Source organism: Cibotium barometz, chromosome 32 (genome assembly GCF_041138505.1).
Source record: "Cibotium barometz isolate CiBa-2024 chromosome 32, ASM4113850v1, whole genome shotgun sequence".
NCBI classification, from domain to species: Eukaryota; Viridiplantae; Streptophyta; class Polypodiopsida; order Cyatheales; family Cibotiaceae; genus Cibotium; species Cibotium barometz.
Genome location: NC_141077.1, coordinates 31,697,759 through 31,841,937, shown reverse-complemented (window position 1 = coordinate 31,841,937; position 144,179 = coordinate 31,697,759). Strand labels below are relative to the sequence as shown.

Below are 144,179 nucleotides of genomic sequence, written 5' to 3'. Positions count from 1 at the left end.
CTGAAAGGGTTGGTGTAGAAGGTTAGTCTCTGATTCCTTCAAGAGCGACAAGCATACCATTTTGAGCAAATTGTATAGAATGGTTTCGAAAACTGATCAGGGGATCATATTGATACAACCATTCTTGACCAAGGATCATATCATAATGTGCCAAATTCATGACTTGGAAATCCAATTTGTCATGATAGTGCTGAATTCGAAAGGAGAGGTGTTTGACAATGGTGTTACACGAGAATGTGGAACCATCGGCAAGCTCTACTTCATAAACAATAGTACTTGGAGAAGTCCGAATCTTCAATCTCTAAGTCAAGGTGGTTCCCACAAAATTATGAGAACACCCACTATCAATGAGCACCTGAATAGAGTGACTGGAAATAGAACCTTGAAGAACCAAAACCTGAGTAGACCGCTGAGGCAACGGTGAAGAGGCAGGTTGTGCTGTAGCAGTAGCGGTAATTACTGAAGCATGTGCAATAGCATGGTGATTAACTACACGCTTTCCTTTGTCAGCAACTAGGGGTTTCTCCTCAGAAGTGGGGGGTTCAACATTAGAATTTTGTCGATGGGTTGGTCTTTCGGGGCACTCAAACCAACGATGAGGTCCATTACAAACTGTGCACAATTCTGTCTTTTGTTAATCCCATCCAGAAGGAACAGTAGAAGGACGAGGATGGCGAGATTGGTCACGTCTTTGGTCCTGTCCACGATCCGAACTGTGTGGTTGGAAGGAGTTAGGACGTCGGAACCGAAAAGAGGACGATCCTTCTGATCGGCAAGGTTGAGAATTAGTCCATTGAGGATTAGGCCGGGAGGTAGAAGAGCCAAATGACTCTCTGCGACTGTCTCGGCTCATACGAGATCCATTGGCTTTTTGAAAGTCATTAGTTCGACCGGAAGAGGCCGAATTTCGAGAATTAATGTCTGCAACACGCTCGGCGTATCGTATGGCATCGGCAAGATCGACAAGGTTATATTTCTGGACATCGGCACGCAGTGTGGGGTTAAGCCCTTCAACGAAGGCATGAAGTTCGTTCGCTGGGGACAAAGAATCAATCTCCAGTATCAAGTTGGTGAACTGGGAGATATAAGAGGCCAAGAAACCAGTTTGGTCCAAATGGCGTAAGCGAGTACGGGCTTGGAAATCCGCATTGGCAGGTATGAACTACTTACGGAGGACCCGCTCGAATTTTTCCCACGTTGTAACCGTTTTTCCAGAGTGTTGTCGTCGTTGCCACCATAATAAAGCAGTGTCTTTGAGGAGGGATACCGCAAAAGTCACTTTTTTGGAGTCAGAAAGGGTCATGGATTCAAAGTATAACTGCAGTTTGTAGAGCCATTGGTCTAAGATGCGCTTATTGCGCTGACCACCATAAGAGTCAGGGGGTTTAATTTCCAATTTCTTTGTTTTACTGGCTTGTAAAAGACGATAAAGAGTTTTAAGGTCGTCACCTTCTACCTCGGAAGGAATGACGTCTTCGTCTGCTGGTACTGTTGCTGAAACATCTGCTGCTGCTGGTACGGAACTTGTGTTGGAGTGGCGATCCGTGTGAAGCTGCTGGATCTGAGAGGCCAAGGATGCCATAGACTCCTGGAATTGCTGTCAGAGTTGCTGTTGGAATTGCTGTCGGAGTTGCTGCAAAGCTGACTGCCATTCCGGAGGGGCTGGTATGTCAACAGGTTCTGCCATGAGAGGAGATGTTGATGTAGAGGCTTCAGGGTGATGAGGCTCGGGGGGTTTTTGCTGTTGATAACGCCGCTAGGCTCTAGTAAGAACCATCGGCTGGAGGGTGCGGCATCTGTAAATCCCGAGAGGAGAGGCTACGTACTGGTGAAGCGGCTATAGACCATCCAGTATAGTAAGGGCGATCCTCTGGGACGGGGCTCGCACGAGAGTTTGCTACTGGAGAAGAAGGTACAGGAGTAGGGGCAGCTACAGGTGTCAAGGGTGTATACTCAAGTGTAGAGGGACGCACCGTGAATGAAGATGGATGAATGTCCTCAGAATAGGTGCAATATTCATGAAAAATGATGCTACACTCAGGGAGGATAGCGCCCAGATAAGGATGACGCCTGAGCATAAAACAATAATGATCCAATAACCCACACGTCGAATTCTCGGAGGTGAGAAGTCGGTGTGGCTATCTATATGCGGTAATGAGTGGGCTGGAGATAGGGGGGCACACTCACTGGAACAGGGGCTAGGACTGGTGGAGAAACACAGGTGGGAGAGGGCACTATGGACTGAGAGGGTGTATCCTGTAAATAACTGAAGTCATAGGTTTCCTCTGCCATAAGCCGTCGGAGAAGAGGTAGTGTGTGTCCACGTGATCCCGTAAAAAAAAGGTATTGGCCCCGGAGGAGTGGAGAGCCCGCAAAGGAGTGAAATGGCGGATTGCTGATATGTTAATACTCCACTTTATGTGAAATGTGTATACCCAAGAAAATGGAAAGATCACACCTGAAGGAGGTTGCCATTGTATTGCTGGAGAAGAAGCACCAAGGTAGTAGCCGTCAAGCTGCGGAGTACACCATCATAGACCGCAGGAGCCTAGCAATGAAGAAGGCTGCTTTTGAGGAAGGGAGGCGGCAACAAGTTGGCGCGCAGAAGACCAAGGCAGGCACCATTTCGTAGGAACCAGTAAGGTAAATATATGGGTTTTTTTTTTTAAATGTCCTGATCGCTGGCCGTTGGGTGCTCCTTTGTTTTTTTTTTTTTTAATGCGCTGGTCGACGGCTGGCCGTCGGGTTCTCCCTGCTGCTTCTTTTTTTTATGTGTGTGCTGGTCAGCGGCTGTTCTTCGCTAGCGGGTTTCCTGGCTTGCGCTGGCGCTGGTTGTTAGGTGCTGGCTGCCGGTTGCTTCACGTGGCTGGTAGAAGCCATGTGTATTAAAAGGCTTAATTATAAGCCTTAAGTTATAAGACTGTTTTGTGTTATATTTTTTTTGATGTGAAACGTCACGTTTAAAAGAAAACGTGAAAAGGCATGGCTGTAGGGAACGAAGGGTGGCGCCCCTTGCTCGGAGAGATATTCACTGTCACGATTGTGACTTAGTTCATTATACACAGTCTCCTCATGATTACAGATACTGAAGTGACATGATTACAGAGGACCCCTACACTTGGATGGTCACGACTATTCACTCTAGAGACATGCCTCTTCATCAAGAGCCACACTCCTTCGACGACTGGTCACACCCCTTCGCTCTAGGGATGCAACTCTTCATCCAATGGTTGCAACTATTCGTCCAAAGGATGTATCTCTTCGCCTAGAGTCATGACTATTGGTCATGGGATGTGTCTTTTCATTCGTGTCTCTTGGACTCCTATATAAGGAGCCTGTTGTATCACAATTTCAATAAATCAATCAAACATCTGTGTTCAAGTCTACTTTCAGTTTCAGTCTTAATACACAGATAGTGGATGAAATACTAAGTAATAACAGTAATCCTCACAGTGGTATCAGAGCAAAATTTTTTCTCGGGCCTACGGTTGTGAGCCTCTCACCCTCTCCACTCTACTCTCCTCTCGGTGTTGTATGGAAGAAGCAGAGCGATGGTGGACTTGGCATGAATCCTTGCTCGCAGTAATGTAAACAAAGAGCAAACTTTTTTCCGCCCTGTGAGATGCCCAAACCCTAACCCTAAAATCAGCCCGTCCAAACCCTAAAATTGGGTGTAGCAAGTGTTGAATGGAAGAGCAGGAGAGAATGCCCCATTTAATTCTACCCAATTTTGCCAATTTTGCTTGATTAAGCATTTTCCCAATTTTCTATCAAAAAAAAAACGATGGGAAGCATAGAAGCAGAGAAGCAGAAACTCACATCAAAGTGCTTGTAGTATGCCTGTGTTCTACTGGAGGCCTCATCGCATTTTATTCTGGCTGCATACCTCTCCACGCAGGGTCGCCACCCTTCGATCTTCCTCTTCACGTTTTCTTTTAAAAACGTGACGTTTCATATTTTTTTTAAAAAAAACGAAACCAAAAGCCTTATAACTTAAGGCTTACATTAAGCCTTTTAATATACGTGGCTTCCACCAGCCACGTAAAGCAGCCACCCAACGGCAACCAGCGCTAGCGCACGCAAGGAAACCCGCCAGCGCAAGGAAGCCCAGCCGCCGCCGACCAGCGCATACAAAAAGAAGCAAAAAAAAAGAATGGAGCCGCCGGCCAGCGATTATTAAAAAAAAAACAAAGGAGCACCCCTCCAGCAATCAGCACATTTTCAAAAAAAAAAAACCCCACCTGCGGTCTATGATGGTGTTCTTCGCAGCTTGATGGCTACCTTGGTGCTTCTTCTCCAGCAAAACTATTTATTATGACATTCACAGCAACAAGCTGCATTCCAGCGGTTTGAAGCCATGTTCCATCAACAACCAAAAGCTCGTATCGATGAGCTTCAACATGTTTCTCAACAAAAATTCTCTCACCCTCAGCATGGTTCTTCAGAGACAACTAGACACAAAGTATCTTCGTGCGAGCAACGCAAGCCTCAGCATGGATATTCTTGGAAATGTTACGGTTCTAAGCAACCAACTTCTTATTGGAATCATCAGCAACAGAAGCAGCAACATGAAGCTTCCAAAGGATCACATCTTGGAAAGAAATCAGCCATATCAAGATGGGCTTACTTAGTGGCACGTGTGTCCGACCCTAGTCGAGTACTCGGTCGTGAACGCCGCGACGTTGGACAAGTTTCCCCTCGCGAGCAATGCCCTACATTCAAGTCCTTGCAAGCTCTTGGTGGCAGTGTTGAAGACTTACTCATTCTCACGTTGTGCAAGAGGATCCTTGAGAGGTCTAAGAGGCGCAAACAACCTCAACCTCCCCCTTCTACATTGGAAGCCTTAATACCTGCTGAGAAAGCTGAAGATTCAGAAGATTCTGGTACATGTGTGACAAATACAATGTCCACAACCCCTTTTCTTGCCGTGACCCAGGCAGAAGCACTAGCCTCGTCACCGCCCGTGCAAAACGAAGTCTTTGCCTCTGACCAGATACCTGACGCCGTGGTGAATGATGATTCTTCTTCAAAAATGAAGACTCCAGTCCTTACCTTCAGTGGTGCAAATGAATCTTTGGACATAACTTGTCCCGAGAACAACTTTCTGAGCAAAGAAAAGCATATGGAAGATATTTCTTCTCAACCTACGACAACACTTGAAGACTTTTGTGTTCCAGACAAACCAATGGAATCCCTTTCAGACATCCAACAGGTGGTGGTCGCCTCTCAGCCGGAAAGCGTGGTGACACAATCAGATAATTTACCAATAGTTTCACTTGAAGCAGATAAAGATTCAATCTTTTCTTGGACAAAGCTCGAAGTTACCAATGATGTTAACAAAAGTTCTACTCAAGTTACAGATATGATTCTCATGCTTTTGGTAAAGATGAGGCAAGTTGCAGATGCAGTTAATATTCAGTTTGGTATATGCAAGATTGTTATGGTCAACAATAATGCCATGACATGGGATCTAGCAGCTAGAGCTTTGGATGCAGAAGCAATACAATCATTTCCCTTCTTCCAAAGTCACAACAACTACCCCTGGGTTTTATTTTAAATGGGAGGGAATGTCACGATTGTGACTTAGTTCATTATACACAGTCTCCTCATGATTACAGATACTGAAGTGACATGATTACAGAGGACCCCTACACTTGGATGGTCACGACTATTCACTCTAGAGACATGCCTCTTCATCAAGAGCCACACTCCTTCGACGACTGGTCACACCCCTTCGCTCTAGGGATGCAACTCTTCATCCAATGGTTGCAACTATTCGTCCAAAGGATGTATCTCTTCGCCTAGAGTCATGACTATTGGTCATGGGATGTGTCTTTTCATTCGTGTCTCTTGGACTCCTATATAAGGAGCCTGTTGTATCACAATTTCAATAAATCAATCAAACATCTGTGTTCAAGTCTACTTTCAGTTTCAGTCTTAATACACAGATAGTGGATGAAATACTAAGTAATAACAGTAATCCTCACATTCAGCCCAAACAGAATGCGATCTAGGCCTCCAGTAGAGTACAAGCAGCCTACAAACACTTAGATGGAACCCTAATGTGAGTCTCTGCTTCCCATCGTTTTTTTTTTAATGAAATTGGGAAAAAATGCTTAATCAAGCAAAATTGGCAAAATTGGGTAAAATTAAATGGATCATTCTCTCCTGCTCTTCCATTCAACACTTGCTACAGGGTTTGGGCAGGCTGATTTTAGGGTTAGGATTTGGACTCATTTTAGTGTTAGGGTTAGGGTTTGGGCATCTCACAGGGCGGAAAAAAGTTTGCTCTGATACCACTGTAAAGCTTTTATAGCTTTATTAACATGATTAAGACTTAATTAACGAACATAAGACAAATGCTGATAGAAAGATTGAGATGTTTGCATTAAGACAGGGGCCTTTCTTAAATAGAGGCCGAAAGGGTACAAGTGAAGAGACACATCCCTTGGAAGGGGTGTGGCTCTTGAGTCAACGGTTATGTCCTTTGGACTTAGGGGTGTGCCTTTTAATGAATAGACATGTTAGATATATATTAATTTAGTCCGAGGCACTTAGGCCTAGACCAGACATTACTAGTGTGTGCGCGGGCAGGGGCCCAGTGGGCCAAGGTCCGTAGCTCGGGGGTTAGCCAAGGAGTGCGGGAATGGGAGCTAAGAGAGCACTTCTACCTTTTGCTTGATTGGGAGGTGAGAACATGCTCTAAGGGACTTTCATTTATAGAAACTCATGGGCTATATTGGCTGGGAGGTGAGAAGCACACACAGGTCATTTTCTTCCTCTTACATTTGGTATCCGAGCTGGTTACGAGCAGGCTTTTTTCTTGTTTTTTTTTTTTTTAAGATGGGCTGCGCCATAGCTAACGCTGCAAACAGCCGATTACACGCGAAGGGACGCAGGGAATCCGTCAGCCGCGCGCGCACGTCAACCAAGCCACGCGCTAGAGAGCTCTCTCTCTCTTGCTTTGAAATACAGAAGGCCACGCTTTACATCTTGAACCCTTAGCCTTCTGCTTTTGTTTTCCTATGTGGGATTTTGTTCAAAGATTTCAAGCTCTCTCAGCGCCTCTCGAAAGTCAAGGATGGTGCAGAAGTCTAGCAAAATCTGCACTTCCGCCGTGAACGCTCAAATTGGTGCCAGATATGCGTTTCTAACCTGTTTATGCTGAAATTGAATGTTCTGGCACATGTATGAGATGCATTGGAAATGCGTATGTGTGGATATGCGTGCATAGGGTAAATTGGATATCAAATTGTGCTCTTTTAATGCTCTGCAATTTCTGGTTTTTCGCACCAAAGAGCAAAATTTGACTTGTTTTGCATCTACATCTTCGTGAAATAGATGTTTTGAGCAAAATTGAAGCTATTGATGCATACTTTTTGGGGCTATTCTGCATTTTATGCTGTTATGCTGGTAAATTTCATTCAAAGACAATAAAGTGCAGAAGTTACAAGTGCATTTAGTGTTTGTATATACACTTGCGTACTTGGAAAATTCACTGTTTTCAGTGTTTGTGTGACAGTTTGCTAGCTGTAAATATTTGGGTGCTTTTCCTATACTCTTTTCATCAAGCCATTTTTTTTTTTTTTACATGGAAGGAGAATCCTCACAGCAACATGTGCCTGATACTACCATGCATGACGAGGATGAAACACTTGATGTGACTACTATGGTTGCTCGTATTGACTCTATGGAAAACACCATGCAATTAGTTCTTAATCAAATGAAAGAATTGACTGAAATGCGGGGAAAAGAATTAGAAAAGTCTATATTCATCCCTCTTGATGAGGAAATCAATCAAGGCGGTCTTGGAGAGCCAGGAACCTCGGCTAGAGTGCCTACTTTGGGGCGAGCCAAGTGGCAACTTAAAGATCTCAAACCGCCTAAATATAATGGCAATACAGCAGCTCGCACAGCAGATGGAGTGGAACAATGGCTTTCCAAGTGGGAGCAATGTTTTAGGCTGTGCCATATAAATGATGATGTGGCTAAGATTCAGCAAGCCACGTATAACCTCCTCGATGTGGCTCATCGATGGTGGAGGAAGATAGAAAAGGACAAAGCAGAGCCTGTTACGTGGAATGCCTTTAAAGTTATATTTTATAATAACTTTGTGCCACCGGATGAGCGCAGTCGAGCGCTTGATTCTTGGTTCTTCATGTCACAGAAGAACTATTCTGTTCAAGAATATGCGGATAGGTATCGGGAAGTCTTGCTAAAAGTGCCAGAGCATATTCCTGATTTCCTGCAAGTTCATAAATTTGTGTTGGGTCTTAAAGAAACTCTTCGGCCTCTAGTGCGCAAAGAGAAATGCTCTACGTTGAATGAGGCCATTGAATTAGCAATTGTGCTTGAGGATGGCAAGAAATTTCCTTCGGGAGGTGGAGGCCAGAAATCCTCTTGGACTCGCGCCCCTAGATTTTTGGCCCCAGCTTCCTCTACTTTACCATCCACCAGTGAGGGTAGGGGTAAAGAGATTAGAGAGATTCATATGATCAAAACTGCAAAGGGGACCAAAAGAAAAGTTTCTGCTATGGCGGAAAGGGCTTTTAATAGATCTATGCTTACTCCGCAGCAAAGGGATAAAGCAATGAAGGAAGGGCTGTGTTATGGATGTATGGGCCAGCATAAATTTAAAGATTGCCCAAAGAAGTCAAAGATCACAGCTAGTATGATGGTTAATCCAATGCAAGTCTCGGAGGACAGTGAGGATGACTTGTTGGATGACATTCCACAAGATTATCCTAAAAGAATTTTAGCTATTTCGGTAACCAAGAAGGTGCCTACAGCTCCAGATGCAGTCTTGTCTCCTGGGGCACAGCAGGGTTACCAGTTTCCAGAAATCGAGCTTATAGTATTGAAGGGGACTGTGCAAGGAACTCCAGTCAAGATCCTCTTTGATACTGGCTCTACTCATAATGTAATTAGCTCAAGGCTTGTCAAGAAGCTAAAGCTCCAAACGCAGCCTTCAGAGTATAGCTACACAGTGGAGCTAGCTGACGGCAAGGGCACAGAAGTGTGGGATCGTCAAGTCAGAGGACTCCCATTCCAGATCCAGTCCTACGAGGACAGATTGGACTTTGAAATTACACGGCTTGCAAGATTCGATCTAGTTCTCGGCAAGCAATGGCATGTATGGAAGAAGCCAACGATAGACTTTTCTTCCCATGTCATCCAGTTCGAGCATAGCGGCAGACGCCTTTTGATTCGCGGGGAACCCGATTTCCCAGAAGCGAAAGTGTTAAAGGCTACCAAGATGCTCAAGTTAGATTGTAAGTATATTTACTTTTGTTATATTGTAAATATTTCTAAATCAAATCCAAGGATGGATTCGACAGTTGGTGGCAGTTTTATCACCTCAGCTTTAGATCTTTCTAATAAGATAAAAGCTGAATTCGAGGATGTATTTAAAACTGAGTTACCTGTTGGTTTACCTCCTCGCAAGAATGTGGAGCATAGGATTGAGCTCGTTCCAGGAGCTAATCCAGTTGCTAGACCACCATATCGCATGAGTCTCAAGGAGGAGAACGAGGTTAGGAAGGTGGTGGACGAATACCTTAGTAAAGGCCTGATTCGTTCGAGTTTTTCACCTTTTGCCTCGCCTATTTTACTTGTAAAGAAAAAGGATGGTTCTTTTAGGATGTGCGTAGATTACAGAGCACTCAATAAAATTACTATCAAGCATCGTTATCCTATGCCTAGGATCGATGATCTCTTAGATGCTCTTGGTGGTGCTACTATTTTTAGTAAAATAGATTTAAAAAGTGGTTACCACCAGATAAGAGTAAGAGAAGAAGATGTATATAAAACAGCTTTTAGAACCAGGTTTGGTCAGTATGAGTATTTAGTAATGCCATTTGGTTTGACTAATGCTCCAGCTACTTTTATGATGTTAACGAATGATATTTTAAGACCATTCGTGGGTAAATTTGTGGTAGATTTCATTGATGATGTGCTAGTTTATAGCAAGAACATCATAGAACATGAATCACATTTAATTTCTGTTTTTCAAGCGTTGCGTGAAACAAGTTTGTTTGCCAACAAGGAAAAGACTTTTTTGTGTATGACTGAGATTGAATATCTAGGTCATATAGTTTCTGCAGATGGGATTAGAATGGATCCCAAGAAAGTTTCCGTGATATTGGCATGGCCAGTCCCAAAAAATATCACTGCACTTAGATCCTTTTTGGGATTAAGTGGTTTTTATCGTAGATTTATAGAGCTCTATTCTCTAATAGCAGCTCCTATGACAGATTTGTTGCAAGAACAGGCGCCCTATGTGTGGACATCTACGCAACAAGAAAGTTTTGATACAATGAAACAAGCAGTTTCAACAGCTCCAGTTTTGAAAGTGGTCGACCTAGAAAAGCCTTTCGTCTTAGAAACTGACGCCAGCGGTGTGGCTGTTGGCGCAGTGTTAAGCCAAGATGGTAGGCCAGTGGCCTTTGAAAGCAAGAAGCTTTCGCCAACTCAACAGAATTGGCCAGTCCATGAGCAAGAATTGTATGCTATTATACATGCTCTCAAAATTTGGCGGCACTATCTTTATGGTGCTGAGTTTAAAGTGTATACAGATCATCATACACTTAAGTATTTTTGCAGTCAACCTGATCTACGAGGAAGACAAGGTAGATGGGCTGAGTTGATGCAAGAATTTCATATGGAAATTCTGTATCGTAAAGGTCGAGATAATGTAGTCGCTGACGCATTATCTAGAATCATGTATAATATGAGTTTTACAGTTTTAGAAAACTCATTGCTTCAAGAAATCAAGGAAGCACAGTTGGAGGACCTTTATGCACAGACAGTAAGGTCCAGACTCGGGTCTACTATGGATACTAGTGAGGAGTTAGCTTCATCTACTTCTTCACTAAGACCTTCATCAAGTCCGTATGCCAATTTCTCAGTTGAGAATGGATGGCTGAAGTGGAAAGGAAAGATATATGTTCCTTGTGCACGGGAACTAAGAACAAAAGTTTTGCAAGAGAACCATGATAGTCCCTGTGCTGGGCATCCTGGTCAAGATAAAACAGTTCAGCTTGTTAGACGGGCATTTTGGTGGCCACATCTATTTAGAGATGTCCACAAGTATGTCCAACAATGCTTTCAATGCCAAGCAATAAAGGCAGAAAGAGTAAAGAGCCCAGGGTTACTACATCCCTTACAAATTCCGGAATCTAATTGGCAAAGCATATCCATGGATTTTATCACTGGATTGCCACGAACTCAAAGACAAAAAAATACCATTTTGGTGGTAGTTGACCGCCTGAGCAAGATGGCTCATTTTATAGCAACCAAGGACACTGTGGAAGCTCCACAGGTTGCAGATTTGTTTATCCAGAATGTATTTAGATTACATGGATTACCTTTGTCTATTGTCTCAGACAGAGATGTGCGTTTTTGTGGACATTTCTGGAGACATATTTTTGCAAAGTTGAATGTTACTCTCAATATGAGTAGTGGTGACCACCCCGAGACAGATGGTCAGACGGAAAGGGTCAACCAAGTACTCGAGGACATGTTACGTGCTTATGTATCTGATAGCCAGACAGATTGGGATTCATACTTACCCTTGTTAGAGTTTGCATATAATAATAGACCTCATAAGGTGACCAGTATGTCTCCTTTTGAGATGAATTATGGTATATCTCCCTTAACTCCTGGTACTATAGGCACACCACAGAAATGTCCTAGTGCGGCAGAATTTTTGGCAAGAATGCAAGATACTCTAGCATTGGCTAAAGCCTAAAACTAAGCTTCAGCAAGCAGCTGAAAGAGCTAAGTTTTATGCTGATAAAAAAAGATCTCCTCGATCTTTTGAAAAGGGAGAAAAAGTTTTTCTTCAAGTACCATTGAACTCTACATCTTTATTTACTAGAAAGTGTCCTAAGCTTTCGCCTAGATTTTGTGGACCCTGGACCATTATGGAGAAGCTTAGTGACGTAGCTTACCGGTTGGAACTTCCACCAGGCTGTCGTGTCCATCCGGTGTTTCATGTTAGTAAACTCAAGAGATATATATCTAAGGATGATAATCTAATTGATGGTCTTATTTCTTTGCAGGAAAATGACTCTGTAGACCATGGTCCAGACAAGATACTAGATCGCAGAGAGAAGCGGTTACGTAATCGCGTTCTCCGAGAGTTTCTAGTTGCCTGGAAAGGTCTTCCTTTAACCGATGCTACTTGGGAATCAGAAGCTCTGATTCGTAAACATTTCCCACAGCTGATCATCGAGGACGATGATCTTAGAAGGGGGAGAGAATGTTAGACATATATTAATTTAGTCCGAGGCACTTAGGCCTAGACCGGACATTACTAGTGTGTGCGCAGGCAGGGGCCTAGTGGGCCAAGGTCCGTAGCTCGGGGGTTAGCCAAGGAGTGCGGGAATGGGAGCTAAGAGAGCACTTCTATCTTTTGCTTGATTGGGAGGTGAGAACATGCTCTAAGGGACTTTCATTTATAGAAACTCATGGGCTATATTGGCTGGGAGGTGAGAAGCACACACAGGTCATTTTCTTCCTCTTACATTAGACATGTCCTTTGATAGTGACCCATGTGTAAGGGTGTGACCCTTCACACGTGTCCTTTCAGTTAATAAGGGATTAATGAGTAATTAAGAAGAGATTAAGAGAGTTAGTCACAATCGTGACAGTAAACTTGCGGGTGGCAAACTACAAAGACGATATCTTGTCAAATTCAAGAATTATTCTTCCATGGATGCAAAGTGGATGGATGAAGCTTGCTTTCACAAGTATCCGCAGCTCCTTCAAGCATACCTAGAAGCATTTCGGCTGTAGTGAACTGTTTAGAAGCAAGGAGGGATGTCACTATTTGGGCATTCTCTACGCTTCAGGCTTATGGACAAGTTCCATAAGATGGATTGGCATGGTCGAGTACTTGTTGTCAACACCAAGAGCCAGTGGCTGGTTATGTAGGCTGGGGATTTTGATCCGCACCCATATCCAAAATATGGTACCATGAGTTACTAGCTAAATGAAATGGAAAACTGTTCCATGGTGCATTCTTGCATTGCATCTATGCATGTAAGATTTTAAACTTGTTTTCGCATGAACTGTTTTGTTGCCTGCATGAATTGTGCGTGTAGTTCATGAGTTGGGGATGCCCTCTTGTGAACCGTGCGAGTAAAACTGTCTTCTGACCTCGCTTGTGGGATGCAGACAGATGGTAAGTATAGTACTTTACTCTATGTTGCTCATTTTTCTGTTTTGCATGTCCACACTTTAATAAGTGTGTCCGTCTAAGTTATGAGTGAGTTTGGGCGTCCACACTTCATTAAAGTTCGGGCGGACAATTCATAAAGAGGTTGGACCCGTTTCCACTCCCGATCGGTCAGCCACATATTCAGGCGCCCTTTTCAGCATGTTATGAGCTTGGGGTGACCTCCCACATGTCAAGAGAAGGGATGGTTTGGACAATATGCACCCTCCACTCATCCTCTACATGTTGGGAAAGCTTATCTTTCCTCTCTCCCCTCTCTAGAAGTGGACGCCAACCGTATGGAGACTTCTCTTTTCACTTTTGCACACACACACTTATGGAAAAGCTGATTTTCTTCTCTTCCATGATTCCCATAGCCATGAAAGCTTGAGAAATCTTGTCTTCTACTTATTTAGTCTCCATATGATCACCAATTTGCAAAATTCCTCTTTTATTCATGAATATGGAGCCTTCTAAGTATTCTATCGCTCCCAAATTTTCTGTAAACTCTAATTTACAGAAACCCTAATTTTGAGACAACCATAGTACATCTATACACCTCTGCTTAGGGCATCTTTTGCACCCAAAGGCCCCAATTTTGGAGTCCGAATACTTACTGAAAACCCTAATTTACAGAAACCCTAATTTTAGCCAGGAGTGGAAATGGATCCCTCAAAGCATGGATATCAACCATACGATGATTATACTCAAATTCAAGAAGCAGAATTGCCGTAAGAGCTCATTTAAGCTCTCTTTCACTTACTTAAGATCCGAATACTAGTCATTATGGTCCTATGTCTCGGTCTTGGCACACACAATGTTTGTGTATGGATGCCAATAAGCATAGTTGCATTTGATTAGCTATGAGGGATCGAGTGAGACGGTGAAATCAAATGGAAGCTATGGAACCAATCAACCGCATCAACAACTATGTTTGTAATGCTGTTTTCATTTGCATGAATGCCTATGGACAGTTTGGCATGTGAATGCCCATGAAGCTTGTAACAGAAACCTTATAATACAATCTATTACAAGGGAGGTTGGTCCTTTCCGGCCCTAGTGCAGTGTGCAAGTGATTTCAATTTTCAATCTTGTTAAGCTTCATTTTGTGGTGTCATTTTCAGCTTGTTTAATTGTGTTAATTACTTAAGTGTAAGGCAAGATTGTGCTCAACCCCGAACGGGGGAGTCTCAACACATGTAGAGGAGCTAACCAATTACATGAGTGGCCAAGGCAAGTGGAGATGCAATTATTGCGGTGACATTTACACAGGAAAGGCTACCCGTATCAAAGCCCACTTGGCCGGGTTAAAGGGGAAGGGCATTGCTATATGTCCTAGAGTGTCCAAAGATGTGGTGAATCAGGTGCGAGCACAGCTGGCTGCAAAGTCTCAAGATGAGGGAGTTGAGGATTTTTCAGACATTGGTCAAGGTGTGACCAAAAGGACAAAGGATCAAGAAGAGGAAAGTGAAGGATCGGGTCAAGCAGGGCAAGATGTGGCTTCAAGTTCGGTGCACATGCAAATGTCTGTTAGTGGCGCATCGTCACGCCCACCTAAGTTGCCCATTGTAAATGCATTGAAGAGAAGGAGTGTGAAAGCAGGCATCCAAAAGCAAGTTGCGGCAGTGGCTACGAGAGAGAGAGCCAAATTGTTCATTCAATGTGCATTATCCGTCCACATATTGAAGACAAAGCACTAGAAAAGTTGCATGAGGACAATGAGCCGCATCAGCTATGAGTGGAGGGACCTTCATACGAGGCCTTGAGCACCTGTGAGCTTAGGAGAGAGCGTATGCAGGTAGAGGAGGACATGCAACCACTTCGAGCTACATGGAGAAATATGGGTGCACACTTCTATGTGATGGATAGTCAGATATACGTAAAAGAAGTATGTATAACATTTTGGTGTCCTCCTGCAATGCAAGGGCACTATATTCTTAAAGGCTATTGATGCCTCTTTGCCAAGTATAGTGGTGACAGGGGAGTTTGCACGAGGCTATGATGGAGATAGGCCCAGAGAACATAGTGCAAGTTATTACAAATAATGTCTCTAATTGTGTCAGTATGGACCGTATGTTGCACGAGAAGTTTCCAAAAATTGTTGTCCTCAGTTTGTTGTCCAGTGCTCACTATTGCAGTCACATAGCCCGCACAAGCATGCATCCTACTCGCATAGCCTGCACAAGCTTGCATCCTACTTGGTAGAGTGCCAAGTCTACATAAGCCATCTCCTAACCATCTCGCTACATTTGGTCACCATCCATTGTCTAAGGTGGGAACTGTCGGGCACCCAAGTGCTCATACAACTACTACTACTACTCATATAGGAAGCCTTACGAAATAGAGCGCATCTGTCTCATCGACAATAACAACACAAGGGTGGAGCATTCAGCAAATGCTTTTATGACATAAAAAACATGAATAATAACATGCACATGCCTCAAACACAAGGGAATAAGGAGAAATTTGGACCCAAAAAGTAACACTTTGGCTGCCCATCATGTCATACATACATCTCCATTGCAACGTTGGGGCATCCATCAGATGCGTGTAAAGGCCTTACATCTAAGGCCAATGTTTTTATCCATCATTGATTTTAGTTGCTCAGTGCACCAATGTGTGTGCCTACATAATTTGATTTTGTCCCGGCATCCTAAGAGTACAAAGACACAACTATATATACATATTGCATAAGCATATACGGACTCATACAAGGACATTAATCAAAGAAAAACTCAAAAATTAAATAAAGTTGAAATTAGCACCTGAACACTGAGCTGCGAGAGAGGATGAGGCGATGCAAGCAGTAGTTAGAGCCCATGGCATGGACAACAATGTCCGAAAAGGCCCCTGCATTCCAACCTTCGGCTTGGACATGTTCACATAGGGCGGCAAGGTTGCAGTCGAGGGCACGGATTTCCTCACTGCTGTCTGCATCAGAAACTGCTGAGGAGGTAGGGGTGGAAGTGAGAGTCATGGCGTTGTTTCTGGTGGCAAGGTGCTGTTTGCTTGCCCCGCTCAGGCCACCTGCTGGCATTGTCCCCTCTCCTAACCTTCAGTTTTCCCCTCCTTCTTCTTCACAGAAACCCTAATTGATTGGATGAAAAAAATGCAAAACCTTGCTTCTTCTTCTTCTTGTGCTTCTGGTCAGAAACCCTAATCGTTTGAAACGGCCGAGACACAGACTTGCAAGGGCAGACAAAACCCCTCTTTTTACCCTACGTCTCCTTCTTCAACCTCTCTACAGCAGCCTGAGTTATTTCGGTTAGGGTTGCTTTGGGGCACAAAAACCTACCTGCTCCATTTCCATTTCCTTTGCCACATGCTGGGCCGATTCGACTTGCAATGTAGAAGCCCCGCAGCAGGAACAACTGTGCCACAGTGCGAATCTCCACCAGACCCGTAACTTGCAAACGATATTCGCCAAGGGTTTCGAGAGTCGGCTATGGAGATGGTGAATCGATGATCACCTTCATTCCCTGCAAGCCTCTCAAAAATATATATTCCTCGACGGTGGTTGACAGGAAAATTAAACCATATGTATGAACACACATTATAATTTTTCAAAAATGTCGAATCTTCCTTCTAGATTTATCCTATTTATTAATTCCCAATGCCTATGCCTCAAAGTATATCAAAGTATATCACATGTGGTAGTCGTATAAGCAAAGCACACAGTCATGCTAAACGTGCAGCTAGGAGCTCCCTTCAATGAAGCATAGGAGAGCACATTTCAATGCCTATGCCTCAAAGTATATCAAAGTATATCACATGTGGTAGTCATAGCAACAAAGCACAGAGTCATGCTAAACCTGCAGAGCTAGGAGCTCCCTTCAATGAAGCATAGGAGAGCACATTGCAAGGTGTCACTCTTGCCTCATTCATTCACTTGGCCTAATCAATAAAGGTGGGCGACCATCAGCCGTGTGAAAATCGGATTCTTCTTGTTCAATAGGGGTTACAATACCAAAACGATGCACCATCGAGAGCACGTTCAGCAGGAGCTATACAAAATGAATCGATGCATTCAAAGTTTTCGGTCTCATTCATATTGCATGTAAAATATAGAAGCTTTAGAAGCCTTACAACGTCCTTATTTTCACAACTCTCAAACTGAATAAACATTTTTTGCAAATATTGGGCCCATATTAGATTTCTCCTATTTAGACCTTAGGATAAATGGCTAAGATACTTTAGGGTAAATTGAAGTCAACTCTTCAAATTTAGGATTAGAATATGTTCATAACTAGATCCCCTCCTAACTAATACAAGAATGTTGCTCTTTTTTAAATTTGTGTTCACCAACACCTTTGATTGATGATCACTACCTTGAAGGTGGTTGATGTGAAAATTTAACCATATGTATTAAAACACATTGAAAATTTTCAAATTGCCTAGTAGATTTCTCCTATTTTTGTTAATCTAGCTTCCCTTATGATAACCTTGATCAATCAAGATTTAGACTTTAGGATCAATCAAGATTTAGACTTAGGATAAATGGCTAAGAGACTTAGGATAACCTTTGAAGTCGACTCTTTAAAACTAGGATTAGAACCCAAGACATGTGCTCAAACTAGATCCTTTTTTAATACATAAAGGGGTATTATTTTTTTCAAACAATTTATGTGCTAGAAACCCCCCCCCCCAAAATATATATATATATATATATAACTCCCCCTTTCTCCATCTCTCTAGCGATACCCAACCATTGTGATACATGTCCCTTTTTTATACGATAAAACCCCCATTAAGAGGATCCTTGTCAACATCTACATAGTGGTCCCCCTAGTAATAGGATATAGATGCCTGTAAACATCGACATAGTGGTCCCCCTAGTAAACTTACATATTTTCAATGTAAAAATACCGAAGTGCCTCACACTAATTGGACAAAAATACCTAGTGAGTGCCTCACACTAATTGGACAAAACTACCTATGTGGCTCACACTAATTGGTAAAAATCATATTCTTCTTTTAGATACCTACACCCTCTCCTTCCTTGTCATGATTTAGGCTCTTGATGTAAAAGCTAATGCATAATTGAAGAAGGCTATCAACATATGTTTGATACTACCATTAGATTAATTATTCAAGCCATCTCATAAGGAGTTACACAACACTTGAGAAATATATATTTCCTCCTTAAAGCTAGCAACTAGTGTAAGGGCATAAAATGTGTGGTGTACACAAGCAACACTAACACAAAATAGAATGTTCCAAGGCACTCAAACTCAAGTTGAACAATGAGATGGATAAAGATAAATATTGTATTAAAACTCAAATTAAACTATGAGATAGATGGAGAACAATATTGTATTGATATCATTGATGGCTGTCGTAATAAGCACTTACACCCATGTGCTCCCCTGAAGGGAGTTTTGATGGCTAATCTATAACTATTGAGATGTGAGGTTATATATTGATAAGTGAGGGTGTACTAGACAATTGGACCCATTCAAGTGTAAGCTAAACTATAATAATGGTGTAAATACACATAGCACTCCCAAAATGTGAGATACACTGTAAGTATGATAGAAAACAATGATAGAGAGAAGAAGAGAGCATTGCATTAAGCAAAGATACAAGGGTGGTTGTCGCTCCACATTTGTGCACTCCGATGGAGGGAGCTTAGATGGTTGTTAGAATAGTGTGGTTGTAAAGTAAGGGGATAAACACATAGTGGGCATCATAGTGTATCTATATAGGCCATAACTAGACCACATTAATGCAGGATCATAGTCAATTCCACCCTCTACAGTGTAGACTCTACTTAGGTCCATCACTATACGAGCTCATCTTGAATCCTATTTAGGCTCACATATGTCACAACAAGGTGTCCATGTGTAAAGTCTACCTACCTCATGTGTCTCATTTTTTAGTTATTAATGCACAACTACCTATAACCTATAGTGTCACAACAAGGTGTCCAAGTGTAAAGTCTACCTACCTCATGTGTCTCATTTTTTAGTTATTAATGCACAGCTACCTCATGTGTCTCATTTTTTAGTTATTAATGCACAGCTACCTATAACCTATCTCATAGACCGTTTGGTGTCTCATTTTTTAGTTATTAATGCACAGCTACCTCATGTGTCTCATTTTTTAGTTATTAATGCACAGCTACCTATAACCTATCTCATAGACCGTTTGGTGTCTAAACCAAGGCTATGTTAAGTTGCTCAACCATGGGCTTTATTCAAGATGGTGGGCTTTAAAAATCCATTACAAAATATAGTGAGGGTGGCCACTAAAATCACATATTACGATCTCGGGTGCTCATATGGAACCCACAACTTCAAAAGAGGGAATGAGTAAATTATACAAGCTCCATGTGTGGACCATTATGAGGATAACAACCTTTGTAAGTATGTAGCTTACTTGGCAATGTGACAAATTTATCTAAGCCATATCTTCACCATTTGGCCTCCTATGCAACCATCCCATATTGGCTTAGGGACATAAGATGCCCAAGTTGCTCAACCATGGCTACTCCTTGTAGTGGAGGCCATATATACGTAAGCTAGCTGGTGATATCTAACACCCTCCCTTAATGTCCACCAAATGATTTTGATGTTAAGTCGATGAAGATGCCTCTCCGTGGTGTCCTTGCATGAGCTGAAGATGTGTGCACAATTGTTGAGCACCTCATCCTCTCTAAACATGATGAGCTTGTCCATAAAGTGACAGTGAATCTTAATGTATTTTGTGTGAGCACAAAACATAGGATTTCAAAAAATGGCCATGCAACTTTGGTTGTCACATTACACCATTGGAGATTGCTTTTGCACATTCCCATATCCTCTAGTTTCCTCCTAAGGCATAACCTTTTATGATGTAAAGCAAGAAAATTCCCCATATCCTCTAATTTCATCCTAAGGTATAACCTTTTATGCTATAAAGCAAGAAACTTTTGAAGATTGCTTTTGCACATTCCAATATCCTCTAGATTGCTCCTAAGGCATTAACCTCTTATGATGTAAAGTAAGAAACTTTGTATTAAGGCATTGACGATGCAAATGCAATCATAGGCTCCCTCTTGCTAACCCAAGAAATGTGTCCAAACAATGAGAAAATTAATATCTTGTCACTAAGAGTGCGACAATTAATACCTTGTCACTAAGAGTGCGACAATGTCCAAATCATCTATCGAATGTGAGTCACAAAGGTAACTAAGGACTATGCTCATAGTATGGGTGGCAGAGTACTCCTGAGTACCTTGGTTATATCTCAACACCAAAATGTCTACTTTTAAATGGTTCTTAGGGTCTTAAACCTCCTCATAATACTAACATCAAAACTATTGTCTCACCTGAAGGAACAACAGAGCTACAGCTAGTAGACTAGAAAGCAGAAGCAACTAAACTAAGACAAAGCTATGGAGGAAAGAAATCAAAGACAAACATAATGAAGGAGCTAACTACTTAGCATAGACTCAAGTTGAGTTAGGTTACAAGATTGAGACTTGTACTCATGAAAAGACTTGAGACCTTGCTGGATGATCTATTCATGATAGAGACCTCACTTATATAGAAGTGAGGTACACAAGGTACAATGTCAGCCCTCTATATGGGACAATATGAAATGCCACATGGCAACACCCTCAAACTCCTACAATACTAGCACTCCTAGGTGCATACATAAAAGAGACAGTTCCTTGATATTCCCAACAAACCCCCCCTCAAGAAAATGCCTCATACTGTATCAAGGATAAATCATAGGCTCATGGTTTCTCATGCCAGCTTTTCTGGACAAGGATAAATCCAAGGCCCTAGTTTCTCATGTCAGTTATGGGCTTCCCTTGGGTAGAGACAAAATGTGGGATATACCAAGACAAACACACAAAACCCCCTCCAATGGTTATCTCTCTTGCATGTACAAGGATAAATCTTAAACCATATGTGGACCTAGTGTGTCATGTCTGCAAAAGGTACCATGGAGGAACAACATACACTTGGCCTACATCATATGGTGGCCAGAGGTGTTTACAAAGAAAGAACACACACACAAAATACCATAGATACCTCAAAAACAGGTTTACAACCCTTTTGGAAACATGATCTAGGAAGGGCTCACTAGAAAACATAATCATCATCTACCAGAAATGCATTCTCTATGACTTCTGCCATATTTACTGAATTCTTCTTGGAAAAACAATTCTTTTCTGAGTGATTGTTTTTTCCACATATCCCATATGGTTTGATGTGAAAACAATCCTTTTCATCATGATTATTTTTTCCACAATGTTTGTAAGCCTTAAAAGTAATCCTTTTGAACTTGGTTGCTAAAGCTTTTTCTTCTACCATATTGTCATCCTTCCTTTTCTTCTTCTTCCTTTCTTCTTCCTACAATGCACTGATGATGCTTTCAAATGTTGGATCTAAACCATATTTAAGAGTAGTGACCAAGTTGTCATATTCCTCTGGCATGCTTTTGAGAAGCACAGCCATGGCATCATCTTCTGTCATGGGTGAGTGAACCAATTGATTCATTAGGCTTATCTTATTGATGTGAACAACAAGAGATTCTCCATATTTTAATTCCAACTCAAAGAATTGAATTTTCAATGATAACTTTGAGTTTTTGCTACATGCACCAAATAAATGGTTGAGTTTGGCCCATGCTTCAGCATGACATTCGAGATCCGAGATATAATGGAGATACTTATCTCCAAGACCTAGTGCAATGATTGCATAAGCCTGCTGGAGTCGATGAGGTTCTAGAGCAACTGTCTTTGATGTTGAGAAAGAGGTATCACTTTGCTTGACCAAGCTCCTCAAGTTGTGTTTCATTAAATGAATCTTGAATTTCATGTGCCAGGTGTGGAAACCTTGGTCATTGAATTGGTCGATGACCGTTTGGTTATTCATGGCTGGAGAAGGTCTTACCACTTGATTTTTTTTTGGATTAAACAGCAGTGTTCATTCTCGTACAACAATATCATGAATGATCAAGGCTAGAAATATCATCGAAGATAACCCTAATCATCAACAACAGCACGCAGATTTGTGATAGTAATTTCTAGCCATACAATCAATGCAAATAGTAGCAAAAAAAACGTGGGTACTTCTGCGCAAACTTCCAAGAGAAAATAGCGGGCACAAAGTGGTGCACAAATTTAGCATAACATGGCACAAATTTCAGCATGTAATGGTGGGCAGATCTGGACCAAAAGAGTGGCAGATCTGATGCATAATGTCGGGCATAACCAGGAGCATAATGGTAGGGTAGAACTATAGCAATGGCGACAGATTCAGAGGAGAATAGCAAGTAGAGCTTACAGAAAATGACGGGCAAACAATAACAAGAGGGGATAAATGGTAGGCAACAGCATGGAAAGATGATGGAAGGTAAGGGAACGGCATGACTAGCTAGCTCTGATACCACATGAAGGAACAACAGAGCTATAGCTAGACTAGAAAGTAGAAGCAACTAAACTAAGACAAAGCTATGGAGGACAGAATTCAAAGAGAAACATAATGAAGGAGCTTAATACTCAGCATAGACTCAAGCTCAGTTAGGTTATAAGATTGAGACTTGTACTCATGAAAAGACTTGAGAGCTTGTTGGATGATCTATTCATATGATAGAGACCTCACTTATATAGAAGTGAGGTACACAAGGTATAACGTCAGCCCTCTATATGGGACAATATGAAATGCCACATGGCAACACCCTCAAACTCCTACAATACTAGCACTCCTAAGTGCATACATAAAAGAGGCAGTTCCTTGATATACCCAACATCACCTAGTATGCAAGAATATTAGACTCCAAACTAGCTTCTTATATAATGTCTCATCCATAAAAATAAAGTGTCTTTGATGGGGACAACTTCAAGTCAACAACCATTAGGGTACTAATTGCCTTGTATTCAACCATGCTATAAACTTGTACTATGAGATAAAAACATTGCATAGATTTTGCTAGATCTTAATCCCAAGCCAATAATGTATAATGTTAAGATAAGTCATCCCAAGCTTAACATTAAGTATAAGGTATATTTATGAGATCTTTGCATGTTTGTATATTGTTGAGATGATTTCATCCACATAGAGATCAATGGTCATGTTTATGAGATCTTTTCTTGTTCGTCCCTTGTTAAGGTGATTTCATACACGCAGAGATCCACATAAAGAACCCATAGAGAACAATGATCATGTGCATCCATTACTCAAAGATATGCAAGTTTGCATCTGAAGTGCGATGGGAAAGACCAATTTTCTTTAAGAAATCATCAATCTAATGGTATTAGGAGCAAAATTTTGTTGATTTTTTTCGTACTACCCTCTAAGTTGTTAGGAGCAAAAATTTGTTTCTATGATGCAAGAAAAGATAGTTATGCAATTGATGTTGGTCATTTTTTTGGTTTTGGTTCTCACACTCATATGTGACACAAGTAGTGTTGCGTGTGATGTGGCTGAGTAATCTGATTTTCTAGCATGTTGGTATAGGTTAATGATGAACAATGGGTGAAAGGATTCTCTTTTGCCCAGACGGTCAATTGAGTGCATATGAGATGTATATACATGCAAGGCTAGAAAAGGTGGCAGAGCGACTTATAATTTTGCCATGAGGGCCATGGAAAAGAACGTGTAAATAGAGGATGCATGGATGATATGTTAATGGGTAGAGATTAACCTTGATTGATGATTAAAATAGAGGATGCATGGATGATATGTTAATGGGTAGAGGTTAACCTTGATTGATGATTAGAAAGCCCATGGCAATCTCTCTTGGTGGTGACAACAAGCAAGAGCATTCAAGAAGTGGCTTTGTAGATGATTTAATTAAGCCGCCACATCAATAAGATTAAGGAAATGATAATGAAATGCTAATCACAATAAGCACTAGAGCATGAACAAGAAATACTAAAAGAAACCAAAACTATGAGTTGTGCTTTCCTTTAAAAGGTAGGGTTTATATATAACTTTAGGGCATCACCATACCCACCTCCCATGTGGGATGAATCCATAAGCCCATACAAAAGTGCATAAACCCCAGGGCTTAAGGCATTTCACTAACCTCGGTGATAAGCTTAAAGAAAAAGTGGTTAAACATGCCCCAACCACGACAAACTAAAAAAAAATAACAAACTCCCAAAATGATGCAAGCGAAGACTCTCCAAGGGCATGGTAACTTAGTTCTATCATTTTGGTCATGAGAGAGAGAGAGAGAGAGAGAGAGAGAGAGAGAGGGGGGGGGGGGACATACACATAGCTAGAAATTATGCCAAGACTCTCCAAGGGCATGGTAACTTAGTTCTATCATTTTGGTCATGAGAGAGAGAGAGAGAGAGAGAGAGAGAGAGAGAGAGAGAGAGAGAGAGGGGGGGGGGGGGACATACACATAGCTAGAAATGATGCCAAGACTCTCCAAGGGTAACAATGGGACTTTCACCCATATCCGCCTACACTTGCGTAACTTGATCCACAACATTTCCACATATAGAGAGAGAGTGAAAGAGAGACATACACACACAAAATGACACCAAGACTCTCCAAGGGTAGGAATGGGACAGTCACCCATATCCTCCTACACTTAGGCAACTCGGTCCACACTATTTCCATACATATTATATATATATATATATATATATATATATAGAGAGAGAGAGAGAGAGAGAGAGAGAGAGAGAGAGAGAGAGAGAGAGAGAGAATCACAACACACAAGAAATGATGCCAAGACTCTTTAACAAGAGTAGGAATGGGACTTTCACCCATATCCTCATACACTCAGATAACTCGATCCACACGATTTCCACATGCACATAGAGAGAGGTACACACACTATTAAGAAAATGATAATAAATGAAATGTTAATCACAATAAGCACTAGAGCATGAACAAGAGATACTAAAAGGAACCAAAACCATGAGTTGTGCTTTCATTCAAAAGGTAGGGTTTATATACAACTTTAGGGCATCACCATACCCACCTCCCATGTGGGATAAATCCATAATCCCATACAAAAGTGCATAAACCCTACACCATCTATCCCTTCCCAAATAGTTGAGACTTTTTCTTAAAAAATACATCCAAATCTTCTTACTATAATTACCAATCTCACATAAGAATAAAAAGGAATAACCTTAATGTCCTTCTACACAAGTTAACATCCACAAGCTTAAGAGTAGCCATGGCCCTAAAGCTATCCACTTGCAAAAGGTGTTTCCAATGTGCATGCATGATTTATATAGATGTGGATTGCCAAGGTGGAGGCAAATACCGAGCTAGATTAACTTTATGTGCTTTTTGTTGTGATGCTGCCCGTATATCTCTCAACCCATACCTTTAATAGCTTTAAACTTCCCACATTAACTTCCATAACTTTATAACTTCCAAAACTCATTGAAGGGAAAAGTAAAAAGGTCAACATTTGACCACCAACTAATAAAATGTGAAAACATCTGAGTTTGAAAGGCTCTTCATCAAACATCTCTACAAACTATATGGCCTGCCCGCATTTATAATGTTGGTTAGAGCTAGAAAGTTTAATAAGCATCTTGAAGGAAAATCTTCAAAGATTAAATATCACTCTAAGTAAGACCGAGGTCAACCATCCATAGATTGATGGTGGTTAAACTTAACACCCGACAAGGTTCTAGAGCATACGCTTATGCATAGATGAATAATGTAGTGAAGAGGAGTACCTCTCACCTTTGGAAACTGTTTTTTGTTGTTCTTCATGACTAGATTTTCTCCATTTACATTGTTTTATGGACTCTAGTCTACATCTCCTATGACCGTAGAGCTATGCAAGGAGAAGATTCAACAAGTTTGTAGCGTAGTGTGGTAGCATAGTCTACAAATATTTAGTAGCATAGTCTACAAATGGTTGGTAGCATAGTCTATAAACTTGAGCTCCCGGAGAGATCTCAAGTACATCTAACTTTGGTGCTAGTGGATTGCAAAAATTAGGACATGTAGTTTGCCTTGATGTTGTAGTTAAGAGATTAGAACACGAGGTTTACTGTGTATCAATATTCACTTGTTAAGTGAAAGAATAAACTAGAAAAGGTCTCAAGAGAACAACTACATATGCTTATCAACAACTTTCCCCAGTTCATTTTTGGTGCATGAAAACTCTTAAGAAGAAGAGGGGGGGTAATGTCACGTAGCGTATAACGACATTTTATGAGTTGCCCGTATACGGGGCCACAGAGCTTGTTGACCGGACATGGAGTCCACACATGGGAGTGCATGTGGACATGGAGTCCACACGTTGGAGCGCGTGTGATAAGTGTGTCCAAGGTTTAGGGGTGAGGCGCCTGAGTCGAAGGACTGTGGGTGGTCGGGCTAGTGTGGGTAGACAAGCTATTGAGATATCGAGCTCAACTAGTGCTACAGCGGACATTGATCACCTACTTGGGTGATAGCTTCTGCATCTACAGCACTGGCATGGTTGGTGAGATTATGGGTGATATGCGGCCAGTGGGATGATAGGCTGTGTGACAACCATTTTGGATTACTAGAGACTGGCATAGTTATAGCGCCAGCTCATTTAGTCGGGTTCGCATTATGGACCGACCCTTGTATGTTGTAGTAGTTGAGTACTAACCCATATAGTGTGTACTAATCCATATAGTGTGTCCTCTTATCTTTATGTTATGGACCGACCCTTGTATGTTGTAGTAGTTGAGTACTAACCCATATAGTGTGTACTCTTATCTTTATGTTATGTTGGTTGAGTAGAGAAGAGGAAGACAGAAGAAAAATTAGGTATCCATCTCTCTCTTGTGTCTTGCTCTCTCTTGTGTATGTGTGTTTGCTTGCTAGGGTTTGAAGCTCTCCCTCTCCCCCAAATTCTCTTTATGGTATCAGAGCCTGGTTCGTGTGAGAGCTAAGGAGGCAATCCTAAGGTAAGAACAAGCAAGGAAGGAAGCGATACTACACAAGTAAGGGCACCATCATCTCTTTCCCCTTCTTAGTTTAGGTACAACACCCTCTCTATAGCTCTGGGAGCTACACATCTCTGATTGAGGAGCTGTCTTCGTGGGAGCCGAGCTACAGAGCACAAATACTGTCCTATTGGGTAGGTATAATGCCCTATTGGATAGAGTTTTTTCAGCAAGATTTGTGTTTCGGGTGCGTTTATGGGCCCTATTTCATCATTGCATGCGTATTTTCGTGAGAAGTTTTGGTAGAGAATTGTTTCTGCTTGAAATTTGGTTATTGCAATGCAGAAGTGCATTTTGGAAAGTGCAGACAGGGTTTGCACACGTATTGTTGATATTGGGTTTATGTACATGTCCTCTGGTCACATTTGGTGACCAGAGGTTTATGTACATGTCCTCTGGTCACATTTGGTGACACATAGGTTGTGCTGAAGTGCTGTTGTTTGCTACAGCAGTTATAGGAGATACTACTGTATTACATGTTGCATACAGAAGTTGTCTGTTTGTAAGTTATTTGATTGCTGCAGGAAAACATGTCTTACAAAATTAATCAGATTGTTAGTGAGAAGCTGGATAAGAATAACTTCCATGCTTGGAAGTTCAGAATGACCAATTTCCTAATGGGTAAAGGATTTTGGGAATATGTAGAAGGAGACAATGAGGAGTCTCCATAGTTATCTGAGGAGAATGCCACTCCTATAGATATAAAGGCATTCAAGGACTATAATCAGGGTGCAAGAAAAGTCATGTACTAGCTTTCAATTAGTGTCACATACACTATGATAGGACATATACATGATGCAAACATTCCAGTAGTTGCATAGCAGAATCTCGTTCTACATGTCCATCAATGAACATGCCTTAAAGATCAAGGGCATTGTTGAATCCCTTGGGTCTATCAATGTATCAGCAGTAGAGGATGATGATTTGGTGAGTGTCTATTTGAATAGGCTTGGCAAAGAGTACAAGCCATTCAAGACCTTCATTGCAGTTAGGGAGAATATTCACAACTTTCGGGACTTGATATCTATGCTGATCATAGAAGAAAAGGCTTTAGGTGAGGATTCTTCTTCACAAAGCAAGAACACATCGGAACACGCCTTCTACTCTAATTTAGGTAGAGGTCGTGGTCGAGGCCAAGATGGTGGCCAACAAGGAAATCAGAATTGTAGACAACAATAGTCCAATGATTCACAAAACAACAATCATACACAGGTGGAAGAGGCTAGTCTAGAGGTAGGGGGAGCCACAGAGGCCAAGGTGGTTGGTAAAGAAATCAAAATGTAAATAGCATAGAGTGCTATTACTGTGGCAAACCAGGGCACATGGTAAAGGACTGCTTCAAAAAGTAGAATGAAATTAAAAGTGGGAAGTTGCAGCAAGGTAACTATGCATCATCTAGCAAACATGGAGGTGATGATAGAAGTGAATAGCTGTTTGTGATGCAGCACATGCTTAGTTCCATAAATCAAGGGATGTGTCAGGATCTCAAGATATATGCTATGTGGATTATGGCACCTCTAACCACATGACCAGTCATGCTGAGTGGTTTAGAGATATGCAAAAAATGGAAAAACCAAGTTATGTAGAAACAAGTGATGATACTGCGTATCCCATTGCGCATGTTGGTAAAGTGGCATTGTCTATGCGTAGGACGGCAAAATGAAGTACTTGGCTGATGTACTTCATGTTTTGAATATTACAAAGAACCTGATTTCTATTGGACAGATGGTTGAGCAGGGTCTGCAAGTGAGGTTTAATCCTCAAGGATGTTTTGTGGAAGACTTAAAAAATAAGTATCGCTTGGTTGCAAAGGGTAACAGAAATGGCAAGATGTTTACTTTGGATGTGAACATGCCTGAGATAAAGGCAGCCATGTTTGCGCATGGAACAGGTGTCATTGCAGATATTGACATACGGCACAAGCGCATTGGTCATGTGAATGTACAGTGACTGAAGTTTATGCAGGCCCAAAAATATTGTTGCAGGTTTGCCAAAGTTTAGGGTTGACGGTATGCATAAGGTATGTGAAGCATGCCAACTTGGTAAGCAGGCCAAACATGATTTCCCACATGAAAAGCATGTCAATGCAAAGCCATTGGATGTCATACATTCAGATGTATGGGGATCGACCAAGACTATAACAATTGCAGGTTGCAGGTACTATGTTACATTTATTGATGACCACACTAGGAAAGTGTGGGTTTATTTCATGAAGGAGAAAAGTGAGGTATTTGCTCACTTTCACAGATTTAAAGCCTTGGTCGATAAGGGAAAAGGCATGCAAATAAAATGCCTAAGATCAGATGGTGGGGGCGAATATTTCTCTAATGAGTTTAGTAATTTCCTAAGAAAGCAGGGAATCAAGAGGTAGTTTACGTGCAGGTACACACCGCAACAGAATGGTGTTGCAGAAAGGAAAAATAAGCACATTGCAAAAGTGGCACGTGCCTTTATGGCTGAAAAGAATATGCCACATTACTTTTGGGCAGAAGTAGTCACAACTACTGTGTACATTGTGAACAGGACACTCACTGCAGGCTGTTCATGGTATGACTCCTAAACAGAAGTTTACAGGCATACGACCGGATGTGTCTCACTTGAAAGTGTTTGGGTGTATTGCATATGTACATGTTCTTAATGAATTGAGAACAAAGTTGGATCCAAAGGTAGAGAAATGCATCTTCATTGGTTATGCTATGGAGCAAAAAGGTTATAGATGCTATAACCCTATCACTCATGAGATGCGAGTAAGCAGATATGTTGTTTTCGATGAGATGAGTAGCTGGTATGCACTAGTAATGAAGGCAACAGAAGATGCAGATGTAAGAAGTACTGATGTTGCACCACATGTAGAGCAGCAATCACAGGTGCTGAGTGGACCTGGGGAGTCCTCGAGTAGTGGATCCAATGTTAGCCCATGGTCAGGGATGTTGAGGAATGATGCAGGTACACATGTATCACGAAAAGGGAAGGAAAAGGTAGATCTACCTTGTGTACCTGATCTGTCAGCAAGTCACTCATATATGGATGGTGACTAGTGGCTCTGAGTAGAGCCTCGATGAGAAGCTTGGCATTCCATCTGTGTGGTTACTCCTGGTGTAAGGAGAATCAGGGCTGTTTTGAGTACACCTGGCAGTGATCTAGGTGTACGCAGGTCTACGAGGGTTAGATACCGTGTTGACAGGTTCAGATATGATGGATATAAAACCCATCATTATGCTTACATGGTAAAATAAATATAGGAGGTTGAGCCCATTTGCTGTGCAGGAAATTGAAAATAAGAAATGGGAAGATTCCATGGATGAGGAGATGGTAGCATTGGATGCAAATGCATGGATGCAAATGCAACATGGGAGTTAGTGCCTTTGCTTAAGGAAAAGAAGGCAATTGGATGTAAGTGGGTCTATAAAGGCAATTGGATGTAAGTGGGTCTATAAAGTCAAGCATAATGCTAATGGTTCAATGAGCAGGTACAAGGCAAGATTGGATGTAAGTGGGTCTATAAAGTCAAGCACAATGCTGATGGTTCAATGAGCAGGTACAAGGCAAGATTGGTTGCCAAGGGCTATGTGCAGACTTATGGCATAGACTATGAGCAAACATACAGCCCAATTACAAGAATGGCAACCGTGAGAGCTGTCATTGCTATGGCTGTAGTAGCGAAGGGTTGGTCTTTACATCAAATGGATGTAAATAATGATTTCTTGCATGGTGATTTGCAAGAAGAAGTATACATGATGCAGCCACCAAGTTATGAGAGTGATGCACATCTAGATTTTGTGGCAAGTTACGTAAAGCCTTGTATGGCTTAAAGTAGGCACCCAAAGCATGGTCAAACAAGATCAGGGAGTATCTTATTACCATTGGATTTCAGATATCCAATGCAGATTTTTCACTATATGTGAAAAAGACTAAGATAGAGGGATCATGCTATTAGTCATCTATGTAGATGACTTGATTATCACTATTGATAGCATGATGTTAGAATGCTTTTTTGAAGCATAAGTTTGAGATGAAGGATTTGGGTGAGCTATGGTCTTTCTTGGGCATAGAGGTGGTGAGATCACCTCATGGAATATTGCTATTGCAAAGGCAGTATGGCTTGGACATGTTGTCCAAGTATGGTATGATAGGCTATAAGCCTATTTCAGTGCCATTGGTGGAGAAGAACACAAGGCTTTCCGCAGATATAGGTGAGCTTTTGGAGGACCCCACTACATACATGCGCATAGTGGGTAGTTTGATCTACATGACCATTACAAGGCCAGACCTGAGCTATACTATTGGACTTGTGAGTCAGTTTATGTAGGCCCCTAGTAAGCCACACTTCGATGCGGCTAGACGAATCCTCAAGTACATAAAGTCCACAGTTGACTATGGACTTTTCTATGAGGCTGGTACAAAGATACAGCTGCATGGGTACATCGATGCTGATTGGGCTGGTAGTATTGCAGACATGAGATCTACCAGTGGTTTTATGTTCTCATTTGGGAATGCTGTTGTGAGTTGGAGGAGTAAGAAGCAGCCAACAGTTGCCTTGTCGAGTATAGAGGTAGAGTACAGGGGTGCTACTATGGCAGCTTATGAGGTAGCTTAGTTTCAAAAGCTACTTGGTGACATGGGAGAGTCCGTGGATAGGGCGGTTGTCATATATTGTGACAACATGAGCATCATACAATTGGCCAGTAACCCAGTATATCATGCTAGAACAAAGCACATTGAGGTACATTATCACTTTGTGAGGGAGAAGGTTCTAGGAGGAGATGTAGATCTGGTATATGTCAGCACAGAGGATCATGTGGCTGACATCTTCACAAAGGCATTGGGTGCAAAGAAGCTCCACAGGTTTAGGATCTTACTTGGAGTGCAATGTGTGGAGTAGAGCATGAGGGGGAGTGTTGAGATATCAAGCTCAACTAGTGCTACGATGGACATTGATGACCCGCCTGCATGATAGCTTCCACACCTACACCACTAGCATGGTTGTTGAGATTATGGATGATATGTAGCCAGTGGGATGATAGGCTGTATGACAACCATTTTGGATTACTAGAGACTGGCATAGCTATAGCGCCAGCTCATTTAGTTGAGTTCACATTACGGACCGACCCTTGTATGTTGTAGTAGTTGAGTACTAACCCATATAGTGTGTACTCTTATCTTTATGTTATGTTGGTTGAGTAGAGAAGAGGAAGATAGAAGAAAATTCAGCTATCTATCTCTCTCTTGTGTCTTCCTCTCTCTTGTGTGTGTGTGTGTTTGCTTGCTAGAGTTTGAAGCCCTCCCTCTCCCCCACATTCTCTTTACATGCCACTATATAAGCCCGACAGTATGGAAACTCATCCATATTCCTTTATGGCTGGGTGGTGACTAGAGCTCCTTGCCCTCTTTGGCTATGGTGATGGCTATCGAGATGTAACAATAGGCCAAGGTATTGAGTGCCCAAAAAGTATTAGAATACTCACTCACAGCCTACTAATGTTTAATTCTATGATTGTGCATAAACCTACTCAACTGGGAGACCCCAAATTGAATGCCTGGTCTTGTATTACATAGGTAGATGAGGCACTAATAGCATGTTGATAAAGTGATGTATCAAATGGTTCACTTACATCTTGGAGACTCAGCCTAGCACTTGTCTCTACTGGTGTAGCAAAATACTCATAGTTTTTATGAGTAAATCATGTAAGAAGTCTCTGTATGTACTTGACTATAACAACCGTGTAAATCTTATAATGTTCAAGTGCTGGATGCAAGTCAGGTTCTGGTTCCTTTTCTTCCTCTACCTTGTTGGTTATTGCATCCTCATCCTCTTGCTCTTTTTGTGCTACCTCAGTTTTTTTTCCTTCTTCAAGCAGAATGACTAAGTTTTGGTTTATCACATACTTTCACTTGGACTATATCAATTGGGAGTGGTCTACAATACATGACCTTTTGTAACTCTTCTCCCTAATTGTCTGTAAACTTTGAATGTCTATTTCCCCAATGTATTATAGCCATTGGACAATGTTGTCCTCTCATTCAGTATGAAGTGTATGTTTGCCTTATAATGTTTTCTTTTTCTCCTTTTTGTTAGTGATCTCTTGCTTCATTGAGAAGCTTCATCTTTTAGTTCTATCTCAGCTTCAATTTCAGTTTCATTTGTGGTAGTTTCAATCTCCAATGTTTCATTTGTGGTAGTTTCAATCTCCAATGTTTCATTTGTGGTAGTTTCAATCTCCAATGTTTGTTGTGCTCTCATTTTGGTCTCAATTTCAGACTCTTCATGAGAGATGTATAAATTAAAGTTGGTTAAGTTAGAGTCCTCCTCCCTTGTGAACTCATGCTCAATGTACTCCCTTATTTCCTTAGTGTTTGGGTGTATGGCACTCTCATCATTCTCAATTTCACAACCTTAGGAAGTTTGTTGCCATGAGGAGTCACCCATGTTGATCCTCGCTTATCCAATGTGCCTAATGTAGCCATCATTTGAATCTAATTCAAATCATCTCCCTTGTCTATGGCTTGTGGCTTGTAGGTTGAATCCTTTTCTAGGCTTGTGTCTGTATCCTCTCACTACAACACATCGGGAGCATAGCAATGTTTTTTAGCAGTGTTTTCGCAAGGAAAATATCAGGGGTTTAACGATGATGAGCACTGATATTTTACCCTTTCTTGTTCTATTTAAAGCAATTACTTTTTCTATTCTTGTGTGAAGAGTGAGTACCTCACATTCTTCTTACGTGAAGGGTGAGTATCCTTACATTCTTCTTGTATGAAGGGTGAGTGTCCTTAGACTCCTGTTATGGCTCACCCAAACCCCCCCTTTGAAACACATCCAACAACAAGAGATTACTTGGTGAACCGCAACTGTCGTGAAGGATATTTCCAATGGCCGATCTTGTAGTCCTTGAGGTCTCCAAGCTCTACAACTCCTTGAGAAGCCATTCCACTGTGCCTCTCGTGAGCATTGTCACATCGTCGCATTACACTATGTGTACTCGTCCCTCCTCTCACCTCACTTCAATCACTAGCATGGATTAGAGAGAGATTAGAATGAGGATTAGCAACCGAAGAGAAAGACTCTATTGCACAATGGGAGAGTCCTTTGTATTATGGGAGATATTCACTTATACACATGGCCATAAGTGTTCACACTCACTTAAACTGTGGCCGGTCAAGCACTTTACGCTCATAAGAGGCTTAATGCTAATACAATGACTACTCTCATAATATATCCATGAAGTACATTACTTGGGACTTCATTCTAACTTACTACCACACGATCTTGAAGCAAAAATTGACATAAGTATTCCATAGGACCATTACGGGCGCCCATCCAAGTTGTAGATTTGGACACCATTGCTTCATATCTTGAATGTATGACCTTTTAGTGTATCTACCTTGATTCCTTAATATAAGATAATGGTAGTAGCACTTGTTAACCCTAGGAATGGGTTAACATCCCCTCCTTCCTGATGTTGATCACATCCTTGTGATTGCGTTGAAGACCTTTATGTGGAAAAAATTGGCAAGCTTTGTTGACGGCTTTTGATTTTGATTGACTTTCAATGTCTTAAATAAGAAACGCTAGTTAATAAATGAAAAGGTTAGTTAGTGATTAGTGGGAATTCCTAACGGGTGGGGGTTGTCGGGTGGGGGTTGTGGGGTTTTTGTAAATGATTACGTTTTTATATTTTTGTGAGCATGTTTTAAAAAAATATTTTTTTTGCTCACTTTGTTTTTGGTAATCATAAGCAAAGTTACATCTGATTAAGGGATGTTAAATAGGGGGAGAAGACAAGGAAGGATCCGAAGGAACGTAGACATAATCATCAAAACGAGATTGTGTTTCTCAGTTCCTCATTTGATGCATTGAAGCAACATTCATCCCTTGAAGAATTTGGCTTTTGACGATGTCTCTTTTTGTGGCAAGATTCTTATGAAATGTTGTTGAGTAGGACCTGTTCTTGCATACTTTTCCCCATGTGTTTTTTTATGTATTTATGTATATTATATTACTCTATGAACCAGATAACCATGAAGTACAAGAATTCAGTCAAATAGACTCTTATTGAGTTGTTGCTTGTTAAAGTAGCCACTTGTTGTGGTGAGGCATGAAAGAATTACGACGACTTGCAAGGCTAATAATATAGACATCTTCACGAAGATCAGAGACCAATGTGTTGTGAAGACTTAGCGTCGTTTGGAGAGGTTTGCAATTTGAAGGAAAGTTCCAGGTGCAATGGGTTGTACCATGGACCAGTGTGGCCCACCATGGCCCCCCCATCCAGAGATGTACTTGGAAAGTTGTCGATGAAGAGGTTTTGGTGCAAATGTCCTCCAATGCATGAGTATGGATATGTATGCATGTAGGTAATTGCTACATTAACTTAGCCAAAAGAATAGTAAGCCATAAGCTTAACAAAAATGTATTGGCTATTGAAGATCATGGGGAGTTTCTTGTTATATTCTACCTTTTGTTGGTAGGCTATTTGTGTGACTTCCTTTTGTTTTTGTTTGTCTTTTTGGTGATGGAAAGAGTGTTAGTAAATTGAGAAATAATAACACTGGAGTGCTGTAGGGAATTAGAAGAGCAATTTTGTGTCATCGTGAAGTGTTAAGGCATGAAGGCTTAAAGCGTGAAGTGTCAGGGCATGAAGGCCTAAAGCGTGAAGGGATTAAAGCCATGAAAGTCTTAACCTGTGAAGGGCTTAAGCTGTGAAAGGCTTAACTTGTGAAGGGCTTAAGACATGAAAGGCTTAACCTATGAAGTGTTAATTTGTGAAGTGTTTTTTTTCATTACATTAAATTTTGTTACCACCTTGCAAACAACAGGTTCCTGGATACTCTCCTTTTTGAGAGAATAGGTTCTTATGTATGCCGTGTAGCTTCTACACTCATACTTCTCATCTAGAGGGATGAAAAGAGCATTGTTTTTTTGTCCCTGATGTGCTCATAAGTCTCCATTGCAGATGTGGGAATTGATTCTTGAATTTGTAGCTCCATTGTTGTCGAGGCAGTAGAGGTACAGCATCTGGTTGGTTGCCATTGGGGTTGCCTGAGCACACAAGCTCTTGTGTATGCGTTATATGCACAAGAGGGGTTGAGTGGCTTACTTGGTTTGCGTGGGCCTCCATTCTTGTCAAACTTAAGGTGAAGCTATTGGGGTTGAAGGTGTTGGTGAAGCGTTCCTCCTCCCTTTGATCGATCTTGGCAACCATACGATGGGATTACCATCATAATAATACCCTTGTTCCTGAAGCACGTGCACAAGCATCCATCTTTGATGAACATTATGAATTGGTGGTGATGCACTTGGGAATCCAAGCTTTGGTATTACCTTGGTAGTGTTGATAGTCTTTTGTGGACAATGTTATGGAGTACTTTTATTCTTTCTTGGCCTCTGAGTTTTGCGTCGTTGAGAAAGAGGCTTTGATTGTCGAGACACCCAAATTGGATTGGCGCCTTTGTAGTAGCCTTGAGCTATAAGAAGTTGCTTCTCCACCCACATTTGGATACCATTAAGATATCTTGATATTAGCTATCTTGGGTTGAGTTTTCTTTTTAGATGAAGTGGAAGGTTTTGGGCCCTCCTTCACATTGGTTGGCATTGAGGTTGTGGTTTCGAGACTCATGGGTGTTGTTGTTGATGGGGCTCGAGTCTTGTGCAGAGTGGCTTCCGATGTTGAGGCTTTTGAGCATGTAGTCGTCTCCTTTGGTGAGGTTGGTCGTTGAAGATGCGTTGGCTCCATGGCTTTTCCCTTGAGTTCCTTTTTAGAGATAGATGGTTGTGCTAGGGAAACTTCTTCAGGAATAGCTGTTGAATGTGAGGTTTTTGCATTGGAATTTGTTGGTGAGGATGGAGTTAAAGGGGTAGAAGCTTTATCGGAGCTGGTCATTGATGCAAATAGTAGGGCATGTAGAGTGGCTTCCGAGGAAGAGGCTTGTAGCTTTTTGCGTTCAGCATCATAGAAATCCATTAGGGTTGGATCCTCTTCTATGTATTATGGTATTGTTAACTTTGTGTTGTTGACCATCATGATGACCTTATCCCTAGCAAAGCACAATGGTGCTTGGGCAGCAATAGTCCATTTATGCCCCAAGATCAAATCTACTTCTAACACATACTCACCCACAAAAAACTTGCAAGTAAGGGGGTTAGTTTCATTACACATTGTATGTTCAAAGTACCCCAAACTTGAATGTTTAAGTCTTGTGTGAATGGAATTCTACCAAGATGAGCTGTGAGAGTTGGTTGACCTAAAAAATCCCATAACTTGAGGGTCATGAGATTGTGCTCTCATTGTGGATAAAGTTGTGCTTAGATTGTGGTGATTTTATTGGAAAGTTCTAATCCAACCATAATTCTTAGGATATTCTAAGTAAGATAGGTTAGAAATTCCAGCTCCTACAAGGTCTCTCCCTGCCGTATATTAGCAATTTCACAAATGCCTACAGGAGTGTTCAAGGTGACTATTTGCATGGATTCATCAATTGAATACAATGAGTCATGTACCCAAGTTCCACCAAGCATGACATCATACTCAAGGAAATCTGGGGTAACATGGAATCAAAATTCCACATTTCCACCGATTGTTTGAGTAGCATAGCTAAAGCAATCTGAAACTTCAATGTTTTGGCCATTGGCACCTCTTGCAAGACCATTGTCTTTAGCGATGATTTTAGGTTTTTCCAATGACACCCAAGTGTCTATAGTCATGATGTCATGACTAGCTCGAGGGCTAATCAATGCACGTTTGCACTTAACATCATTGCCCGTAGGGAAATCTAACCATACCATGATAGAATCTTCAAATTGAAACATGGATGTTTCAATTTTTGTTTCAGCTTCAAACTTTGTTCGGTTTCATCCTCTTTGTGGCTCTTAGCTTTTTCAATAGTATCCCAATGTGTACAAGGTCCTTTGACAACTTTAAGTGAGGTATGTTTGGAAACTTGTGAATCCTTACAGTCCTATTCTATGTAGTTCTTGATGTCTTGGTATAACTCATGTTTAGCCTTTAAAGGTGCAAGGGCAGAAGCTATGCTAACTTCACCCCACGAGAAAATAACACTCCTCTAAATGAGGATTTGAGATACTGCTTTAATTTTGTAAGAGATTCATCGAATTCCTCACGTGCTTTTTCAACCGCATTATTCGTGCAATCTGCCTCTAATGACTCTTTTGTAGAGAGTACGTCTTCCTCTTCGAAGGGGAAGTGATACTCCTTCGGTTTTTTGTAATTTGGTTGCTTTTTTAGGTTTGACATTATGAGGTTCAATTGAAACCGGTGATCCTATATGACATTCAACAATGCTAAGCATGCTCTCTTGAGCTTGCTTTTTGTGTTTCCACAAATGTCATGTGATCATAATTTTCAAGTTGGGGTGGTTGGGGTATTTCTAGTTTCTTGATTGGTATGTGAGGTGCACTAAGTGACTAATCAAAACTGGTTTCATCCTCACTAAGTGACGTACTAGAACTTGTTTCGTCTTCTGACTTTCCTTGGATCTTCAGGTTTTCATTATATTTATCCATGCGAATGAGAACAAACTTTCTTTTTTGTTTTTTTGTTCTCTGTCTTTTCCATGGGTTTTGTGGTTATACAGTGGTAGCCTTTAAGGTGGATGCTTCTTCATCATGTGTAGCTTCTGGCTCTGGGGTTAGGTCCTTCTCATAGGCTCCTTTTCCCTATCCTTTATTTTAACTTTGGTGTCGACAATTTGTTGGCCCTTGTTTTTCTTGGGTTTAGAAGGTTTTGCTTCCTCTTTTGGTTTCTGCTTTAAAACATGCTCCTCTACCCATTTCGCAGTGTTTTGTTTTGCATTCTTTTCTTATTGTTTCTCGTGCCTTACCGTATAAGCGTGTAAGCACATTCAAGGGTACCATGGACAATTGCCCGTTTTGCTCACTCTAGATGTTAAGAGTTGTATTCTGTGAGACAGGTTGTAGGAAAGCAACTCGCCTTGGGCAATCTTGGAATATGTGATCAATGCCACATTGTTCACATATGGGTTGCAAGGTGTTAATGACTGTGGGTATTGAAGTATTTCAAACTGTGTAGTGTGCCACTTTGTGCGGTCCACGACAATAGAAACACTGAAGTGTTTGCTTAACTACTTTTTGAGAAGTTTCTACCCTTTGGACTACTTCTGTTTGGGACAAGGGAGCTTGAGGTTTTGAGGTAGTTGTAGGTGGATTAGGACATGTGACCAAAGGCTTTGCAATATATGTCGTACAAAAAGACAGGCTTATTGTACACACATTGGGGAGTGGGATGAACGTAGTGATGGCAATGAACACAAGGCATCTTCCCCATCACTTTGAAAGGCATTAAGAATGTTTGGTGGTTTTGAGGGAGCTCATCCTCTCTTGGAGATGTCGATTCAAAGCTTTTAAGCAAGGCTGTATAGAATTCACGAAATGATAATTTTGAGATCAATTTTTCTTTAGCCATCGCTTTACTTGGTTTAGATGAGGAATATCTCATAGTGTGATCATCCTCCATCATGTTGTCATCTAAACGTATTGATTCTTTACAACATTGATCGAATGTTTCCGGATTGGATACAATGATAAAGTTGTGTAAGTTGTTATTCTTTATGCCCATCATGAAACTTCTCTTCAATTAAGTATGGTTTAGTTTCTCCCATGGCTCACATCATGAGTATAAGATTTTTATATGAAGGATAAAAATTCTAATGGTTTCGTTTTGTTTACGCGTAATTGAATAGAGTTCTTTTGTTGCACTCCACTGATCACCTTGTCTTGAAAAAGCCATGGATAAGGGTTGTTTTCAAGGTCCTGAAGTTTGTCTTGATCGCCGGCATTAATGTGATGAACCACTTTCCCACTAAACATAAGTTCAATGCATGTACCTTGGTGGGCAGTTTGGATTTTCAAAGACTTCGCATCTATGTTCAAACATTTGTATGAATTAAACAAGATCAGTTGTTTCATTCTATTTGCCCATGATTTTGGAAATCTGTACGGCCGTGTTTTTGTATGAGTCACAGAGGCTGTGTGTGGGTGTCAATGTAGGGACTCACTTAGTCCTTGGACAACCCCCTTTCCTATATGAGTCAATATATCCAAGGTGTGGGCATCTAGGGTTGCAAAGGGTTGGTACCTAGCCCTCCTAAAAGTTTAGGACTTGTGGTAGTGCTAGGCAAGGGACTAAATCCCGGAGGGATTGATGTGATAGAGGGTGTAAAACCCGATGACACGCTTCTTGTCGGCATGGCAAAAGGAATTGGGAGATGCATTTGGGGCATGGATCTGAATGGCTCGAAGATTTCAGCCATTGGGTTCAGTTTGGGTGTGTGAGCCCACGTAATCCCGCTATCGTCGCCATATCTTGACGTTTAATTGCTCCTTAGTGTGAGCAAGCACATGTGTGGTGTTATTGTTGATTTTTTTTTTGGCTTGTTAGGTTTTCTTACAGTCCGTTTGCCCTAATTAGCTTAAGCACTACATGCACGTGAACGACATGAGATATTTTTTCAAAAAAAGTGCATGCCATAAGCATCCCAGAAAGAAGAGGAGTTCTCAAAACCTATTTTCCATTATATCTCAAGATGAATTTCTTTTTCAGAAAGATATTTTCTATTTTGCAGCCTTTTTTTGAATGTGTTCGAAAAGGAATTTGGAAAAACTGTGTATGAGAGAGTTGTAGTATTTTCGGAGTACTACAGCTTTGTCTCTCTGATTTTTTCGTGATTTTCGTATTTAGACACTCAAAAAGTATCTCGAATATGGTCCACACTCTTTTTTCGGGGCTATTTTGGGCGATTTTTAGTGCTTTAAGGGTCGTTTTTTATCTCGATTTTTGGGTCGAGTTTTGAGACTACTGGTCGGAGGCCAAAACGACGGATTTTGCCCTCAAACGCTCAAGACCGATTTCGAAGAGCTCAATGCTGGCTTTCCGATGAGCACTAGCACGCATTCATCAAATTCATGTTTTAGGAGATACGACTGTTTCACTTTGTGAAATCCTTGTGTTTCACGCGGTGAAATAGATACGTTTCACGAAAATTAAATCAGAGTCTAGTGGGAAATTCAAATTTCCTTGTGTGGAGGGAATATTTTTTGAATTTTAAATTGAGGAGATATGGGCATTTTTCCAAAAAGGCAAGTGGAAATTAAAAAAGTTAACACTTTTATGACACCCCTTACACCCTTCATAAATGACCCCCAAAATGGACAAATTGACAACTCATTGGCATCTTTTCATTCAATGCTCATTAGCCTTAATGAGTTATATAAAAAGTGTTTAACAATTAATCAGGTATTAATCCTTTCACTAATCTTTTTTTCTTTTGGACTAACGAAGAGCTCTAATTAACCACTAACGAAGAGCTCTAATTAACCACTAATCATTAATTAATTCACACCATCAAGCACATCATTGGATAGAGCATGAAATTGCTAAGCTATGTGCATCAACTAATGTGTAAATTAATCTATAATTAGAGATTAATTAAACTCTTAATTATAATCTCTTCTCTTTATGCAAAATTAAGCAAAAGAGAGTAAAATTCTTCCATTGATGAAGAAATTGATTTAATTAGGTGTTTTGATGCATCTAGATGCTCTCAAAACACTAATTTCGATCTCTTACATGACCAAATTAAGCAAAATTAAGCAAAAGAGAGTAAAATTCTTCCATTGATGAAGAAATTGATTTAATTAGGTGTTTTGATGCATCTAGATGCTCTCAAAACACTAATTTCGATCTCTTACATGACCAAATTTGACCCCAAAAAATACTTTTTCTAATGACAAAAATTAGTCAATTGAGGAAGATTAGTTGATGTCAAGAGTTTTTTAATGTTTTTGAGAATTTTTTAAAATGATTAAGCTACTCCTAATGCTTGCTTACACTCTAATGTATACAAATCAAACAAAAATTTATGATTTTAACTCTATGTTTAACTCTAAAGAGAGCTAAAAATCATTAAAAATTGCATTCTATTGCATTTTTTGATGCAATGGAAGTAAACAAAGCCTAATACACTCTGTGTGCAAGCCCTGGGAACATTAAAAACCAAACTAACAACAATAAAAACAACAATTTAAGCTAAAAATTAAGCAAAAATAGCATTCTTTTCAAAACAAAGAAGAGAGCTATTTCTCACAAAATCACACATAAATCTCCATAAAAATCAAGTTTTTTTAATGGTAAACCACTAATTAAGACAATGGACAATGGGTAATGTGTAGGTTAGAGAAAAACGATGGAAGAAGCTAAGGGATGATTGCCCGATAGTGTTATAAAAAATGTTATGGCTTACCCAACCCCCCTTGAAATACATCCAACAAGACATTACCTGGTGAACTGCAACTATCGTGAGGATCTTTCCAATGGCCGAGCTCGTAACCCTTGAGGTCTCCAAGCTCTAAAACTCCTTGAGAAGCGATTCCACAGCGCCTCCTACGAGCATTGTCACACCGCCACATTACACTACGTGTACTCATCCCTCCTCTCACCTCACTTTACTCACACACACTCGCTAGCATGGATTAGAGAGAGATTAGCATTCCCGACAGTGGCATAAAAAATGTTATGGCTTACCCAACCCCCCTTGAAATACATCCAACAAGAGATTACCTGGTGAACTGCAACTATCGTGAGGATCTTTCCAATGGCCGAGCTCGTAACCCTTGAGGTCTCCAAGCTCTAAAACTCCTTGAGAAGCGATTCCACAACGCCTCCTAGGAGCATTGTCACACTGCCACATTACACTACGTGTACTCATCCCTCCTCTCACCTCACTTTACTCAGACACACTCGCTAGCATGGATTAGAGTGAGATTAGCAAGAGCAAAACTCTATTGCACAATGGGAGAGTCCTTTGTATTATGAGAGATATTCACTTATATACATGGCCATAAGTGCTCACACTCACTTAAACTATATCCAGCCGGGCACTTTAGGCTCATAAGAGGTCTAATGCTATTACAATGACTACTCTCATAATATATCCATGAAGTACATCACTCGGGACTTCATCCTAACTTACTACCACATGCTCTTGAAGTGGAAATCGCTATAAGTATTCCATAGGACCATTACGAGTGCCCGTCCAAGTTGTAGATTTGGACACCATTGCTTCATATCTTGAATGTATGACCTTTTGGTGTATCTACCTTGATTTCTTGATATAAGATAATGGTAGTAGCCCTTGTTAACCCTAGGAATGGATTAACAATTCTCTTTAATAGTGCTAGCAAAAAATCTAAATCTCACCATAATAAAGTCTTTGCATCTACATCACCCTATTTTATTCCTCTAATGTTTTGGATATACAAATATCTTGAGGTATGTCCTCAATGGCTAGATGTTTTTCTACATCTAGAAGGTGCTTATACCATAAAAGGGAATGGCTTACGTCTTTACATCACATAGTAGGCTATAGGTCTTATCTTCAAAACATATATTAGGCTATAGGTCTTATCTTCAAAACGTATAGTAGGCTATAGGTCTTATCTTCAAAACATATATTAGGCTACACATCTTATCTTCAGAATATATAGGCATGATGTAGGTGGAGGTTTTGGTAGTCTAGTGATACCCTGGCCACATAATGAAGAGGAGTGGTTCCTTTCTTCATCCAATGTGGTTATTTCTTGACTCATTACAATCTTCTTTGAGGAGTGTAGAGTTGATACTACTTTGACTCACTACTTTGACTCTATGTTGTAGCTTAAATAGATACATTAAATACTTTTGGCTAATTTGTACTTGTGAGTATTCAAGCATGCTAGCAGCAGGTTGAAGGTTTCTAACGTAAATGGGCCTATAGTTGAGTTGTTAAAAATGCGGATATAAGGTGGCTTAAAGCAAGTGATTAATCCCATAATCAAGGACTAAGAAAATGCTAATATGAGATTAAGATAAAGGTTAATTAATGACAATGATTAAGGCATGGACTCCATAATCTCATTGTAATAATCAAGTTCCATACACCCATATTTATAGCCTTGGGAAGGCCTCCAATCCATGCTTTGTGTGCACTCTAGTGCCACCATGTGTCCATAAATGCTCATGCTACAGGTGCAAACTTGTGCTTTCCATGTGTCACCTTTTGACCATTGACTTCACCTTTTATAAGTGACCATACAAATCCACCTTTAATATTAGACCCTTAGTCTATTCTTTTTTCTAATGTGCATGCTTCTTCTCTTGTTCATGTGACTCACTCCCTACCTTTCTTGTGCTCCATGGCACCACATTTCTCAACATGAGTCGTACCTTTGATAGTTGTTGTTGTTGCACTCCAATCAAGAATGCATGCAATACTGCTGAATACGTTAGCCCATAAAGATATAGGAAAATTTATACCATTAAGAATATGCCTTGCTATCACATTTTTTATGCTCAACAACACCATTTTACTATGGATTATAAGGGATGGTAACTTTTTATCTCATGATTCTTTCAGTAGACTTAAATTACTCTCCATGGTCTATATAGAATTGATTCAACATGGCTCTTATCTCTCACTTTTAGCTAATGCTATCCATTCCTTGACCTTTTAAAAGGCTTTCCATTCAAAAATTAGACCACCATTTTCATATTATAATCAAGCATGTACGAGCTCAAGAGGAGCCTTTTCCCTAAAGCTACCCTTTTGTAGCCTCTTGTAAAATGCTTTTTAGTTTTGTATGCCCATTATGAGAGCCCCCTACATAAATTTAAATTGTTAAAAAGAGTGAAGAAAATGCTCAACTAGCTCATCTTGGTTGATTTTTTTATATTATGCATTCTAAGATTGTTATATCTCTCATGACGTAGCTTAGTGATCCCTATATCAACTTGGACTCTACACACTAAGAGCTTATACAAGAAGTTTTTAAAGAAATATTTGTAATCCTTGTTAAGAATTGAAGAGGCCAAGAAACAACAACATGCTGATTAGTCGAGGAAGGACTCACAAAGGCTACCTAAGGATGGTAGAGGCTTGCATCACACTACCGCCTAGATGTGATCAATACGAGAAGAGAAAATGCACCATTGATCTTGTTATGTGAAGAGAGGGAGAGTATATGGGATGCACTAAAGTGACCAATCAGTTGTCGAGTCAAAGATCACTCGAATTCCTTGAGAACTCAACGGATAAGGAGACGATCCAAGAATGTAACATTAGAGCCCATTAGCAAGTAGGAAGGTGGATACTTGAACCCGATGAGAACCCGATTCACCTTGGCCAAGAAACAATAGTATTCATCCATGCCGAGAGTTAAATAAACCCAGGTAGCAATCTTGGAACGAGTGAGCAACTTGACCGTCCATCTTGTTGGGGATCGCTACTATCACCAAACTACCAAGATGACTATGCAAGGTTTGCTCTACACCCTTATTGAAGTAAGCATCTTTCTAGGATTTCTACCTACTATAGGAAATTTACATTTAAATTAGAAGCATTTAGAAAGATTTTAGTTGTATTGATTCAAACCAAGAAAACATGAAGCCTAGAAGCCGAACTAGAGTATGAGAGGATAATTAGATTAGTAATTGCTAAAAGGTGCATCTAAGAAAGAGAATTAACCACAAGTAGAGGAGACCTAATAAAAAGGGAAGGAAAAATTAAATAACTATCAACACACCAATAAAAAGAGCAAAAAGGAGATAATAATGAAAACAAAATGAATAAAATGGAGAAAGAAGAGGAGTTGCCTATACAACAGCAACATAGAAGAGCTAGCAGAAGGGTGAAAAGCTATGGAGCATACTAGGAGCAACAGTAGTGATGGAGCTCATTGGTAATAGCTGAACTCAAATAAAGATCAAGACATCAATCTATAAAGGTGACAAAAAGAGGGATCCATGGATCCATATCTTTGCCTTTGAGAGATGTGGGTAGACATAGAAAGGGAAGAATTGACATATTACTTAGCTGGTAGAATCTTGTACCACTTTAACTTAAATCTTGTAAGATTTAAGGGAATATCAATTTTGAGGGGCCTCCACCACTAGTCATTCCTTAACTCGCAAAATCCTACCCTCCAAAACCCCTTATCTAGAGGTATGCATAGAGATCGTGCCACAATTGCCATGTCCACCTTTGGTATTCCCACCTCAACTAGCTTCCCTAAGAACTACACACCAGCAGAACAATACTTGGTGACTCTACACCTAGAGGATAGAAGCTTAAGAATAAGAGAAATATGAGTATTATAAATAGCATGATCCATAAGAGCACATCAATATTATCCCTATGGGTATATCTTAAATTAGACTTAGACTATGCCTCTCTATTAAAAGCTATAAAGCCTTTTAAGGTCTTCTAATTGTTCGTACAAGCTATCCATAGCTCAAGTTTGAAGGCAAAGCATCAAGTGGTTGATGAGAACCAAGCAGATCATCAGTTTTTTAGGCCTCCTTCACTAATGAGATGATTAACCCTAATTACCTTAATTTTTTAGAGTTGTGAAGTTCTAAATCATTAATTTATGAGTTACTATTCCCATATATATCTCTAAACACCCTTCATTTGATGCTTCAATTACACTACATTTATGCCTATGCTTTAGGGGAGAGCATTGCATAATTATCATTTGAGAAACTTAGGCTCCATCATTAAACAATTTGCTACTCTGCCACCACCAAAGCACAAGTTGATAAAGATAATACAAAAGCACTTATATTTTCTAGTATAGAAGTACTAAGGATGTCTCATGAGATGGAATATGATGAGTTGATAGCAATTCTTATTGATGAAGACTGCCGCCTTCTTAGACAGTTGACTAAAGTGACACTTGAGTGAGAGAAAGCCTTCATCTTCAAGATAAAGGAAAATATGAAATAAGGACTATTAAGTAGACCTACTAGCAAAAGCTTGGACATACAAAAGATAGGTGTTTTAAGAAGATGGCTAAAGAGCAATCAAAGGATCATGCAAACTTGGTCCAAAAGCATGAAGAATGAGCACAAAGCTGAAGCATCTACATGGCAAATCTTTTGCTTAATGAAAAAGACTATAATTGGGATTTATAGTCCTTTTTATATGAGTTAAGGTTCTCAACCTGAGATGTCCCCTAAAATCTAAATATTTTATAGCTATATAAGTTCTCTACCCAAGAAGTTCCTTAAAATCTAAATATTTTGGATCTTTTTTCAAAGCCTTGTTTATGTAAAAGGCACAGCTCCTTTTTATCTTACTTTCCTTACTTAGAGCCTGGGGGTTGTACTTACATGAGAGTTTTAGCTGTTGGCATCATTGTATTCTTTTATATCACATGAGTGTAATTTCCTTACTTAGAGCCTCGGGGTTGTACATGAGAGTTTTAGCTGTTGGCATCATTCTATTCTTTTATATCACATGAGTGTAATTTAGAGCCCAAATGATCATACTGAAAGTCTCTCTCTTAGATGACACTCCGGGGGTTCCTTTGATATTTGAGAGTCTAGTAAGTGTCTAGTGGTGTGTGAACACCCTCTTATTAAAAGAACATAATATAAGGGGGTTTCTTGGATATTTCAAAGTCTAGTAAGTGTCTAGTGGCATTTGAACACTTTAGGTGTGAACACCCTCTTATTAAGAGAATATAAGATAGGGCCTTGGTGCCTATATAAAGCATTGTACATGATGGAAGTATTATCAATCATTGTTGTGCTACTGTCTCTCTTTTGTGTGTGTGCTATCACATCTCTCTCTCTCTCTCTCTCTCTCTCTCTCTCTCTCTCTCTCTCTCTCTCTCTCTCTCTCTATTCCACCATCCATATCTATGTGCCAAGTCACATGGCTTGATCTCTCTTTCTACTCACACTCTCTCATGGGCTAAAACCATGTTCACCAAATCAGGTGCAAGCCCCGAAGGCTACATAGCCCCTAAAAAGGCTAATGAACCAATGCCAAAGGTTTAAAAGAAGAGGACCTCTCTAAGAGCACGCAAAATGTATGCATGATCAGTTTATCAAAGATAATGTCATTGGGACTATTAAAGGTGGTTTTTTGAACAAGAGTTTTAAAGCTACATCCCTAGTAGTAGCAGAGATGTTATGCTCAAAGGAGCTCTTCCCAAAGAGAAGAAACCCATTGATTATGCAAACCTTTTGAAAGAAACTAAAAGAATACCCTAGCCTCATGTTGGAAAAAGAGCAGATGAAACAAGCATATGAGCTTGTAGGGAGCATGTAGGCTAAATTAGAGCCTATCCTTAAGCAAGGGCCTAAGCATATCCTTGACCTTATTTCAAAGACAATCATAGAACCTAGAACCTTAGAGCATGCCAAATTCCTTGGTTGTTGAACCTTTAATCAATCTCAAGAGGCCATAAAAAGAGCTAGTTTCAAAGTCTCTGTAAACCAATTCACCTAGACCCCACATTATTAGATGCATTCAATGGGAGTAAAAAGATGGCCTTCCTAGGTCATCATAGTCATCACAATATTTTTTCTGAGGTGATTATCATGACAACTTCATATTGTCCCCTTCAGAGGCACCACCTCCTAGGAAAGATTTAGTGCACATCCCTTACACATTGGCAGGTCCAAGCCTACCTCTGAGTGCAAACCAAGTGAGTGTGAATATCATTTGTTGGACATAATAGGCCCCATAGCCTTCTTACCCTTAGAAGTTTGGGTTTTGATAAGTTATATTTTATTTAAAAAATCTCAACTTTGGAGACTTATTTGATTGGATGAATGGGAACCTAAGAGGCCACACAACTAAAATTAAACAAGAGGAGGATTGAGGCATGCCAGAACTTTAGAGAGACTTATCCAACTAGATGAATGGGAGCCTAAGAGCCCACACAATTGAAATTCAAGAGGAGAAGGATTAAGCCATGCCACATTGAGCACTCTCCTTCCATTAGCCAAAAGTGCCCGTGAACAAGCTAGGATGCTACTTCAAAAGTGACAAAATGAATGTCATGTTCCATCATTTAGAAAGAAACAATGGTATCTACAATCTTGGATGGGAGTGCTAGTGTCACCATGATCACTAAGGACTATTGGGATGCCTCGGGAAGCCTGTCACTTGTACTAGGCACAAGCCTTGTGGTGGTCAAGCTTACCGATGGAAACGTAACTAAACCATTGGGTGTCCTTCACAATCCAAAAATTAAGACCTTCAGATTAAGCTTATGTACTAACCATTTATGAGTGATGATGGGTTTTTAGAGAAGGGGGTTATACCCCATGATCCTTGGAAGGCCTAAGAGAGGCAAGGCTCGTTCACATTTGGGAAATGAATTACATTTGGAAAACTAATCACATTTACATACGCAAAGATAACCAGTTCTAGTTGACTTGAAAATAAGAAAGACTCATCCCATGGGTTGAGGTATTCTCACTAATGAATCTGACACAACTATCCAAACCACTTCGATCGACATGTGTAAATGTTGCAAAAAAGTTCCTAGATAGTGAAGATAAAAACCAAGACTATGAGCGTTTTCCAAGGCCTGATGACTCTAAGTATTGGATTCATGTCTTAGTAATAATGGACAAGATAAGAACCTAGACTATCAGCCTCTTTCAAAGCTTGATAAACTGTTGGAGATAGGGTTGCAAGAATGCACACACACATACACGCACACGCACACACACACACACACACACACACACACACACACAGTGGAGACGCTTTAGAGATCACACAATGAGATGATAGATAAATAATGAATGTGTGCTATATACAAACATGATAAGTATACCCCAAGATGGGTGTATACTAGCACGAGGGGAAAAACCTCCTAAAGAGGAAAAAAGTGCCCCGGTTGGTCCTAGTGTGTACGCACATCACTACCAAATATGGCTACAATAACTCTTAGAATTGGATTCTTAGCAACCATGGACACTCTTCCAGAGAAGCTTTTGCAAGACTCGACGGGACAAAAATTACCTCCTTGTTTAAACTTAGTTTAAGATCCCTTTTGGGAGCAAACTATGACTTTGAACCAAAAGAAGTTAGTGATTCATCTAGTGAGGATGAATCCACATAAGGATTAGCTTCCCCATTGCCCACACTCATGTGGCCAAGAAGAAAAAAACCGCATAGAAAGCATAAGAAGTATCTTCTCGCTTTGCTATGTGGTGAGGCCATGGACTTCCATGAGACCTACTCTACATAGTGGGAGGATGACCTAAACAAGATCACCCTTTAGGCCAAGGCAATGCTCTCAATAAAGGTGATAAGGAGACCACAAGCTCAAGCTTCATAGGTGCAAGTTGAGATACAAGATTAAGAAATTCAAGGCTTAGGCAGAGAAGGAAGCCAAACTCAAAGAGGTTGTAGATCCTCAAGAGGAAGATCTAAGGTAAGTCCTTGGGAGTATCGTAAGTCCTACAACATTGGGGACAAAGTAGTACATGACAAGGGGGCTCAAAGGAGCCCATGCAGAGAGCCTCATGCTTCATATGATGGCTCGCTAAGGTCAAAGAAGTAAATCTCACTAGAACCTAAGCCAATATTTATTACCAAAGACCTCACATCTAAGAAGAAGAATTGCTAGTCTTGCTTAAAGAGTTTTATGACCTTTTTTGCCTACTGGAAGTTTGCTGACATGAAGGGAATTCCTCCTTTGGAAGTGGTGAAACACACAATCTCTTTCCATAAAAGGTGCACACCATCCAAGAGAGCCTACCGCCTTTGGACAAAAGAAGAGCTAGACAAGCAAGATTTCTATATGAAATTAAGCAATAGTGGTCATTCCCAAGAAGAACAAAAGGCTTAGAGTGTGTGTTAACCTCCTTAGGAAACCCAATAAGTGGTTGTCTCAAGTAGTGATTGTTCCAAAGAAGAATAGAAAGCTTAGAGTGTGTGTTAACCTCATTAGGCCACCTAGCTCTTGCACACCATCTGGAATGACCATTACTATAGTAAATGATTCCCGTCTGGTGTTTTCAACAAAGTTTCTCATTAGATATGAACATGTATCTATGTGACCCCCATAGGTACAATGAAAAAGTACATCAAAAGAGAACATCACCCTTAGAAGAGGATGGATTACGACCACCCAATTGCATAGTCAATTTTGGTTGAAAAGAACCCATGACACTCAAATTATCCCATAGAATGGTTACCAAGCCTCATTGTCATCAAATGACACTATATGCTTCAACATCCCAAGCCTCGTTGTCATTTAATTACACCATCTCCTAAGGTAGCCCCTAACACTGAACATTCTTCTCATCTCAATGTGTCCACCACCCACTTTAACCACTATGAAGATGCAAAACTTTACTGGTATATAGAAAGACTACCCCACAAAACATTAACCTCAATGAACCTTTTTGGAGTTCACTAAGAAGGAGTGGGTACTTAAGAGAGTAACCTAGCAAGCTAGGGTAGGTACGACACCAAAGAAAAGACTTTAAAGCGCCAATTGGCTGTAAGCCTACCTAGGAGCACAAATTTGCCAAGCAAGAGCATTGTTGTACCCTCAAACAAAGGTTTTATACCCTCAAATAGAGGTGTTGTATACACATCAAAGGATACCTATTAAATTTTTGGAAGCTCAAGACTTTTATGAGGGAAACCCTTGTGTCTGTCTTTAAAAGCGTACCCACACCAAAGCCTAAACACATTGTCGATTCTAACATGCCTAACCCACACTTTCCCGGGCATGCATAATATACATAACTCATTCCAAGATCATAAGTGGCCTGTAACCAACCTAATTGCTTGCTTGGAACATTCCAAAATCATAAGTGTCCTACAAAATCCTTGCTTTGAGATCCTTCTTATGATGTAGCCCCTCTTATTCATCATTGAGCTTACTGCATCTAACCTAGTTCCCTGCATTGCATTTCATAGAAAATCATTATGCACATCTTGAGACTAACTTAATCCCTACACACAAGGAACACCAAAAGAGCAAGCACCATGGTTAACGATACCACTTCCACTTCATCCCCTTTCCATATGCAATTCATGCTCCCTTGACCCTCAAATCCTTAGTAAAGTCTAAGAATCCTCATTCATGCATAAGGCAAGACCACCCTGGGAATCACTTTAAGGTCGGCTACCCACCATTGGTAGAATGTCATGCTGTCTTTCAACCCCCCAAAGTAACCTCCTATATTAACAAGCCGGCCTTAATGCCTTCCAAAACCAATCTTCATAGGCTCGAATCTCCACCTCACCAAGCACTCTGTTGAGTTCTATCATAACTCAAATATTTTGGGGAAGTTTCAAATGCCAGATGGGTCATAACATGGATCAATCTCAAAAAGGATCTCATTAGAAAAGCCCTACACCTCTTAGCCATCTTAATAAAATTCCACAATAGGAAAGGAGAAAAATTTGGCACCTGGTCACCAAAGAAGACCTCAAATGCAATGGGGCCAAGTTTGAGGACATCATAGCCTTGAAATTAGTGCCCCTAGCAATAGCTCTCACTTTCCCCACTAAGTAAAAGCTAGGGACTAACATAATAGTGTGTCACTCACCATTCTAGCCAGGTTGCTTACATGCCAACTAGCAAATTGGGCCAAGGCCTTTACTAGTGATGAACTCCAAGGCTCGTGCAAGAATATGGCAGGTAAGGTACATTGTGCCCACATGCTCACAAAAGTCCTTAGTTATTCCATTAACAAATCAACTCCACCCCTTGTGCCCTCACTCAACCTTATCCCAACTTATGAAGTAGCATTTCCTCGTTAATGAGATGGCCCCAAGCCTCATCTTCCTCCTCCAAAGAGATAAAAAGGGGAAACAACCCGCACCCCCTCAGTCTCCTCACCCTTGGTACCCATGGTTTATGGTCCATGAGCCTTTTATCCAAGAGAAACCACATCAACTATCTTAAGAAGCCACAATCCCAATTCCCTATCTCCTTTAGGAAGAAGATCCTATTGGCTCCGAAAGTGATATGTTTGTGCCACATGACTTCTTCACATAGGAACCACATAAGGGATAGGTGTATAGAGCTCAAGCCAAAGATTCCCATGAAGAAAAAGTCAACAAGCGACACATGACTAGGCTCCCCCTACCCTAAACAAAGTCTCACCCATTTTCACATCATACCAACATCTATAACGTCCAGTTTGGTCGGCCTCCCACCATTAGGACCATCCCATATTGCCCACCTCTGCCAAATCCTCAAGGATTCCATCAATCGGTCTCTCATCACAAACCATCTTATCTCATAGGATGCGTGTGCCAATGACCTTTTAGCTCCCCCAAACACTTAAAAAAATTGACCCTCACTGGTGGGTCGGCCATGTGGCCAAGACATCCAAGACGTACATCCTCTGGCAACAACATGAACTTAAGTGTCAAAATGAGTTTTTCTAAGAGGACCGTCGAAAGCTCAAGCACTCCCAGCAACTGCTTCTTAAGTCTATAAATGAGAAGACTTCTAAGTTAGAAGTTGAGCATAAGAAAGTAAAAAGAGAAGTCCTTAGGCCTTAGAACGAGCTCGTAGCTCTACTGAGGCTCTAGCCAAGAGGAGCTTGTCTCGCCAGTCTCACAAGTAAGACATGGATGCCCTTAGCTATAATACCAAGGACTAGAAGTAGCCAAAATGCAACAACAGCTGCCTTGGCACATGAAACCCACAAAGCCTAACTCCTAGAAGATGTCAAGCAAGCTTAAGCTCAAGAAGCATTGGCACATAAAGCCCATAGCCTTGGCCATTCATGCACCTTACCAATTTGTAAGAAAGTGTCAATATGTCCTTGTCAATAACCAGAGAGGCAACCTTAGTCTGTTGAATCAACACATGGACAACCTATTTTCTTGGTAGAAAATTGACCCCTCTAGTATTACACCAAAGGATGGAAATTTGTTGATATAAGGGACTACATAGCCCTATATCATCTAGGAATCCAACTCGATTGCCTCAATGACCACTAAATTTTGAGAGAGTACATTGCTTCATCAACAAAAGAAGCTCGTATCAACCCCTCATTCATGCCAATGAAAAGAAGGTATTCTAAATGCAAGTTCTTGCACATGGAAGGAAATGGAAGGAAAAGGGCCACCGTCTACAACTCCCATACAGTGATGGACCACATCACACTCACCACCATGGATATATGGCTCTGAATAAAGAATTTAAATGATCTCTACTACACAAAGGTTCTCGACCCACCCATAGTTGCTACATGTTGCTTCTTCTAGCTTAACATCCTCATCTTTAAGGAGGTGCCAAAAACCAATGGAAAATCAAAAGAATGGTTGGTCTTCAACCTCAATGAAGGGCCCAATTTTCATCACTACAAAGACCTTTAAGATATAGTTAAATATTTCAACGGCCACAAGGTGACTCCTTTAGTACCATGCATCAGTGATAGTCGGCTTTCTCATAAGCCCTTTATAACTCCCTTCTATGAGACCAATGATCTTTGGCAACAACAAATGGGGGCTGGTAAGCCTTACCTCCATACAAGCACCTTGTCCACAACTTTTCCAACGTTTATGGGTTAGAAAGTTGGAACAAAACCCTTGTCAACTGAAAGAAAGGTTCCTCAAAAGCTCCATGGTTTGATTCCCTAAAAGCGGATACAAGGTAAATATAAAGAAAGCATAAAGAAGAGTCAAAGAAAGGATAGAGTTAGAGACATAACATGGAGGAGTACACACATAGGTGCACCTTGAGCCCTCATAGTCCATGCACACTATACTCACAAGGGCTCTTCACTTCAGGAGAACATCTTGCTTACATAGGAACTCACATAACTAGCTCCTTCACCAAGCCTCATCATCAATAGCCATGCAGGTACATCTTTGGATGGGGGATCACGGTGGGAAAAAGCCTAGCCCATGGTATGACCCATCACTTAGATCCTGTTCAAGCATACAATAACCTCCCAACAACATCTTCAATGAGAACAACTACTTATGAATTTTCATCCTCTTTAACTATATTCACCATCACAATGACAACCTTACCGGCCAAGCACCTATTCGTAGTCTTACCCCATGAGATCTGGGAATGATACCTTGTCACGCCAAACCATTCAAGACCACCATTGGCCATTACCAAGCAAATGCAAGTGGCCTTAGTTCATTAATCCACAAGTACATCCACACATGACCTTATTCCTTATCTTGACCTAAAGAACTAACAAACTCAGAGATGAGGCTTTACATTAAGCATATTTTTGTCCACATTATATCACATGCATCCTTGACATGCTTCTTGATTCCAAGGGTAGAACAAACTCTACCTCCAATAGGCCCTAAAATTGGTGGATTGGTCTCTTCACCAGCTATATCATAATGTGATTTTATTTGCATGACCTATTGTAAGGTGCTTTGCCATCTTCACTACGATGTAACGATGGTTCTAGATTTGACAAAAAGGCCTACCCTATGCTTCTTAATCCCAAATGGGGAAGTGATCATTTTCATGTAGATAGTTTCTTAAGAGTAGAACTAGTGCCAATGGAGTATTTTTAAGTTTTAATCCCAACCCAATGTGAAAGCTAGTCATTTGTATATATAAGCAAATTTTTACTTACACATTCATTCACTTTCAATAGAATATTTGTGACCTCTCCCTCTTATCTTCACTTGCTTGCTTGTATGCTATTGGATTCTAGTATGTTAGATGGATTGCTTACTTTAAAATGTTTGTTTGTAGGCTTCTCCCTCTTATTAGCTTCTTCTCCATCCACATAATTTGGGAGAAAACCAACCATAAAGGTCATTTTTTCTTGCCTCCATGTAGGTAAAGAGAACTCTTCCTCCACTTCATAGCCATGGATCATTTTACAAAGGGAGGACACGATGATAGCCGGCAAAACTAGTACACCCGCATCGGGGAGTTGCATTTACTACCTCAAGGTAAATACCCAACCACATTTAATTTGGCTCAAAGGAAAGACCCAACGACACTTAATTCAGCAAGGCTAACGTAAGCTCTTAACTTGAACATAATCACACGTGATCTAAAGAGCAAGATCTTATCTTTCCATTATCGTCATACTTGTGTGGTTATGAACTTCCTTAGCCAACTTGGGCAACATTTTATGAGGGAGACAAGACTTGTGCATGATTGGTATACTAATCATATGACCTTAGAAAGGATGGTTAAATTTTAAAGGTTGATCTAAAAATATGGAAGACAAGACTTGTGCATGATTGGTATACTGATCATGTGACCTTAGAAAGGATGGTTAAATTTTAAAGGTTGATCTAAAAATATGGAAGGCACACTCCATGGGTAGAGGATTATTTGGAGAGGAGTCTAATAGAATGAGTCAAATGGTTTTTATTCAAGTTTCTCAATCACGTTAAGAGAGAAAATAGATCATTGATGAATTTGTTGCATATGCACCACTTCTAGAGCCATATTTTTATGAAAAATGGGTGCCTTTATCAAGAACCATAGACGTGATGCCCAAGTTTGACATTGACTTGAGTCGGAATCATTGCTTAGATAGCCAAGCAAAAGACACAAAATGCAAAGGTTGTAAGATTCCTCCCCAGCCCCTCAAAATGTCCAACATCTTCCCCCGTAATCAATCCCTCCTTAGAAATATAAAAGACCTTGTTTCTAACTATTTTAACCTAGAGAGAGAAAATATTCTAGAGAGAGAATATTCAGATTTTTAACATTTTTGGATAGAAAATTATTTCATCTTGTTAAAATAAGTTCCCCTGAAACAGAAATTCAAAAAGAACTTTCCAATGTGTAATTGGAATTAATTGGAAATGGGTATAAAGAACCTTAGTTTAAGGATCTAGATTTTCAGAAATTTTTGGATTATGGTCCAATTAAGGTTCCTATGGGCCAATAGCATCAATCCATGTGTAGGGAGAAGATAAATCCAATTTGTAAAAGAAGATACCCAAAAATGAGTAAATGCTCACATAAGATGAAGAGTTGAATATGTACAAGCTTTATTAGTAAAAAACTATGAGTAATATCAAAAAATGAGATAAATTGAGTATCCAAAAATGAGTAAATGCTCACATAAGATGAAGAGTTGAATATGTACAAGGTTTATTAGTAAAAAACTGAGTAATATCAAAAAATGAGATAAATTGAGTATCCAAAAATGAGTAAATGCTCACATAAGATGAAGAGTTGAATATGTACAAGGTCTATTAGTAAAAAACTATGAGCAATATTAAAAATATGAGATATTTTGGATATCCAAAAATGAGTAAATGCTCACATAAGATGAAGAGTTGAAAATGTACAAGGTTTATTAGTAAAAAACTATGAGCAATATTAAAAATATGAGATATTTTGGGTATAATCATTCCATTTTGACACATATGTAAGGAAGGGGAGTCCATTAAAGGAGGTGCATATTTCACATGCTTGAATGAGTTTTAAACTCAAAAAATAATGTGATATTTTTATCTCTCCTCTCTCTTGAACCAAACCAAATCAAAAGGGAACCAAACCAAATAAAAAAGGAACCAAACTAGGTCCAAATCTAGTCCAAATTCAACCAAACTGATTTGAAAAATTCTAAAATTAGTTTGTTTGGTTAGGAGCTCAAATTTTCCTATAAATAGAAGCCTCCCCCTTGTTGAAAATTAACAATGTTTAATGCATTGTTACTCTACTCCACCCAAGCCAAGAACTATGAATTTGTTAATAATTCATTAGTTTTTGACATTTCCCTCTTCCAAAGATTGGTGGCCACTCTTGTCCAAACAAGAGTTGAACCCTCAAATCATCAAGCTAAAGGAAAGCTATCAAAGTCATTAGTAAGTTGGTGATTCTTCTTTCTTTCAATTATTTTATGGATTTTTAAATGGTTTTTATGCTTTATGTCTTCTCTATAATGTTAGGCCTCATTACAAAAGGCATTCCCCTCTCTTCTCTAACAAAACTAACCATTCTCTATCCTAGGTGAATGGTTAAGTGATTAATGTCAAATTTTTATAATGTTTATCTCAATTAAGTGGAAAAAAAATATTTACTTCAGGATAATTTCAATATTGGTGTACTTTTAATTAGTTTTAAAGACGTATAAAATTAAAAAATGGTCAGCCATACAAAGGAGGTTATGGCAAAATTTTTAGAACTTAGTAAAAGAAAATTTATCTTTTATTTTATTATAAAAGTGTTACTTTTAGCATAATTGAATTTCATGCATAGAGGTATGCATAAGAGATGAATATTTTATTATAAAAGAGTTACTTTTAGCATAATTGAATTTCATGCATAGAGGTATGCATAAGAGATGAATATTTTATTATAAAAGAGTTACTTTTAGCATAATTGAATTTTATGCATAGAGGTATGCATAAGAGATGAATATTTTATTATAAAAGAGTTAATTTTAGCATAATTGAATTTCATGCATAGAGGTATGCATAAGAGATGAATATTTTATTATAAAAGAGTTACTTTTGGCATAATTGAATTTCATGCATAGAGGTATGCATAAGAGATGAATATTTTATTATAAAAGTGTTACTTTTGGCATAATTAAATTTCATGCATAGAGGTATGCATAAGAGATGAATATTTTATTATAAAAGTGTTACTTTTAGCATAATTGAATTTCATGCATAGAGGTATGCATAAAAGATATGGGAAGTGATAAGATGTGATAAGATGCATATGAGATGAGTTAGGATGTGATAAGATGAGTTAAGAAGTGATAGGATGTGTATGGGATGAGGTAAGAAGTGTATGTGATGGGATAAGATGTATAAGGGTTGTGATAGGTTGAGAAATAGGATGTGAATGTGGATGGGTATGTATGGATGTATGCATGTAGATGTGGATGCATGAATGTGGATGTATGGATGTGAATGAGGATGTGGATGTGGATGCATGGATGTAAATGTGGATGTGTATGTATGCATGTATGCATGTAGATGTAGATGTATGGATGTGAATGTGAATGTGGATGTGGATGTATGCATGGAGATGTGGATGTATGCATGTAGATGTAGATGTATAGATGTGGATGTGAATGTGGAGGTGGATGTATGCATGTAGATGTAGATGTATAGATGTGGATATGAATGTGGAGGTGGATGTATGCATGTAGATGTAGATGTATGGATGTGAATGTGAATGTGGATGTGGATGTATGCATAGAGATGTGGATGTATGCATGGAGATGTGGATGTATGCATGTAGATGTAGATATATGAATGTGGATGTATGCATGTAGATGTAGATATATGAATGTGGATGTGGATGTATGCATGTAGATGTGAATGTACGCATATAGATGTGGATGTATGGATGTGAATGTGCATGTAGATATGGATGTATGGATGAGAATGTATGAATGTGCATGTAGATGTGGATGTGAAAATAGATGCATGGATGTAGATGTGGATGTATGGATGTGAATGTGGATGTGGATGTGGATATATGTATGGATGTGAATATATGATATGTGATGTGAAGGAATCTGATGTGATGAGATGAAAAATGATGTGATGGGATGAGTACACATATAAATGGAATGTGGAATAAGTAATGTGGATTGATAAGGGATAATGTGGAAAAATGAGAGTTAATATAGAAACTGTATTTGTAAACTGTTTGTAAATGGCTGTTTTATGTCAAGAATGCTGGGGAAGCATTTTGACCGTCTTATGATTAAGGTCGTGGAGACCTAACTGATAAAGTTGCAACTGCTGAGACGGAGAGTCAATGGAGGACGTCTCGCGTAGCAAAGTCGGCCGAGGTCTTGACCAGCCTCGGTTCGATTAAAATGGTGAGCTTCCGGTACGGTGGATGAGGGACCAAGGAAGTGGCCTATGAGTGAAGTGCTAGGTCACCTGCGAAGGATCCTAGAGGGTGCTGACCATACGGTGCTCGGGCTCTGGGTCGCCTAGGATACCCACGCGTGCGTCGAGGAAGATATTGGAACAAGGAGTAAGAGTTGTTTTGTGAAACCGGGCATGGATCTGGTTGATTGACCTTGCTGGTCTTTAATGGATAAGTCCATGGCTCTTTATATGGTTCTGTTGGTTGATCTTGCTGATCTTCAACGAGAGTCCATCTTGATTTTTATAAGTGATTATATTGCCGAGTATTATGGGCTAGGAACTATTGAAAAGGCCCCTGAGTGGACAGGTGGTGAGCGTTCTGGTTGCCAATGATGTCATAGATACTCTGATGAATGAATGATGGGAAATTAAGAATCAACCGGAAGAATAAACCGGATAATTTGGAAGATTGTGATCAGTGATACTATGGTTTCATTAAAGGATCGTTTTAAAACTGGTTGAATATGTGAAAAAGACAATTTCATATTGGGTGTGTAAGTGGTGTGACTAGTTTTATTTTGGTGTGACTAGTTTTATTTTTGCATGAACATCCGGCTAGGGGGCCTGGGAACTCTTTTCCCTGGTACCCGAGATAAAAATCAAATTCTAAATTGGATCCCATCTCACTACAGTGGTTGGGTGGTTGGCTAACCCATGGGACTGGATGGGATTAGGCTGGACTAATGGATCCGTAAATCGAGACTCAATTTTTGTTATTACAATAGATAAAGTAAATCCCGGATAGTAATTGTTCTATGGATAGGAATCAACGGCTGTGCCTCTTGATGGGAAAAAAATCGTTGATCCCAATGATCCAAGTGCAAGTTTCTTCCTTGATCCGAACGAGTATCTTTATAGGTGCAGTCGGATCAGCGTGATCAATAATGATCTTGACTACGTTAGAGTAAAAAGTTATCCTAGTGGAATCGTCCGTGATTTCTGGGTTCGGTTTTGGAAAAACCGACGGATTAGTCTCTTGTCCAGATATCCGTGGACGAGGCCCTGAGTGTGGGACCCTTCCCACGCTAGATGTGCTACTTCCGCTGCTAGTACCCCGAATCCGTTGCACGGTGGGAACAAGGATCTCACAGTTGGTATCAGAGCTATTAAAGATCAACTGAGAAGACAAATATGTCAAAAATTTATCAAGAAACACAAAAAGGTTGTAATTGTGTGATATAATTCATACAATTTGATATTCAAACTGAAATTCATAATTTGGTAATTGGTCTTCAGATGGAAGTACTGCAATTATATAGAATCCCTGACTTGCTTGAGGCCTAGACATGATGGTATTTACCTTATAATTCCAAGGGCCGTGACTACCCGTATATACCGAGAGTATAACTGCAGCTCTTTACTGACAGTATATACGAGTAAATCTAAGACTTGAAATTATAAGTGTTAATGTTATCCAGATGATGATTTCGAATGTGGTTGATATGATTTTTAATTCTGTTCGAGAATTGATGAATTGATTTGGATTCTGATTAAAAAATGATGATTTTTGAAATTTAGTTGAAATATAATAACCTGAGCGAAACCATAATGAGGATGAATGGGACGAGTCCCTGTGATGATATTCATAACTAGAATGATGATAATGATTTCAGCAAATCACTATGAGATTAGTGGGTTGTGCTGTCAAATTGCTACTGTTAACACTTGACCGGTAGATCAAGTTAAGGGATGACAAATTGAGAACTTACTTGACTGAAATTCCCGTGGTGGAGGAATGTTCAGAAGGAAATTTTTCGGTCTAATGGACCATTATCATGTTAAAGATATGAATGATATGATATGAATGAATTGTTATTTAATGATGAGTTCTATATAAGGGATATTTATCCCAGTATTCTGTTGGGTTGACCAGAATATAAGGAACCCCAAAATAAAATTGGATCTTAAGAAAAAGAGTTGTCCTCTACCTTGCAAGATGAGGACATCTCGCACTTTTTTAAGTGGGGTAGAATGTAAGATTCCTCCCCAGCCTTCGAGGTATTCAGGAGTAAGAATCTCCCTTTTTTATCTTATAAGTATTCTCTGTCTAAAATAAAAGAAAGATTCTGTTTAAAAAAGGAAGACTCTTTCCCTAGAATACTTCTCAGGAGTCACGCCTGTTTTAAGGATTCAGAAGAATGAGTTCAGAAGTGAAAATCGGTGTTTTGGATACAAAGGTTTTGGTTTTCATTCGAGTACGGCCCAAAAGAAGTTCTTTATCTCTTGGGGAGTATAAGAAGTTATCCCCCAGATATTGTGAGCCTTATCTGAATTTAAAGAAAGTAAGTGACTTAGCTTACGAGCTTCTTTTACCTCCTCATCTCAAAGTACGGCCCAGCTTACGAGCTTCTTTTACCTCCTCATCTCAAAGTTCATAATGTATTTCATGTAAGCCTTCTATAGAAATATGTGCCAAACCCAAATCATGGAAAGACGGTAAAACTTCAGTGGCAAGATACCGTTGGCTTCTAGGTTACGCTAGCTCCTTCCTTTATATAAGTCATAACTTTTACTTGTCGCTCACAGTAATCTTACTTCCATCAATCCCCTTTCTTTCTTAATCTCCTTCATGGCTTGGCAGCAGGAATTGGTTTTATCTATGATGATTTCTCACCTTCAAGATGCAAGCGAGTCTCTGAAGAAGGATTTTATAGAACTGTATGAGCGCTCACTTTTCCCTCACTTGGGAACTTCTGTAGCTCAGACCAAATGGCGGACCTGTCGAGTTATAACTAGAGTAACACCGTGGGGGCAACAGCACTTTCGTAACAATGTCTGCTTGGCTATGGTTATTGAAGCCTTGGGTTTGGGTCCCCGATACTACTGCGTGATGAGATCAAGGCATGGTGGATTTTCTGAGCGAGTCTTCTTACTAGCGTGCTTTCTTCCTCACCAGAAGATATGCCTTTATCCCATTTTCGGCTTGCCTCTTAGAGGTCCTTTTGTTAGATCACCTCATACCACTGAGGTAGGTGCTGCAATATCCAGCCGAATTATTCCCATAGATGAGTTACCTTATACGTGTGCAGCTTGTGAGTGCTGCTTTTGTGACCATATGATGGACGGGCTTATGGAATTGTAAAAAGTTCTTCTATCTTGCTGTATATGTTCCAAGAATGAATAAAGTTGAAATCTTTGTTCTTGTCTTGAGTCTTGCTCTCTTTGAGACTTTTCTTGGTGGTTAATCTTAATTAAATTTTCTCTTAGCCTCATATTCGTGCATCTTGTAAAATTACCCCCAATTTGTGAGATAAGGATATCTCACGTTTTTCAAGTGGGAGAGAATGTAAGATTCCTCCCCAGCCCCTCAAAATGTCCAACATCTTCCCCCGTAATCAATCCCTCCTTAGAAATATAAAAGACCTTGTTTCTAACTATTTTAACCTAGAGAGAGACAATATTCTAGAGAGAGAATATTTAAATTTTTAATATTTTTGGATAAAAAATTATTTCATCTTGTTAAAATAAGTTCCCCTGAAACAGAAATTCAAAAAGAACTTTCCAATGTGCAATTAGAATTAATTGGAAATGGGTATAAAGAACCTTAGTCTAAGGGTCTAGATTTTAAGAAATTTTTGGATTATGGTCCAATTAAGGTTCCTATGGGCCAATAGCATCAATCCATGTGTAGGGAGGAGATAAATCCAATTTGTAAAAGAAGATACCCAAAAATGAGTAAATGCTCACATAAGATGAAGAGTTGAATATGTACAAGCTTTATTAGTAAAAAACTATGAGTAATATCAAAAAAATGAGATAAATTGAGTATCCAAAAATGAGTAAATGCTCACATAAGATGAAGAGTTGAATATGTACAAGGTTTATTAGTAAAAAACTTTGAGTAATATCAAAAAAATGAGATAAATTGAGTATCCAAAAATGAGTAAATGCTCACATAAGATGAAGAGTTGAATATGTACAAGGTTTATTAGTAAAAAACTATGAGCAATATTAAAAATATGAGATATTTTGGATATCCAAAAATGAGTAAATGCTCACATAAGATGAAGAGTTGAAAATGTACAAGGTTTATTAGTAAAAAACTATGAGCAATATTAAAAATATGAGATATTTTGGGTATAATCATTCTATTTTGACACATATGTAAGGAAGGGAAGTCCATTAAAGGAGGTGCATATTTCACATGCTTGAATGAGTTTTAAACTCAAAAAATAATGTGATATTTTTATCTCTCCTCTCTCTTGAACCAAACCAAATCAAAAGGGAACCAAACCGAATAAAAAAGGAACCAAACTAGGTCCAAATCTAGTCCAAATTCAACCAAACTGATTTGAAAAATTCTAGAATTAGTTTGTTTGGTTAGGAGCTCAAATTTTCCTATAAATAGAAGCCTCCCCCTTGTTGAAAATTAACAATGTTTAATGCATTGTTACTCTACTCCACCCAAGCCAAGAACTATGAATTTGTTAATAATTCATTAGTTTTTGACATTTCCCTCTTCCAAAGATTGGTGGCCACTCTTGTCCAAACAAGAGTTGAACCCTCAAATCATCAAGCTAAAGGAAAGCTATCAAAGTCATTAGTAAGTTGGTGATTCTTCTTTCTTTCAATTATTTTATGGATTTTTTAAATGGTTTTTATGCTTTATGTCTTCTCTATAATGTTAGGCCTCATGACAAAAGGCATTTCCCTCTCTTCTCTAACAAAACCAACCATTCTCTATCTTAGGTGAATGGTTAAAAGATTAATGTCAAATTTTTATAATGTTTATCTCAATTAAGTGGAAAAAAAATGTTTACTTTAGGATAATTTCAATATTGATGTACTTTTAATTAGTTTTAAAGACGTAGAAAATTAAAAAATGGTCAGCCATACAAAGGAGGTTATGGCGAAATTTTTAGAACTTAGTAAAAGAAAATTTATCTTTTATTTTATTATAAAAGTGTTACTTTTAGCATAATTGAATTTCATGCATAGAGGTATGCATAAAAGATGAATATTTTATTGGCATAATTGAATTTCATGCATAGAGGTATGCATAAGAGATGAATATTTTATTATAAAAGTGTTACTTTTAGCATAATTGAATTTCATGCATAGAGGTATGCATAAAAGATATGGGAAGTGATAAGATGCATATGAGATGAGTTAGGATGTGATAAGATGAGTTAAGAAGTGATAGGATGTGTATGGGATGAGGTAAGAAGTTTATGTGATGGGATAAGATGTATAAGGGTTATGAAAGGGTGAGAAATAGGATGTGAATGTGGATGGGTATGTATGGATGTATGCATGTAGATGTGGATATATGAATGTGGATGTATGGATGTGAATGAGGATGTGGATGTGGATGCATGGATGTAAATGTGGATGTGTATATATGGATGTATGCATGTAGATGTAGATGTATGGATGTGAATGTGAATGTGGATGTGGATGTATGCATGGAGATGTGGATGTATGCATGTAGATGTAGATGTATAGATGTGGATGTGAATGTGGAGGTGGATGTATGCATGTAGATGTAGATGTATGGATGTGAATGTGAATGTGGATGTGGATGTATGCATGGAGATGTGGATGTATGCATGTAGATGTAGATGTATGGATGTGAATGTGAATGTGGATGTGGATGTATGCATGGAGATGTAGATGTATACATGTAGATGTAGATGTATAGATATGGATGTGAATGTGGAGGTGGATGTATGCATGTAGATGTAGATGTATAGATGTGGATGTGAATATGGAGGTGGATGCATGCATGTAAATGTAGATGTATGGATGTGAATATGAATGTGGATGTGGATGTATGCATGGAGATGTGGATGTATGCATGTAGATGTAGATGTATGAATGTGGATGTGGATGTAAGCATGTAGATGTGAATGTACGCATATAGATGTGGATGTATGGATGTGAATGTGCATGTAGATGTGGATGTATGGATGAGGATGCATGAATGTGCATGTAGATGTGGATGTGAAAATGGATGCATGGATGTAGATGCGGATGTATGGATGTGAATGTGGATGTGGATGTGGATATATGTATGGATGTGAATATATGATATGTGATGTGAAGGAATCTGAAGTGATGAGATGGAAAATGATGTGATGGGATGAGTACACATATAAATGGAATGTGGAATAAGTAATGTGGATTGATGAGGGATAATGTGGAAAAATGAGTTAATATAGAAACTGTATTTGTAAACTGTTTGTAAATGCTGTTTGTAAATGGCTGTTTTATGTCAAGAATGCTGGGGAAGCATTTTGACCGTCTTGTGATTAAGGTCGTGGAGACCTAACTGATAAAGTTGCAACTGTTGAGACGGAGAGTCAATGGAGGACGTCTCGCGTAGCAAAGTCGGCCGAGGTCTTGACCAGCCTCGGTTCGATTAAAATGGTGAGCTTCCAGTACGGTGGATGAGGGACCAAGGAAGCAGCCTATGAGTGAAGCGCTAGGTCACCTGCGAAGGATCCTAAAGGGTGCTGACCATATGGTGCTCGGGCTCTGGGTCGCCTAGGATACCCACGTGTGCGTCGAGGAAGATATTGGAACAAGGAGTAAGAGTTGTTTTGTGAAACCGGGCATAGATCTGGTTGATTGACCTTGTTGGTCTTCAATGGATGAGTCCATGGCTCTTTATATGGATCTGTTGGTTGATCTTGCTGATCTTCAACGAGAGTCCATCTTGATTTTTATAAGTGATTATATTGCCGAGTATTATGGGCTAGGAACTATTGAAAAGGCCCCTGAGTGGACAGGTGGTGAGCGTTCTGGTTGCCAATGATGCCATAGATACTCTGATGAAGGAATGATGGGAAATTAAGAATCAACCGGATAATTTGGAAGATTGTGATCAGTGATACTATGGTTTCATTAAAGGATCGTTTTAAAACTGGTTGAATCTGTGAAAAAGACAATATCATATTGGGTGTGTAAGTGGTGTGACTAGTTTTATTTTTGCATGAACATCCGGCTAGGGGGCCTGAGAACTCTTTTCCCTGGTACACGGGACAAAAATCAAATTCTAAATTGGATCCCATCACTACAGTGGTTGGGTGGTTGGCTAACCCATGGGACTGATGGACCCGTAAATCGAGACTCAAATTTTGTTATTACGATAGATAAAGTAAATCCCGAATAGTAATTGTTCTATGGATAGGAATCAACGGCTGTGCCTCTTGATGGGGAAAAAGGCATTGATCCCAATGATCCAAGTGCAAGTTTCTTCCTTGATCCGAACGAGTATCTTTATAGGTGCAATCGGATCAGCGTGATCAATAATGATCTTGACTACGCTAGAGTAAAAAGTTATCCTGGTGGAATCGTCCGTGCTTTCCGGGTAAGGGGAGTTTTTCCGGGTTCGGTTTTGGAAAAACTGACGGATTAGTCTCTTGTCCGGATATCCGTGGACAAGGCCCCGATGTGCTACTTCCACTGCTAGTACCCCGAATCCGTTGCGTGGTGGGAACAGGGATCTCACAAAGGTGGAGGCTTGGCACTAAAAAAAGAAGATATAAAGCAACAATAGAAAGAAAAAGACACGACTTGTCGCAATGTACACAGAGTAGTCAAACGCCAACAAAAAAATCCAAAAAAAAGCTTAATGAAGTTAGTGTACTCCATAAGGTAGTGATAGATGGCCAAATGTAGACAAGAAAGCTCAAGGTGGACAAGCATAAAGTTTTGTATTCAAAGAGATGAAATATATCAAAAGAACTTGACAAAAGTGATGTAGAGATCAAGAAACTACATAAAGAGCTTGTCATGGGCAACTCCACCATAAAAGGTTGCACCAAGAATCAAAAGCAAGACTCAACCAAGTTTGGACCCTAGGTGATGGAAATAGGTGAGTACTTGTGGTCTTCATCACCTTGTTAAACATATAACATTTCCATTTCAACAATAACACTCTCATTTCTTCAACATAATGTCAATTACACAAAGCCACTCCCATTTCTTCAACATTTCCATTTCAACAATAACACTCTCATTTCTTCAACATAACGTCAATTACACAAAGCCACTCACACTTACTCGTGTACTCGTGTTGTCAACACAACACTCTCTACACATATCCCTTGATGGTTATGGCATTTTTACATGACATAATTATGTTAGAGACCTCAATAAATATATTTGAGCTAACTCTCCATCCTCTCCTCCATTTGATCTTGTGGTGTTGTATTGTGTAAGATGCAACCATCCTCAACGTGATGAAGGAGAAGCTGGACTTTGCAGTGAGTTGATCTCAAAGCCAGTTTAAAAGATCTATTCAAAGAGAGTCTCTAGTGGTTCCAAATGAAGGCTAGTGAGTGGCAAGTGCTATATAAAGACATCCACTAGCTTCCAACAATGAAATATGCCATCCAAGGAGTATCGTTGTCTTGTACCATCTAATATATTTGTAACAACAATTGGCCAACCTCACACAAAAGGCATACTCCTTTAATGCTTCTCATGTTGCTTATTACCTCAATGAAAATGAAGAAGAAACTCTATTTGAAGATGCTGAGCTCTTTTTTGAGAGCATAGAGCCCCTAATTATAGGAGAACAAGGTGAGGAACCATGCAGTAAAGATGCCTCTATATCAATGGAAGACCATAGCCACTAACGATTCCCTCAATACTAACACATAAATTGCTACACAAACATCATAAGAAGTGTGCACTACTTTCTTATCTTCTTATCTTGTTTCTCCATTTGCCACCACTAACCCTTGTGTGGCCTTCGAGAGTATTAGTACTACTTACCTAGAAAATGAGCTTGAACAAGAATTCGTATATATTTTTAAGGATACCCTAAGTGAGTAGAACAACCTCCACCATGCCATAGCAAGACTACTTCATAGCATGCTACATAAGATTCTGAGGATTGAACCTATATCAAAACACAGGGAGAATGTTAACACTCATTTTGGGAATCATTTTTCCATGCTTTATTGTAATACATTTTGATGTACTTAGCCAAAAGGTTTTTAGCCAAGAATCTAACTCTTGAGTCCACGTAAAGAGGCAAATGTTATAAAGCCTTAGCCTTATTGTAATACATTTTGATGTACTTAGCCAAAAGGTTTTTAGCCAAGAATCTAACTGTTGAGTCCATGTAAAAAGGCAAATGTTATAAAGCCTTAGCCTTGTCAAGTTTGTTTATTAATGTTTGACCAAGTGTGAATCTAGTGGCCATGTATAAAAGTGATTGTGTCTATTGTATGGAAAACATTCTTATGCATAATAGAAGTGATTTTTGCTCATGTGCAAGAGGTAGTGATTTTTTCTCATGTGCAAGAGGTAGAGAGAGTGAGCTTGAGAGAGTCTTTCATGTTGTGCTTTGTGCGTCTCATAAGCTTGCTTGTGTGTGAATGAATGAGAATCACAGAATTAACAAAATTGAGTGCAACATAATAACTACACTATGTGACATACCAATGGAGCAAACAAAGAAAGTTGAGTGACCAAATGGAAGTGGTGCTTTGGAGCTCGGTTTTTTGCACCTTGGGAAAAGTGTGAATAAATATTTTTTAGAAACTTACGTCAACTGATAACTTGTGGATAAGATAGTAGGAGCAATCATGTTCCAAATGACCTTGATCTTCCTTGGGTCTATGCAAATTCCCTTTTATAAAATAATGTGTCCCAACTATTCCCCTTTGTGTACACTTGAAAGGATTATGGGGAATTCACATATCTTAGCACTCCCAAAAATCTTTTTCAAAGTATTCAAGGTGTTTTAGAATTGTTGAGTATGTTGTAAAGTCATATAAGAAGAATACGGTCATAAACTTGTGCACAAATTTGTGAAAATTTACATTGTACAACTTTAGAAGTTGGCAAGAGCATTGTGCACAACCCAAAAGGCAACACCTTGTATGTATATGTTCCTTGCTTTTGCGATCTTTATTCCACAACCACTTTCTTCTTCTACAGTTCTCTCTTGATTTTTGCAACATGATTCTTTCAGTCTCTTGATGACACTTTTACCTCGGGTGCTTTACTTCCTTAGCTCTCTCTCATGTGGGACCTTACTAATCTTTCTTTTGGTGCTCTACTTCCTTAGCTCTCTACTACTCTTTCTTCTTTGTTGGTAATCCTTAAGAGTCCTACTTACTACCTATATTTTTTGTTTCAAAATCTCTCTAATGATGTAGCTTACTTTAAGTTCATTAGCTTGGGAATTAACTCCTTTATTTATGGACATTCTACTCCTTCATTTGTGGACATTCTGCTCTGAAATCTCCAAGCTCCATGCTCTAAAAGAACACTTGGTTTTCCCAGTTATTGATAAAATGCTTGTTCCTTGATGGTCCCATAAAAGAGACATGTCCTGATTATCGATTATTGGGCTACTTGGACATAGCTATTTTATGGAAAACCTTACTCAGGATTGATACCAAAGGCTTAAAACATAGTGGCATGGTTTGAGCACTACCTAAGGGAACAAACCTTGAGATTCGTGGTCCTACTTCCGCTCCCCTTCATCAAAGTTTTGCTCAAAGATAGGGTGGTTTACTGCCATTTTTCTCACAAAGCTAATGGTGTTGTTTACTGAGTCGATTGGGGAATTGGGGGCTCGGAGGACCACATTAGCTCATTTCTTTCCAAATCTCCTCACTTGAGGTAGATCTAAAAGAGTCTTGCCTTCTTAACAGAGGAACAATCTCTATTGAGGCTCGTCGTTTGGATGGGTTTGAGGAGGTGTGGTTTGATGCACTACAGTCGAGTGGATTGTCATTTCCAATAGTTAATCCAAATCGAGTTCACATGACACCCTCCGAATCGGTCTTTAATGCATCGTGAAGGAGGTCTAATCAGAATAAGATGTGTGTGTTCTATTCAAGCTATTAAAAATAAGAGTGTTATATATATATATATATATATATATATATATATATATATATATATATATAAACATCTCTCTCTCTCTCTCTCTCTCTCTCTCTCTCTATATATATATATATATATATATATATATTATGTATGTGTGTGTGTGTGTGTGTATATATATATATATATATATATATACAGGCACAGAGGTGCAAGGATAACGGTAGGTCGTTGGCTACCCAAGGAGACTTCGATTCGCTTAGGACAGCACCTCATCCTGATCCACAAGGATAGGTTCCACGTGGTGTTGTTAGGTACTCCCTAGGAAGACACGATCGACTCTCAACCATGCTTTAACGGCATGCTCTTCCTTTCTTCCCGAACTTCTTTGAACGTATTCCCATCCCCAAGCTGCTTTAGCCTCATATATAAGAACCCCCTACCTTTCGTGAGTCAAGCCTATTACTAGTTCTATTGAAGAGCCCTACACCCTACATAGAGCAGATCATTCCACACTACAAACAATTTGACCACATGGGCTTTAGTACCATAGGTGACTAAACGGCCGCCCTACTAGACCGACCTATATATAGGGGTTTATGGGATTATTACAGCAGGTCGGTCTAGTAGGGCGGCCGTTTAGTCACCTATAGAGAGAGAGAGAGAGAGAGAGAGAGAGAGAGAGAGAGAGAGAGAGAGATGCCTATATATATATATATATATATATATATATATATATATGTGATGCTAGGTTCACATGTCTAGGCTCATGCCTATAGACTCACGTTTATAGGCTCATGCTCATGCCTCTAGACTCGTGCTTGATGGACTCATGCCTTTTTTGTACGAAATAAGCTCACATGGTTTGGTGAGCTAAGACACGTCATGCATGATAGTCACTCCTAGTAGACTCACATCTTGTGGTCTCATGTCTCTAGGCTCACGTCTTGTGGGCTCAGGTCTAAAGACTCATGGCTCATGTCTGACTAGGGCTCGTGAATTTTTTTAATAAATAGGCTCATGCTTTTTATTTGTATAAAATAGCTCTACTTGGGCACGGGTTCTAAGTATTGCATAGGGCTTTGGGCCTATGACAGGGTTGGTGAGCAATTATTGGTGGGCAAAGTTATTGTACTTAATGCTTTAATGATTACAAAGGACGAGAATTTTCCTTAGAAATTATTGCTAGTGTGCATATTGTATGACAAGAAAATCTTTATAGGACATGAATACATATGTTCTTACAAGTCTTCCATAAGGTATTTTTAATTGGTTGTTACAATATTAGGTATACCTGCCTCTAGATTCATGTCTTTAGGCTCACCTTTATAGATTCATGCCTCCAAACTTAGAGCTCACACCTCTAGATTCACAGCTCACATCTCTCGCTAGACTCGTGACTCTCGCTAGACTCGTGACTCTTTTTCATCACAGGACTATGTCTATTGTCTCCCATGCTTGCGAGATGGTTTGGCTTGGTTTTTAATGTTTATTATTAAGATTTTTTGAACTTGATGTGGGGTGATTAGTTTAAGGTGCTTATGCAAGTGATTAATTACTTTTTAATTAATTTAATTAGTTTTAGATGCTTCTAATCTATCAATTCCAAGAATGCATAAAAAAGTATGAAATTAAAGAGAAAAACTTGACTTTCTCACTCTAATCCACACCAAATAAGGCTCTCAAAGTGGATTCCACTTCCTATCACAATTGTTGAGGTATTACTTGATTTAATGCAACAAAATCAAAGCCTCGTGGACTTCAAAATCATGTAAATCACTAAGCAACCAAGGTTTTTGTAACCATTTTGACAATTAAGGAAGTCCATCACCACACAAGTATAATGATAAGTGAAAGATAAGATCTTTATCTTTAGATTACACATGATTCCAATTGGTATGGTAACCATTCCATTAGGCGTTCTGACAGTTAAGCCAATGCTCCAAAGGAGGTTTACCCCATTTGTCCTAGCAGTACTTAGTTACTGGTAACATTAGCAACTCCATCCAAGATCAGTGTGGCTTCTTCCTTAACCTTCACATAACATTGGCAATGTCGCATTGGTATCATCTTACTCAAAGTAGTCACTAGCAATACTTAATTACAATTGTAACATTAGCACATCCATCCAGGATCATTGTGGCTTCTTCTGTAACCTTCACATAACACTGGCAATGTCACATTGGTATTATCTTACTCAAAGTAGTCACTAAGGTCATTCATTGGTATGCTCACTAAGTTTACCTTCTATAATAAGACTAGGTTCTTGTGTGGAAAAAATTGTTGCTCAAAACAAATTCCTTTATTTCTCATAAGTTCCCATCCATTCCTATCCATCCAATCTTTGAGATCTATCCAAAGACACATTTCTTTAAAATCAATATGTGACATATATTGGGACCATGGTTGCCCCATCACATATAGTGTGCATAATATCATATTGACCTTTGCCTAGGACATTCAGTGCTCATGTGATACTGGCAAAAAAATGCACACCATGCTAGCTCTTTATAAGGATATAAACAAGCAAACCTTTGACTGTCTTAAGCATCACAAATTTTAAGTTTTGGTCCTAATTTCTCAAAAAAATGATGCAATACACTCATCGAATAACATCTAAGTGATGGTTGCTCTTTGGAAACTAGATTCTATCCTTCATTTTATCATTTAGTCGAATGGCTAGGCAACAACATGTTTGTAATCCCACTACCAATCACATGGTGTTGTACACCTAGAGCACAATCCTATAAGAAATTATGATGGTTATCATGCAATATTTCCCTATCTTCACATCATTGATTCACATGTTTCATACAAACTTTGAATTTATGCACACTCTCATTCTCATTTTGCATGGCTACACTACATTGTTTTATACTCCTTTGAGCAAAACCAACCATAAATGCTACCTTCAAGGTTTCAAAATTTACTCTCTCTTTTGCCCTCATAGATTTAAACCACTCATGTGCTCCTTTAGAGATTTAAAGCACTCATGTACTCCTTTAGAGATTTAAAGCACTCACGTACTCCTTCATCAAATGTAAGACTAAACGCCTATGACACGAGTCATCATTGACTTTACTAAATGTTTCACAAAAGTGTGCAAAAGTATTCAAGTGCTATTTAGGGTCCGTATCTCCCCGAAATTTATGCATCAATTTAGCCACTTGAACTAGCTTGATAAAGTTCCTCTTCAATCTCTCCTCCCGCTCTTCCAACTTTCAATGCTAATCTCAACATGTCTACTATAACCAAGGTTAACACTAGGGATATGTGTAAAGTTGATGGTATATATGGTGGTGTTATAGGGGATAATTCCAACTCCTAAGGCTCTAATTATAGGTCTCACAGTTGCTATTATCATAAATAGTGGTTAGATTATCATTTCAGAATGGTGTTGCTTTTGGTATAGGGGTCACAAAAACTGTAGTACACATCTCCATTTATTCTTATTTTTGCCACACTTTGATTCTTGCTTACCTCAACTATGACATATTTACAACTCCTTCCACATTTGGTAGATTTGAACTTTCACCCCCTTCAATTTGATGTAAACACATTTTTCAATAGAATCTTGTACTAGACTCAACATTGTTTCTAATAGTCAGACTCACATAACATTTCCATTGTAATTTTGGTTTTCATCTTTTTCCTTGTTTTTTGTCATAATGCTTACATGAGGAGCCTCTATTGATGGTCCTATAGCCATAGGCTATTTGAAAGGGATGATGTTATCTCTTAAAGATTCATTGACCTACTACATAGTGTCAAAGCTCTTGTTTTGTGAATCCTTACGATGTCTTATGGTGTCAATTTAACTTCTTCTATTGTTGCTGTCTATGGAGGCTATAACTTAGTCTCTATTTATACATGCTCAAGTTTAAAGATAATAGTTCTTCTAGAGGCTCTTGCTCTTAAATCAATATAAAGGTCTCTGATAGAGGCCATTGCTCCTAAATCAGTCTCAAGGTCTCTTCTAGAGGCCCTTGCTCTTATCAGTCTCAAGGTCTCTTGACATGACATCCTCCTTTAACTCTTAATCGTAAGGTTTATTCCAAAATAACTTAAGGCTATAGGGCAGGGTCTTTTGTTATAGGTTTTAGTCTTACAGACCTCTCTAATAGATTGTTGGAGGTTCTTGTTGGTAAAGACTCTCTAGGGTTAATTCCAAAATAACTTAAGACTCTCTAATAGATTGTTGGAGGTTCTTGTTGGTAAAGACTCTCTAGGGTTAATTCCAAAATAACTAAAGACTCTCTAATAGATTGTTGGAGGTTTATTTTGGTAAAGGTGGTATTCTTGATCCATGATATCTGAAAGTGCCGCTAGACCGCTATCAAACCATCAGAGATACCCTTATGGATCCCAACATCATAGTAGGGCCATATGCCCACTACTTATAACATTGTATATTGTACTCTTACTTAGCCTCTTCATTGTAATATCTAGAGTAGACTATATGAGCATCCAAGCTGATTGTAACACAGAGAGACTACTGGAGAGCATTGAGGAACTTAGTCTATAGTGTTCTTGAGAAGTTAGGCATTCTTTTCCACAACACATAGTAGTTCATTTAATATTATTAGCTACATCCAAACATTGTAACTTTATTAACACATAGTAGTTCATTTAATATTATTAGCTACATCTAAACATTGTAACTTTATTAACATAATTTAGTTCAACACCAATTGCCTATCCTTGTGTTTGAACCCTCGTTTGAACCCTCTTGTACTCTGTTCTCTCTCTTTTTTCGTGTGTATATTCATAAATTTCACAATCTTTACATACCAGAAGAAGAGACTCTATTCTTTATACATATTGCATAGCTAAAAATAAAACAAGAAGGGGACCATTTGATGAAGACTATTATGGTGTAAAAAGTCTATTCTCTCCTTTTCTCTGTGGACTCTAACTTAGTGCATGTGTGCGTGTGTGTCGGACTTCGTATCCATAAACACTTTTGGTGATCCTACCAAGAAAGCCGCTATATGAGGATTATCTAGTGTCGATGAAGAAGAGTTGCTGGGGAATGAGGAGGAGTAGCTATAGTTAGAAGTAGTAAAAGAGAACTTGGCATGACGGTCGAGCAAGCAGTGTTTACTGTAGATGTCACTGACATTCAAAAGAATCTTGGTAGATAAAGAGGAAGCACTAGAGGAGCTCAAGCCATAGCTGCATCCAAAACAAGAAGTGATTTGCAAGAACAAGAAGAGGCTTACAAAAAGGAACTAGATTAATAGTCGGAGGTACTGGCTAGCAATTTTAGCATGTATCCCCAATAGGATTGTCGGCTTACACCAACACAACAAGATAGTCCATGGGGAATGTCGGACGAGATGGATCCATCAATGCGTAAATCTGATATGCAAGATCACTAGTTAGATGTGGAGTTTAACACATGCACTGAGCTAGAGTCTAGAGAGAAGAGGAGAGAATAGAATATGAGAGGGTTCTAATACACAAGAAAACAAATGCACCTAAATTATATTATGTTGATAAAGTTGTAATGCCTGCTAGTCTGTAGAGAAGATGTAGCTACTGAATGCTTTAATAACTTTCCATTGCCCAACCAAAACAAATGTCTAATAAAATGTAGTGGCGGTCCTACTTCTTCATATCTTGGACACCAAACATTTCATTTAGCCTTCAGTTTTTGTTCCTTAGCATATTCTTTACCTTTGATAATGGGGCTTTAGAACTTTAGATGCATGAATGGTGGGGTCTCGGAGCTTGTGTTCAAAAGTATGAAGAATATTTTGCTCTACTGATTGTTGCCATTTCTGCCCAAGGGTCCTTGAACTTTGCACATTCTTCTTCATCTATCATCAGGATGTCTGCACTCTGGTCTATAGAACCTACACCCCCTTCTTTTGCATTGAAAGCTAGTCATAAGATTGTACTACTCTTTGCTAAACATAAGATTATACTACTATGGTCTATAGCAACTACACCCCCTTGTTTTACATCCAAAGCTAGTCATAAGATTGTATTTCTTTGCTAGGGTGGGTTTAATTTGACTTTTGTGCATACTGTTCTACATTTGGAGGCAAATACATTTTTACAAATTTCTCTATCTTTTTTGGATTTGTTGGTAGCCTTACATTGTGCGTGTCTTGTAATCGTCAAGAAGCCTTTACAGTGTGACACATAGATAGTTTAGGTTAGCTTTGTGGTTTTGGATCCATTAGCTTTACGCAGTCTACTCCTTGTCGAATTCTTCATTCATCTATACTGGACTTTGTGTTGTAGCTCCTCAACTTGTGTGTTTGTTGGGACATGATGTGCATTTGGTCTTTTTTCCTTGTCTCGTGCTACAACCATTTTTCTTATTTTTTCCTTTCCTCTAACAGGGTTGCATGCATGGACTGCTTTTTGGTGTATAGGTGTATGTTTGTCGTTTTAATCCTTTGATTTTTTTATCTTGGACTTTTTCTCTTACTCTTCTGCATGCTTCTCTTGTTGCTTTTGCTAAAGTCTTTGGTTCATTGTAACCAAGTCTTTCCCATATTGGCTAAGGAAGGCATCACTATTAGTTGATCATGTCTAATTTCTCCCACATAATGTCGCATTGGTATCACCACATATGTATATACTAGCAATAGTCATTTTTCTTTTTCTCCCATTTGCCTTTTCCTTGGCATTTAACTATCTAACTACCAATGCTTACTGCCTGGGCAATGTATGAACTTTGAAAGTTGTGACACACCATATTGGATGTCTGGTCGTGAGTTGCACAAATAAATCAGGCATACAATAGCTTGATTTATAAGTGGTTACGTTGAATGGTTCATTGGCTTCGTGTAAACTAAGTTTTACACCAAGTTCCATCGCTGTAGAAATTGGTTGTAACTTTCCATATTGAGCCTCTTGAGCAGTGCCTTAATGTACTTGGATTGCTTAATAACTATACCATCATCTTGTTGTATGAACTACATACCCAGTAGTGCAAGCTCAGCCTTAAAGGCTGTAATGGAATCCTCTGCCTGTCTCACTAGCGTGTCATCTACAAAGAGAATGACAACAAGCAAGTCTTACTTGTCCTTCTTTATTTGTAGGGTGCTTTTCGTAGGACTATTTTGAAATCCCTCTCCAATCAAATAAGCACAAATCTTCTGATATAAAGCTCTACGAGCTTGTTTTAAACCATAGAAAGCTTTATTGAGCCTGTATACCTTCTGTTCTTAACCAAGTTGGTAAATCCAGCTGGTTGACTCACATAAACAAGGACGTTGTTTTAATATCCAATTGGTGCACTTTCCATCCGTGATGGGCTACCAAATTGGATAGTGGTCATAGAGGAAGTGGGAGCAAAAGTTTCATCACATAATCAACCCCTTTCTACTGGGCATAACCTTTTGCAACAAGTCTGGCATTAAACCTATCAGCAAATCCATCTATCTTTCCCTTGACTTTGAAAACCCACTTAGTACCAATAACTTTCTTGCCAAGTGGTAGATCCACTAAGGGAGTACCATTTTTTTTAAATGATACCATTTTTTTGAATGGAATGAATTTCATCTTGCATGGCTTTCACCCAATTTGGATCTTCTTAAGCCTCTTCACAAAGACTCAAGTTCATCTACATCACTGTAGAAAACTAAGAAATGCAAACTCAGCAATATCTATTGAAGTCGTGGTTTGAGCTTTAGATCTAGTTCTACTTTGCAAAGGAGCATACAATTTGCTATCCTGCAAGGTGCTTTTAACCTATCTAGGTATAACCCTAGATTCATTTATTGCCGATCTTTTAGCATTAACTGCATCTTCGAGTTGATCTAAAGTTGGTGCATCAAATCTTTAAGCATTCCCCCCTTGCAACAAACAAGAATCAGTAGGCAAAGTCTCTTGAGGATCAATAGAAATTGGCACATGTAATAATCCATCAAACATGTCAATTGAATTAGCATAGACATGCTTATTGAATTCCATCATTGGGTAGACAGAATTATCTGCAAAAACGACATCACTCTGCTGACAAACATAGTCTCTTAGTGAGAGGATTGTAGAGATAGTAACCTTTACTCTCGGCATTATAGCCTATAAAAATGCATTTCACTGCTAAGCTTAGTTCGATTTTGTGTTGGCTCATGTGTGGGAGAGTTTGAATTTTTAAGCTAATTTTATTTTCAACCATAGCAACAAAGTGTTGAAAATGAGAAAATACCTCTGATTTTGCTTTCATGACGTAAGACCAGCCAAATTTATTGTAATCATCAATGAATGTAACAAAATATAAATTTCCTCCCAAAGAAGTAGTCCTCATTGAACCACACACATTACTATGTATGAGCTGCAGTTTCTGATTAGCTCTAGCATTTTTTGGGAAAGGTTGGCGAGCAATATATCTTGGTGGTGTATCAAGATGAAGAAGATCCTCTAACATCCCATGTTGGTGTAAAAGCATCAAATCACCAATAGAAGTGTGGGATCTTTTATTGCATTAGAAGTGTCTATGCCAGACAAGCAACATCACACTTGTCTTATACATGTCAAATTTATACAAACCACCTGTGGTGGTCAAAGATCTAGTAAGCATAATATGTTTGTCTTGTTCTCTATACAGATAATGTATTTATCATATGTAAATTCAATGTTAAGACTTGCCCTTGCTATAGTGGTCATAGAAAGTAGATTTTTGTGAATAAATAGAATAAAAAGTATAGTTTCAAGACAAAGATCTTCACCACTAATAGTAATGAGAACAATCTCACTAATACCTTTAACATGGTAAAAGACATTACTAACACACATAACATTGTGACCACTTTACACATTCTCCATTTTTTTTACCAAACTTCTTTGAGAAGTTTTGTGCTTTAGAAGCACCACTGTCAAGAAACCAAAAGTTAGTGATAGTTACACTAAGAACATTAACTAAGTCCTCTTTCTTAGAACTCTTATCATCACAGGCAAAATTGCTAGAACCCTTTATTGAATTCCTCTTTTTCTTCTTTTCTTTGTTTTGAAGTTTAAAGCAATTTTCAAATGCATGGATGGGCTTTTTGCAATACCGATAAGTAACCTTCTTTGGTTATTCGGAATCACTCTTAGCCTCAGAAATTTCATTAGAATTGGTCTTACACTGCACTTATCCTTGGTTGCTAAAGCTTGGTCACTGCAAAACTTCCAAAAATGTTCTTTCTTTCTCCTGCAAATGGTACGCTTACAAGCTCTTGATAGGTAAGAGGGGTTGCAGTGCCTCTCAATTAAAGATACAGAAAACTATTGAAACACAAATAAACTTCATGCAAATAATTAAGGATGATGTTAATCATATCCTTTTCATGACTTCATCAATATTGAGAAGTTGGTCTCTCAACTCCTATAGTTTTATTAAATGTCATTCATGGACCCCTTTTCTTGCATATTTTCATTATCAAGTTGCCTTCTGGGATAGGCAATCCTTGAATCATTTTTAACCTAATACATAACTTCTAGAGTGTTCCACAAAAGCATGGATGTTTTGTAAGATCAAATATGTGGAACAATAGACCTCTTAACTTACAAGGCAATCAATGCTAAAGCTTGAGCATCATGTGAATCACATCTTCTTTGGCTAGTAATTTGAGGAACTTATTATTGGATCTATTGGCCCTGACCCCTATGAGGAGTAGCAGGAGAAATTGTGCTAGGGCGGGGTCGTCACCATTGACAAGCCCCAATAAGCCTTTTTATAACTAGGACATTTTTTACCATAAAACTTCATAGGGAGTAATTTGGCCTATCCAATTTATCCTCTTTGGAAAGAATACCAAACAAATCATTTGTAGAGTTGTTGGCCATACTTGACTGCCACATAATTGAAGAAGGAAAGATCAAGTCAACAACTACTTGTTGATGAACTCTCTCTAAAAAGCTACTAAAAAATCTTAGCCAGATTCGCCAATTGGGGTCTCCAATCAGATCATTGTAGATGAAGAATTGCCGATTGGAGAATGTGAAATCGGATGATTGGATCAAATGATTGGATAAAATGATTGGACAAGGGGAATTGCCACAATTGAACTATAGATTGGACGATCAGAGGAAAATCATCGACTAGACAATTAAAAATCACCAATCCAATGATTGGAAAACACTGATTGAATGTTTAGAAAACATTGATCGGCAGATGATTGGAAGACCACTGATCGGGCAATTGAAGAAACCACGATTACAAAATCATAGCAATTGCTCTATGTAGTGATTGGACAAGCTCGCACAACAATTAGTGAAAAAGTGTAATCGGGATGATTAGAAAAACTTGTAGACTATTGGACTACATAATAAACGATTAACGCAAATGATTGAAAAAATTAATGATTGGAGAAGTTGCTCATTGTTCTGACTAGTTATTGTAAAAGCAAAATGATTGAACTATTCGGATTGCTCAGTCGAACAATTGAAAAAACTCATGTTGTACAGTCAAGCGATTTGACTATTGAGAGCAATTAGAAAATCGTAAATAATTATAGATTTATCTACCACATGTCACACTGTAAAATGAAGCGCTGGAAAATAATGGAGTCCTTTACGAATCTCTCAAGTTATCAATGGAACCGTCCATTAATTCATGGAAATGGACGATGTTGTAATCGATGGATTATAGTCGATTTTGCTGATTGCACGATTGCACTATAGTCAACTATTGTATATCAAGCTCTATCATTGGGGGGAGAGAGAGAGAGAGAGAGAGAGAGAGAGAGAGAGAGAGAGAGTTGTGAAAATAAACTCCGGTAGAGAAGCTCGCTCTATGCGCCCACCCCCTTGCTCAAACAAATGATATGTGTAGGTCACAACATTCACGAGGACACCTTGAGATCCATGCTCTAGCATTGTCGCCACCTTGAGATCCATGCTCTAGCATTGTCGCCACCTTCATCGCGTTATGTCATCTATGGTCATCCATGCTCTAGCATTGTCGCCACCTTCATCGCATTATGTCGCCACCTTGAGATCCATGCTCTAGCATTGTCGCCACCTCCATCGCATTATGTTGCCACCTTGAGATCCATGCTCTAGCATTGTCGCCACCTTTATCGCGTTATGTCATCTATGGTCATCCTAAACTATTGCTTCCAATAAACAGGTTACATGTTATTGTTGTGGTGCTTATTACTTTAATTTTGCAAAGCACCTGCATGGGCCTCTCATCAATTCATTTACGGGTTCTATTTGGAATTTAACTTTCACCCTCTCCTAAACATGCATATGGCTTCATAGTACATTGCCTTATGAGTTGTCCACAATTTCTACTTCTTGTTTGATGTGCACATCTTCCACATCACTGCTGACAGTGCACACATTGCCTTTCTCTATGCCATGAACTAAGTCTTCTCAATATATATATTATATAATATTATATAAAGGAAGAGATTCACGAAGTTGCCACGTGGCAAGAATTTGGAGGTTCGGGACAGTTTGGAGGTTCAAAGAGGAGGTTGTAGAATTTGAAAAATATCAAGCTGGGAATTATATACGTGCCAAGCAAGGGCCAATCGCAAAACTTTAGAATAGACAATGATTATATAAGTACAAGTGGAATTTTCTTATCGTTGAAATGATTTAATAAATTGTCCCAAATTAATTAGAAGATTACCATTGAAAGTTGAAAAAATAAACAAGGAAGAAAACTACACAGAAAATCTGAACAACAGAAATGAGCTCCGCTGCGCAGTTTCCCTGCTGGGTTATCTCCATAACCCTAATTTTCTGTGTGATCCGCGGTGGTGGGCACCCTTCTCAGCTGCAGTGGCTTCGGCTTACCAAGGAGAATTTCACATCAGACATACACACCCACCCCTTCGTCCTCTGTATTGCCACCGTCCCCTGTGAGTATTTCGCCTCCAATTTTTCTTCAAAAGAAAATTGAATCTAAAATTCCGAAGACCGTGTGCCAAAAAGGATTAGCTGTTACAAAATTTGCAGTCTTTCAAGCTTGGATTCGCCTATCCATTTTTGCCCCCTTAAAAAAAAAAACAGAGAGAAAAAAGTTTTTCAAGCTTGATTTTGCCTGCCCATGCCATACCCCCCTCGCTCTCCCCTTCCCCCCTCCGGGAAAAAAAAAAGAAGGGAATGGAACCTGGCTATTGAATAAGCATTTCCCAAAAAAAAAGAAAAAGAAAAGCTTACCATAAAGATTTTGGTACAGGGTGACCTGATTATCACAGGTGCCAACAGCAGCTCAAATTATTTTAAAGGCGGGCGGTTGCACACACCCATGGGAGCTCATGCACCATGAAACATCTATGTAGTATGAACCATAGTAGAAAGGGTAAGAGGTTAATGCCCCTGATAATGAAGAAGGCAGGAACAAACAAGAAGAACTTTATCTGTCAAAGTGCAACTTTGTCACAGATGCTTGAGAGTGTGAATGCAAGTCTACCCAAAAATGAACGAAGCATGCATCTGTGCAGGCAGTGGTGGACCTGGCTGGTCCTGCTGCTGCTGTAGTTGGTGGCTGTGACTCAAAGAAATCTGTGATGTAGGTCTGGGAGGTGCACGCTGGCTGTGTCTCTCGGAGTGCTGCCTTAGCATGACCTCTCTCTAACGGCGAAGCTTCAGTAAATACATGCCTAAACATCTGTGGTCCTCATATTGCTTGACCCGTAGAGGGGACTAGACCCGTGATATTTTCAGCTCCATTTGGTGCGTATGTCTTTGACAGGTGTCGCTCTCTTGTGGTGGGAAGACCACCTTTGGCACCACTCCGTGACTTGTTGGGATGACTGCCGCAACGGTCTTGAAGCTGTTTATTCCCGTAGATTACGAGCGTGAATTGAAGAAATAGTGGAAGCGTTTATTCAAAAATATGGCGAATCGATAACCGACTATCTCGGTTGTTTATAACCGACTATCTCGGTTGTTTCTGGAAGCTTTTGCTAATGCTTCCAAGGACCGTCTGGTGGTCAAAGTAGGTTGAGTGATTTGTGGATGGTTTGGAACCGGCTATGCACGTAGACATTCGTACACATCGGCCCCGTGATCTTTCAGATGCGGTTCATCTTGCTACAGCCCTCGAGTCAGTTTTCCCAACATCTCTTGGTGATTATGCTCACACCCGCACCTCCATCCAGTATAGCAAGTGCTTGGTACCCGTTATGGTGGATTGGGATTGTGGCATTCGTGTCATCACTCTCATAATATCGGTCCAGTTGGTTGATAGGTATTTTGATGAATCTGGGTGCTCCCCCTTCCTCAGACACTAGGTTCTTTTCTGCTAGAGATGACTGACTCTCTTCTGTATTGGACATTGGGTTCATTCTTCCTTCTACCCAGTCCTTGACATCTGCCCACAATGCTAGCGTGTTGCATAGCAATGGTCCCAGCGGCATTTTGACAGTTGTGGACAACAGTGTTGCGAGACTGCCTATGTCTCTAGTTTCTCTGGAAGCGATTGGCCCCAGGCCCATCGGAGTTACGGTGGATCATGCACTTCTCTCCTTTACAGTGGATTTCCACTACGGTACCCGCCAGGTTGGGCAGTTCTCCTATCACCCGAGATATACCTTCTGTAGAGAGACTGATGGAGTACACACCGCAGAGATCTACAGCTTGTTGAGTGCAGAGGATCCACAGAGGCCATTAGCAGAGCTCACACAGATCTTGATAGAGGCTTTACATACAGTTGCAGTGACGGCCTTCCCACACACGCAGCCCATAGTACGACCACGTCCTGGGAGCATGCCCCAGAATAGTTGGTATGATGATGACTGTAGGGAGCTCAGAGCCCGGCTACAGAGAGAGGTGGCCACAGGTGTTACTACATATAGACAGTCACGCATCATCTTCCGATCCCTCATTCGGCGGAAGAAGAGAGCATTCTTAGCTCGGCTGGTGTCACCATTTGGCCACCCGAATGGTTCACTCTTGCTTTCACACTATGTACATATTGGATTGGTGTCCATGGCTTATGGAATGTGCCTATGCATGTGATTGACACGTGTCATGCTGTATAGTTGGATATGATATTCCGCTGGGACTTGACGTTATCATGCCCGGAATATCTGAAGGACTTGGCTTTCCGCTGGGACTTGTGCCTTTGTGTACATGCCCGGAAACGCTTGGAGGATTGGCTTTCCACTGGGTCTGGTATCGCATGTACTTGCCTGGAAACGCCTGATCTTATATGGTTTCATGAACGGAAATTGCTCATGCCAATGCTGCATTGCAAAGCATCTTTATGTGCTTGCCTGCAAATGAAATTGCATGCTGTTTTCATGCCTGCATGACCTATGCGTAGTTTCGGGTAAGGGGACGCCCGCCTGTGAACCGTGCGTGTGAAACTGTCTGCCGACATGGTTGTGTGGCATGTGAACAGGTGGTAAGTATTACCCAATCTAGGCTCAAATAGCCCTTACGACTTAGCCAATATTTATAAGTGAGTGCGTTCCCACTTCATTAAAGTTTGGGCGTCCAAAAGTCACTTATAAATTATGACCGCTTCCAAGTTCACACTCACTGAAGTCCCGAGGGAGACAAGACTCAATGTCCAGGACCTGATCCTCCCCTTTTACTCATAAATGGGCATCTCCCCATGTCCCCTCACCTGATTGGATCCCAATTCACTTACTTATTACGAGAAAATTCGTGTTTTCTCTTCATGAGGATTTTTGGAGGCTGAAAACTCTGTTTTTCCACCATTTTTCTCCATTTCCAAGCTCTCCATAGCCATACCCAACTTGCTAGGGTGTTTTCCAAGCTTCCAAGAGTGTTTCCAAGTGCTAATCACTCTCCTACTCACTCCCAATGACTGAAATTCAGCAAAACAGCTCTCATTTTTGCTGTAATTTTTGGTCTTTTTGCTGAAAACCCTAATTTCAGCCTTCCTTTCTCAAGTTGAACCATAGGGGAAGCTTTCCCAGGGTTCCCTTCATCCTCTTGAAGACTTTTGTCGCGAAGGATTGCGGCAAATAGAAGATATCAACACTTCTAAAGCTTCCAACGCGAAGGCTTCCGCTTGCAACAACTTCTATGAAGACTGGTAAGCTAATTGGACAATGTGTTGTCATTACTTATTCAGTAGAAGGGTAGGACTCCTTGTTTAGCCGCCTTGTGTAGTATTTCTCTTGTCCTATGTGCTCTTGAAGATGTTGCTACCTTGCTTGGTAGAACATAGAGCCAATGGTAGAGAATATGGGCACTGAAGTCGGGCCGAGCATCAAGGCAGCTCCTTGGTGATCTACATCGACATACCATTGTTTTCTAAAAGCTGAATTTCATATGCATTGGCATGGAGGATTTGGCAATGGATGCCCGTGAAGCTATGTATTGAATTTCTCCAATAGTAATACAAATTACTCAAGGGAGGGGTCGGCCGTTCCGGCTCATTGTGTGTCTCTTGTCAAGTCAGCAATTTACTTCTTGTATTTGAGCAAGTGTCCTTCAAATCTTAGTGTATTTAAGTGTATTGATTAGCATTGTGTTCAACTGGAGAGAGACATAACCGTCCGAAAAATCCCATGTTGTGCGCTCGCTGAAGCTCCCGCTCCCCCCCCCGCTCGCGCTTTTGTCTGCACACCCCTCACCCTGCTCGCCTTCGCGCCTTCCCCCCTCCGCCTGCCCTCGGGTTTGCGCCGCCCCCCCCTTCGCCTGTTTTCCCTGCGCTGAAGCGCCCCCCTCCCCTGCACTCCCTCCCTTGCACTTCGCCTTCGCGCCCCCCCTCCCGTTGCCCTTCGCCGGCGCGCCCACCCCCTCCTCTTCAACGCCTCGCCCCCCCCCCCCCCCCCCCTTCGCCAGCTCTCGCTTCCCCATTTCCCCCTCTTTTTTTCGTGCTCCCCCCCCCCCCCTAGGGTTCTATTTTCGCCGCCCCTCCCTCCCCTCCCCTTCTTTCTGGTTTTCTCCGCCCCTAGGGGTTATTATTATTTCTTAACCTTTCGCCTCCCCCTCCTTCGTGTGCAGTTCGGTTCTTGCAGGTTCTCCGTATCCACTCCGCCTTCGACACAGCTTCAAACTCTGATGGAGGTTCCTCCCGCCCCACCTCAGAGGGACTCATCCGCCGCCGCAGAGGTGGAACGCCTTCAGGCACATTCCACCATCTGCCGTATAGTCGGCACTCGCCCCAGCAGAGGGGAGATCCGGGATCTTCTCCAGGCCCGCCTTCTTGCAGATGTGGGCAAGATCCTGGACGTTCAGCTACTGGGCCGTGGACATTACCAGATCGAGTTCGAAACAGCCTAGAGCATGGCCAAGGTCCTAGACATGAGTCCCCTTGACATCAGGGGTGCTCGGGCTTTCTTCAGACCTTGGCAGCATGGCTTTGACCCAGCAGCGGCCGAGCAGGGAGAGCGCCTTTTCCATGTTACAGTTTGTTTCCCTGGACTCCGCCGGGAGTACCTTCCGCTCCTTCCTAGGCTGGGAGCTTTGGTGGGTTCGGTGCTAGAGACTGGCCCCTCAGCAGCTTCAGTGGTGGCCAGAGCAGCTAGGCTACCTTCAGTCAGAGTTTTGGTGTCTGACATCTCCTGCCTTCCGAAGGTCATTCAGCTACCTAGGATAGGGGGGGATGGATTGATCAGAGAGTGGAGTTCTCGGGGCTCCCGAACCAGTGCTTTATTTGCAGGCAGGTCGGCCATTTGGCCAAGGCCTGCCCTCGCAGGAGACCCCGACCTTCACCGCAGCAGCAGGCCCCTGATGGCCCGCCCACAGATGCGGCTCGACAGGCAGCCTCCGGGACACCTGCTCAGGCCATAGAAACCTCGGAGTGGCAGCCTGGACAGGGGCGCCGTCGAGGGAGACAGCCACAGCAGCACGCCCAGAGACCGTTGCAGCAGCAGCCGCAGTCTCAGCATCACTGGGTTCCCGTGAGGAACAGCTTTGCTCCCCTCCAGGAGGAGACCCCTGCGACGACTGAGGACCAGGAGATGCCAGCACCCCCTCCTTCACCCCCCCCACCCCCACCCCCACCCCCCCCTACCGCCTCGCTTCCACCTTTGCCGCCTCCCGTCCCCGCTCCTGTTTCGGCAGCGGCTCCTTCTCCACCTCCCTCACCCCCTCCTCCTCCCCCCCCCCCCCCCCCCCGCCCGCCTCAGCTCCCCGGGAGGCCCTGGCAGCCCCCTGGCGTTCACCTGCAGTCAGGAGGGCTCTGAGCACCGATCTTGATCGGGCACCACAGAGGAGACTTTCCATGCCGATTCGGGCTTCACGGATATCATCTATCCGCAATTGGCTGAGTCGCCTCGGCACTAGACAGCGCTTGGAGGCTTTTGATTACTCTTTCACACGGCTTTTTGGAGTAGAGGGCCCCCATGAGCTAGCACCCATCCGAGTTCATGTAGTGATACCTCCGGCCCGCGGGGAGGAGGCACTTGATTCAGCGCGGTGGCCTTCTCGTTCCCTCTCTGTGGCCCATGTGACCGGGAGTGGACTCTGGAGATCGCTCTTAGCACCTTGAAGACTCAGGCAGTTGAGTTTTCTCATCATGTGAGCGATCTGGAGGTGACAGATGTGATAGGCCGACTATGGGAGTTGGCTCATTTTTTCTTGGATCCCGGGAGTGTGGACGCCTCAAGGATTCGTCATTTGGTCGTTCGCATAGTGGCAGACATAGCACGCGACCCTGGATATGTATGTATACACGAGGTTGCTCTGTCAGAGCGGGAGGCAGTCGCCATGGGCCACAGCCACTGGCGCCTGATCCGTGATTCTTGTAGTACATCGGGTGGGCAGATTCGCAGCTGCTCGGATGGGGACTACTCTCCATCCAAGCCGCTTGCGAAGGCCTGCCGTACGGCTGAGACAGCATCCACCTCAGCAGGTCATCCATGAGGATCATCTCATGGAATGTACAGGGCCTTGGCGGAGCACATTTTATACGCTATCGTGGCTGCTTGAGGCAGGAGCTTCAGAGATGCCTGGTTGGTGGCAGCATTGATATTTTGATGATGCAGGAGCACCACTTGGGTGAGAGCAGGATTCGGAGATATGGTTCAGTGATGCCTGGTAGATGGGACACCTTTTGGTCTGCAAGGTTTGGTCCTTTGGGTGGACAGGGTGTCAGGGAGGAGTATGCATGGTCATTGCAGATGTATGGCGGCAGGCCATTGTGGATCGAGGGATCATTGTGCGTGGTAGAGCACAGTATGTCATTCTGAGGATGCATGATGAGCTATTGGGCGTGCTCAACGTCTATGCGCCCAACCATGCTAGTGCCAGAGCAGAGTTCTGGACCCAGGTTACGGATGCATTGCCAGAGGCCGCACATTGGTGTGTCAGGGGAGACTTCAACATGCTTGAGGACCCGGCCGATAGGGTGGGAGGTAGTCATGTTACAGTGCACGGCACGGAGCTTGCAGCTTGGGACCGGTTTTGCATGTCACTGAGGATCACTGATGCATGGCAGCATGGGGCCTTCTCCCGCTCTCAGGACAGTCTTAGTTTCTCTCGGTCGGATCGCCGGCAGGGAGGGACTAATCTATCACGGATTGATCGCTTTTATGTGGGCGATTGGCTAGGGGAGCGAGGGGGCTCCGTCGGCATTCTCGCTGGCACCTCATTTTCAGATCATGCGCCAGTTATCTTGACATTGGAGGAGAGGACACGAGAGCCCAGCTTGCAGTTGAGGATCCCAGAGAGGGTACTTACAGATCCCAGTCTCGCTGAGGACATTGAGAGGATCTGGCATGATAGTCAGTGCTCTGACCAGGATGCAGCAGGCCAGTGTGCCCAGGGACTCATCGAGCTTAGCTCTTTTCTGCACGCTGCAGCTTTGACACGGCTGGGAGAGATTCGTGAGCGGGAGCATCGGCTGAGACGTAGCCTTGCTTCGCTTCAGCGCCTTCAGGAGCAGCAGCCTGCATGTGAGTGGGTGGCGTCCCAGCAGAGCCAGGCACGCCAGGAGGTTAGAGAGGCAGAGGAGCAGAGACATGAGTTTTACTATCGTCGTCAGGCCTTTCAGTGGACGCAGCTTGGTGATAGAGTGACTGGGGAGTTTTTTGAGATTACTAGACCCCGCCATGCTCGAGCAGGAGTACGTCAGCTTGGTAGGCCGGATGGATCGGTAGCTACTGAGCCCGGGGAGATCAGAGCCATTACCACTGCATTCTATAGAGATGTCATGGCCCTGTGAAAATGGAGCAGGACAAGTGTGGGCATGGTGGTTGCAGAGTCAGAATATTTTATGATTCACATGGGGGGTGCCCGGACAGAGTTTAAGATGTGTGGACATCCCTAGATGTGAAGGGGGGAACTAAAAACATTAAACTTTAATGTTTAATAAAGTTTGCCCCTAGGCCTTAGTGGCCCTAGGAACTTATTAAAGTTTGGGGCCCTAGGGATTAATTTGGGGGAGGAGTGTTTCTCTCTCCTCTCTCTCTCTCTTCCCTTTTTGGGGAGTCGTGTAGCAAAAGTGGAGGGTTTTTTTTTCTAGCGCATGAAGGCTAGCGTGGAAAAGCACAAGGGAAGGAAGAGACGACTGCTGGAGATTGCTGGCTGCTGTTTTCACTGTGCAAACCAGCCGTACAGCCCTGTACGGACAGGCTGCAGGCTTCTTCTTGGTCCACGCTTCACATAGGACTTGCTGCTGATTCCTTTCTCTGCTGGATACTCTGCGCACAGGCCCAGAACAGGCTGTACCAGCAAGTACACAGCCTGTACCATACTGTACGACTGCCGTACAGTGTACGGACAGCCAGGTACAGCAAGTACAGTTGCTGCAGGCTGCTGCAGGTGGCGCAAACAGGTGCTGGACAGACTGTATACTCTGATTCAGGCAGGTACAAGAGTGGACAGCCGACTGTTTGTGCAAGTACAACTCTTGGCACGTATCCCGAGGCGGTATAGACGGGTACAATGCTGATTTTCAGATCTGTATTTTCAAGGACAGCATAAGAGTGGACATCAGGAGGAGGATACAGGCAAGTACAAGCACACGTGTGAAGCAGGGTTGTGGATACAAGTGCCTGCAAGTACAAATTGGTGCTGTTGCTTCCTCCAGTGTTGTTTCACGAGCTGAACTTGGTAAGCTCTGTTTCTGTTCATCTCTCTCTCTTTCTACTGCTTGATGTCTGTTGCAGATATGTGTTATCTGGCCCCTTGTGAGAGGAGGGGTATGGCAGATTGACAAGGGTTGAGACAGAGACTGGACAGCACATGTATGTTTGAGCTGAGAAGATGTATCATGCACTTGAGTTATGCCAGATGTATGCCCATGGCTGGCCTGCTTAGTGATCTTGGCTGATCAGAGGGAGGCACAGTGTGTTGTTTGAAGACACAGATCTGTGTGCATAGATCCTCTGTGCTGAGAAGGATTTGTGGGCCGTCAGATTGGACTTACAGGTGTAAACTCTTGGCTGGTCTTTGTGTTGTACTCAGCCATTCATTTTATTATAATTGAATAAAGAAATACTGCAAGGGGCGCCAAGCTTTGGGGCCAACAGGTGTCGCTGTGTTTTCAGATTTGGGCACTCTAGCTCCAATCTGTGTTTTGTTTCTCATCTAGACTACAAGTGGACGGGTGATTGCTTCTACCGCACTTTGGTTTTCTATCAGAGGCCGGTTTCAAGGTTCCGTCTCGCCGGGACCAATCATCAACTTTCTGAAGGGGGTGAGCTCGTGGTTGCTTTGAAGAAAGCCATCGCTGAAAATTCAGCAAACATGTCTGATACAGAGGAAGAGTACTTCTATCACGAAGAAGAAGAGCAAGAGACTTCTCCTGAAAGAGATGTATCTGAGGATATTTTTGTAGGAAAACAGGCTGCAGATGTTGAGCCTTATGAGGATGTAACACAGCCAGAAGATGTGCATGGTAAAGAGGATGATGATGCTCGGTTCAAAGATCGCTTGGCTAGTGTTATGGATACTTTTATGCAGCTCACTCAGAGCGAGAGATTCGCTGAATTTTTGAGATCTTGCACAGAGCCCCGCACAGAGCCCCAGAAAAAGAAGAAGAAGGTTCGTTCGAAGAATCTTCCTCAAGGTCATAGTGGTGCCATCCCACAGGAACCATCTTTTGGCCAGTTTCCGAATATGCAGCATGCTTATGGTGCAAACTCTCAGAGTTCCTTCTATGGACAGCCACCTATTCCTCAGCAGAATATGCATCCAGGTTATTTTGGTGGTGGCTCGGTGTTTCAATCCATGACTGGGGGTTATCCTCAGGGAGGCATGGGTATGTATGGGCCTTTTGGAGCCAATTTTCAGCCTGGCATGCAAGGGAATATGTATGGTGGTATGCAGTCCGGTATGGCTGGAAATATGTTTGTAGGCATGCAACCTGGGATGTAAGGCAATATGTTTGGTGGCATGCAGCCAGGTATGCATAATGGAATGCATGGAAACATGGCTGGAATGTATGGTATGCCTGGTGTGGGAATGGGAAATGTTGACCCAATGATGGGTATGAATGTTGGGGGCAGCAATCTTACGAAACCACTTCCATATGATAATCTAACGCCTATGGGAAAGGCGAAGGATTACAAGGAAGGGGGAGCTGCAGTGAAGTTTGACACTTTCAGTGGGGCCAAGGATAAATTGAAGGCACTTACCTTTTTATAGCAGTTTGATGCTGCTTTTTCTGGTGGGAATTACACAGAGTCCTCTAAGGTGAGGAAAGCTGCCACTTTTCTCAAGGGCAATGCTTTGCAGTGGTGGTCTACTCTTCTTTTGCAGGGCATAGCACCCACCACATGGGTCCAATTCAAAAAGGTTTTCTCTTCCGTATGGCTCACATCTACATTTGAGGTGGATGTTATGACCGCATGGCACAAGCTGGATGCTTCAAAGTGTGATAGTTTGGAGGATTATAAGAAGAAGTTTTGGGAAGCTCTGCTCCCAGTGACTTCTTATCGTGCCGTGCCATTATCTGAGCAGGTTGAGAAATATTGTTGTGGGCTGCCCAAAGAGGTACGAGACTATTGTATAAAGACAAGAGTAACGAACATGTCACAGATGATTGAAAATGTTATGACAGCTAATGCGTTACTCACAGGTGGTTCATCTGGATTTAAAGGCAGTAAGAAATTGAGCAAGAAAGCTGAAAAATTTGGGCATGCTTCTCGTGATACTAAAGGGTCTTCAGAGACAAAGTATAAGAAGTTGCCAATGCCCAAGAGGACTTCAGAGGAAAGACGGGCTTTGAGAGATGCTCAAAAGTGTTTTTACTGTACTGAAGAGGGGCATATGTCATTCAATTGTCCCAAAAGAACGTCCAAAAAGGATCCTGACAATAAAGGAGAGCCCAAGCCAAAGAAACCAAAGCCTTCTGCAGGCTTAGTTCCTGATCTTGTGGGGGAGCAGCTAAGTGGTGAAGCTACAGAGTTGTGCAGGGCATGGGGCAAAGTGAGAGATCAGAATGCTTTGATCTTCTTTGACACAGGTGCTAGAGCCAACTTCATTTCACCAGATTTGGCTGGCCGATTGGGAATTCGCGCAGAGGAGATGGGGCCGTTACATGAGGCTAATATGGCTTGTCCAGGGTATGCAGAACCCGTTACTCCTATCATTGGGAAGCTTCGGCTTCATTTGCAGGGTTATGTGGACAGCGAGGAGTTCTTCATCATGCCTTTGGATGGCTGTGATGTTTTGTTGGGGATGCCATGGTGCCACAGGGTACATGCGGTGGTGGATACTTACAATAGGAAAATTACTCTGACTCATAGAGGGAAAGAGCATGTATTGGATGTAAAACTCAAAGGGGAATCTGTTCCTATTGTATCCGCTTCGGCGATTTCATCAGTAATGAAAAAGCATCTTTCCGCGTATTTGATTTATGTAAAGGATGCACAGGATGATGAGTCTAAATCTAATTTGTCAATGTTAGATAAGGACAGGGCTGATTTCTTAAGTGGGTTTCAAGACTGTTTTTCCGAGTCATTGCCAGGAGAATTACCTCCTGAGAGGCCAGAAGATCATGCTATAGATCTGATTCCTGGTAGTACTCCACCGAATAGACCGCCGTACCGTGTTAGTGCAGCCCAATAGGAAGAGATTATGAGTCAGGTGCAGGAGCTATTGAATAAGGGGTTGATTCAGCCTAGCTCATCACCCTTTTGCTCACTTGTGCTCTTAGTGCAGAAGAAGGATGGTTCTTGGCGCATGTGTATAGATTACAGGGCGCTGAACAAGAATACCATCAAGAATCGATTCCCCATACCGAGGATCGATGACATCTTGGACCGCTTACAGGGCTCCACAGTTTTTAGTCGTATTGACTTGAAAAGCGGGTATCATCAGATACGCATTAGACCCGAGGATGTGCATAAGACAGCATTCCGAACCACATTTGGGTTGTATGAGTTCTTGGTTATGCCCTTTGGTTTGACGAATGCGCCTGCCACATTTAACAGAATGATGGACAGGATTTTCAGACCTCATAGAGAGTTTGTAGGCACATTCTTTGATGATATGATTGTGCATTCACGAACTGAGGAAGAGCATAGAAGGCATTTGGCCATTGTGTTTGCAGAACTCAGAAACCATAGATTGGTGGTTAATGGCAAGAAGAGTGAGTTTTTCTTGCAGGAGATACATTTCTTGGGGCATATTGTGTCTGGTCATGGAGTCCGTATGGATCCAGCAAAGGTGGAAGCAATACTTAATTGGCCAGCTTTGAGGACCGTGCATGATGTACGCAGCTTTTTAGGAGTGTGTTCCTATTACAGGCGTTACATACGGCACTTTGCTGAAATTGCTTCACCTCTTCATGCTTTGACGAAGAAAGCAACTCCGTTTAGATGGGCTATCGGGAAATTACAGCATTCAAAAAGCTCAAAGAAAAGCTTACTTCGGACCCAGTATTGGTGTTACCGGACCTCCGAAAGGCTTTTGTTGTCCAGTGTGATGCATGTGGAAGTAGCATTGGTGCAGTTCTCATGCAGGAGGGACATGTTATAGCCTATGAGAGTAGAGTTTTGCAAGATGCTGAGAAGCATTTACAGGTGTATGAGAAAGAGATGTTGGCTGTAATTCACGCTCTTTCTACATGGAAACACTACTTGCTTGGGGCTGATTTTACTGTACAGACAGATCATCAGACCTTGCGTTATTTCCTCACGCAGACTAAGCTTTCAGAGAAGCATATGCGTTGGGCAAACTTTTTGTCAATGTTTCACTTCCAGATTGTGCATGTGGAAGGCAAAAAGAATGTAGTGGCAGATGCTTTGTCACGCAAGCCACAGGTCTCTGCAGTTTCACTTGCTTATCATCATGAGCTTGATGAAATGAAAGAGCAGTATGCCCATGATGAGGATTTTGACAGGTTGTATGATCAGATGTCTGAGGGTCAGCGGCATGAGCATTACACTCTCAGAGATGGGTTTTTATTGATGCATGGCAGACTGTGTGTTACCAGGCCATTGCGACTCAAGGTTATGATTGAAAGTCATGCTCCACCGTATGCAGGTCATAGAGGTATTGACGCCACGGTCAAAGCAGTGGAGACTTTCTTTTATTGGCCAACCTTGAGAAGAGATGTTGATGCCTTTGTGAGGCAATGCATCGTATGTCAGAAGGTAAAGTTTGACCGTCAGAAGACACCAAGGTTATTACAGCCTTTACCTATTCCGGATAGACCTTGGGAGAGCATTGCCATGGATTTTGTATTTGATCTTCCACGGACACAAACGGGAAATGATGGCATCTGGACTATCATATGCAGGTTCAGTAAGCAGGCTCATTTCATTCCCGTGAGGAAGACAATTAAAGTGGATCATATGGTGAAGTTGTTCATGGCGAACATCTTCAAGTATCATGGCTTGCCTACGTCTATCATTAGTGACCGTGATCCACGGATGACGAGTTTGTTTTGGAGAGGGTTGTTTGACAACATGGGTACAACTCTCAAGTTTTCATCGTCATTTCATCCACAGACAGATGGTCAGTCAGAAGAGGCTAACTCTACAGTGTTGGATCTTCTCAAGTGTTATGTGTCAGAGCACAAGCAACAATGGGAAAAGTATCTTCCTTTGGTGGAGTTGCATATAACAACACTGTACATAGCTCGACAGGCAAGGCGCCTTTTGAGATTGTAGAAGGAGGGAAGAAGGTACCGCCCATTTTGCATACAAAGGATAAGATCTTTGAGGCTGATCAGTATGTGGAGAGCTTGGATGAAGCCTATCGGAGAGTTAAGTTGGCCCTCCAGAAAACTCAGCAGAAGCAAAAGAAAGCCGTAGACCGTCACAGATGTGATTTACAGTTTGCATTGGGTGATTGGGTTCTTTTGTGCTTTGAAAAGGCTAGACTCAAGAAGATGAAGGGTAAAGAGCGCTTATTCCCTAAGTTGAGCATGCGATATTATGGGCCTTTTCAGGTTTTGGAAAAGATTGGTGAGGTAACCTATCGTTTGAAGTTACCAGATCACTGGAGGATTCACAATGCTTTTCACGTGAGTCTTCTTAGACCTTTCCGTGGGGATGTGCCTGAGGATGTATCAGATGAGGCTCAGCCGGAAGTTGAGGAACTTGATGAGGTTCTGATTCCAGAGCAGATACTGGCACATAAAGAAAGGAAGGTATGAGGTAAAGTTTCCCGTCGCTATCTTGTGAAGTTCAAGAACTATTCACCGATGGATGCGAAGTGGATGGAGGAAGGTGACTTAACAGATTCACCTCAGGTTTTGCAGCTTTATCTCGATGCCTTTGAGTTAGAGCCGACTCTTATTGTGGCTCATTCAGGTTCAGCAGAGCATGGGTCTGGAGCATTACCTGATGCTCAAGAGGGGGGTAGCACCTCCACTCCCTTGATACAGACAGGCTCAGATGACATCTAGAGGTCGCTTGGTGCAGATTTTCTCTCACCCGAAGGTACTGAGGCTGACAGTACATCTGTTTATGGGACTTCTATGATATATGTGTACTAGTCACATGGAGATTTTTGTGGATATGTATGGTTCACAGTGGTATACAACTTGGACTACTACTATGCCATTGGTTTGCAGTGAATATTGATACATGTGTATGGCTCAGAGAGATTGGGACGCTGATCTTGCCATATTGTATATTTCACTTTGGATATTTTGATGCATCACCAGAATGCAATCGAGGACGCTTGCCATTTTTCAAGAGGGGGGTATGTCATGGCCCTGTGAAAATGGAGCAGGACAAGTGTGGGCATGGTGGTTGCAGAGTCAGAATATTTTATGATTCACATGGGGGGTGCCCGGACAGAGTTTAAGATGTGTGGACATCCCTAGATGTGAAGGGGGGAACTAAAAACATTAAACTTTAATGTTTAATAAAGTTTGCCCCTAGGCCTTAGTGGCCCTAGGAACTTATTAAAGTTTGGGGCCCTAGGGATTAATTTGGGGGAGGAGTGTTTCTCTCTCCTCTCTCTCTCTCTCTTCCCTTTTTGGGGAGTCGTGTAGCAAATGTGGAGGGGTTTTTTTTCTAGCGCATGAAGGCTAGCGTGGAAAAGCACAAGGGAAGGAAGAGACGACTGCTGGAGATTGCTGGCTGCTGTTTTCACTGTGCAAACCAGCCGTACAGCCCTGTACGGACAGGCTGCAGGCTTCTTCTTGGTCCACGCTTCACATAGGACTTGCTGCTGATTCCTTTCTCTGCTGGATACTCTGCGCACAGGCCCAGAACAGGCTGTACCAGCAAGTACACAGCCTGTACCATACTGTACGACTGCCGTACAGTGTACGGACAGCCAGGTACAGCAAGTGCAGTTGCTGCAGGCTGCTGCAGGTGGCGCAAACAGGTGCTGGACAGACTGTATACTCTGATTCAGGCAGGTACAAGAGTGGACAGCCGACTGTTTGTGCAAGTACAACTCCTGGCACGTATCCCGAGGCGGTACAGACGGGTACAGTGCTGATTTTCAGATCTGTATTTTCAAGGACAGCATAAGAGTGGACATCAGGAGGAGGATACAGGCAAGTACAAGCACACGTGTGAAGCAGGGTTGTGGATACAAGTGCCTGCAAGTACAAATTGGTGCTGTTGCTTCCTCCAGTGTTGTTTCACGAGCTGAACTTGGTAAGCTCTGTTTCTGTTCATCTATCTCTCTTTCTACTGCTTGATGTCTGTTGTTGCAGATATGTGTTATCGGGCCCCTTGTGAGAGGAGGGGTATGGCAGATTGACAAGGGTTGAGACAGAGACTGGACAGCACATGTATGTTTGAGCTGAGAAGATGTATCATGCACTTGAGTTATGCCAGATGTATGCCCATGGCTGGCCTGCTTAGTGATCTTGGCTGATCAGAGGGAGGCACAGTGTGTTGTTTGAAGACACAGATCTGTGTGCATAGATCCTCTGTGCTGAGAAGGATTTGTGGGCCGTCAGATTGGACTTACAGGTGTAAACTCTTGGCTGGTCTTTGTGTTGTACTCAGCCATTCATTTTATTATAATTGAATAAAGAAATACCGCAAGGGGCGCCAAGCTTTGGGGCCAACAGGTGTCGCTGTGTTTTCAGATTTGGGCACTCTAGCTCCAATCTGTGTTTTATTTCTCATCTAGACTACAAGTGGACGGGTGATTGCTTCTACCGCACTCTGGTTTTCTATCAGAGGCCGGTTTCAAGAGACCTTCTTTCAGCGGAGCCAGCCACTGAGGATCGGGATGCTTGCAGACAGACTGTGTGGGCCCATGTGCAGAGGAGGGTCACAGATCGTATGCGTACAGTTCTTGGTGCGCCTCTTTCAGAGATTGAGCTTGCCGAGGCCTTGAGGGTCCTGTCGCGACATAGTTGCCCAGGGGAGGACGGACTGACGCCGGCCTTTTTTATGCGCTATTGGGACCTTTTGGGGCCAGGCCTCCGCAGGGGCTTTCAGTATGTTTTGGACACTGGGGTGATGCCACAGAGCTTTTCAGAGGGCTTGATCTTTCTTATCCCCAAGGGGGAGGGAGTATCAGATGATATTCGGCATTGGATACCTATTACGATCCTCAATACTGTCTACAAGGTCTTAGAAAAGGCCTTGAGTTTGAGGATCCAGCCCTTCCTGGGGGAGTTGATTCATGCTACCCAGACAGGATTCGTCAAGGAGCGCAGTATCCTCGACATCATCTTTACTTTCTGGGAGGCGACGGCCCGAGCTAGATTTCTTGGCGAGGACTTGGTCGTGATGCTTCTCGATTTCGAGAAGGCATATGATAGAGTTGATTGGGGTTTCTTAGAGGGCACTATGCTTCGCCTGGGCTTTGAGCCAGGCTGGATTAGAGGGGTGGCGGCTCTGTATTCCACAGCTCGTAGCCAGGTGTTGATTGCAGGAGGACGGGGGCCGAGTTTTGAGCTGACCAGATCAGTCCGTCAGGGGTGTCCCCTCGCCCCTTTTCTTTTTCTCTTCTTTGCGGAGGCTATGAGCATGTATTTGATGGCAGAGGAGGTTGGTTTGAGAGGACTCCAGCTCCCAGTCCGGGGGGAGGACCTGCTCGATGCTGAGTTTGCTGACGACACGGGCTTATTTTTGCATGGTCAAGAGGCCAATCTTCTTCGGGCAGAGCAGTTGCTCCAGGTTTTTAGTGCAGCTTCGGGAGCATTGATCAATTGGCGCAAGACAATGGCCTTTTGGATCAGCGGCGCTCCCACTCCGGCATGGAGCCCGGACCCCGGTTTTAGATGGATTCCTCCTGGCACAGCAGTGCGGTATTTGGGATGCCAGATTGGACTAGATTTGTCACCTGAGCAGCAGATTGCCCCGCTTCTTCTGAGCATTCGGAAGAAGCTTTTGTATTGGAGTACAGCTCGACTATCCTTGGCTGGGAGGGTGGTGGTGGCAAATCAGGTGTTGTTAGCGACCATGTGGTACATTACGTCTTGCTGGATCTTCTCGAGCTCTTATATCAGCCAGGTACAGAGGCTGATCAGGAACTTTCTTTGGTCTGGGCGGGACGGTCAGCCAGCCCGGGCAAAGGTTGCATGGGCAGTTATTACACTTCCGCTGGCTCAGGGAGGCTTGGGCATTATAGATCCAGTCGATCAGAGTAGAGCCTTATTGGGGAAGCTTATTGTTCGGGGGCTGCTTCCAGGCGCAGAGCCATGGAAAGAGCTTCTCTTGCAGCGGCTGCAGGCTCGGGCTCCCCCAGCAGGGGGCACTTGGGCACCAGAGATTCGATGGATCTTCATAGAGATGAGGAGGACAGGCCTCAGTAGAGGATGGGAGGACAGATTTGCTTTGGGCATCCTGAGAGCTTGGGAGCTGCTGAGACCGGGGCTCTCTCAGCGACGACCTTCTTGTGTTGAGGAGCGGGCCAGATAGCCGCTCATCTGGAGCCCAGCGGTTCGCACAGAGCAGGGTCATATGCTGGGTTCTCGGCCTCGTCTAGCCTGGGGACCTTTAGCGGCAGGCCCAGCACGTAGTTTTGGAGACTGGCAGGCCTTCTGCAGTCTCCCAGAGGAGATCCAGGTGGAGAGGCTGAGTCACTTCAGAGGGGGGTTGATTATGAGGGATGATATTCAGGAGGCACTCACAGAGGAGTGGTTCACGCCTTTCGAGCTAGTGGCCCCACGGTGGATGGGAGCCTTTACACAGTTGGAGATCCTGATTGCTGTCAGAGCTTGCACTGAGGATGGCAGATGCCTCTACTTTGAGATTCAGGATGAGGGCAGACTTCAGAGAGTGGAGGTGGAGTCGCCTTTGGTTGCAAAGTGTACCTTTCAGAGGATACGGGTAGTGGCTGCCGCTTCTCGGAAGTGGCATATTGATCCAGATCCTGCAGATGTGGACTTTGAATGGCGCATATGGGCATATGCAGTGCGCCCCTTGGCCCGGCTACAGTGGGACCCTGGCGAGTACGAGTGGCATGATCCTTATGCATCCCTTGAGGCCACAGAGATCACCTTTTTCCAGTATACTGTTCGGCTGGGGCGGCATATTTTGACGGCTAGGAGGATGGTCTCTCCAGCTGTAGCGGGGCACTGGCAGCTATAGGGACTCTCACAGGAGTTCCTGGAGGATTTTTGGGCCCGGCTCTGGGCTAGTCGACAGGCCCGCAGGATCTCGACTTTCCAGTGGCTGGTCGCCCACAGGGGCTCAGCAGTTGGCACCTGGCTTGTTTACAGCGGTCTTCCGGCGGCCTGCGTCCGATGCGGCCACCCTATGGAGACACAGAGACATTGCCTATGGGATTGCCCTCAGGCACAGTAGATTTGGCTGCAGATGCTGCGTATTCTGGCCCCCCTCTCTCCAGAGCGTATGTTTACGTGGGGTGCCGCTGCTTGGTCGACCTCGTCAGGGCTTGCTATGGGCTATGAGATGGAGCAGGATAGTCAGGCCATCAGATTCATTAGGGGCCAGCCTCGCCTGGTTCCGTCACCGGATTTCTCGTCCGCCAGCTGGACATAGGAGAGGGATTTACGATGGGAGCTCCTTAGCAGCCTCACCATCTGGTTCACCTGGAGGGCCCGGTGTTTCAGGGCCTTTGAGGGGAGACTGGAGCCACCAGCAGAGACTGTACGGGGGATTTGGCAGGAGTTGATCCACACCCTGCGAGGAGAGTATGACTGCATCCGGGGCGACTTGGATGAGGTGATCTTGCGGCGCCAAGCCTTTCACACCACCTGGCGCAGCGACCCCTTGTATACCCTACACACGGGATCCCCCCGTTGGCATTACAAGCCACCTGTTTGGCTTTTCCCCCCTCATATTGTATGATTTAGCCCCTCAGTTTTTTGTACTGATGCTTGTATTTTGCAGCACCTAGGGAGAGTCTCCCGGGTTGCCTTGCTTTGTTCACTGCTCTGTTTTTCTTATGAGCAGGAGAGATCTTTTGTAGCTTACGGGCGTTTTTATATAACTAATGAAAGGATCTTTTCTCGGAAAAAAAAAAAAAACTGGAGAGAGACATCTATCAGTTGTTTTTGAGTCAGGATTCTGGGGAGGCTTGGAGATTGCTTAGAGTGCACCCTCCGCCTCCGGCCATTACCTCTCCAAATACATGGGGCGAGTATGCAGCCTCCCTCTACACAGTACCAGAGCAGCCACCACTACCGAACCCTCCAGAGCCTTGTCCACCCACTTCCACCTTCTTCACAACAGAGATGGTGAGGAGGACCATCAACAGATTGCATACAGGGAGGGCACATGAGGGCATTGTAGCCGAGCATTTCATACATGCTAGAGATATGATTGCAGACTTGCTAGCTCTCATGTTTAATAGAGCCATGTGTCAAGGGTTTCCTGGGACTTGGAGTACTTCCACGATTGTGCCGGTACTCAAGTCTGGAGATTTGAGCCTGCCGACTAACTACCGCACCATTATGATTGGTCACTTGCTGGCCAAGCTATATGCCTCTACTCTTGAGCATGAGTTGAGCAGATGGGCAGAGAGACAAGGGGTCCGAGCTGAGGGACAGGCCGGTTTCAGGAGGAGATTCTCTACTTTGGATCATATCTTTACCCCAGGGCTATCATTGAGGAGGGCAGAGCACATGGGAGGAGGATCTACTGTAGCTTTGTGGATTTCCGCAAGGCCTTTGACACAGTGCCCAGAGCTACAAGCCGCTTGCGAAGGCCCGCTGTAGGGCTAAGACAGCCTCCACCTCAGCAGGTCATCCATGAGGATCATCTCATGGAATGTATAGGGCCTTGGCGGCGCACACTATGTACGTTATCGTGGTTGCTTGAGGCAGGAGCTTCAGAGATGCGTGTTGGGGGCAGTATTGATATTTTGATGATGCAGGAGCACCATTTGAGTGAGAGCAGGATTCGCATGTCGATGTACCTCAGAGAGATAGAACCCTAACACTTATGTTGCTGCCTTGGAGGCCTGAGCAAGGGTGGGTGAGGAAAGAGTAGCGAACATAACCTGGATTGGGTTGGGGCTTCATATGGCGGCAGTAGCAGCACAAGTGGCGACCAAAACGAAGCGACGGGGAGAGGATGCGCAGGTGACGGGGAGAGAAAGAGAGAGAGGCGACGGGGAGAGAGATGCGAGAGAGAGAGAGAGAGAGAGAGAGAGAGAGAGAGAGAGAGAGAGAGAGAGAGGAAAAATAAAAATGAGAGAGAGAGAGAAAGAAAAAAAGAAGAAGAAAGAAAGTTATATTAAAGTCTACGGAAGATCCCAAGGGCCTATGAGACGAAAAGTAATACAATGATACCATGGATATACTGGGCCATGGAAAACTGAAAGGAAAAGTAAAATGAAAACATCGGATAATACATGTGATCAACAGATGATCTTGTGTAGAGAAATTAAATGAAATGAAATCTGTATTAACGTCTTCGAAAGGCCAAAATGACCTATGAGACCTAAAGTTACAAATAATCTGGTCAGATGAAGTACAAATGTCAGTGGTGTGTAATGGAAAAAAGTTAGGAAAGATCTAAAGATCTATAGATCTAGAGATCAAGAGTAACATGGGAAAATGGGAAACATGGGAAACCTGGGAAGCTTCTAAGAGGGGAGGGGACGAAAGTGTCCACACAAAGACATCTCTGGGCGCATGAGGCTCATGAATGTGTGAGGGTATAGATGGGCCCTCGATGGATGAAATCCCTCATAGGTCGCTGAAGCATGAAGACAAGGTCCTCTGGGGGGGGAGAGAGAGAGAGAGAGAGAGAGAGAGAGAGAGAGAGAGAGAGAGAAATGAAATGTTATATTAACGTCTTCAAAAGGCCATAATGACCTATGAGACCAAAAAGTTACATCATGGTGGATCTGATACAATGTTTGGAGAGAGAGAGAGAGAGAGAGAGAGAGAGAGAGAGAGGATTGATATTAATAGTATTGTATCTTTATTTATGTTTTTAGGGTGTGGAGAATCAAGAAGCATTATGAGCGAACTTGTAAGGTCCATAGAAGCAGATGGAAATTTGCATCTTGTGGTACAGCTACGAGTTGTTTATGTAAATCTTGATAAAAACCTAGGCTTTGCCCTTTCTGGAAGAAGGAAATCCCCTGCATTAACATTCTATCGACACTCAACTCCTTTCAAGTATAAGGGAAAACTTAAGGTACCCAACATCTTGGCAGCCATCCATCGGGGAATTTCCATAACTTCTAAGGATTTGCCTTTTAAGAGGCTAGAGTCAATGTCAGAATTGGAGAATTTTATGAAGTTTACGGGCAAGGCTGTTATGCTGTTTGATATTTGTAACTACGCGGAGAAACTAGGTAAAATGGAGGAACATAAAGTGCTTAAAGATACACCATCGGGGTCAACAACTTCTGATAACATGGACAAGACAGAATTCACGGTTGAATCATTGTCTCCAAATAAGAGTCAAGGAGATGAGAAAAAACACAAAGCTGGAAATGACTTGGGACGGGCTGAAGCTTTGCAACAACAAGGCGTTCATAAGGTTGAGAAGTATGAGATTCAGTCTTCAAGTGGAGGAGATAGTATGTACATTCTCCTTCTTGTTTTGTCAATAATATTTGCTTTCTGAACATGTCAAAATGTATATTTCACTCTCTTGTGCATGCACGTGCATGTGCAAACATGATGAAGGAAGCTAGAGTAGAACTGATTTTCTTTCATGCGCATGCAATAAAAGCTTTGAATTTACTGTGTAAATAGTTTTACAGGGGGAAGCTCTAGTTGATTTGAAGAAGCTAGACAAGGATGACGAGGAGGACCTCAATGAAGCATCTACAATTTTAGTAGCTGAAGATACTGAAATGGCCACTTCAAGCTCATATGGTGCCTCTCTGATTGAAAACCATCCAGGCAGCAAGAGTGATGTGTTGCATCATTCCATGAGCTGTGAACCAGAGACTCGTTTTTCCTTGTGGAACTCTCCAATTTTAGGGAGTCACCCAAGTGCTTCATTCGTGATGAAGTCCAACTATGCCGATCAGTATGAGAAAAGTTGGTCTGCAAACAGCATCAGAAGTAGTGTTTTGAGTCAGGTCCATGGCTGTAATCAGACAGAATACAAACGTTTTGCAATTTTGTATCAAAACTTGACCAAGATTGCTAGGGCTTATGTTCTCACTCCCGAGCGCATGGACTTTGGTATCATTAGAGATAAACGTCTTCTTTTTGAATTGGGCATTGGCAGGATGCAACACTATACATGGTTCCTTATGATGCGGATGCTAGATCAGCCCCACACACCATGGTTTTACGTTGAGAATGAAGCGGTGGATGCTTTTATCTCTAATTCAGAGCAGCTTGTACCTGAGGTAAGCCTTTTTTTTACCTGCAGTGCTAACATGGGTGTGCAAACTTAGAAAGAACCTTGTGATTTACATGTGTACATGTGTATCAAGCTGCTCTCTCATTGACATTGAGGTAGACTGCTGCTGTGTCGAAGTGTGCACGGTGCAGTGAGTAGCCCTGTAACAGTGATGAGAGGTTAATGAAACGAAGTTTGGGTATTGTGCACTCCGCTGTCTGTCATCTTGTCTTTATTGTTCAATGTGTGAGAGAGCTGCAGTGTGTTATTCTGTGTGATCCCCTTGTCGCAACTCTGGGGGTGACCACTTGTCAAGGATGGGTGCATAGCAGGCTGCATGGGCATAGGTCAGTCTGGAACGTCTCTTACAGGTTACCGGAGTCCTCGCCTCACAGTGAGAATCAATGGCATCCCACTCTCTGGTGCCATTGTGGATGGTGGGTCAGGAGTCAATCTCATTCAGGCTGTGGTTTCCACATTACCAAGCCGGCCAACTTCTGTGTGCAGATGGCCAATCTGAGAGAGCTAACTCCCACTGGTCTGGTAAAAGGTGTCAAGGTGGTGATCCAAGGTGGTAAAAGGTGTCAAGGTGATGATCCAAGGCACCGCATTCTTGCGTGATTTTGTGGTAATCCGTTTACCGGAGATCAAGGGAGCCTACTCACTATTGATTGGGTGACCATGGCTTAGGAACACAGGAGTCCTGCAGGATTGGGGATGATCTGACAGGCTGTGGATTCCCCAAGAGCATGGTCCAAGGGAGCTAAAGTTTGAAGAAGGTTTGGACCATGGTGTCCGTGTGGCGCCAACAGTCTCCAGGTCAAGCTCATCGGATGCACGGACCGCCGACAAATAATGGTCATCTTGTATTGGCGCTCCGCTCAAGGAGGACAGGCCAAGGTCCTTAGTTTTTCTCCATTCTCCCCAAACCCTCTTCCACATTCTCCTTTTCCTATTTTATTTAAACTTTTCACCTATCTCACTTCTTCTGTGCCCAATTGATACCCCCCTTCACACATGCACGCCTGCTCATTCCCAAGCTTTCCCCTCTTCATCACCACCATGCCACTGTTGGTGGTCTGTTGTGTTCTGTCAAGAGATTGGCAGGTATCATGCACATACACACACACAGCAAAAAACAGATGTGAGAGAGAGAGATGATAAATTTGGCGGTGAGCAATGTAACAGTGTGTTATCATCCATTACTCCTTTTTTGAGGCTTAATATATGCGGTACAAAATATGTCTAAAATATGAGTGCTAACTACGCGGGTTACGTGTCCTGCTTATTCACCATGCACTGTGCTCTGCCTATGTGGCTGGCGGATAAAGGCGAGTCGCCTGATATCTCAACACTCCCCCTCAAGCTCAAGTCACGAGGAGAATTAAGTGCTTGAGCTTGCATCACTCAAGCAATGTACCCCTACTGTGGTGGAAGTACTCTAACTTCTCCCGGGGCAATGCCTTGGTAAATATGTCTGCAACCTGCTCCTTTGTAGACACATGTTGGAGATCAATGGCTCCGCTCAGAATCTTCAATGATAGTGGACCTCTATGTGTTTCATCATAGCATGAAACATTGGATTATTAGCTAGCGTGATGCTGCTAATATTATCACAATAAAGAGATACTGGGTCCACCACATCATAGCCAATCTGTGCCAACAGGGTACACATCTAAATGACTCACATGACGCAACTGCTGCCCCTCTGTACGCAGCCTCTATGGAAGACAATGCAACTATAGGCTGCTTCTTTGATGACCATGAAACTGCACTTCTCCCCAGGCTGAATACATAACCTGACGTCAATCTCTTGTGACCTGTCATCTGCACTACCTGTCCAATCGGCATCCGTGTATGCATAAAGCTCTGGCTCTATATCAGCTCTGTAGTGCAATCCATAAGCTAAAGTACTCTTAACATACCGCATGATCCTCCTGACAGCATCAAGATGTCCCTTCCTGGGTGTCTTGCATATACCGGCATCAATATCCGAGTAGACATGCGTGACATAACACAGTGTAGTCTTGGGACTCGCTTCTTGCCCCATTTGCTCCGTAAAATTTGCTGTACCAGATGTCACGTTTGGGCTGCGATACACATCCATACCAGGCTGCATATTAGTGCTTCCGATTCCGTGTGATGGCGGGCTCACCGGAGCCAATACAGTGCCGCTAAAGACTCTGATTTGTGGCTGATTTACAGCAGTAAGATCAGCCATACTTCTTGGATTTTGAACCATGCTTGGTTGCCTTACATTGCTTCGTAACCTGCCCTACCAAGGGTTTACATTTCCAGCTTGTGTAACTCCGCTTCCGTTATTAGCCGATGATGCATTCATACCTGGTTGTCCATAGGCCTGTGCGTCAACCATATCATCAGTTGTATCCAAGGTTACATGAGCCGGCTTGTACCAAGCACTGAGCCCATCAAAAACTACATCACGGCTAATGCGTAGCTCTGTTGTCACCGGATTGTAGCACCTGTAGCCTTTTGACTCTGATGCATACCCAAGAAATATGCATTTTTTGGCCTTGGGATCTAACTTTTTCCGTTTCTTATCCGGAATATGCACATAGAAAATACACCCGAACACTTTAAAGTGAGAAACATGCAGTTTGTTGCTTGTAAACACCTCCTCATGTGACTTCTCGTGAACTGCCGCGGTAGGCATCCGATTCATAATATACACTGCATGCTGTGTTGCCTTTGCCCAATAGTGTCTAGGCATGTGTTTCTCATTCAATAATGCTCGTGTGGCCTCCACAATACTCTGGTTTTTCCTCTCCACTTCACCATTTTGCTGCGGTGTATATGCACACAAAACCTGCCTTTTTATGCCATGCAAATCCAGATAAGCGGTAAACTTTTTTGACATATATTATCCCCCTCCATCCAAACGGATGGTAACAATGTGCATGCCTGTCTGTCTTTCCACCACAGCCTTAAAGTGCTGAAATTTGCCAAAGACTTCAGACTTTTCTCGCATGAAGTACACCCAAGGCTTCCGCAAGAAATCAACAAAAGAAACATAGTATTTCAGCCAGCTCATGCCAGATTGAGAAGCCGTCCAAAAATCTTTATGAATGAGATCAAGAATGCATCGAGCTTGCTTGCCTTCCATCGAAAATGGCTTTCTTGATTGTTTGGCAAATTGACACGCCTCGCACACACATGAAGGACCTGTCACCCTAATTTTTGGCACTCCGGTTACCACACCGGGCGTAGGTAACTTGCTCAACCGTTGGAAATTTATGTGCCCAATTCGCTTGTGCCACGTCTCAATGTCTGAGATCTGGGCATTGGACAGAGCACACATTTCAACCTTTATGTCAAACATAACAACATCAAGTTTGAACATGCGGCCTACTTTCTTTCCGTGAGCCACAACACACAAATTATTGCTCATGTCAAGTATTTTGCAGCCATACTTATTCATCCGAACTTCATAATCCCTCTCAGTCATCTGTCCCACTCACGAGATTCTTTGAAATGCTTGGTACATACATCACTTCCCCAAGTGTCTGATTCTTGCCACTTACCGATTTGATTGGTACATCTCCTGTATGCGTAATTTCATGCTTTGTGTCATCCCCTGTATATACATATGAAGCATGCTTAACCGGTATTAACTTTGTGAACCACTCCGCATGGGGTGGCATATGATTCAAAGCACTAGAATCCACATAGCACTCATCACATGATGTATGCACTATACCCATAACATGCTCCATAGCAAGCAACTCACTGGCATGAGATTGATCATTTGCAACATAGTTATTTTCAGGTAGTTCGCCTGACCATATATTTGCTTGTTTCTTGCGACGTTCATAAGCATAGTAATTGACAATACCACAGTAATTGCACGATCCAGGCTTCCTAGCCTACTGCTGGTCACCACGGCCTCTATTGCTCCCCCTGCCTCGCACATTTCTACCTCGAAATGGGCCGCTTTGGGGCTGGTTTGCTTGCTGATTTTCAGACTGATGTTGCCAATTTCCATGGCCTAGATCTCCGCCTTGGCCTCAGGCATTACCTCGACCTCTACCACAATTGCTACTAGCTGCCAATGCATGTTCTTGCTTCATTGCTGAGGCATTACTAGTGCTTGCAAGCACTCCTTCCTTGACCAAACACATTTCCTTGCTTACCATAAGTGGAATGAGGTCGTTAAACGACGGTTTGCGAGTAATTCTTAAATTTCAAGAGGAACTTTGTAACCACTGTCTTTCCTCTTTTCCTTACAGAATGGAATACAATCTGTTCCAGTTGCAAGATTTTGTCTTGTTCGTCGAGCTTTGGTGGATCCTCCAATACACGCTCCTTTGGGGGCAGTCCCGTATATGGCGTCAATAGGCTCACATGGAAGGCATTATGTATTCTCCAATGGTCTCGAAGGTCCAACCAATAGTATGCATCATTGATCTTCTCTGTAACCTGAAAAGGTCCATAATATCTAGGGGCAAGCTTGGATTCCTTGTGCTCCTTAGCTTTAGACTTTCTAAGTCTAGCTTTTTTAGAATCTCAATAAGACCTAATCCCCTTCTTCATGCCAATTGAATGATGTGGGTGAATTCAGCAGTGTATTGCTGAAGAAAAATTCAAACTTGACGGGCTGTGAATGGACAGGAGTGGGTACTGGACATAAGTCATGAAGCTTGTGAATGCACCGATGCAATGTAAATGCTCAGAATGTGTATGGACAACAAAAAATTGCAGATTTGATGTATTTGGAGGTTGTTTTTTTTTAATAAGCAAAAATGCTGGTTTTGATGCTTTTTATGCCTAAAATTGGTAGTGGTTGGTATATGCTTTTGAAGCAATTGATGCATAGGGAATTTGTGCAGTAAGTTTGGGTGTGATTGGCAGTCTTTACATGCTGATTTGTACAACAAATTGCCTAGCCCAAAAACAGCCGACAGCAGCCACTCGTGCACAATTGGGAAATAGCCAGTCGGCCAGCAATTGGGAAATACACAGTTGGCCAGGACAAAAGCATCAGTCGGCCAGCACAGAAAGAGTCGGCCAGCACACGACAGCCCCCACGACCAGAAACAGGGAAAAGGACATGGGAAAATGGAGAACTCTCCTGGGCGGGCACACCCACAACAGAGGCCCTCACTGAGTAATATGGTAAAGACAGGAGATGACCGCTAATGTATGAGACCTATATACATGACCCCCATTTCACACTATCATGAGTGTTGTCCATGGGCACGGTCAATTGCCCTTGGGCCCATTATTCATACGAGACCATTCCACTTTGTTACAAACTAGCATAATCGTCAAGTATAAACTTGTTTATTAGTTTTGATAGTTAATTATCATTAATTTAGGCTATGGTGTGCTTAAATGTAGATACGGATGTATGTATGTATGTGGATGTGGATGTATGAGTGAATCGTCAATGAATGTATTGGTGATCACAGGTGAAAAGTTGGGTAAGAACAATTATCAAGCATGGAAATTTTGCATCAATAATTTCTTAATTGGAAAAGATTTGTTGGTGATTGTTGATGGCACTGAAGCCAAGCCCGCATGCACGGCAAACGATCGAATGGTGGGAGCTTGGGTCAAGAAGACGCACCAAGCTATTTATTACATGTCCATTACCGTTAAGGATAGTATCCTCGGGCACATACAGGATAAGACAAGTACAAAAGACGCATGGGATGCCATTGCAAGACTCTTTGAAACTAGCATGAAAGCACGCAAGCTTCAGTTGAAGCAAGAGCTACTTGATGTTGACCATAGGAGCTCAAACATTCAAGACTTATGTCTTGAAGATACGCAGTATTGTGGACCAGCTTGGTAGCATCAGTGTATGAGTTGAGGATGATGACATTGTGGCCGCATGCTTGCATGGACTAGGAAAAGAGTATCTGTCATTCATTACGTCTATTTCAATAAGAGAGAACCCTTAACACTTTGGATGCTAGAAGAGTACTTCAAGGACTATCCAAAGATACTTCGAGGTTATGAGGAAGCGGTTGGTCGAGATGTATTTGAAGTACAGGCATAGAAGTCTTGTGAACAAGATAGATTTAAGAGGGTTCATGTGAACAAGACATGTTTAAGAGGGAGGGATTGTACCTCTAGCCCTCTTCATTGTATATACTCATATTGCAATGGAATTGATCATTATCTTGTTTATATAATGGTTAATTGGACATGCTCTAGTTTTGGGTGGCAACGATGCTTGAAAGCCCAAGGAGCAAGATTTGTATATGGGAGGCAACGATGCCAGATGACCCATTGGACGACAACGATGCCAGATATCTTGGACTTAGCAGTCGGGCGGTCATTACGACCAGATGGCCCGGATGACTGTATTGGATTTCATAGTCGGGCGGTCAATGCGACCAGATGACTATTGATGAATTCTCAGATGGTCCTAGTGACCAGATGGCCTTGAGCGATAGTTTGAGGGGTTTCCCTCAGGAGCCAGATAGCTCAGTACGGTTTTTTATGAAACCAGACAGGACAGTCCATGACTAGGAGGATCATTACTTGTGCATTGCATACCGATGTATGTTTGAATTTCTTTGACTTTGTGTGCTGTTTTTGATGTGTGGACAATGCTTGGATTTATGCATGTGATAGTCCACTGGGCTCTAGACTACCTGGCCAGTACCGAAGTACCGAGTAGACGCGAATGATGCATACTTGTTTGTTGACTAGCTTTTGTCTAGTTTTTGCAGAAGGTAAGTATGCATATGCAACACATGTGACAAGTCCTGAAGAAGTACCATCTAGAACAAAACCATTCGTCAAAGATAAGGCATAGAGATGTTGCCAGATGAGTAGATGACACCACAGATATGGGGAAAGACCAAATGCACAAGCTCACTCGATAGGGCTAGTACTGGGAAATATTTGAAACATATGGATGTACTTGATGTACTTGGAACACATGGATATACATGGAACATATGGATATACTTGGAACATTTACAGTCCACAATTGAGGACAACTGCAATATAGAAGGGAGGGAATGTAACTATTTGGCCCTCCTAGCTCCATTTCACATGATGGAAAACATGTCCGGACACATGGAGAGGTTGATGAGAGCATGGAAACAGGATTCACGACGTTGCCTCAGGAGAAAGGACTGTCTTTGCTCATAAAGCAAGGAAAAGCAAAAAGTCAAACTTAGTTGACTGCGAGTCAAGGGCAGCATTGGAAAGAGGGGACTGAGCTGGATCAAAAAGCTAAAAGCCTCTTTTTCAAAAAGCAGCTCGGGCCAAAAGGAAAGGCCCTAAATCTAGAAAGGCAATAAATCAAGAACTTTGGCAAAAGATGAGCAATATTTTATTATTACTAAAATAGTAAAGCAAAGAGAGAAAAGCAAAGCATAAAGTATTGCTTTTGGCAAAAAGCAAGGCCCTCCCCAAGTATAAAAGAAGCTAGAGCCCTCTTGTTTTGGACATCAAGCTTGTGGAGAGCAAGGAGGCCCTCATCTTCATCTACACGCCTCTGCCGCCTTGTGCCATCGTCGGCTGCCGCCTCCTGCTACCGCCACTGTGCAGCGTCACCAAGTTTCCCTCCTGCCGCCGCCGCCCATCTTTGAGATTTGGGATTTGGATTTGGACTTGGAACTTGACTTGGGATTTGGAATTGGAACTTGCACTTTGGATTTGGACTTGGATTTGGATCTAGACTTGGATTTGGATTTTGGATCTGGTACTATCCCAGTGAGAGATATTGTGGGTCATTCCCGTGGTGTGCTCGACATCAGAGATCTTGTGCCTCGACATCGACTTGGATGTCCTACATAGAAAAATTTGTTTCATATTGTATTTATTGGTTGTATTGGTCCTGGCTTGGAAAGGCCCGTGGATTGTTCGTGAATAAATTTGTGAAAGGGGCGGGGCCTGTTCCCTGCTCACTGTGGTATACTGTGCAAGATCCCAATTCCCTCTCTCTCTCTCTCTCCCCTCTCTCTCTATATCTTTATCTCTTGGACACGTGGTTGAATTTGTCACGGCATGCCCCACTGGGCTTACATGTGTGCTCAGGCCTAGTCTAGTAGCAAATGTTGTCAAATATGTATGTGTTGAGCACACAAGTAGGCCATTATCTGATTTCCATGTTACCTTTGGTTCACATGTGTGCTCAAGCCCAATTTAGCATCAAATGTTGTCAAATATATTTGTGAAGGGTGCATTTTGGGCAAGATGCAACGAGCATCATTCCCGAAAGATGGAACAAAAACACGTGGCTGGTGTAAGGCAAGGGGTAGTAATGGTGAACTGTGACACCATCAACCCAGGTCTCTTTAGGCGCTTGTGAAGCACTTATGGATTCTCTCATTGTTTTGAGACGAGAGACACTAGAGTCTAGTATATTTGAGAAGAGGGTCTTTTGAGAGAACTTGATTATTAGGGGATATTTGATCTCTGGGCTAGGGATCAAGCATTGTTTTGGGGTGATTCAAAGGATGAAAGGTTGAATTTCCTCGGATCAATTGAAACTTTGTGATGATGGGATCTATTGTTTCTTTTGAGAATCAGTACGACACTTTTCTTGGTAATATTTGTTTCCCTAGGATTCTTCGCCCCGTGAATTCAGATAGAGTCCCTTGTTGGGAACGAGGAGCTAGGTTAGGATTTCCATGAATCCTATGGAGTAAGCTGTGTTGCTATATGTTGATTCTGGCTCACTATTTATGGTTGACATGCGTGTCAATGATATAACTACGGGTACAAATTTATTGCGGGGATGCAAGTCATAAATGATACTAGGAAGCAATAAATCTCTCTTTGCAATAAATCTGTCCCTCAGTCTGCCTTACTTCAAGTAGTCAGTGTTTGATTGAGTATAAGTTTTTGTTGATTATTCTCAATCTAACGGGCAAACAGGAGGATGAATGAGACCTTGGTAGAGATGTTGCATGCATAAGTCTCTAATGAACCATCTGATAGGGAGAAGTAAATCCTTATGATCGAAGTTGCCTAAGATGTACTAAGCATATGACTATTGGTAAAAGCTACTTTATGTTTTGATATGGGTACTAGCCCAAATTCCGTGAAACTTAGAACTTAAATGTATGTATCTAGGTGTAGTTAGGATTTCCTTGTTGGAATACAAGAGATTGCAGCTCATTCTAGTCATTCTATGAGAGGTGTTCTAGACAGGACACTGTCATGACCCTGTGAAATGGGTGCAGCATAAGTGTGAGCATGGTGGTCGGTGAGCAAGTTATATATTTAAATGTTCATACTTGGGTGGCCGGACAAAAAGGAAACATGTGTGGACAACCCCAAGTGTGAAGGAGACAAAGGAATTAAAATTTAAAAGGTTTGATAACCTTTGGTGGCCAAGAATTAAAGTTCAAAAGGTTTTATAACCTTGGGTGCCCCCTAGGAAGGTTTTATAACCTTGAGTGGCCCCTAGGCTATTTATGGGGGGCTACTCTACTTTTGGAGCACACGCCTCTCTCTTTCCATCTCATGCTTTTTGGGAAAAGGGGCTGGCAGGCAGCGCTGAATTCTGGCCTAGGGAAAAACTACTACAAGGGGTCTGCGCTGCTGGTTATAGGCTGGCTTTTTGGAAGGACAGCAGGCGGGGCTGTGCTACTGAGGCTACAGGGGCAGCCTAATACTTCTCTACGCATGCTGTTAGGAGACTGAAGCTGGCTGCTATGCTGTGCTACAGGGCAGAGACAGGCCATCTTTTCTCTCTCTTTATTTGGCTTTTGGAGGACAGAACTGGCTGCTGTGCTGCAGAGAAAACAGGCGCCTACAGAAGCTTCTTCTCTCTCCTTTGCTTTTTGTAAGAAGCTGTCTGTTAGCTGAGAAGCGTGGGCTGTAGGAGGGGAATACAGGCTGGACAGCAGGTTCTCTCACAGGTTTTCTCTCTCCCGGCTGCAAGACAAGAGGGCAAGACTGAACGAGGCTTTTCCTCGCATCTCTCTTGTGAAAAGCGACACAAGGACTGTAAGTTTCTCTCTCTCTCTCTTTTTGTGAGCAGGTGGGACTGCAGGAGATGTCATATTGAGTCTCTCTTTTCATTGGCTCATGACTGTTCCAGAGTTGTTCTCTCTGGCCCTTTGTGAGAGGAAGGGTTTGGTAGTTCTTCAGAGGGTGGAAACAGGGCAAGATTGTGGACTGATTTGGAAGAGTTTGTGGACTGTTTTCATGGCTGAGTTTGTGGCATGGTTCAGTCAGATGCATATTCAAGGCCTCATGGATGCACTGACTTAGCAGATTAGAGGAGATAACAGTGTGGTGTTCTTGGGACACAAAGCTGTGTGTAACCTCTATGCTAAGAGGTCCAGAGGATTGGCAGATTGGACTTGCAGACATACGAGCCATGAATGGCCATGTTGTAATCATTTAAACTTTTCCATTGAAATTGAATAAAGAAATACCGAAGGGGGCGCCAAGCTTTGGGGCCAACAAGTGTCATTCTCTTTCTTGTGCTGGAGCACTTTAGCTCCTATTTATTTGTTTCATTTGGGTGACTGCTAGTCTACCGCACTTTGGTTTCTTCTAGAGGCCGGTTTCAAGGTTCCGTTGTCAGGACCATCATCAACTTTCTTGAGGGGATGAGCTCATGGTTGTTTCAAGGAAAGCCATTGCTGAAAATTTCAGCGAGATGTCAGACTCTGAAGATGACTATGTTTATGATGATGAGGAAGAGCAGGAGACCACTCTTGAGAGGACTGAATCTGAGGATGTACTTGCAGGAGAACAGGCTGTAGAAGATGCATGATATGAGGATGTAAGTAGCCAGAAGACATGCCAAGTAAAGAGGAAGGTGATGCCTAGTTTAAAGCTCGTTTGGCAGGGACAGTGGATGTGCTTATGTAGCTCACGCAAAGTGAGAAGTTTGCTGAATTTATGAGAGCCCCTTCTGAGCCTAAGAAGAAGGAGAAGAAGGTGGGTTCTAGGAATCCACCTCAGGGCAATAGTGGTGCTTTCCCACAGGATCTTGCTTTTGGACAGTTTCCTAACATGAAGAACACTTATGGTGCAAACCCACAGAGTTCCTTTTTCGGACAGCCACCTATTCCGCAACAATCTATGCATCTAGGCTATTTTGGCGGTGGTTCCGTGTTCCAATCTATGACTGGGGGTTACCCTCAAGGAGGCATGGGAATGCAAGGGAATTTTGGAGCTAATTTTCAGCCTGGTATGCAAGGCAATATGTATGGTGGTGTGCAGTCCGGAATGCAAGGAAACATGTATGGGGACATGCAGCCCGGAATGCAAGGAAACATGTATGGGGGCATGCAGCCCGGTATGCATAGTGGTATGTTTGGAAACATGGGGGGATCAGCAGGAATGCATGGTATGCCAGGTGTGGGAACCGGCAATGTTGACCCTATGATGGGCATGAATGCAGGGGGTAGCAATCTTGTGAGGCCACTTCGTTACGATAATCTAACGGCTATGGGTAAGGTGAAGGATTATAAGGAAGGCGGAGCTATAGTAAAATTTGATACATTTAGTGGGGCCAAGGACAAGCTCAAGCCACTTACCTTTTTACAGCAGTTTGACGCTGCCTTTTCTGGTGGGATTTACACGAAATCCTCGAAAGTGAGAAGTGAGAAAAGTCGCGACTTTTCTCAAGGGCAATGCATTGCAATGGTGGTCCACTCTTCTTTTGCAGGGCATAGCACCATCTACTTGGGTACAGTTTAAACAGGAAGTGCGTGACTATTGCATAAAGACTCGAGTAACAAATATGTCGCAAATGATAGAGAATGCCATGACGGCAAATGTGTTACTCACTGGAGTTTCATCTGGATTTAAGGACAACAAAAACACAAGCAAGAAAACTGAACAGTCAGGGCATGCTTCGGGTGATGCAACAGTGCCTATAGAGAAGCGGTACAAGAAGTTACCAATGTCCAAGAGAACCCATGAGGAGAGAGATGCTTTGATGGATACTAAGAAATTCTTCCTCTGTACCGACGAGGAGGGACATATGTCTTTCAATTGTCCCAAGCGTAAGTCCCAAAAGCACTCTGACACTAAAGGAGCCCAAGTCTAAGAAAGGCAAAGCCTTCTGTAGGGTTAGTTCCTGATCTTGTTGGGGAACAGCCAGGTGGCGAGGTGACTGAGTTGTGCAGGGCATGGGGCAAAGTTAGAGATTAGAATGCTTTGATTTTCTTTGACACAGGTGCTAGAGCCAACTTTATCTCACCTGATTTGGCTGGTAGATTGGGGATCCGTGCAGAGGAGATGTTGCTCTTAAGAGTTGAAGTTTCGAAGGTTGTTGACTCAAAGAAAGATTAGGAACTGAGAATTTTAGCTTGGTTCAATTGAGGATTCTATTATTTGTTCCACATGAGTTGAGGTCACATGAGCTTTTCAGGGAATAGAAGCTTAGATTTAAGCTTCTATATGATTGAGGGATTTGAAGAGGGGAAATATGTTATGTACTTGAGACTAATCTTAGGGTTAGATTGGCTAATATGTGGGATGGAGGGCCCAAAAGATTAGTAAGCAGACCGATCATAGTGGCTTGTATCTATTTATAACTTATATAAGTGGAATTGACCTACATAGTGGATTATTGTATTGTCATGTGACAGGATGGCATGGATGCAATCCACTTGAGATTGTCCATGCTTGACGCAAACAATCTATCGATGGTCCCTTAGGGCAAGACCGGTGGTATGGGATGTTAGGGCTGATTGGTGTGAAATTGTGTGGATGGAGTCTTAGCCCTTATGGTTGGGGGAGATCCAATGTCTTGGATCTATGAGCTGGCCTGTGAAATTCTAATTTGGATACTAATCTTGTGCATGTCCTATGTTTTGGAGATCCTCCAGGATCTCGTCAATGAGAATCCCCTTATCTTAGCTACTATAATCATATTACTAATCTTTTGGCCCTTTTAACCCACAGATTAGCCAATCTAACCCTTAGGTTAGCTCCACGTACATAACAATAATGCCTCTTCAGGCGAGTCTTCCTTAAATGAAATAGCATCATGTGACACACCCAAAAAAGGCATGAATCTTAGTCAAAATATTACCTCCTTTATGACTAGCCTACTCGTTCACATGTCTCTCCAGTCTCTATACGACCAACTTTCTCGTATGGACATCTGCCCTTGCAAAGATCAAGTTATATGAATGCAAGAAGTGGATATGCTCTATTGTATCCATGTTCTTTTCTTGAGCAAAGGATCCTACCTAAACTATCCTGATGGCTATTTTGATGAATGAATCCATTCAACGAAAGCATGCTGCTGTAGGATTGTTAATGTTTGGAAGAGCTCTTCAAGCTCTTGCTCCATGAGAAATGGTTAATGTCTGCTGGATTAAAGCATCCATCACTAAAGAGATCTGTAGTTTCAAAAGAGTAGTGTAGAAGAGAATAGGAGGTGAATAGGGGATTAGAAGAGGATGGAAAACATACAACAAGGTGCTGAGGAGAGAGGAGAAGGGTTGGGATGCTGGGAGACCCTTTACCGAGGTTATCTATAGTTTTAAACCATTGCTCTGGAGAGGAGGCATGGATGTGAATATGGGGCCAGAAGACTAAATCACACGACTAGGCAATGAGGAGGGATGAGAAGACCTGGGGGATATGTTGGGAAGCTGGGAAACCTTTGTTGTGCACATCAACTCCCAGGTTCAGCCATGTACTGTTTCTTGACTGTTAACTGTCTTAAACTGTATAAAATCTTTGCTTTCTTATTTAACTTGCAATTTGACTTTGTCCTATTCTTAACTGTTTACAGTTGGATCGAGATATGGTCAATCATCACTCTTCTTTTTCCAACAGAACTCCTTCAGTAATCCTTTTCATCGATAGGGCATCTCCATCACTTGAAGTTCGCAAAAAGAGTTGGGAGGCTTTAAGAGCATTTCAAGCTGTTGCCAGGGAATACGTGGGGCCAGAGAATTTTGAGGTACAAGATCTTACAACTGGAGACTCAAACGTTGAAGCAAAACAAGCAAGTACAGATGGGATATATTCTATGAAGTCTCTAGTTGAAACGGCAGTCTCCAATGGTGTACCCAACCTAAAAGGTTTATTAAGCCATGGGACTTCAGCTAATGCTGTGCAATCCTCAATGTATCAGCGAGGGAGTGAAGAAGACAAACTGAACAGGAAGGACCCTAATGTGGTTTTGAAGATTTTGCTAGAAGGTGAAGAAAAGATGCATATAGAAGCTAGTCTACAAGACATTTTATCTCAAAAGTTTCAAGCTTTAGATCTTAAGAGGATGCTCTTGTCAGAAAATGATGCTATCTATGAGGTACAGAAAGGGGAAATTGTGGGAAAAGTCGACACTGATGTCATCCGCCCATTCCTCATGGGCGTGGGATCTCCCCTCTCCACCAACCCCCACCCATCTGTTGGGCGGGAAACTCTTGAACTGATAGGAAAAGATAGAGAGTTTTCGACATCAGATGTTAATGAAGAAAGGCTGATGGAGAAAGAGGAGAGCAGAGATCCAAGTTATGAGAACTCCCTGTCCTATTTTTTTGCAGATGGGGAGGATCAATTGAAGGACATGATTTTACCTGGTCTGCCTTACCCATCTCTTGTCATCCTTGATCCTTCTGAAGGTGGGCAGTTTGTATTTCCTATTAATAATCAGTCTATGAGCTACTTGCCTTTGAAAGCCTTCGTAAATCAGTTTGCCAGAAGTGCCCTTCAAAGGACTTACCGTTCAGAACCTGCACCACAGAGTCCTAGAAAACAGGTCCAGCCTCCATTTGTGAACCGAGACTTCCATGAAGTGAATGGTGTTCCTCGTGTTACGGCAGAAACTTTCTCACAAATGGTATTGGGATCTCGGGTGACAGAAAATACTTCAGACCCACACTTTGAAGGGTCTCAGGGAAAAGGCAAGGAAGAACTGGAATTTTCTCGGAAGAGGGATGTCTTAGTACATTTTACAACACCATCATGTGGTTTTTGCAAGCGAATGGAGCTGGTTTTCCGTGAAGTCCATCAGCTGTTAACTCTGCACCTGGATAACAACGTTAGAGACATGTACACAGAACAAAATGCAAAGGAACCTCAGCCCATGACGGATGGAAGGAGGCAGTTCAAAGATGGGCAACTGATTGAAGGTGAGGATTTAATTACACTGTTTGTTCTGTTTTGAACATTTCAGATGAAAGCAAGGGTTGGCCTTTCCATGAACTCTACTATATCACCATGGGTCTCATAGGCCCTTGTGGTCTTTTGTAAGACTTTATCAAGATAAAAAATAAAATAAAATACCCTGGACAGAGGCTGGCTCCCTTGATTGACACTAGAGTTGTCTAGGTGACTAGCCGAGACGGGACATGTTAAGGTTTGGTATGCCAAGGTAACAGGTTATGAAGTGGTTCCTTTCACACAGGCTTCATATGGATTGCATGCCACTATTCCACTACGGTTTGGATGCACCACTATTACCTCTCACCTGCCAGGACATTAACCAACTTATCCAAGCCAAGCTCTTCAGACCCATGTCACTTGGTTGGATCCACAGCAGTTTCCTAGGAAGATGCAGTTTTACCGGGGATCACTTTGTGAGGCTTACAGAGGATGGATTCATTCAGAAGCCTGTGTATCTTTCTAGACACATGTTACATGCCATGAGGATTGCGATCGGCCACATCAGAGTCTCATCACATTGCCTGAGGGTGGAGTTTGGGCGAGCAGAGGGCACTGCCAGAGAGAACAGGATTTGCCGATTCTGTTCACTAGAGGTCGAGACAGAGGAGCACTATCTTTGTAGATGCCCAGTGTACTATGTGATACGAGCAAGGTTTCATTGATTTCCAAGACCAGTGATGCCTGGGACTCTGATTGAGCTACAGTACCATAGACACAGCTATGCAGGGAGGCATAGAGGCAGACCCCAGATACCTCACAATGCACCATCACGAGTTTCTTTCATCAAACCCAGGATGGAGGCCCTCACGAGCAAGCCCTAACCGAGATGCCCCTACTTAATGGACTAGGCATCGTACTCTGACAATACATGCGCCACCCTGCCTAACTTCATGCAAATAATCATTGAAGATGGGACTCTAGGGATGCACAAGCCATGTCCTTGATAGCCCTTTCAATGAAAAAGTCTATTATTCCACACATTTGGTCTCACAAGACATTGAAGCTTGCATGGGACACGTTGCAAGCAATGTATCAGGTACGCAACGAGGCAAGAGTTGCCTACTTGAAGAGGCAATTGGATCTCCTTTCTATGGATGGGGGTGACTCCATGTCAGATCATCTCACCAAAGTGAAAGATTTGCAGGAACAATTGCTCAACATTGATGAGGTTATCCCTGACAGACAGCTGGTCACCAACACTCTCCATTCTTTACCACCTTCCTACTTGGGCTTTCACACCTCTCTCAACCTCTCTATGAGAGGAGGTGGTGATCCCGTCACTTTTGAAGAGCTGGTGGGTTTACGCTTGTAGGAAGAGCAAACAAGAGCAAACCTATCTAGCAACCGTGGTGGAGACAAGGCATTTACAGCCAAGGATAAGGGTAAAGCAAAGAGCTTTAAGCATGGGGGACAACAGTCTAGTAAGGCTTGTCATGGACAGCCCTCTTCTGGTGGTGAAAAGTCTGACAAAGGGGATGCAAACAAGCCTAAAAAGAAGGGCAAATGTCACTACTGCCATAAGCCTGGCCACTACATTGATGAATGTAGAAAGCGGACTGCAAAAGAGAAAAAGAAAGATGCAGGCAATGCAGTAGCAGACTCTTCTGATGACAAAGCACATCAATCGGCTAATGTAATTCAGGAAGAGGACACTTTTTTGGTCATATGCACTAGTGACACACCAAGTGCTTCAAACAATGATATGTCTTGCATTGCATCTGACCGACAGACAGGATGTATCATGGTATTTTGATGGTGGTGCGTCGAGCCACATCACTTCATGCAAAGATGTATTTCAACACTTGGTTTATGCTTCAAATGGCCGCATTGTATCATGTGCAGATCATACCACATATCCAGTAAAGGGAATTGGCAATGTCATACTTGTTGCAGCCAATGGTGCCAATATATGTATGACAAATGTGTTGTATGTTCGAGGGATAAATTAAAATCTTCTCTCTGTCTCAGCCATAAACGACTAAGGTTTAAAGGTTGAATTTGAAGATGGGAAGTGTTTGGTAAAAGACCCATCAAAGGGTTATGAAATAGTCACTTCTGGAACACGATACAAAGGCTTGTGTATAAGCTGGACAGCTATGACAAGCGTACTTATGATGCAAATACAGTGGCTGCCCACACTCCTGCAATGCATGATGCAGAGCTATTTTTGCAGAAGCATCATATGGTTGATAATATGCCGCCTCTTGAGTCTCCAAAAGATTTGGGAAAGATGCATCGAAAACCATTCCCCAGAGATGGAGCTGTTAGAGCTGAAAGTAAATTATAGCTCATACACAGTGATGTATGTGGTCCAATGCAGACACCATCCATAGGGGGGCATCTTTATTTCGTCACATTCATTGATGACTACTCCAGGTTTGCTTGGGTTTACCCCTTGAAAGCAAAAGCAGAGGTGTTTACATGCTTTCGACACTTTGTAGCAATGGCTGAAAATATGTGTGGATGTAAAGTCCAAACACTCCGCTCAGATAGAGGTGGAGAATACATGTCAAATGCATTCAAGGATTATATGCTTCAAAAGGGCATCAAACACCAATGTATTGTGTCTTATACACCGCAGCAGAATGGTGTAGCTGAGAGGAAAAACCAATCTCTCATGGAGATAGCAAGATGTATGGTGAAAGCACAAAAGTTCTCACAATTTTTGGATGGAAGCTATAATGTGTGCAACTCAGGTGTTGAACAGGTGTCCAACAAAAGCTTTGAAAATCATAACACCATTTGAGGCTTGGTATAGCCGAAAGCCAAAAGTGGATTATATGCGTACATTTGGGTGTTTGGCATATGCACATGTGCTAGAACAACTCCAAACAAAGCTAGATGATAAAGCAATGAAATGCATTTTTGTGGGCTACAGCAATGAGAGCAAAGGATATCGTCTTTATAATCCAACAACACGTAAGATTTTTGTCAGTAGAGACGTGGTATTTGCTGAAAATTTAGTACAGCCCATGTACAGCTTGTATAAAAGTAATGATACAAGCATACAGGACATGTTTGATGGGCTATTACCCATTGCAATTAGGGGGGATTCAGCCAGCCCCTACACAAGAAAATCCTCATGTAAAACATGTGGAACTGTAAACCGGCCTTAGTCTTCAGACGAAACCAAAGGACAGTGCGAAAACAAACTTGCACACAAAACACTTCAACACCTTTAAGGACCTAGAAAAGGAGAACAAACAGGAGGAGCTAGAGTGCTCCTGCAAACAGTACACGAACACAGATTGGCCCCAAAATGCAGTGGCGCCCCTTGCGGTATTTCTTTAGTTGATTATAAGAGCTTTGATTACAATAAGGCTGGAAACTCAGCCGTCACAGTAGAACTCTTGAATCCTGCAAAGACCCTGCTTCATGGCTTCTTGTCCACTCGGCATCCACAAACAATTCGAGTTATTGTTCACATCAAAAGACTCTTTCGCATTGAGTTCTGCATACAGAAGCTTTCTTCCATGATCAGGGCTGCCACAACCATCCATAGCCTCTCACCCTATGAACAGCATCACTCTCTGACACATCCAGTGCTCCGTGCTTCACAACAAAGACTCCACACTGTTTCCCAAAAGAGAACTCACATCACAACACAACAAATCATAGAGTCGACACTCATGTACCAACCCTCTTTGCCTTCCAAGGGTACTATCCATCTCAGTCATGGATTCTCGAACCGCTGTCCAATCAGCAGCAAGGCTATAGCAAACATGTGTCCATTCCTGTTCCCACTGCCTGCATGTGACCTATCTCCTAGAGAAACCAAAAACACGTTTCCTCAAGAAACCATGGACTTGTTTTCACCTGAAACCAAAGACCTGTATCCCATAAACCATAGGCCTGTTTCCATGAGAAACCCACAGAGACACCATCCAAACACGGTGCCAAAACCAGGGTTGTTTATGACAGTAAAACCCTGTGCTTTTTCCATAACAAAGAGAGAGAGAGAAAGGAGCCTCTCGGCCGTCAGGTTACCCATGACGTGACGTATGTGTGCGAATGTCCAGAGCAGCAAATCTCCAAGTTCTTCCATTTCCATGTGCCAGAGAGAAAGAGAGAGATGTCTCAGCCCTGCACCAACAGACACACACACACACTCTCTCTCTCTCTCTCTCAAAACAGCCCCTGAAATCCATTCTCCACGCTGCCAATCCCCTCCTCTCACGAAGGCCTTTTGTGTATCCTCCAAGCTGCACCTGCCCGACCAGCCCTCTCTGCAGAGACCTGCCCGCTGCTGTCCAGCTGGACCCAACGCTTCCTGCTCAGATCTCTGTTTTCTGCAGGCAGCCACCTGCCTTTCCAAGAGAAAAGCTCCTGTGCACTGTAGCTGCAGCCGGCTCTAGTACGAGAGAGAAAGTGTCTGAGTGCTGTTCAGCCCTGTGCGCCTGTAGTTCAGCCCTGTGCGCCTGTAGTCCAGCCCGTCCAGCAGTTGATTGCAAAGAGAGAGAGAGAAAGCCCGCGTGCTGCAGTCCAGCACACATGCCCGCCTTCCCTGCGTGGGAGAGAGAGAGCAGTCCCACCTTGCACTTGCAGCCCCCTTGTCTCGCCAAAAAGCACACGCGCCGGAAGCTGCAGCTCGACTCCCTCCAAAAGAAGCATAGGCCCCAATAATAGCATAAGGGCCACGATTATCCCCTAAAAGGGGTTCTTTTATTTTTAAAGGCTTTTAATGGGTTTTGAGAAAGGACTTTAATCACTTGGCCCCAAACTGGTGCCATTCACAATGTCCACCATGTCCCTGTGCACACCTCCATACTGTGAAGAGAGAAACACAGGGTCATGACATACCCTCCCGTTGAAAAATGGCAAGCGTCCTCGGTTCCACTCAATGGCACAGTAAGGATTCCTATTAGCAAAGACACCCGATATGACAAAAGAAATGGCCCTCTAGTGCATCTGGGTGATGAAACAATCATCCTGCACAATATGGCCACACCGTCACATGAAAGTGACAAACAACTCTTTCTTGTTCCTTCAGAACCTGCAGCAAAAGTCTAAAACCAAGTGGAAACACGTAACTTGTGTTAGCCAAAAACAAAACCATGCATACATATGACACATATATGCATTCGCAAACAATATGCTCCTCAAGATGCTCTACCTACTCTAAAATAACAGTCTAAGGGCTACTCGCAAGCCTTATGCCAATGGGCATCCCACAGGACCCACAACTGGTGATACATCATGAGCATATGAAAGCACTCCATGGATCCAACCAATACATACACTAGGTACTTTCCATATATATCCCTGGTGATGCTTTACCCACTCCTCTTATGGCTATCCCGCAGGACCCACAACTAGTGCTACACCATGAACATAGTAAAGTACCTGATGTATCATAGCAACATACATGCGTCACACCACACAATCCATAGTATTACCCATGTATTCCCAAGGGTACCAGGATCCAATGGCACCAGAATACAATAATACCTCAGAAAGTGTATGCATACATACACAAATAGAGTTCGATCCATATATCTATGAACCAAACCAACTCTAGGATTGCTCGCAAGACTTACGCCCTCCATAGAGTCTCGAAGTGTTAGCTTAGGTTGCCGCAGACTTTGAGCTCAACCAAACCATGCCATTTCAAAGGAGACCAGCTCCACAAATAGCATCAATCTCAATATCCAATTGACCAATCCTGTGGTCAAGAACAACCAGAACCATATGACAAAGATCAATGTCCCAATCTTCCTCAGTCATACCTTAGTTCCAAAGGCAAAAACCATCCATAGTTGCAGTTATAGTTCATGATGCGGCTGACTGTGAACCATACCGAACTGTACCATCTTATGTGACTAATACACAATATCATAGAGTCCCATAAGCAGATGTACTGTCAGCTATCAGTACCTTCGGGTGAACAAAAAGATGTCACCAAGCGACTCCTAGATGACAATTGAGCATGTCTGCAAGAAGGGAGCGGAGGTGCTACCCATCAGGCAATGCTCCAGACCCTAGCTCTGCTGAACGTGAATGAGCCATAGGAAGAGTCGGCTCCAACTCAAAAGCATCAAGATAAAGCTGCAATACCTGAGGTGAATCTGCAAAGTCACCCTCCTCCATCCACTTCGTATCTATCGGTGAATAACAAGATAGCGACAGGAAACTTTACCTTGTACCTTTCTTTCCTTATGTGCCAGTATCTGCTCGGGAATAAGAACCTCATCAAGTTCCTCCACTTCCGTTTGAGCCTCATCTGATACATCCTCAGGCACCCAAAACTTGCTTGTACTCCACCCAAGTGGTAAGCACAAGTCCCCGATGAAGCATAGTAGATCACCACTGTTAAACATAGAAAGAAGCTGCCTTCCGAACCCATGAAGCCTCCGTGAAGATACCACCGGTGACAAAGTGTCAAAAGCCATAGCCTTCAAACCATCTTTTGCACCATAACACTTCAACTGCTTCTTGTTCCTGGCCGACTACTTCTTGTCCTTGGTGTCTTTTCTCCTGAGCTTCATCTTCAGCTTTTTCTCTTCACCTCATACAGGCAAAGACACATAGTCTTGCATTGCCTCTTGTGCTTCCTTTTCACTTTCCACATGTGGAAGCTTTTGATGTGACTCTCATGAGACAACCACGAGCTCGCCCCCTTAGGAAAGTTGGCGATTGTCCCGACCAAAGTAACCATGGGCTCGCCTACTTGAGAAAGTTGATGATGTCCCAGCAACGGAACCTTGTGAACAGGCCTTGGTCTTCAAACGAAACCAAAGGGCATTGCGAAAACAAATTTGCACACAAAACACTTCAACACCTTTGAAGACCTAGAAAAGGAGAACAAACAGGGGGAGCTAGAGTGCTCCTGCAAATAGTACACGAACACAGATTGGCCCCAAAACGAAGTTGCGTCCCTTGGGGTATTTCTTTAATTAATTATAAGAGCTTTGATTACAATAAGGCTGGAAACTCAGCCGTCACAGTAGAACTCGGGAAGCCTGCAAAGACCCTGCCTCATGGCTTCTTGTCCACTCGGCATCCACAAACAATTCCAGCTATTGTTCACATCAAAAGACTCTTTCGCATTGAGTTCTGCATACAGAAGCTTTCTCCCATGATTAGGGCTGCCACAACCATCCATAGCCTCTCACCCTATGAACAACATCACTACTCCCTGACACATCTAATGCTCCCTGCTACAACAAAGACTCCAAACTGTTTCCCAAAAGAGAACTCACATCATAGCACAGCAAACCATACAGTTGACATACCTGTACCAACCCTCTTTGCCTTCCAAGGGTACTATCCATCTCAGTCATGGATTCTCGAACCCCTGTCCAATCAGCAGCAAGGCTGTACCAAACATGTGTCCATTCCTGTTCCCACTGCCTACATGTGACGTATCTCCTGGAGAAACCAAAAACACGTTTCCTGAAGAAACCATGGACTTGTTTCCATCTGAAACCAAAGACATGTATCCCATAAACCATAGGCCTGTTTCCATGAGAAAGCCACAGAGACACCATCCAAACATGGTGCCAAATTCAGGGCTGTTTACCACAGTAAAAACCTGTGCTTTTTCCATAACAAAGAGAGAGAGAGAGAGAGAGAGAGAGAGAGAGAGAGAGAGAGAGAGAGAGAGAGAGAGAGAAAGGAGCCTCTCGGCTGTTAGGTCGCCAATGATGTGACGTATGTGTGCGAATGTTCAGAGCAGCAAATCTCCAAGTTCTTCCATTTCCATGTGCCAGAGAGAAAGAGAGAGATGCCTCAGCCTTGCACCAACAGACACACACACACACACACTCTAAAAACAGCCCCTAAAATCCATTCTCCACGCTGCCAATCCCCTCCTCTCACGAAGGCCTTCTCTGTATCCTCCAAGCTGCACCTGCCCGACCAGCCCGCTCTGCAGACCTGCCCGCTGCTGTCTAGCTGGGACCCAACGCTCCCTGCTCAGCCCTCTGTTTTCTGCAGCCAGCCACCTGCCTTCCCAAGAGAAAAGCTCTTGTGCACTGTAGCTGCAGCCGGCTCTAGTACGAGAGAGAAAGTGTCCATGTGCTGTTCAGCCCTGTGCGCCTGCAGTCCAGCCCGTCCAGCAGTCGATTGCAAAGAGAGAGAGAAAGCCCGTGTGCTGCAGCCTGACTGCTGCAGTCGAGCACACGTGCCCGCCTTCCATGCATGGGAGAGAGAGAGTAGTCCCACCTTGCGCTTGCAGCCCTCCGTCGCCAAAAAGCACACACGCCTGAAGCTTCAGCTCAACTCCCTCCAAAAGAAGCATAGGCCCCAATAATAGTATAAGGGCCACGATTATCCCCTAAAAGGGGTTCTTTTATTTTTAAAGGCTTTTAAACCTTTGTCCCCTCCAAACCCCTTTGTTCCCATGGATTTTGAGAAAGGACTTTAATCACTTGGCCCCAGACTGGTGCCATTCACAATGTCCACCATGTCCCCATGCACACCTGCATACTGTCAAGAGAAAAACATAGGATCATGACAGGAACAGCCAGCAATTCGACTCCCTTTTATGGAAGAAGTTCAAGATCTTGTCAGGGAAGAGCAAACAGCCATAGATAGAGCCAAGTCGGTGCCAAGATGGTTGCTGAAAACTTTGCAAGATAGCAAACTTGTAGCTCCATTGACAGGTAGAACAAGGGCTAGTTCCAGCCTTGCATTGAATATGCATCATGGAGAGTCTGCATTAGCCATGGGTGGTCTCTTTGATTCAAAAGAGCCTTCTTCTTATGAAGAAGCACATGAGAATGAGCAGTGGGTGCAAGCCATGCAGGATGAAATCTCTTCTTCATGAAGAACAATACTTGGGATCTTGTGGACTTGCCGAAAGGCAAGAATGTCATTGGAACAAAGTGGGTGTACAAAGTCAAAAGAAGTCTGATGGTACTATTGACAGATACAAAGCAAGACGTGTGGCTAAAGGCTATTTTTAGAAAAAGGGAATAGATTATGAGGAGACTTTTGCTCCTACTTCGAGAATGACTACAATAAGATCAGTGATTACATTGGTTGCACATAAAGGATGGAAAGTGCATCAATTGGACATCAAAACTGCATTCTTAAATGGGGATTTCCAGGAGGAAGTATATGAAAATCAGCCCATTGGTTTTGTAGTTCTTGGTGAGGAGCATAAAGTATGCAGGTTACACAAAGCATAAATACATGCTCATCTAACCATCTAAGGTTATGTGAATAGTCCAGCTGAAAGCACATTGTATGTGAAGAAAACCGGTGCCGATATTCTCATAGTCATCTTGTATGTATATGACATGCTCATAACAGGGAGGACTAGCAAAGCACAAATTTCAGATTTCAAGGCTGATTTGAAAGCTGAATTTGATATGTCAGATTTGGGGCCTTTACACTACTATCTCGGCATACAATTTATGCATAGAGATGATGGCATTGTTATGCAGCAAACTAAGTACATAAAAAGTTTGCTAAAAAGGTTTCACATGGATGAATGTAAGCCAATTTCTACTCCAGTAGAACCAGGTGTACGACTTCACTACATGGGGGATTTGTAGGCATATGTTCACTTATGGTAGTGCTACGTGTGAACAGGGCTTAACCAAGGGCACTTTTTCCCATGTGGTTTTTCCCCTTGGATATCAAGTGTGCAAGGACACTCTATCCATATAACTTTTGTACTTCTATATTATATGGATGTGACTCACATACAAGGGTTGACTTGCATTTTGTGATCACCACACATTTTGTGTCTAGCTCTCTTCTGTGTGAGCTTCTTCTCCCTGCATCTAACCCTAATCTGCAGGAAGCATTGCTATGTGTGAGTGTGTGAGTCCCCCAACAGTGGGACCCTGGAGAGTGGATGTGGCATGATCCCACAGATCAGGTGGAGACTTTGGATGCCCCTTTCTTTGCATATACAATGAGGCTCGGCCGCAGGATCCAAATGTCAGAGATAGATGGCACACCGGCAACAGCAGCACACTAGCAGTCTCATCGCCTATCACAGCGCTTCCTTTCAGATTTTTGGAAGAGGCTTTTGGACAGCTTTCGGCTGAGGAAGATCACTCTCTTCCTCTGGTTGACGGCACACCTGGCAGTGGGTACTTGGCTGGTAGTCAGAGGGCGGTCAGTAGCTTGCCCGAGGTGCAGCCACCGCCAGGAGTCTTAGCGACATTGCCTTTGGGATTGTCCAAAGGCTCAGTAGATTTGGCAGCGGATTCTCTTTGCTATGGACAAGGCATTGACCCGGATTATCACTTGGGGCACTGTCGCTTGGGCCACCAAGGCTAGAGTGATCAGGACTTACGAGGAGGATGGGGGAGGCTATGCCCTTTAGGTCTCCCACCATCGTATTGCAGTCGTACCAGTCACAGCCCCACCTGCAAGTGTTTGGCGTCCAAGCTCATGCCAACACTGGTGGGGGATTTGCAATAGCATAGCAGCCTGGCACATTTGGCGTGCTAGATGTAGCGAGGCCATCGAGGGTACCCACACTCCGCCGGCTAAGACCATTAGGAGCATATGGCTCGACATCATTCACACCCTCCGCGGTCAGTGGGGAAGCTGCAAGGAGGTTCTGACCGCATGTGGAAGTGGCAGGAAGCCTTCTTGAGACTTTGGAGGCCTGACCCTATCCTCACAGATGAGGCGGTGACCCCATTTGGCACTACAAACCACCTGTGTGGTTGTCCCCCCCCCCCCCCTCTATATGAGATAGCCTTCTCCTCATAGAGCGGCCAGCCGGAGGAGAATCATCTCTCCCCCTTATGATCACTTGTTTCCCGCCCTTATATGAGGCGAGTTTGTATATAGCCCTTTGTGGTTGTACTTAGCCCTTTGTGGCTGTTTTCTCCTTAACTAATTGAAGGATCTTTTTCCCAGAAAAAAAAAGCATTTATCTCCATTGTCTATGGTGAAAGTACGAGTTTATTCTCAAATTTTTATGAGGCTATGTGTGTACTATAGGTGGGTTTTAATGAGTAGCCTCACCTCCTTCACCACCACATAGAAGCTTTTTTAGTAGAGGCCATCTTGTATTCAATGAAGTAGGGTATGCTTTAAATCAGGTAGCTTTGTCAGAAGAGTTAAATCTTATGTTTGATGTGCCAGTATGCTTGAAAGTCTTTAAAATCTTCGATGCATTAGCTTTTACACAAAAGTTCTCATTGTGTGGAGTTTTCATGGAGTTGTGCAGACATTTGTTGGTTTGGATCGAAAGACAAGTTGCCCCTTCTTTTCCAAATCGACTGTACTACAAATGACTGCAGTGCTTTTTTTAAGGGCATTGACCAGGTTGCGCATTCTATTCCCAGCTTGAAATCATGAATTTTTGTGTAAATGTGCATCTTTGGAAATCACTGGACAATCCTTGTTGCTGGGTTGGGGGGTGCTTTGTGCTGATCGTAAGACAGAGGGGATTGATCAAAGTTTGATTAGCTGTCAATGGTGGAAGTACACATTGACCATCCACCCTAGTCTCCATGGTTCGTGATTAAATGCGAGCGAAATCCTAATGATTGTTCACATTGGAAAATAGACATGATGAATGACTAGAATGAGGTTGCTGAAGGTGTAGATCCTTGTTGGGCATGGCATGTATAAGCGCTTTTGTGTACAAACTGGCTTTTGTCAAGGTTGACCGAGAAAATCTTTGCCATCAAGAAAGTTGGTGAGGCCTCCACTTGTGTTGCAATCCCTCTGCATAGAGAGGTAGGAATAGCACATCATTTCCATAGAAAGCTTCAATATTATGGTGTCCCCAGTGTTATAGTTCCATAGAAAGGTTCAATATTATGGTGTCCAGCGGTATCCTCCTAATCTTTTAATGAAATCAGCAAGCTCATGGGGCTCTGCACCCAAAGAGTGCTGTGGGGATGCTCCAATAGTCTCTCTGTCTGGTCTATTCAAGGTGAAACGTTTGTATGCTGTCTCTGATTTGTTTTATCATCAGGCAGTGTGAAAACGCGGTGGGTTGATAGCTATCTTTTAGAAGTTGGATCATAGTTTCTTTATATGCACAGCATGCCTCTTTCATTTTCTTATTATGTGTTGCACATGCTGTATCATGCAGGAGGAGTTCTACCCATCAATTATACTATTCCCAGGCACGAGGAAAGAATCCCCAATCGTTTTTGAGGGAGGGCCAACTGTGCGAGAAATACTGGAGTTTCTTGCTGTCAAAGGAAATGTTGGTACCAAAATCCTTCATGCACTCCAAGGTATACTCTCTCTCTCTCTCTCTCTCTCTATATATATATATATATATATATATATATATATATGGGCTCAGTTTCCACTTGGTTCTCAGTATATGGGCTCCGCATGGACCGCCTCCTACCACCCCCTTCAGTACAGTTTGGATTCCCCTTTTCTCCGGCTCTCTCACGAGGATATCAACCAGGTTATCCTGTTAGATCTTCTTAGCCTCTACACCCATTGCACATGGATCAGACCTCCAAAGCTGCCAACGAAGATGCAGTTCTACAGAGATCACTTCCTCACACTCACTGAGGATGGATTCATCCAACAGCATGCATGCAAGTAGGTAGGCTTGCATGTGACAGTAGCTTTGCGTGTACCATGCATGCATGTAGGTGGGCTTACGTGTGGCATGCATGTATGTAAGTAGCTTTGCATATGGATAACTCTGCATGTGACATGCATGGATATAGATAGCTTTGCATGTTGCGTGCATGCATGTAGGTAGCTTTGCATGTTGCATGCATGCACATGTATGAGCAAAAAGCGGACAGCCCTAAGAGTAGAGAGTGGATAGCCCCTCCTCCTCTAATCTCCACAAGTTCTTTTGATGGCTCATATGCTTCATAGAAGAGGGCGACCAGCTCCATGAAGGGCCCGACACTACAACAAAGTTGTCCGGCCTCATTTTTAATGAATGAGAACACCTTTGGTTATAACTCTTCATTGGCCTTCAAATACCTGGTTCTTTTGCACAAATCCACACACTAGAGGTAAACAGAAGACAGTTTGTCCAGCACATTGGCCCACGGGTGCAATCCAGGCGTCCCCGGATCCATGGGCCCCACATGCGATGAAATCCAGGCATTGTCCAAGCGGAGAAAACAGTACACACATTAAAATAAACCATGCACACAATGTATGCATCTTCAGAAACCCCATCTATTCACATGTACTTGAAATCCTTACAGACTATGGCATTTGACTCTCCAAGATCCATCAAATGTCCATAGCCGCTTTCACATGCACCTTTGTGGCCAAGGTCTCCAAGATGCAATTGGCGCTCACTCAGGTGGCCATGTTCACATGCTCCTTCATGGCCAGGGTCCATCAAAAGCCCATAGCCGCTTTCACATGCACCTTTGTGGCGAGGGTCTCCAAGATGTAATTGGCACTCACTCTGGTGGCCATGTTCACATGCTCCTTCATGGCCAGGGTCTCGAAGATGCAACTGGCACTCTCTACGGAAGCATGGCCAAGGTATGCCATGGCTGCATGTGGTGTCGTACACCCGTGTCCATGCATGTAAAAAGATTAGTGATATAATCCCAAAAAATCAGGAGGCAGTTATAACCCCACCAGTGCTCACCATGAAAACTTAGTTTTATAGATAACATTTTTTGATACTTTCGAAGGATGGGCTCTCTTTCTTTCTTTTTTTAATAACAAAAAAACACGGCGCATAGCTTTTTGAAAAAAATCCCACGTTTTTTTTTGGGGGTTTTTTCGCGTTTTTTTCTTTGCTCGACGCTTTTGTGTTTTGCTGCCCGGCGCCCATTGAGCTTAGCTGTTGCCGGGCGCCCACGCTTGCTGCACGGCATCGCTTCTTTCTCTTATGCTTGGCTGCACTGCAGCACCTGCTACGTGGTAGCCGGCTGCCTGCCCACGTGGCAACACCTGCACACGTGCAGTCTAGCCAGCCATGTCATCCCCTGCTGCAGCTAGCCGTCTACAAGGCACGCTTGCAGCTAGTCGACTCAACTGCAGTGCGCCCACGTCACCGCACCTGTGCCACGTCAATTGTTGACTAGGTTGATCGCTGACCCACAGGATGCCTCAGCTGCTGCTCCTGCATCAAGGTAAGAGAAAGACCATGCCTCAGCTGCTGCTCCTACAAATGGGCATGCAGAAACATGTACTCACACACACACTAAACATGTATCTGTAGCCTCACACGTGTACAAACTTACATATGCATATATAGAACAAAACATGATTAGTGACTGTTAAACATGCTTAAAACATGATTACAATGCTTAAGAAAAAGAGGTAAAATACTCAGTCCTGTAACATACCCCCCTCTTAAAACAAAGCAATCGTCCTCAATTGTTCATTCAAAGGATCTGCCAACTAAAACAGAACCTAAGAGAGCAACGAGAGAACTATGTCCTGCCAACCGAAACAGAACATCTGAATAACATAAATCAAGTGCATCCACCTCGTGAATAGTCATGTCCCCCTGGATGCTTTACTTGCTCTGCTCCACGATCAGTAGTACATCATGAACATGAGTAAACACTGATGCATATCAAAGGAAAGTCTAGAATAGGCGTCCCCATTCTCTCAAAAGATTGGTATATCCATGAATCAAACCATGTGACTAGTACACATATATCATAGAAATCCCATAGGCAGATATAGTGTCAGTTCAGTATCTCAGGTGCGCTGATAAGAACACCAAGCGACTTCCAGATCTCATCCAAGCGAACTCTGTGACAAAGGAGCGGAGTCACCTCCCTCTTGAGTAACAAGTAGTATTCCAGAGCTGAACCTGTTGAAGCACTTTCTAAGGTAGGCTCCAAACCAAAAGCCTCGAGGTAAAGTTGTAGTATCCTCAGTGAATCTGCGAAGTCACCCTCCTCCATCCACTTCGAATCCATAGGTGAATAGTTCACAAACTTCACCAGATATCGACGTGAAACTTTCCCTCTGACTTTTCTTTCTTCAGGTGCCAAAATCTGTTCCGGTTGAAGAATCTCATCAAGTTCTTCTACCTCTAGTTGCGGCTCATCAACATCACTCATCTTCTCAATCACCTAAAAAGGCCCATAGTACCGCATACTCAATTTAGGATATAAGCTCTGTTTACCCTTCATCTTCCTGAGTCTAGCCATCTCAAATCTAAAAAGCACCCAATCACCCAAATCAAAAACCAATGATCGATGGTGAAGGTTTGCTGCTTTCCTCTGTTTGTCTTGAGTCCTTTGAAGAGCCACCTTGACCTTCTTGTAAGCCTCATCCATATTCTCCACAAAACGATTTGCCTCGAAGATCTTATCTTTTGTATGCAGAATTGGAGGTACTTTCTTCCCGCCTTCCACAATCTCGAAAGGTGCCTTACCTGTCGAAGTGTGAATGGTATTGTTGTAAGCAAACTTCACCAAAGGAAGATACTTTTTCCACTGTTTCTTATGATCCGAAACATAACACTTTAAAAGATCCAATACAACTGAGTTGGCAATTTCTGATTGCCCATCTGTTTGTGGATGAAAAGACGATGAGAACTTCAACGAAGTCTTCATGTTCTTGAGGGATGCCCACATCTATTGTCAGTGACCGAGATCCTCCGAGATCCTCGAATGACGAGTTTATTTTGGAGAGCATTGTATATTATTTGAAGATATTTGTCAAAAATATCCTGACTGACAAAGTCCTAAGAAACTTCGCACATCATGATGAATAGTATGCAAATCTGGCCAATTCTTTATCGCTTCAACTTTTATTGGATCCATCCTGACACCATCCTTAGACACTATGTGCCCAAGAAAGTGAATCTCTCGCTTGAAAAATTCACTCTTCTTTCCATTAACAACCAACCTATGCTTTCTGAGTTCCTCAAAGACTTTGGTCAAATGCTCCCGATGCTCCTTCTCTGAATGAGAAAACACAATCATATCATCAAAGAAGGTGCCCCCAAAAGCACGGTGGGGTCGAAAAATCCGATCCATCATCCTGTTAAAAGTCGCTAGAGCATTCGTAAGACCAAAAGGCATGACCAAAAACTCATAAAGTCTAAAAGTTGTCTTGAAAGCTGTCTTGTGCACATCTTCTGGCGTGATGCAAATTTGATGATATCCACTCTTCAGATCAATGCGACTGAAGTAAGCTGCTCCCTGTAAACCGATCCAAAATATCATCGATTCGAGGTATAGGGAATCTGTTCTTGATGGTAATCTTATTTAGTGTCCTGTAATCAATGCACATCCGCCAAAAACCATCTTTCTTTTGTACCAAAAGCACTGGTGAACAATAGGGCGAAGAGCTTGGCTGAATCAACCCTTTGTCCAACAGATCACGCACTTGGCTCATAATCTATTCTTGTTGGGATGCACTCACCCTATAGGGTGGCTTATTCGATGGTGAACTTCCAGGAATCAAATCAATCCCATGATCCTCAGGCCTAGCAGGCAGCAACTCCCTTGGCAAAGTTTCTGAAAAACAATCTTGAAAACTTTTGAGAAAATCCAATCTTTCCTTGTCCAACTCAGATAAGTTAGAATTTGTGGTATCCTAATTCTCTTTAACAAACACTAAGTAAACAGAAAGATGTTTCTTTATTAAACGAGAAATGGCCGAGGCTCATATAACAGGAATAGATTCTCCTCTAAGCTTTACATCAAGAGTGTGTTCCTTATTCTTATTAGTGAGAGATTTTCCTATTGAAAGTATCTACTACCGCTTTAACCTTATGGCACCAAGGCATACCCAACAAATCATCACAACCCTCCAAAGGCATTATGAAGAAATTATCCTCTGTGTCCGTATAAGTCTGCACACTGAGACGCAGTTTCCCAATGATCGGTGTAACCTCAACCGAATGTCCAGGACAAGCCAAAGTAGCCTCATGCAACACACCCATCTCCTCTGGTTTGATGCCCAACTTTGCTGCAAGCTCGGGGACGATGAAGTTTGCACGAGCCCCAAGATCCAAAAAGATCAAAACCTCCTGATCTCGAAGTCTTCCCCATGCTCTGCATAACTCTGAAGATGCATCCCCTTGCTTCAACCCTATCAAGTCAGGTACTAGTCCAGTAGTAGACGGTTTCTGTTTCTTTGCTTTAGGCTCTTCTTGTGAGTCATTTGCGTTTCTAGGTGCTCTCTTCGAACACCTATAGTACCAATGTCCCGCTTCTCCACAAGAGAAACATTTGTTGCCAGCTATAAGCTCTTGCTTTTCTTCATTTGTCCTTTGAGGTAAGGGCTGAAATTTTCTCTTCTTGGATTGCCCCTTCTCTTGTGGTTCAGTGTTTTTGGTCTCCTTTGACTCCTTTGATGCTTTCTTGAAGAAGAGACGTTGATCCTTAAATCCTGTCATCTGACCAGTAAGCATGGCATATCCAGTCTGAGCATTTTCTATCATCTGAGTTATATTAATGACCTTTGTTTTGATGCAATAATCTCGAAGCTCCTTGGGTAACCCACAGCAATATGTCTCTACCTGCTCAACTAGTGACACGGGCCTAAAGGATGTGACCGGTAGCAGAGCATCCCAAAATTTCTTGTTATATTCTTCCATATTGCTACAATCTCTGGAATCTAATCGATGCCAAGCTGTCATAACATCCACCTTAAAAGTTGATGTCAACCATAAGGAAGAGAAGAGTTGCTTGAACTCCACCCAAGTGCTAGGTGCTATTCCCTGATGAAGAAGTGTCGACCACCATTGAAGAGCATTACCCTTTAGGAAAGAAGCTGCCTTTTGTACCTTAGATGCCTCTGTGAAGTTATCGCCAGAAAATGCCGCATCAAACTGTTGAATGAAGGTGAGAGCCTTCAAACGATCCTTTGCACCAGTAAAAGTATCAAACTTTACTGCAGCACCACCCTCTTTATAATCTTTTGGCTTCTTGCCCTAAACAAGATTATCATAGGGATGTGGTTTGAGAAAAGAATTGCCCACAACATTAGATCCCATGCCCATCATACCACCTCCCATACTAGGCATACCAAAAGCACTTCCACCACCACCACCATAAGTTCCATACATACCTCCTGGCATACTCCATACATACCTCCATGCATACCTGGTTGCATACCATAGCTCCCAGTCATGCCCATGTTGGGTACACCTCTCATGGAATGAAAGACAGAGCCTCCGCCAAAGTAACCAGGATGAGAAGTATTAAATGGGTTTCCATGGATAGGTGGGGGAAAAGAAGAAGAAGAATCGGGGTATGGCTGAAAATTTGGGTGGATGGGAGCCAAATGTTGAGGCTTAGCTTTCTTCTTAGACCCTTGCTTCCGTGGTTTAGAATCAGCTTTGAAGTTTTGTGGAAAACATGAGTCCTTCACAAGTTCCATTAATCCCCCCATCAAGCTTTGCATCTTTGCTTCATAGGTGGCATCATCATCTTCAAGTTCTGGCATATTGGAAGGTATTTCTTGCTCGCTTTCCTCGTCTTCATCGAAGTAGTCGTCCTCTTCCGAAGATAAATCCTTCATCTCTGCACTAGTTCCAGCCATAGAATTAAATGTGTCGACCACAAGCTCGCCCTCTTGAAAAAGTTGATGATGAATCCTGGCAATGGAACCTTGTAACCGGCCTTCAGAAACTTGACGGGCGGTGAACACACTTAATCACACTTTAATCGCTTTATGAACTGGAATAATAAATTTGGAAGAAGAAGAAAATAAATAAGTGGAGCTAGAGTGCTCCTGCACAAAAGACCAATCGGCCCCAAAGCGTGGCACCCTTGCAGGTATTTATTTATAACTTGAAGTCGGCGTAGCCCTTGTACAATTCCCAAGAAGAAATCCCCTTGCTCCAAGTAGAAGAGATCTCCTTCTAGCTTTCACCCAAGATGTGTTGTGGGATACAAGAGCCTTGGCCCCTTATTTATACAAGTTTGGGGGAAAAAGCTATGCTTTTCCCCCTTAGGAAAAATCTAATAGAAGAGCTTTTTTTTTTTTTCCCAAAAACTATTACCAAAGCTTTTCCCAAGAGACTTATCAAATAGTTCTTTATTTTCGCTCTCTCTCTTTTTTTAAAAAATAACAAAAAAACACAGCGCATAGCTTTTCGAAAAAAAATCCCACGCTTTTTTTTTCTTTGCCCAGCGCTTTTGTGTTTTGCTGCTCGGCGCCCACGCTTGCTGCACGGCATCGCTTATTTCTCTTGTGCTTGGCTGCACTGCAATGCCTGCTACATGGCAACCGGCTGCCTGCCCACGTGGCAGCACCTGCACACGTGCAGTCCAGCCTGCCACGTCAGCCTGCCATGTCATCCCTTGCTGCAACCAGCCGTCTACAAGGCACGCCTACAGCTAGTCGACTCAACTGCAATGCGCCACGTCACCTGCACTTGTGCCATGTGGCAGTGCCACGTTAGCTGTTGACTGGCTGACCGCTGACCCACAGGATGCCTCAGCTGCTGCTCTTGCATCAAGGTAAGAGAAAGACCATGCACATGTACATACAAATGGACATGCACAAACATGTACTCACACACATACTAAACATGTATCTGTATCCTCACACGTGTACAAACTTACATATGCATATACAGAACGAAACATGATTAGTGAATGTTGAACATGCTTAAAACATGGTTACAATGCTAAAGAAAAAGAGGTAAAATACTCAATCCTTTAACACTAAGGCTGAGGAATGACCTACGTAGCTTGTGCCTGACATATCCTAGATTGAGGATTACAATGGAGTCATGGTGTACGACAAATATCAAATCCTAAAGGGTTCTACTGTTGTACAATGTTTCACTGATGATGAGCCATCTTGTTACCATGCACTACAGTGCAGAGTGCATGTGACATTGGGCATGGTTCAGGAGTAGCAGCATGCTTGTTTAAGTGGGTAGCCAGGTCAATGCCGTAAGGTGGGTAACGAAACCACTCTCAAAAATGGGAGTGATGAAGCTTATGACAAAAGCGTTTCTCTATTTGAGTCTTGATCCTGAGGAGGGGGAGGATAGCATCTGCTCTTGCTCCTAAGAAGGCACCTACTGGGGGATCTGATCCTCCTAAGGGGGCCGCCCGGGGGTGGGGGGGGGGGTGGGGGGAGTGGGGGGGGGGGGTAAAAGCATAGTGTTTTCAAAAAAGCAAGAAGACCGGCATTGAACCACTCCATGGCACTAGTCTCCAGGTTGGACCTGATGCTGGGACCCTCTGGGGGGCGGGTGGGGCCTCCACTCTGGATGGGTGATCTTGAGGTAAGTGCTTGAAACGGTTCTCTGACACGACCGTTTCTACGTGGGTTCCTTTTGGTTGTCACCTGGCGGCGCTGTGCTGCTTTGGCTACCTCACCTTGCTGCCTCCGTCCTGTCATCTACCACCTACCCCCATCCTCGTCCTCAGGGGTAGGGTGCTAAAGTTCTGTCTCACAGGAGGGAGCGGCGGCGCTCGGTCCACTCTTGCCATTCTATGGGGTGGGAGAGGGGGGGGAGAGAGAGAGAGCTTGCCTAGACTGGCGACGAGGGCAAGCTTTGGTGAGGTGACCCGTCTCACAGCAAATGAAGCCTTGGCCAAGAAGGCGGGAGTACTCCACCCGCTAAAGGATGGGGTCCCCCCTAGAGACACCGAAGAGAGATGACGTGTGGTACTATCTCTGGAGAGGAAATGCTGATGCAGAGTGAAGGAATCCCATCCACCCGTGCCAATATCGATGGTGGCTGTCACTGGGGATTCTAACACTTGCCCTATCGCTCTCCCCAATGACAGGGAGAAGTGGGAAGTACTCCTTCCTGAGGTGTGGAAAACAGACTATGACCAGGAATCCAGATACACCAACAAGAGGGTCGGCAGAGGCGGGATCAAAACCGTGCTGCCAACATGTGAAAATTGCCTGGGCCATGCACAATGCAACGGAGCTCAGCTGGAGCGCACGGGGTCCAAAGCTGCTGGGGTGTGGAACTCCACCTGGTAGTAGCTGCGCCCGAGGGAATGGATATCTATGATCTTGCCCGGCTCACCAAGGAGGTTGGCCTAGAGCAAGTGGGTACGCGCTGGACAGCTACCCACAATCTTGCAAACCAATGTTGAGGCTTTGAGGGAGGCTACTTTTGATGCTGGGAGCTGGAGGTCTGCTTCGGAGAAGAGGCAGGGGGTGGTTACTCGGTCAGGAATGACAAAAGCGGCTGCCATGGAGTCCTCCTAAAGGGGTGAAGACCAAAGGAAGCCGATACCTGGCCCGAAATAAAATAACCCTAATGCAACAAACCTGCAGAGAAGAAATGCTGCAGGGGAGGAAATGAGGTGGGGGCGCGAGAAGCAAGGCAAGGCAAAGGGGGATGCTTGCAGGAGAGAAAAGGAGGCGACACAGAGGCAGGAGAAGGCTGAGAGGAAGGGCTGGAGGTGGGACTAGAAGGGGGAGGCTGTATGAAAAGGAGGCAAGGGCACACGAAAGCAGGGGCAGCAGGGTGGAGAACTGAACAAGCAGAGGTGCTCTGGCAGCGGAAAAGACTGAGGCGGGGGTGCATTGGGAGACAGGCGGGCAGGAGGCGGAGAGAACTGCCCGGGGGGCCACTGTGCAGGAGAAGAGGAGGGAGGGAGATGTGCAGGCTGGTGGAAGTGAACAGACGAGGGAGGCAGGGGCAGCACGAAGGAAGACTGGGGAAGAGGGCGCAGGTTCGCGAACAGGGGGGGGCTGCTCCAGCTCAATCGTGGGGTGTCGTCACGTGCTTTCCTTCTTGCCCTAGTTACAGTAATTATCTTGCTTATGTCTATGTTAACCTCATGGTGATCATATGCTTTAATCCACCTTAGCCCAAGCTCACTAATCCTCACGCACTGCTTCATTAGCAACAGTTTTCACACAACCCTCTATCACGGTTTTCCCACCCTCTTGGTCACATCATGCAGTTTTCCCGAGATCACTTCCTGTGGATCAGAGCAGGTGGATTTATCTAGAGGTTTGGATTTCTGCACAGACATGTCTCCGGAGATTTGATACTTGTATTACCGCATGAGAGTGGGACGGGCAGAGCAGAGGGCATTACAAGGGGACACTGGATCTGCCGACTTTGCTCTATGGAGGTCAAGACAGAGGAACATTATATCTGCAAATGCCTAGTGTATTACGATATCAAGGAGAGATTTCATTGTCTTCAGAGAGGGATTTGGCCCACTGTCCAGGATGATTGATTTTCCATATCAGGGCTGCTTGAAGCTATTTGATGGCGATCCACAAACATAGACTTCTTCTATGAGAGAGCCAAGCCTAGGTCCAAGACACCTCACATCCATCCATCACGATCTTCTTCCAGGCGACACAAGAAGGCAACACCAGGCATCAACTTCGAGGGCCACTAGAGTAGGAGGACCCTCCCAGGAGGATTAGAGTTTTACCCAGATGGTAAACCGCACCATCACAACTTGTAGCAGTCACTCTGGACAGAGCCCATCAATTGTAGCATGAGATGCCCATGGCCCTCTGGGCCAGGGATGGACCTCCATGTGGCAGCTTCAGATTAAGGAGATTCTACAGAGACAAAGGGAACAACACCAACTCAAGCCCCCCCCTCTCCTCTCTCCCCCCCTTCCAACGAGCAGTGGATATAGGGAGCCTCTTTGAGATCCTAGATTCACGCATCTTGAACATTTTGGATGGATTATGATGATGTCTACCTACTATTATCTCTAATTGTACCCACATGGGCTCATGATGTACTTGTACTTTTACATGGTGATAATTGCGTAGGTGGCTAGTTTTTTTTTTCACCCTTCTCAATTTTCTACGACTTGTGATATTTTCATGGATTCATTGTACTACTTTTTGGTCTCATAGACCCACTAAGTCTTTTGAAGAAGTTAATATTACTCTCTCTCTCTCTCTCTCTCTCTCTCTCCCACACACACTCTTTTCTTCTTGTGTGAAACCACTGCTTCATTAATAAAAGTAATGTACATTCATAGCTGTCCCAGAGTGGGACAGCTACGACTCAGATTAGAAACAGTGGAAAACACCTCGAGCTCCAGAAAAGAGAGCTTTCCAAGATCAAAAGAATCTCTGAGACACACACACACACACACACACACACACACACACACACCACAACGCAAACACGGACACACACACAATAATACAGACAACACAACACGCGCGCTCGCGCACACACACAGCTACGATTGTGTTACCCAAACCGGTAGCAAAGCTGAGAAGGGGTAAAAGTTGAGGTGCAAGGGTTGCAAAGAAGATGGCTGTAATTAGCTTATTGTAGTGAGAAGTTTAGACAATTTTTGAGACCACGATATATCAGTCAACGTTATAAAACATGATTCATTATATCTTGGGTGCATGATTTATGCAGGGATTAGTCGGAACAAAAGGTTGAATGGAAAGCCCAAAACTCCAATGGGATGCTCCTTCCCTTCTCTCTCCTCACAACCAATTCAAATTGATTCGAGTGTCAGAGGTGCTCAGCACATTTACCATTTCACAGCAGACACAACAAATGAAATGCCATCTAGCAAGAGTTTCATGGCGGAGGTAGGCAGCGGTGATAACCATGACTCCTCAAAGCCTATCATATACCCTACTGTTGGATCAGTGCTCGTGGCTACAAAGAAGCTGTCTAAAGCATCCACAGTGTTCGAAAGCTCCAGCATTTTGATTGTGAAGGCAGATGGTCAAGAAGGGTTTCAAGGGTTGATTTTTAACAAACCTTTATCATGGAAACTTTTACCTGGGCTGGATAGTGAAATGGAGCATATTGTCAATAGCACTATCCTTTGCTATGGTGGGCCAGTAATTGTGCATGGACAGCCTTTTCTAAGTCTCTCTAGGCTGAAAGACTTAGAGGGATTCTCTGAAGTTGTGCCTGGTGTACATTTTGGAGGGCCTTCAGTCACAATGCATGTGTTTCAATCAATCAAGGATGCCAAGCTAGAGGCGACTGACTTTTGGTTTTTCTTAGGACATGCTGTTTGGAGCTGGCAGCAATTGTTGGATGAGCTTGCAGCACAAGTGTGGCAGCTAACTAATTATGAAGAAGGGATCATTCAGCTACCCATACAAGAATGGCTGAATGGTTCGAGTATAAGTGTTTTAAACTTACTTGAAACAAGAACAAAAGCCTAATTTGCCATACTATTGCATTCCTTTTTGGAAGGATCAATGATAGTTGGATTTTGTGGACTATACAAATGTCGAATACAGGTAAAGTAGACCACTTGATGAAGGTGAGATTGACATTATTATTCTTCAAAAGCCCCTACTCAATTTAACATCCTAAATTTGTCATTAATGATGCCTATATGCTTGTAATATCGATGCATGCACACATTGATAACAAGGGGTGTCGTAATGCAAAGATTTATGAGTGGATATGTATTGCACTTGTGACGCCACAGTCGACAATCAACTTCGCTTTTTGCCCAACCTCATCAAACTTGAAGATATCTCCATCCTCGATTATTATAATTCCATCTTTCTTTAGATGCAGGCCTTTATGAAAGCTTAAAATACAAATACACCACCAAGAACAAATAGGAGCTGTTTTCAAATATGTTTTTCGCTCTTTCCTATAATAGTACCTTGTTATAATCTTAACTACACTCACAACAGATAGAATGTATACAACACCAAGAACAAGCCAAAAAAGCTCTCTCTCATAGGGCGTGATACAAAACTGCCCATGGAAATTTCATCAGATGTTTATCTTAGGGTGACTTTCACGGGACCTGTC

At 42.5% G+C, this 144,179-nt stretch overlaps 2 protein-coding genes across 6 annotated transcripts in view; one reads left to right on the top strand and one right to left on the bottom strand.

Annotated features, from left to right (window-relative positions):
• Nucleotides 1-17,285, bottom strand: part of LOC147620094 (BTB/POZ domain-containing protein) — a 71,009-nt gene extending 53,724 nt beyond the window's left edge. For both annotated transcript variants that reach the window (XR_015261746.1, XM_086772272.1), the window contains exon 1: nt 15,985-17,285. Coding sequence is in view for 1 of the 2 variants with exons in the window: in XM_086772272.1 (XP_086628398.1) it covers nt 15,985-16,256 (272 nt within the window). In the remaining variant the exon portion in view is untranslated. The remainder of the gene's footprint in view (nt 1-15,984) is intronic.
• A 64,835-nt stretch (nt 17,286-82,120) lies between these two features.
• On the top strand, nt 82,121-143,755 carry LOC147620093 (uncharacterized). Of its 4 annotated transcripts, none has more exons than XM_086772268.1 (7): nt 82,121-82,366; nt 103,167-103,757; nt 103,944-104,543; nt 118,239-119,583; nt 130,758-130,855; nt 131,634-131,781; nt 142,803-143,755. In XM_086772268.1, exons 2-7 carry the CDS (start codon nt 103,647-103,649, stop codon nt 143,570-143,572), a joined length of 3,072 nt encoding a protein of 1,023 aa, XP_086628394.1. In that variant the 5' UTR covers nt 82,121-82,366; nt 103,167-103,646; the 3' UTR covers nt 143,573-143,755. The 4 variants fall into 4 exon arrangements, with proteins under 4 accessions (XP_086628394.1, XP_086628393.1, XP_086628396.1 ...); XM_086772267.1 differs by having other exon boundaries at nt 82,133-82,366; nt 103,936-104,543; XM_086772270.1 differs by lacking the exon at nt 142,803-143,755 and adding an exon at nt 141,355-142,214 and having other exon boundaries at nt 82,133-82,366; nt 103,936-104,543.
• The last annotated feature ends 424 nt before the right edge of the window (nt 143,756-144,179 follow it).

What these genes read in the sequence shown, in the direction of transcription:
- LOC147620093 (XM_086772267.1), top strand. Translation starts at nt 82,195, where the DNA reads ATGAGCTCCGCTGCGCAGTTTCCCTGCTGGGTTATCTCCATAACCCTA. An exon ending in CTGTATTGCCACCGTCCCCT is followed by an intron (nt 82,367 to 103,166) that starts GTGAGTATTTCG and finishes TTATGTTTTTAG; the next exon opens with GGTGTGGAGAATCAAGAAGC. An exon ending in AGATGGGCAACTGATTGAAG is followed by an intron (nt 119,584 to 130,757) that starts GTGAGGATTTAA and finishes GGAGTTGTGCAG; the next exon opens with ACATTTGTTGGTTTGGATCG.